A 122500-nucleotide genomic window follows, 5' to 3' on the forward strand; every position below is an offset into this window, starting at 1 on the left:
TTTCACTACGCATGTAGCCGGATACGTTCACATCGCAGGGTTTCATTAGTTTTGTTGAAGAGGGCTTTCTCTCTACTGCTCTTCACCACGGCTTTGAATTTCAAGTGGCGATAAACATTTATTTCGGATCAGTATCTCTACCGTGTCCCATGCTTTCACCCGATACCCATGGCTGCGGTCTGAAGCGGAAAAAGATAAGCGAGAATTTCTACTTCGGATCTGTCTCGCGAGCGTATTATGATCATTATAAATCGGTGACCCATGCATCGTTCTATAGGTCGCAATCGCGGACCGCTGTACACTGGGTGTCTGGCGAAATTTTTGTTCGCTTCGTTTTCTGACTTGGTTTAATAAGAAAATGAACCAAAATAACCGGGATGTGCATATAATACGTAACCAACGTACATATGCAGATATGCATGTTAGTTGTAACGAATTTATGATTTTGGGACAGCCCGCTCTTGTGTAGTCAATAAGGTTGGTTGTTGGTAGTCGGTCATTTCTTAATCTCCTCTTAAGTAGCCTGCTTTCGCATACTTTCACGTATGAATAAATAAATAAATAAATAAATAAATAAATAAATAAATAAATAAATAAATAAATAAATAAATAAATAAATAAATAAATACTTTATTACAGACGAGATATTGTGAGTCCAGGCTCAAGAGAGCTTTGTAAACGATCACAAAGAAACGTCTAAAGATGTAATTTTTTTAATAACAAGCTTTCTTTGCCGCTTTCAAAAGACTCGTGATATGCCACTGTTTTACCGGAGTGATTTTAAACATCGACAAGCATTCTCAGTAAGACGCGCCTGACTGACCGCCACTTGCCCTCTCCTCCTCCACCTTTGTAGTTGGGGGAGAGTGTACGAAGCACATACAATGCACGCGCTAAGGTATACAGGCAGTTGCTCATCTAAACAACCCTCCGTCTTCTCCTCAACTTCTGCCTCGTTTGTTTTCCGCTGGTGTTTTATCCATTTTTACAATGTGTCAATAGCCCTGTCCATCGCTTTGTTACACCAGGTGGTCGAAATTACGCTACGGCGTCTCTCATAATCACATCGTGGTTTTGCGACGTAAGAGCCCAGAAATTATTATATCTGCGCAAGTTTCGTTCGTTTCGCATACATGGGAAAAAATGACTCCAATTCGGTGTCGCCGCTTCGCAAACGGCATGACAAAATGAAGTACACTCCCGATAAAGTCACATGCCTGATAAAGTGGGAGCTTGTCGATGCCAAATACTTTACTTGCTTTATACCTATCGCATGTGTACCGAGATAAGGAAATGTGTACATTGTGTATATAGTATCTGTGTGCACTGAACGGTGAACCCTGGTCAATGATCCCATCCGATGCCATTGTTTCAACGCACTGTAGGATTTCATATATGGCGACACACACACACGCACACACACACACACACACACACACACACACACACACACACACACACACACACACACACACACACACACACACACACACACACGCGCGCGCGCGCGCGCGCACGCACGCACGCACGCACGCAGTAGTAGCAGCAGGAGTATTGTTTTGACGTAAGTTCAACTGAACATTAGGAATTAAATGTTGTTTTTTAATATCTTGGCTTTTCCACAGAAGTCACCGAAGACAATACAGCGGCGACATTGACTAGGCATTGCTAATCGCTAAACTGTTTTCGCAGGTATAAATAGAAACCGTCCTTGTTGCGGAAAGGCCTGTGCAGACAAAGGCACGCGAAAGGTGTTCGTCGTCAGCAGAATGCCTTGTCGGGTACGCTAGGGACCGAATTCGTGGTACTGTGTGGGAAGTCATCAGAATCAACGCGATTTCTTCGATAATCTCATTAGCTCGTGCACAAGAAATGGGCGCGCGCATATATATATATATATATATATATATATATATATTCGCGATGGCATTAGTGAGGGCTGATGAGGTCGCTGTCTCGGCCAAGTGGAGCGACATACTTGATCTCGTTCCTGAGAGGAATCTCGAGAGGATGGGTCGGAGCAACCACCACATCGGCACGCTAACCTCTTTACTGATAGCATCGATGACCCCTCCGTTTTTATCTGTGAACACCGAAGGCTGCAGGGGTGTACGTATACTGATAGTACCGGCGGCTCTCAGCTCGGGAGAGAAGACGCCGGCGATGAAATCGCAATGAACCACTCGTAAGCATCAAATACGGTTGCTCAGTTATTGCGTTGCCACTATGCTCGCGTGCAGATGCTTGTTGCTTTTTGGAGGGATTGGGATGTTCAACAAATCCAGCCCCGCGAATGAAATTCATTTATTTCTTTATTCCCCAGGCGTTTTTTTTCTGATACACTAACTTCTTCCGCCACTTCAAAAAGAGTGCTAAGTGTTTCAGTTTAATGCTTCAAAGTACATCACTGCTTCCTAGGTGGCGCTAGGGGCTTTTGTAGACACGGACGGATGGCGGAAAATCAAGCATGTGTTCAATTTACAGATCCGCTATAAAGTAATGAGCGCAGGTCGCACCCGCAACCACGAGCTCATTAGCGCAAGTATATAACCGCGGCGGGTACTGGCCAATAGCGTTACTCAACTTTTGTATTTCCTATTTCTAAATCTTTCTATTAATAGACGGTCGTATATGTGTTCCGTTCCCCGTTGAAATGTCGTTACCGGGACCGGCATTCGACAGTGATGCTGCCTCGTGCCCAGAAGCATGACCGCCTTGGATGCTTGCCTTTTTAAATGACAAAATTTTGTTCACTGGAACTGTTGGAACAAAAAACGTGCACCAAGGTGTGTGCTCTCTGTTTTATTAAAGCGTGAAATAATGCGCCGTGCTTACGATTACAACCTCCCCACTTAATCAGGAAGCTTGATACTCAGTGTGCGTAATTGTGCAAATAATGAATAATATTGTAATGATGTGAACATTTGAAGCTGCGTCGGCTGCGTCGAAAGTACTATTTGAAAGGACAAACGTGCCTTCTAAACGTATCCGCTCTTTCTTCCCTGAGGCACGCACAACTGTAGTGGTTTGCTGATATCCACTTTAATAAAACACTTGCGCCGTTTTTTTTTTTTTTCTGTTTCCTAGAACTGGCCTCACGAACGAGTAATGCGCATGAGATTGTTCACGTTGTGCTTGCTTTTTCACCACAAGCGAAGCAATGTATTATGGAAGCACGGCGCGTGATTACAACTTGTACAAGGAACAGAGAAAGAGAGAGAGAGAGAGACGAATCAGCAATAATAATAAGAAAAAACCATTCGCTTTAGCGTTGCCAGTGCAGCACTTACACGCTTCCTGCCTCCAGTGCGCGCGCGACCGCTAATGCCTTCGTTAATTGTGTTATCCAAATATGGCCGAATGCGAACGCCAGCAAAGAAACGGGTGTACATCCACTCCGTGTGTGCTCGCTTGTGCCGATATAAATAAGAGAACTGCCATCTCTTCCGACTTTTTTTTTTTTTTTTGGTGGGGGGGGGGGCTTCGCGGTTCACCATTATACCACAACCCCCCCCCCCCCCCCCCCCTCGCCCCATCTCTAGGCTGTTGTTGTTTTTTGCTGTAAGCGACTAAATATGGAAGGATAGGTCGCTGCTGAGCCGGCTAGCTCGAATTGTGAAAATATCGGACGAAGGAAAGAAGTGTTAATTTTAAGGGCTCGTTTTTCTTTGTTATACACAATATTAATGAGCACTGACAGACAATAATGCCAAGGAAAGTATAGGGGATGTTATTAGTAGTAAATGTAAGGTAAATGTGAAGAAAGAAAAGTGGACGAAAAGATAACTTGCCGCGGGCCGGAACCGAACCTGCGACCTTCGAATAGCGCGTCCAATGCTCTACCAACAGTTGGTAGAGCATTGGACGCGTTATTCGAAGGTCGCAGGTTCGGTCCCTGCCCGCGGCAAGTTATCTTTTCGTCCACTTTTCTTTCTTCACATTTACCTTACATTTACTACTAATAACATCCCTTATACTTTCCTTGGCATTATTGTCTGTCAGTGCTCATTAAAATATGGGATGTTAGACTTGCAAATGTTGAAAATTGTAAAGGCTAATAACTTTTTATGGCGCTGTAAAAAAAAAAGGAAGTGCAAGTGCAATCCGAGCCACAATGTTCCTGTTCTCATACTAACGCCTGCCAGGTCTTACAGACATATATTTGGATATTTTGTAAGGGTGTGCGAATATTCGAAAATTTCGAATAACGAATCGAATAGCGTTCTATTAGATTCGGTACTTGAACTATCGAATATTTTTCGAATACTTTTCGAATAATCAGCACCGACGGGAAAACCCCAAAGGAACAACACGTTGGAAGAGCAAATGATCATTTTTACTGTTTTAATTAGTGAGTTACCAATACGCATGCAGGTAACGCTTTTACGGGACTATCGAAGCTTTACTCGTCACCGGATGAATGAATTTGGGCTTTCAAGTGTCGCCGAAGTGAATGTGTCCTCAATCCACTATCATTATCATGCGATTCATGATGTTCCTTCATGAACTATTCTTTAACTTTTATGTCTTAGTGTTGCTTAAAGGCTGCTAACAAAATTTCAGCCCGAATACTGAAGTTACTGTAGTATTCACCCCAGAGTTAAAAAAATACCTCGAAGGTTCTAGTCGGTACAGTATACGAGCTTACCTCTGTTCACATAATTGTGGCATGTTTTGTTGGTAACGGTAATGTTACTTTGTTAAAGTATACGAAAATCTGTCTGAAAAAAAAAAGTTGTAGAATTCTAGGCCTCTCTTGAAAATGGTTGCCTTACTATTCGAATAGTATTCGATAAATATTCCTATTCGATTCGGTATGATCACTATTCGATTCGTATTCGAATCGGTGCTAAATTTCACTATTCGCACACCACTAATAATTTGTCATGCAGTGCTCGCTCAATATTTATCTGATGTAATAGACGGATCCGTCAAGCAACGCCGTACTGCTTAGGTTTGTAATACATGCGCGGAAGCTACCGCTCCTGTAGCTTTGATTTCATCGCCACAGAAAGTTGTCCCCGAATATACCGATACGCAGCTTCTATGTAAGCCGAACTTTTTTATGATGCAAAAATTTAATATTTTTCGAAAGTCGATCGAGCTAGACTCTTTTACGACAAATGAGTTATGCGGAAGCCGGCAAGGTGGACAAGTGTTCACGATAGCAAAAAAAAAAAAAATTACACCATCTCCCACTCAATTAAGGGAACCATGAGGGGCTGCGAAGCAGCATTGGGGGCGCTCACCAAGTTTCCGTTACGTTCACTCCGCGTTTCCGTTAGTGTGTGATGTTCGTATTTAATGTTTGTGTTATCATTACGTTGTGTTTGTGCGTTGCTTTCCGTTAGCGCCGAGTGAACGAGTGGCGCCGACGTTGACGTTACAACTCATCTGAACGGGAGCGAAGCGAGAATGACGGAAGCCGACCGAGCGCACGCTCTTACATACACATGAAATGGGTGAGGGAGAGGAGAGAGTGGGTTACAGGCTGTATTTGGCTGCGGCGCGGCTGCATAACGTGGGAGGAGAGGCTGCGACGCGGCTGCAGCGCGGGGGAGGAGAGGAGAGAAGGCGACCTAACACTTGCGTAAAGGAGGAGAGTGGGAGAGAGAGTAGGCGCATGCGCAGTGGAGCGCGGACGCCACGACCGCCGCCGTACACAGCCCCGAGCAAAAGCTGCTTCGCATCTAAAATTGCGATCCATTTTGTTGAAGCATGAAACTACAAAGGAAATTCGTACGGATTTTTCGAAAATAAAGCTGCCGAAAAACTCGTTGTAGTCTTGGATTTGAACGCTGGACCAACGCCTTTTCGTGGCCGTCGCTCTGCCATCTGAATTAACCAGGAGGCTAACAAAACGCAGCACAAGGACGAATTAATCGACAACCCGAACTTTCAACCAGGAAGAATTTTGCGTCATCCGGGAAACTTTCCTTCTGGGACAGCTGTATAAATTTCCTATCTAGTTTCATGGTTCATTAGGGCCCTGGATGGTGATTTCTTTTTTCCGTTGATAAACACCCCTTCGTAGAATAGTCGCATATGCATTCTATATAGGTTCGAAGGCTGATAAAGCTTATGACTCGACGTTGTTTTGAGAAGAATAGCGTAGATCTTATAGATGATGCGAGCTTGATGACTCGTCGGGCAGGAAGTGAGCTGCCACTTCAAAAAAAGTGCGAGGGCGTATCCGCTCGTGTTATTACTGCTGACAGAGGCAAGCGCTCCGTATGAGCTATTGCACAGCTCTCCCCCCCCCCCCCCTCCCGATGCCTCAACTGTTTTGTTTTTTCATAGACTAGACGTAGATCATACAACACAGGTATATAGTGGAGCATAGTGCTACGTAGCACAAACACAGCGTGATACCGCATTAACACCCTCGCATTTCAACAGCTCATTGCCAGCTTTTTAAGTGCTGCTTTCCGGTACTGCAACTTCTTGGATGAAAATTGAGATCTGAAGGCGACGTATATGCCTCGGGAACAATGTCGAGTCACGGTTGTACACGCAGCAGCCGGAGGACGGAGCTAGTCGGCGCACGCCCCGCAGTAATTTATAACGGACGCCACAGTATTTCGATGCTCTTGGTGATGTAAACTGAAGAATCGAATACCAAATTTTCAGCTTATCAATGAGGTGATTCCGCATGCAGGGATGTATGCAGCAGACTGCGTAACAAAAGACTATGCCGCATCGACGCATTATCAGCGATGCCCATGAATTATACAATATCACCAAGTGACAGGAACACAACAATTGATAAAGCGTTAATAAGAAGTGTTGGGTCTTACATCGAAAAACTACGATTTGATTATGAGGGACGCCGTAGTGAAGGGTTCCGGAAATTTCGACCATCTGGTGTTCTTTAACGTGCACCTAAATCTAAGTACACGGGCCTCCGGCATTTCGCCTCCATTACACTGCATATGTTTGGTCCTCGAAAAGACGTGCAAGACACGGCATTACAACTTAACACATACCTACAGCGCACACGAGATGAGAGAGAGAGATGTTATGGGCAACCTGGCCTCCGTATACTATGCTTCACTCTCAGGCGGTGTCAGGAACGTAGATCTTACAATTATGAGGTTTTCAATGCCGCGATATGATTACGGGTCACAGTCTTAGGCACAGAAAAACCGTAAGCATATTCGACGAACAACCGCACCCATGGTAAAATGGGCGTGTTCCGCGCGGCCAAGGGCTCCGTGATGTGTACTTACCCACACGGCGAGGTTGACGATAAAGAGGCAGTACTTCAGGCAGGTGAATCCGCACGGGTTTCCACCGCCGCCGCCGCCTTTCTTTCCGACGTAAACGGGCCGAGTGCGCGAGGACTGCTTCGAACCCGGGGGCGGTGGACCCGGGGGCGCCGAAAGCCGAGGGTCCGGCTCTCCGCCACCGCCACCGTTGTTTCCTCTGTCGGCCATGTTGTTTCTTTCTTGACGACTACCTACACCTCCTCGCGTACTCCTTCGCGCGCGTCGTTCGTTGCAACGGCCGCCGCCTTATCGGCAGTCGCAGCTTATACGTTTGTCTTCTTATCGCTTCAGCCGTGGGGGCGCCCCCGAGAGGACCTTTGGTCAACGCGCGCGCTCGGCGCGAGCATTCCTCCGCGCATACAACGCGTCGTTTTTATGCTAGGCGCACTCTTCCTTGTTTGATGTACACTTTCTACGGAGGGAGCGTGTTTAGAGCTCGTTCTGAACTCCACCGCATGGAGGTGTTTGTGGGAGTACCCAATTTAAATATGTTTCATTATCAAGGCATCGACCTAAATGCGAGGTTGAGGGATGATGCGTACGTTTAAGGCGTCCCAGCTAACGTTTTCAAGCATGTTGTTTGTTTTATTTTGTTATTATTTTCTTTTTATCATTCAAGTAATTTGCACACAATATTTGGGTTGCTAATAACAATAATATCTGAGGTTTTACGTGCCAAAGTGCACGATATGATTATGAGGCATGCCGTAGTGGACGTCTTCGGAAATTTCGACCATCTGATGAGTTCTTTAGCGTGTACTGACGTCGCACAGCACATTGGCCTCTGGCATTTTGCTTCCATCGAAATGCGACCGCCATGGCCGGGATCGAATCCGCGGCTTTCGCGTCGGCAGCCGAGCACTGTAACCACAGTACCACTGAGGCGTACGAAAATTTGAGTTATTGAAATAATGTGACTGATGACCGAACGCTGCATAATTCTTTCAACAATAAATTATGACAGTTTTCTGTTTGTTTCTTCATTAAGTGCGGCTATATGTTAGCTGGGACACGTGGTATAGGGTAAGAGAAAAGAAAAGCGTCTGGAATGATTCACAGCTAGTGTACCCATGAGACCGCGCGTTTATATTTTGATAGACATGATGAAAGAGGAGGTATTCGCACATTTAGGTGGCACCGGCTACTCCATGTCGGCTTGCGGTGGAGTAGTGAACTCTTTGAGCATGGGTGTACCAGTCCACAGTACTTCGTATCGTTTCGAGGCCCATAAATTTTAGAATTTCAGAAGCAAATGCCCGATTGTAGGTAGAGGCGATGTACAGTGTACGTTGACGGTGGTTGCTGCGGTATAGCGCTTGATGCGCTTTCGTCGCTTTTTTTTTTTCCTGTTTTGCGGAACCGTCGCTTTCCTAATTAGTTCAAGAGTCATGCAATTAGGCCAAACTAGAGCACTGCACGGGCTCGGGCCTACCCGAAAACCCGAGCCCGGCCCACGGGCCGGGCCGGGCCGGGTAAAGTAGTTTTCACGGCGGGCCCGGGCCGGGCTCGGGTCTGAAGCTCCGGGCTTAGGGCCGGGCCCGGGTTTTAGGTGGCGGGCTCGGGTAGGGCCGGGCTTGGACTTTGCTCAGTTAAATAGGTTTAGACAATGAATCGGTTTAGACAGATAAAGTATGCTCTGATAACTCGAATGTCGTTAATTTCACCATGATAAGTTTATTCAGGAGAAAATCAAGGTCAAAGTTCTATTTTTTAATGTTGCCCCGACGTCATTGATTTCAAACTTAATTTTTGTCGTATTTTAAGGACATTAGCTCAATTATATTTCCTGAAACTTGGCTTGTTAAGTCTATGACTTCCTCACATGCCAATGTACTGCCTTTTTTACCGATTAGGAACTACGTAGGCCCCAGTAGACGCCGTCAGAATCTCTGACGTCACGGTGTTTGCTGCGCGAAATTCCAGGTGGCTTCGCTACTCGCATTTCCCTTTTGCGCGTTTTCACGCTTACGAAGAGTCTTGTCGCGGCGAGCGTGGTTATTTTGGAATTGTAAAAGAGTAATTTACTGATAATAGAAAAAGCGTTCTTCTCTTTTTTAGTGTCCTTTCAAGCTTCTTCCACATACATGTTCCAAATTATGTCCCCCAAAAACGCTTTATATATGTGGTGCAGGCAGGCACGTAGCCAGGATTTTTTTTCGGGGGGGGGCCCAAGGCCTGATTGTTCGAAAGAAAGTCTTTCCATGGCAAAAATAAAACAAAAGTTGGCCGGGAATATAGAAGGCCGGACAAATTTCGGGGGGGGGGGGGGCCCGGGCCCCCCGGGCCCCCCCCTTGCCTACGTGCCTGGGTGCAGGGTATTTGGGGAAGTTTATGAAGTACAAGTACTGAACTTCGTTTGCTTCTTGCACATGGGGCTACTTGAATTAGCTGAAACGGGCGAGCTAAAATTAGATAGATCAGGCGCTTATAACATCTCGCTAGTCAGTGCTTCATTTGCATTTGTTGTGATTTTATATCCCAAATGTTATTTTTTAATCGCAGTAATAAATGTAATATAATAAATTTATGCCTTTAACTTATCATCACAAGCGCGATCACAGAGTTCCAAAGCGGGGAAACGTTCTTGAAAGTTCCAGCCCTCCACTAAAGCGAAAGTACTGCGCGGAATCTCGTTACAATAGAATCCCTCTAAAGACACATTCTTTTTCCATTGCTCCGCCACAGCTCCCAGTGGTCATGTGACGCGATATGGACATGCACAGCCTGCTTTGTGTGCCCACATTGGTAATGTCTTAGCTTTCGTCTTGCTCCGCTATATCAGGGGTCTCAAAGTCACCTCCGTTGGGTCGCATTGACGAAAAAGGACAACGTGCCGAAGGTAGGCGCGGGGGCGTAGGTTGTAGAAAACGTCAGCTAAGGTTGTCATTTGAGGAAGGACCTTTCCCACAGCTCATGTATGGGTTATTTCTGAGGGGGATTTGGCGGCAGGATTCCTACAACATATCGATAGCTATCTTCAAAATGACTAAAACCTGGACGCCGATTCCGACATAGTTGTTTCATGGTTATGTATCAACGCATGGTGACCGCAGGGGGTGCCTCACGAAAAAAAAAAAAAGTTTTAGACCTGTCATGCCTGTGTAGCTCAAGAAGGTACGTATAAATAAAATTAGAAACGAATAGACGAAGACGGTCATGTGGGAGCCGCGGGCCGCTAGCGAGAGGTGCGCAGGCCGCGTGTTTGAGACCCCTGCAATATATAGTGCGAGAGCTACTGCCGCAACAGCTCTGGAATATGCAGGAACAGCATACGTGACGTGACGAAGTATCTGGCTTGAAAAAAAAAAAAACGATTACGAATTCCGTGCCGGATGATGTCCCCTTAGCTCGAGCCATATGAATTCTATGAGTAATCGAGAAGCTTATTCACGCCTTATCAAACTGGAACGAAATCACTTCGTCCACCTCCTGCCAGTCCTACCCGCGTGTTCCAATGGCCACCTTCTATCGGTACAGCGTCGTTAGGAAGGCATACACCATTGTAATATAGAAAAAAAAGAGCACGATGCAAACCATGCATAACATGAACTGCTGAAAACTGCAAGTAGAAGCCCTCAAAGAGGAGTTTTATAGATGCTATTGAAGAGTGGCACGACGTTCGGGAACGAGAAAAATGAAGGGATGAGCTGGACAGCTGTGTTCACTCTGCAGAGGTCCACAATGACATTCTAAACTAGCTCCAGTGGTGGAAGCTAAGAACAACGACTGCCCACGCCTTGAGAATTCGTAAGGCAGATGTGCGCCCCTGCGGCTAGCGAAAGCAGTGCAACAAATTTTAGCGCGCCAGGATATGTGGTGCAACAGCGCATGACATGCTAAAAGGCAGAATCTCCTGATAATTGGATATTTTGCACAAGAACATGTGAAGAAATAAACTATAAACTATGCCACAAAACCTTATAGACTGTATATACTAGCAGTGATGCGATATATCATAACGATGCTATGACAAATTGTTTTTTCTTCCTTTCGGCTACTTATACGTATAGAAGTACACGTGGCGCACACGGATCGTTATAATTTTTATCTAGGTTAGTGTACTTGAAACAAAGGTAATAAATTTGGCTTTTTTTCCTCTATTTCTCTTCCTGTGGCAAGGTGCTACTATGGTGAAGACGGGTGCTACATAATTAGAAGGGTGCACGATTGGCTTTGTCGTTAGAGCATGCTTTAAATTTCAATAGAGAGCACAGTAACAACAAAGAGAAGAGAGCGTACTGTTTCCTGTCTCCTCTGTTTTTATTGCGCTCCCTATCGAAACTGAAAGCATGCTGCAAATCACTTTCCTTGCTACAATATCTGCTGCAAAACGCTCTTGGTGATCCCCATTGTATGTGCAGAAAAAAATAGGTAGATTATACCTCTGCCGAACGAACGTTCATCGTACCCAGTATCTCCGCTCAACTATTTCCACGGTGAGCACCTTTTTACAAGAAATTACCGTAGGTTAAAGTATAATTGTTAGCGAAGCATGCGCCAACAAAGCGTAGGTATTTCACACTTAAAACGCCTCGCTGTCGATTTCATGCTCGAGTAACACTACCCAGATTATTGGCTCGGGCCCCTGTCGGGCCCGATCTGCGGTCGGGCCGGGCCGAGCCGGGTAGGTGACATTTTTTCTCGGGTTCGAGCCGGGCCCGGGTCTGGCTTTGAGTCACCGGGCCGGGTTCGGGCGGGTAAACTTTAACAAGCTCCGGGCACGGGCCGGGCCCGGGCCGAGAATTCCGGCCCGTACAGTGCTCTAGGCCAAACCCTGTGCGGGCCTTGCGTACGAAAACGTGCGCTTTCCGAGAAAACCCCGAGGGTCGGGAGTTAGGTAAGGTTCTCGGGTGTAATTCATGAAATATTTTAACGCGTTTAACATTTTTTTAAGCACATATATTTATTAAAATATATATTAGATGCTTTCTAGGGGCGATTTCTACTTATGTGCACAGACGACTGCCCTCCCCCCACCCCCTGACCACCATAAACCAAAAAGCTAGTAGAGCAAACGAAAGAAAAGCCTAGCAAAGTAATATAAATAACAAACCATAGAAATAAAATAGAAAAGAAACAGAAAAGGAAAGAAATAGCAAGGAAAGAAAAACAAAAAAATAGCCAAGCAATTGATAGCCCCTCTGTTTAATCAGTCCTCGCGACGTTAAGTCAGGGAAGCTGGACTAATTTTTTTTCGAGGTTTTTTGATGTTCTATTGCATATACCGTCTTTATTATGGCTTTATGTGATCATTTGTATGTCCTACTTTAGGTTACGAGAGTTATTTTCTCTTCTTTTGGCGCAAAAAAAAGAAGATCCATCTTATGCCGAACTGAAGACTACTTCTGAAATCCCATCTTACGTCCCATAAAGTGCTGCGCATACGACGGTATAGTTGCGTCCTAATAATTGAAGTGTCGGGTTGCTGTGCCGAAGGGAGGATGACGGTTTGATCTCATCATCGAACCCGTATAGCTCTTTCAGCAGGGCAATGAATGGGAGTTCATTTCGATATTTTCTAAGAACGCGCTTTGTGCTGCAAACTCGTGTTGGTCGTCTTGTTTTCTTTCGTTTGGGTTTTTAAGTCGTAGCGGTCTTAGAAAATACCGTAACTCCTTATTGTTCTTTGTGAGCGTTTTGGAGTAGACAACTCAGCGTCCTGCAGGATCCACAGCGGGCAAAAGCGCGGAAGGTGTCCCAAGGAAAACTTCGCTTTAAAAATGCAGGAACGGGCTGAATGTTATATGCAAAATAAGGCAGGCGGAGAGATGGACAAGCGCATCCGAGATGCAAAAGATGAAGTGCAAAGTTTTCCGCGCCATGGTTTACTCGCACTCACGCGCGCCGTGCGCGTAAATCAAATAAACTGACGGGGGGAGGAACGAGGTATTCCGGCTTAAAGAAGGCGAGAGAGAGAGAGAGAGAGAGAGAGAGAGAGAGGAAAATTACCAGAAAAGAAAAGCTGTTTTATCTTTCGCGCGCGATTTGCTGCTTTGGAAGAGCTAGATGAATTTGACACACGGTTGGGCGCACCCTTCTATTGTGCTTCCGTGGTTTCATTCCATATTGTTTGTGTGTGTTGCCAGAGATTATCTGACACTGATTAATACTCCACATTTAGGTGCTTATAGAAATATGGGAATGTATGTACGAAAAGGAAGTAGGAAGGTTGACGGAAATATAATCAGGTTTGCTGCCTTACACTGGAGAGTGAGGGGAGGGGCATCAAAGAAAAAATGGAAAGGAGAGAGGAACAGAGTATTTTAAAAGGACTGAGCATTGGGCGAGTTGGTACTCCATTACTACGAAAAACTGCGCAAAATAAACAGGGACAGCTACGACACACGCACAAGCGAAGACAAGCAACTGGACGTTTATTGAAGGACACACAAATATAAATAAGAAGAAAAACCACGCGAACTATTAGAGGTTGGCGGTTAGATAATCTGTCTCTAGTTTTGCGTAACGTAACCGAAGGCCTGGCAACGCACATGCCGCATACTTGTGGATATAGAATGCCTCAGCCACTTTTCGCGCTGTCCTATCTCTATATATGCCTAGAGAGCACCTCTTTTTCATGCAGCAACGGGTGACATTTGCAAACTTGACAATGCAAGCAAAGATTTGACGATGCTGAGCCTTCAGCGAAGCCCTGTGATACATTAGACGATTGTTCAAACACCTCCCCGATTTGTCACAGTCTAGTCCCGGTTTGTCACAGGGCTTCGCTGAAGGCTCAGCCTTCGTCAAATCTGTGTTTGCGTTGCAAAGTTTGCAAATGCCACCCGTTGCTGCATGAAACAAAGGTGCTCTCTAGGCATAAAGATAGGACAGCGCGAGAAGGGGCTGAGGCATTCTATATCCACAAGTATGGCAGCATGTGCGTTGCCAGGCCTTCGGTTACGTTACACAAACTATAGAGATGGATTATCTAACCGCCAGCCTCTAATCGTTCACGTGGTTTTTCTTGTTACTTGTATTTGTGTTTCCTTCAATAAACTTCCAACTGCTAGTCTTCGCTCGTGCGTGTGTCTTACCTGTCCCTGTTTATTTTGCGCAGTTTTTCGCAGGAACAGAGCGCACACACACTATATATATATATATATATATATATATATATATATATATATATATATACACACACACACACTTGTAACCCTTCACACAAAAACGAACAAGAAAAAAGAATGCAGAGAACTGAGGTCACTGTATCCACATCCCCAATGTGGCTACACACAGTTGAGGAGGCGTCTATTGAAACCGCCTAGAATTTGCGCGGCTGCACTGTTTGCACACTTGCGCCATCTCTGGACAGAGAGTAAACTCGCCTCCGAGATGCCTCTGAGTCGCCTCCGAGATGAATGCCGCAACGCGATAACGTTGTGGGCTCATAACCACCAACTTTGCTAGAGCGACTTCATTCGTTCAGCAGTGTCGCCACGGCAATTCGTTTAGCGCTTTGTGCATCTAAATTTCCGAATTAAAGGCGCCTGAGAAATCATGCGTTGATTTACTGGCATTGCCTAGCATTTATAAAGGTTTCTTTGTTTTTGCTGCAGCTGTCAGTGTTTATACTTAAACGAAGACGGGCTACTTCGATAGACGGCTCACTAGCCCATTCTTAGAAGTAGGTTAGGGGAAACACAGCAGGATAGACTAATGATAATTACGATAACGCTAACCAAGTAGCTCGTGAAAAAAACTTTCGCGATGCGGAAACTGTGTCAGCATGGGTGGGTATTTTTTTGCGCGTCACATTGTTGGGTGATAGCCAGGAATAGCCTTACTATACGCCTAGCGTTATGTAATACGGCACTGTAATAGCGGTAGGATTGCGTTATCAATGCACAGCAAATAAAATTCTTAAAGTGCATGCGCAGCACCGTCTAATTTCATTGTTCATTGAAATCGATTTATTGGACGATAATAATACGAATGATCAGGGGTAATATTTGAGTTGTGTGAGAAGTGTTGTGCTTTGTTCTACAAACATTCAAAGTATACTGAATCAAGAGGAAACTGAAAGGCGCAGCGCTGTGTCGTCGTAGCCATGCCGAATACAAAAAAAAGAAATAAAATTGAACTATCGTTGAACAATATTTTCTCATTCATTCCTTAGCCACCATTGTATATAGCAACACCTGTGTGATGCGCATAACTATGTCGGCAGTCGTTTTTCTGAATATACTGAACACATCCAGATTTTAATGGCCGCTATTGTGTTGGAATTCTGCAGCCGACCCAGGATTAGTCTGTAACACCTTAGCTGTGCCGCATACATTAGTCATCCGGGTCAGTTCTAGGAGCAACGTAATGAAATGAAAAAAAAAAATCACATTGGAAAACAGATGTAGATTTGCAAATTGAAGAAGTGCAGTTGTTTCAGAATTATTAGCTTGCACTGTTTGAGCGATCCATCCACATTATTATTTCGTATATCTTAAAAGCGAAGCTGTTCAGCAGATCGTTCTTTGTCCGGCGAACCAAAAAACTGTCATAATCATAAACGGGTATGTGCCACAGAAGTTGGGTAAATCGCACTACTCACCACTGGTCCACTAAAAATGAAGAAGGCAACAGTTAGCCCAATAAACGGCTGCGAAGCGACGGAGGACCCGAAGTGATGGAAGGCCTACGCCAACGACGACGTGCCCGTAGATCTATGGAAGGTGCGAACGCTTGGTTTCAGCGCGAGGTTCTGTCTCTGGAGTTTGGACATCCGTGTCGTGTCTGCGACTCTTTGCGGTTCAGCTCGAACTTCTCTGCGCTGAGAATCAACGTAGAAACAACCTAGCATCACCTAGCTAAAGCCTAGCAATGACCTAGAGGCAACCTTGAAACAACCTGCATCATAGCTAAGGCCTAGAAACAACCTAGAAGCGACCAGATTAGTCTTCAGAATTGTCCAGCTTCGCTCTTTCAAGCCTTACACGGCTTAGTGCAACCTTCGAAAAAATGTTTCATTATTACTCATACAAAAATTGGAATATCTGCGTTTTTTTGTGTGTGCTAAATTCTACATGTTTACCATAGTAAATGCCAGGCTTGTGTCGAGCAGTTTATCTTGACACAGAAGCAAAAGGAAAACCTGAATTTGCTATGCTTCTGCATTATAGTGCTGAAAAGGAAACAATAAGACGAAGCTCCCCGTGTCTGATTCTGCACTGGCCGCTTTTGCTCTATAAGGTACCCAGCTTTTCAGGGAACAGTTTCAGCGTAAGCGCGTTTTGTGAAAAGTTAAATTTAAATTCTAGGCTTGTAAACGTGCCAATCTGCCAATGGTTGCGCAAAACTCTAGCTGAATTTCGACCAGCTGTGGTTCTTTAACGTGCGTCTAAATCTAAGTGCGCGAGTGTCTTTGCATTGCGTCCGCATGAAAATGCAGCCACGACCGGCGTCAAACCCGCGACCTATATTGCTCAACGCCACTGTATACGTATACCGCATGCAGTACGCTTTTTGTGAACACCGACACACAAATAGAGATCCGTCTTACTGTGTACGTAGTTTGTCCATTTGGCACTGATACTCACACAATAACTTACAGTACTGTGAAACGTATACAAACATTTTTATTAACCTAGAAGCCTTAAACTTGACGCCAGAGTGTGCTGGTATTTTTGCGTTTTATATGCGTCCACGGTCCAATGCTTGTCAACTGGGCGTGAGGAAGACAGAGGTGTGGGCAGCGCTTCTGCAGCCGGAAAATTCGTTCGGTTCGCGGGAAAATGAGCCCGCCATTGTGCAGCCAATTCGGAGGGGTGGCGGGGGAAAGGTTGAAGACTCCCCCCCCCCCCCCGCCCAAAATTTTTTCAATTCTGCATGTGTATATATACATGCACATATACAAACTCACGCACAAAAACACGTGTAGCACAGCCATCTTCTTGGTTCGATCATTGCTTTGCATTGTGGCTATAGGCTTGAAATCAGAAACATCCATTCCCATCATAATATTCTTATATACGCTCCATTTTGAATAGCTTCACGCCATGATGGCAAACGAGAGACAATGCTCAAAAGCAAAAGCAGTACATTTCAGTGTGCGTCAATATCCAGGCTTTATTGAAGGAAAAGAAAGAAAGGTACGGTCGATCGCAAGCCTTTCTTAAGTCAGGCAGCAGAAGGTACCCCCGGACAATGAACGCTAAGCGTTGATATACACGTAAACGTTTGTCTCAGGCGAGTTGGTGGGCATCCGCGAAGATCGCGGGGAAACACGGAAGGTAACACAACGAATGTACACAACCCGTACAACTAGCTTACAAACATTTCAATGGGACGCGCGCGTCGACCCGTACATGCAGAGCAGGCTACGACAATAACACCAATTTTGGGCAGTACGGCAAGCATAGACAAGTACTCAACGGTACAAACGTATATCACAACACGACAATTGTGCTACACAGCGTTACGATAATCGACGGCAGAATTCTAGTCACAATGTGTGGGGCACGCAGAAACCGGCTGCAAACAAAGCATTCCCCTTTTCCCTTCAATTTTAAATAACTGAAACATCTACAAATGAGGCCCGTTTTGAAAAATGTATTGTTCACCTTCACACCATCAGAACTTGAGTGTCGTTCTGCAGGCTGGAATCGCAGCAGCCGTAATCACTGGCGTAACAACGTATACGGCGGTATACGTGGCGTTAATACATTTCTCCCAGCGCTGAAAGTGGTCTCAAGCTGTCTGTAAATATGTAGTCATGTACTTCAGTGGCTGTTTTGTGTTACTCCATTTTTTCTATGCGCAAGGCAGAGTGGGTGTTGGCGGTGTAGGCTTTTGAGCAAGACTAAAAATAGCACGCAGCAGCATGCGCATGTCGACTATGCCTCCAACGTTTTCGGAAGTTTGCGTTGCAAATGAGTGTGCTTTTATGACGTTCTAAGATGCGCAATTAAGGCTTGTTGCGTAAATGTATTACAACCGATAAGTGAAAAACGAGTGTCAATTTTTAAATTTGCTAGGTGCGTCAAGCATTTCAAATGACTTTATCGAGAGAGAGAGAGAGAGATACTGTCGTTAATTTGTAGGCATCGGTAGGCAGCGTAACATAACTGTGTTTCTATTTTTTATTAAGCTAACGCTAGTCCTGAGGCTTAGGATAATGGAGGTGCCCACCTGTATTCCTCTCAACAATGCCTCGACCAGTCCGCGGGATATTTTTTTCTTTTGTAACATGAGTTCTCCATCGAACCCATATATTCGTAATAAACTCTATCTACATTACATGGTTTGGACGTTATCAATGTGTGGAAATACCTTACTGGACCTCGTGGTCTGGTATGCCATACCATCGTTACCATGCGTGAAGAATTCGGTGGGACGACAACGATCCTTCAAGCGTACTCAAAGCTACGTTGCTTAGCAACACTGAGTACAACTGTATTTTTTTCTTTATGGGGAGCATAGGACTGATTACGCGCGCTTGACGTATCTGCGAAAGCTGTAATGACCTTTGTTAAGTAAGAGGATTATAGACTATCTAACTGCTGCTAAGATCAGTTCTGATTACTGTGTATATTGATATCCTAACCAATAACTAGGAGGGACAAAAAGTGTACCCTGTCTCTATGAGAAATTACGTAATGTTTGGCAACTGCAATGCGCAACGTAATGTTTGGCAACTGCAATGCGCACTTTGGAAAGCAACTACGGGTTAAAAAATGCTGCGCCGGTTATTAAAAAAATATGCGCTAAAGTCATCTGGAAGGTGTACCTAAGTCTACGGTAAGGGCTTGTGAAAGGCCTGCATTACATCACGGTCAGCAGGAGAGCTTGTTGTTGGGCTAGTCGGTACTTGATACTGGGCTAGGTGGCACGTGAACGAAAACAGTGCGAGAAACGGGACAAGAGGTGTCCACTGTGCCTTGCCCTACTTACTGCGCTGTTTTTTTTTTTTTGGTCTTGAAGGACTGTACAAAGCCCACGGCGGTTTCAGCTTGCACGCTTAGTCAGCATTTCTTGTTCGCATGTGCTTAGGACGATTTACACATTTTGTTTGCTGCTGCTTAATAGCTCTACTTAAATGTGTTGTCATCGGTGAGAGATCTTGATTTAAGCGATTCATTAAAAGAACAAAGTGTGTTTTCTCAGCGACAACGAATCGTTACTGTGGCACAAGCAAACTATAATCTGTGGAGACTTTCGACTTGAGGAGCATCCTGCCATAAAGGAGAACACATTCTGTATTACAGACATGTTTCTCGCGCGAAACACGTTCAATAATACTTGGTATGTTTGCAATACTCTTGAATCAGATGCACTGACGCAGAGGAATCGACAACTCGGCTAGCTGGCAACAGTTCTTGAATATCTTGGAAACAGCGCAAAAATCCTTTAATCTTGTCTCGTCCGTGCCGGTTTTTTTTTTCTTTTTTGTTGTTGTTTTCAAGATGCTCAAGAATGTACCAACGCCAAGAAGTTTTGCGTGTTCACCATTCTCCTTACACTAAGGACTGTACATGCTTTCTGCATTAGACGTGGACTGCAAAACCGTAACCCTGTAACCACAACGTAGCAATAGGCGCAGGTGCGGGAAGTCATTATATACACTGCAGTTTACGGATAAGTAGGCAAGGTGCTGGCGACGAGACACCGTTACACTTGTTACGCGGAGACTGGTGTGATACCCACGAAACGACAGAGAATGGCGCTGTAAACCCGCACGACATAGCTTCTACGTGAACCAGCGCGTACGTTTAGCACGTGCTCTTACCTTCGAGAAAGTGGCGGTGTACAGAAACTGTAACAGTGCAAGCACTTGCTTGAGAAAACACCCGCGGCAGTTTTTGGCAGTAAAGCACATTAATTGTTTTTTTTAGACGATAAAGTACTAAACTATACAATGAGAAGAGATTCAAGACGCCCACGCTTGAGGATTAGTTTTTCACGGTATATGCTGGCGAAGTGCGCTATTCACCTCGTGTTCTATATAAACGTTAAATCGCGCAGCGACAATATTCAGCAGTGCGCACCTCGTTAACGTACTTGCCCTTAAAACAATTATGTAGAGTTAACAGCTTGTGTAGTGTCGTTGTCCTGTTTCATTTCTGGAGGATCAGCTGGCTTTGCGGAGTAATATTACGCGTAAAAACTGGGAAGCAGCACAAGCGAATGCTCAAGAACCGGGGGCTGCGGTACAGTGACATTTGAATCGAACAAGAAGGTGATAAACGGTAGTTATGGCCACCTGATCAAAAATAAAAGCTTGCGTTGACTTTTCTCGCTCAGAAGAAAGTGTTTGCAGTTTCGATAATTAATTGTAGACACAGCCTTGTGTACATTGAAACAAAGCAGAGGAACACAGAAACACGGAAACGAAGCGCTAAACAGTGCATCGTGAAACGAGGGTCAACGCTTTCATCCAATCTTAGACACAACACTTTGTTGGTCACCCGTGCAGCTATGCTTGCTACTAATATATGATTGCTTTTGAATTGTGCTCGCAAAGATGCACCCTCCGGCAAAAGTTTGCGGGACGTGATATTTTCGAGAAAGATATACGTTACCACTTTTTCTGGGAACATAACCTCCAATCAAATATTTCAGCCTGTAGTAACCTGCTAGATTAGAAGCGTTATGCGCCAGCAGCGCGAAAAATTCGCATTTGCAGTGAAGCCCACGTCCCGTAAACTTTTGCTGCCGGGTGTACCGTCATACCCATCAAGCACGTGTTGTTTCTAAAGTGAAACCCCATGGCAGTAAACACACGAAAGGAAAAAGTGACAGTTTCTTCGATTGTCTTATAAGTTATTCCGGTAACTCTTATAAGTTCTAAGGAAGCCACGCAATGCTAAGAATCGTGCACGTTTTTCTGTGGGTATATACGGACGCAAAGGCTCCGAAGTTCAAGCGTAGCAGCTGCTTCACAGATGACGACAGTATCAACAACAAATGTGTTCAAACAGAGGGTAACCTGCATGCGTCCGCAGCGGTCCACACTGCACACCCGTAAGCGTGATACCTGCAAAATCAAACCGCACAATGAAAGACAACAAGGCTACGAATCCTGCGTTCCACGAGGGACACAAATAGAATAACGACGAGAAAGACAAGTATAAGCTGTCGCCTCAGTATACACGTCACAAAACGAACAGATACTAAAAACATACGTTATTTATAACTTAGCGCTGTTCCTGCAGAAATTGACCCTGAAGCGCGATATAAGACATACAACACCGCAAAAGCAAAGGCAAGAGCAGAGCCCTTCGCGAACACATGCGTGAACAACAGCGCCCACCGGCGAGCTTTGAAGTTATTTTGGTATCGTTTGCCTGGAATTTGTCAGCAATAACAAATGTGGTTCCCTCCCATATACAATGGAACCTTGCCGATCTTGGTCTACGTAATTTGTTTTTCGGGATAATACGTATTTTTTTCTTCTTTCCCAGGGCAACGTCTCGTAGCAGCAATGGATTTTCGTACGGTTTATGCGATCTGTGTGCTATAAGATATAGGATCACGTTAAGTAAGCCCAAGTGTTGAACATTAATACGTAGTCCTCCGTTAAGGCGTGCCTCATACTCATATCTCTGTTTTCACTAGTAAGAGCCCGTAATTTATTTCTCAAAAGATAGAGCAGTCAAGATGAAAAATTTGACAGCGGTGAATTGTAGGGAATCAGTCCGCGTATGTCAACCGCTCACTGATTTTCCTTCGCAGCGCAGAAGTAACCGTAGAATTCGCGAATTCAGTATTTAGACACGTCGCTCCAATCTCGAAATTTCGGGAGTCAATAGAGTCACGAATGGGGGCATGGCTGAGTGGCTCCGCTTTTGCCTTTGGGTACGGTTGGGCTGGCACTGGCGTAATAAGTGAGACGTAATCTATTTACAGCAAATCAAGAAGCCTCGATTAGTCGATTCGCAGCTCCCACTGGGCTGGCACACACACACACACACACATAGTCTCGAGCTTTTATCGGTGCCCGCATGGCTGACTACGAGCAGAGAGAACCGGCGTTTCCTTATTTTTTTTTTTCCTCAAACACGGGCGCCCCCAATCTTCAGGTGGAGGAAACATCGAGGACGCGTTCAGGTGGGCATTCTGGAGGCAGCTGCGAGCAGCAGAGGCAGCAGCAGAAGCGCGGCCGTCGTCCGATGCTGCTGGGGCGCCGCGTTGCAGTAGTCCGAGTCGCAGATACAGCGCACCGTGGTCCAAGCCCGGCTCGTTTCGGTCAGGCAACCCTTGTGTGGAGGGTTGCTGGGCGCGCAGTTGCGCCGGACGTGCTCGAAGTCACCTGCGCGACGAAGTGATTTCGTTTGTCGTTGTTTCATAGTTGCACGCATGTGAGAAGGTCAGCTGCGTTAGTCAGCTATCCTAGTAAGTTAAAATGTCTCGAGAGACAATTTCGCCATATATATATATATATATATATATATATATATATATATATATATATATATATATATATATATATATATATATATATATATATATATATATATATATATATATATACAAACGCACTTCGCGCGAACAACCGACATACTAAGTCTGCAAAACTTATAAAGAAAGAAAACAAAAACCAAGCGAAGCGTTCAATATACGAACGCGTCAAAGTTCATGTAAAAGTTCACTGAAACACTGCCATGAGAGAAATCCAAGTCAGGCAGAAGTTCGGCAGAAGATGTAAGCTTGAATACGTGGAAAATTCGTGAACACGGGGTGTCACTGGTGCCGACGTTTCGACAAGCGCTCTCCTCTTCTTCAAGGTTGCAACTGAGTTGGAGCCCTGACGAAGAGAAGGCCGCTTGTCGAAACGTTGGCTCTAGCGACACTCCGTGTTCACGAATTTTTCACCTCTTTCGATGAGAGAAACACACATAGGTTCTCTTCATGAGATCATTTCAACAAACGCACAATACACATAGAGTTCAGACAAAATACTGTGGTCGCATTACTTACTGTCCATAAGAAAAGCTCATGAGGCTGTCAAGGCACATTTTCGTTTAGAAGGGCGTGACCACATCCGTGTTATTAAAGGCGTGCTAACACTAACAAACGTAAGGAGCAAAAAAAAAAAAAACGGTAACATAAGTACCGGCCGTCAATCGAAAGGTTGCCCTGCTGGCTGAAAAGGAGGCAGACACAAAGCTTATCTGCGCATGCTAGAATGAAGGCATACCGTCATTAATTGACACGAGCGCGATCGGGAGAGATAAATGTTTAAGCATGACAGTTGCTCTTCGTGCGAGATAACTGAGGGTTCATCGGCTTTCGCACGTGCTACCACTATCAAGGACACGTCGTATTTTGAAGGCACACATCTTCGTTATTATGCTTGAACGGGACAGTAAGTTATTTCGGCTTTCTTTACACTTCTTGTTGATGTCAACTCGCGGCGCTGCCGTCGTATATAGTATAATACAGTATAACTATATTATACTATAAATATAGTACAACTGTTCGCATACCTGGAATCGGTACGCGAACAAGTTATACTACATTTGCTGACGTGATAAAATAGGAGCGGTTGGAGGCTTTAGGTGACCCCGCCTGGTTCTTGTCACGTAGCATATAAAACGAAAAAAGCAATGAAAAATGTAACTGAAAAATTTTTTCACTAAATGTTGCACACAGCGCAACGTCGGATATATAACACAGTGCAAGTAGTCTTTGCCTGAGCTGTATGTTTTGTACATTAGTCCGGAAAAGACGAACCACACAGGTGCATATCAGGCCCGTAGCCAGGAATTTTTTTCGGGGGGGGGGGGGCACTTGCCGGAAACCTTGACTATTTGAGAAAATCGCTTATTTTCATTATTTATTTTTGGTAAAACACCATGTATCATAAAAATTTCGGGGGGGGGGGGGGCTGGCTACGGGCCTGGTGCATATATAAAGACAAATATTTTGAACGCCCTCAGTGATAAACTGAAAAAGAAATCGTGCATATAAATAGACGGAACGTCAGTCGACACTATTTCACCACTCAGAACACAGAACGAGGCAAGCCTGAGCAAACGAGTGCCTAACCAAAACTAGAGCATTCGGTGGTGCTGCCACGCCCACATCTCGACGCAGGCGTGGGTTGTCGTCTCTACAATTCTCACCGTTCAGGTCGTTCTGGGAGAAGAACTCGCATCCCTGGGAACATTCGTGGGCGAAGTTCTTTTCCGGATTGAAGTTTGCGTGCGTGCAGAAGTCTGTCCGATTGGCCTGGTTCCTCGGGGACCAACTGCATATGTAGCACTGGACAGCGTCACCTGCGCAGACAGGGAAGCGAGGTTATTGAGTGGGCAGAACTATCGATATTTCAGTGAAGAGTTTTCTTTCTCTATCTTTTAACGTACTGCGTGACGCTGAATCATAACAGGCGGGGAAGCCTAGTCAAGCTCTCCTGAGCTTTTCCTTCCCATGCCCGAAGCTCTGTGAAGTGGTAAATAAATGAAATGAAATGAAATTCCCGCTTCGTTACACTGCACCGTTTATGCAAAAATCACAGGGTACACGTTCCCAGACGTACACAACATGGGCATGCCAGAATATAACGGCAGTACCCATCATACACAACACCACGCCGGAGCAGTGGGAGGCTGCGCTGTCCAGCCGGGAAGCGGACGACCAGATCTGGCTGGTTGAACGCGCCAGACGGGCAGCAAAGGCCGCGGGAGTCCTGGACTGGGGACCCATCCACAGGCGTTCTGCAGAAAAGCGCTCTGCAGAACAGCTCCAGAGCCAAATAAAGTTTATTGTCTCTCTCTCTCTCGGCCTTACAAAATGCGCATAAACGAACACGATATACTATAGAAGGCCATGGCGCCCGTATCTTCGTCAATACGTTCCTTTCTTTGCCAGTTTGTCGTTTTAACGGGACATAAATGTTTTTTCTAAGAAGACACCTTGAACTTTATTAATGCACCAGTGTCGAAACATCAAGCAATAAAAGTATACATACAAAAAAAGGCGGGGGGGGAGGTGGCAGACGAGAGGCGGCGCACAAACTTCCCGACTTGCAGGACACATACGTGTACATTATATAGCCCAAACATCTGCAACTATCGATCATTCTCTGTACGTAGTATGACGTCATTTGCAAGGTATTTTTTTTTCGTGTAGTTCTCACTCACTCGCCTGCCTTTTTAGTTACCTGCTTCGCGAACCCATCCAGACAGCGTGAAAGTGAAAGTGGCTTAAGAAGGGAGGGGAGGAGGACTTCATTCAAGGCCGCACACAACGTTGCGTCATCGAAGAAGGCACCTGTTTTCTGTCACGCGAATTGACGGCCCCGGGCGGCGTGCTGAGTCTGCCGACGAGGGAGACCGCACGCCGGGAAACCATTCGACGTGGGTGTGCCTGCGCTGAATATTGCCTTCGCGTGGCCCGGCGTGCAAGGTGGGAAACGCCCATTCCACGGGGGCCCGAAACTGGGCCTCACGGGCTTTATTTTTGTGACCGTGCCTGTCTCGCGCGCTATTAAAGAATTAACGCGTTGTCACGGCAGCTGCGCGCGCACGCCGGCCTGGGGAGTTACTAAAGAATTCGCACGAAACAACAGTTAGCGACACCACCACTTTACTATATAACAAAACCTCCTTTAAGGCTTGCTAAAAGTCAAGGACATATACTGACGCAGTACGCCAGGAATCGAGGTTAATCTTCCGGTTCAAGGTTCACTCTTGCCAAAAAATACACGCAACTGGTGACGAAGAACGGCGATGTGGGCGAATTAGTAAATGTACATTTTCGAGAGTTCTTGATGGGACACTTTATGCGCAAAAACAGGAGAATTCACCAGAACGAGAGAGACAGGACTGGTGAATTGTCCTGTTTTTGCGCAAAAAGTTTCCCATCAGCTATGCGCCATCTCGCCGAATTTCAAGTTTTGTTAAACCATCTTTCAAGAGTTCGCAGCGCTCGTGTGCGTCCCTCTTTGCCTTCCTTACTTCACTCTCTCGCCTCTCTTTCAGCACCTACGTGCTTGCATGCGCTGCAAACTCATGAAAACGAGACTGGTGACATTTCAGCGTCAATTTCCTCACAATCAAAGATGCGCAGTGAGCGCTCTTCGTGATTTTTTTAATGGACACAAATTTAATGAGCTGTCTGTAATTCTCATTGTTACTTCTCATCATCATGTTGTGTTGTTAATGAGCATACGCCATAGTGATGTTATATGTAAGTGCATGTAAAAATATCTGTACTGACTCTAGCCGCGGTAACTTGTGTGACCACCCTGTGTGTTGGACTTTGCCCTTAGAGGTATTCTTTATACGCCAGAGATTGTATGTGCGCATAGATTTCTGATTATTTCTTTTTCTGTTCTTATTCTTTTTCTCTTTCTTGTTTTTCTTGCTTTAGTGTTTTTTTAATATTAACATAACGATGACGGGATAGGCGGCTTTAACGTAACCTACCTACCCATGTTTTACATATAGGAGTATAAATAAAAAAAATTGTCAACACCAAACAAGTAAGAATAAAAGTTTTATACCCCTGACACACGGGCAATAGTAAAGTACTTTGAGGTAAACCCCTTTTGTCGCCTAAAGGGACCATTTGCAGAAAGGAGTTGTGCCGATGACACACGGCACCGGACAACTGCTTTAAGTGGTTCCTCAGAAAAACGCTGCAGAAAAAAATGGCGCTGTTTGTGCAAGCAACGTTTGTGTCAAGTTGTCAATCTTGGCGTGCACTTGCGCACGTGTACGGGGAATACCGGCATCGGTGAGGCTCTCGGCGATCCTTTGGTACACAACACCGTTGTGCTTTTGCCCTCGCAGGGCGTCCAAGTTACTTCCCAAGACTTTATGAGCGCCCAGGTCGCCTTTTCCGTCCACTGGACCCGCCGTTTTTTCACGGCTTTGGTTGACGGCGCCGATTCAGCAGACTCCATCATTCTTATCTCGCCGACACAACAAATGCCAGTCACTGCCAACACTAGAATGGTGGCATGGCGGTTTTCTAGTGATGTGGTGCAGGCGTTTGAGAGTATGTATAGCTATAAAGTATAAACGTTCACTTTTCGACAAATCGTTCTACTGCTGAAAATTAAAACATTTTCGCTCGCAAAAAAAAAGTCACTAGGCACCTTAGTGTTGCAACATGTTTTCTTTTATTAATAAATTCTGCACACTGTGTGCGAGAGTACTCCCTTCCTGGCCGAAAAGTAGATGCGCGATCTGCCTTTCCGAAAAGGATCGTTTCTGGAAGGGAGTTACTCCTTTGTCGTGTGTCACTGCGCTCGAACGCCTTTCCGGAAGATGTCCCCTTTTCTAAAGGACTTTAGAGTGGCCAAGTTGTCAGGGGTATTATATCACTTCGAAAATAATGAAGGGCGAGGGATAGCACAAGATGACGGTAGGCACTCGAGCGAACTGAACTGATCTGAACTGTACGCTTCGAGATCGCAGCTCTAGTAGGCTGTTGGTTAACGCAGCTAAAGCAAAGCAACATGCAAAGAGAACCGTTACTCTTATTCAGATTGCAAATTTTAGCTCAGTTGTCCATTGCTCGGGACCCATTGATCGCTTACCGAACTACGTGTATTGCAGGGTTAACAACTGCCTATTGTGCGCTTCTCTTTCTGTTCCTCGTTCATACTTCTGCTAAGGTACATGTATCGTTGGACGCATTTTCCCGAAGGCACCCGAGGCGTCGTCGAACTACCGTGCTCTACGCTTGGCTTCCCCGCTCGGCTGTGTACATTGCTAGGAAGAGGCTTCTCAGGCCGCGCGCAATCATTCTGTGAACCGGCTTGCATCGAAACCGTCGAGTGTTATTAAGGCGAAAGCCTTAGACGCCGCATCAAACGCAAAAATTGACTGTCGGCGGCGTCAATCAACACGAGTGATGCAAAAAATCGTCACGCGATGGCGGCACCATATGACGACATCACGACGTCACAGATCGTCGGTATTTGTGATGTAATCGTGATGTCATTATAACCTCACATAACGTGGCATGGCTACGTCATCACATGACGTCGTCGCTTGTTCAAAGGTGGGCCGATCCCGGAGGCAATGCAAAACCAGGTGACGTGCAGAAAGCTTGCAATGCCTCCGATCTTGGAGGTAGTGCAAAAACCACGTTAGGTGTAAAAAGCTTTCGGAGGGGGGCGAGGCAGGATCAATACACCGACTGAGACGAAAAAGAAGGTGGCTTTCGCATTGGAGTAGTATTAGGCGAATGCATAAGGGACACTGTGAGATTTCGCTAAAGTGCCTATGGTATTCCTGCCGCTCCATTATTGGGTGATTGTATAACAATTGACTAACAGACGTCTGCAGATTAGAGGCTCGGGAATGCCACTGATGGGGGAAAATGGAAAAGAGAGGGGCGGCTTGTGGAACACGTCCGCTTCGTATTCTGCCGGCCACACAATGTAGAGGGGCGGCTTCAAAACGAAGAGCATCTCGCATTCTTAAAAACACCGATATGAACAGAGTCAACTGTCGTACAGGTTTTACCGCTCTCGCCCACTAGGCAAATGAGACGAGCTCTGTTGTCCCTACTTGTATGACAAAATATGTTCTGCGCGGGAACAGATCTTTCAGGATGTTTGCCCCCCAAGCAGATTCGTTTGTCTTTGAGATTACCTTCCGGCGCTGTACGGGCGCTTACGCTCTTACTTTATGTACTAGGTGGGGCGCGTTGGTTTATTACTTTGCTCAGTGTGCCATTTGCCCGTTCCCGGTGAACTGTGTCCACACCTAAAGTAAACAATTCTCGCGATTCCATCAGTCTCGCTTTTTTTTCTTCGTTTTCTTTTCGTGCGGAAAGAAGCCAGACGTTCCCAAAACGTCGATTATTATTTATCTGTATTTTCTTTCTCAAACCCATCTACTCAAAACGAAAAAGCCAGCGGGTGACAGCTAACGTCCTTTCGCTGTTTTCAAAAAACGCCCTCTGTTTCGCACAGTCCGTTTCCTTGGGGCTACGAAACGCCCACAACTACGCAACTACGTCTGCTCGGTTGCGCTCAGCCATGAACCGACGTTAAAATGCTCATCGATCAGCAGCTCTTTTACGGCTCTCCAGGAATAAAAAAAAGCAGTGGCCTTTTCGGCGGCTATAACTCAAGGGTCACGTAAAATGCCACGCGGGCGATAGACAGCTGTAGCACCCTGTATATACAGTTGCAATTCTAGCAACGACACTGCACCGTTCGAAGGTTGTTGAAAGCCTCGTGGACACGGCCACGCGGCGTGGATAAACGGGCTGGAAAAAAAGAAACGTCGCGGAGGACGGGAGGTTGCCGGGGAGGAGGTCTATAGGCGTGAGAGTGTAATACTAGCGCTACGGGCCCTCACGAGGGCGACGTCACTGTAGAGGTCGCCACAATTCAGCCTTTTGATTAGGCCGCCACTGGAGCGTGGCGCCCCCTGTTACTGCTTGCATCATATATATGTTCGTGCCCCAATAAAGCCTGGGTGACATTTTCGTCCGAGCGAGCAGCGTGTACGCGTCAGTCTTTGCGTGCCCGTGCCCCTGCGGCACTAACCACGCGACATGGTGTCAGAAGTGGGATGACATCGCGTGACAGCAAGTTCGGAGCGTAGGAATAACGCCCGCCAGCCCTAGGCCTTACCACGACGGAACGGCAGCACGATGGACCTCGAGACAGGCGAGCCGCCGAAACTGTACGGCGTCAACCTTCATCCACCGGCACCGTTCGACTTCGCGAACTCGGCAACATGGTCGACATGGCTCAGCCGCTACGAAGACTTCACCGCGGTTTCAGGACTGACAAAAGCGTCGGAAGACGTGCAGGTACGCTCGCTACTGTACTGCATGGGCCCGGAGGCACGTCCGCTCCTCGAGACGTTCTCGCTCGACGCCGAGTCGCTCGCCTCGTACCAAGTTGTTGCCGCCCGCTTCACTGAGCACTTCGTGCACCCGGCCAACGAGCTCTACGAGTCGTCGCGGTTCCACAGGCGTGTTCAGCTACCCGGCGAAAGCGTCGACACGTACTACGCGGAACTGTGCAGGATGGCGAAGCGCTGCAACTACCCGTCAGCTGCTGTCGAGGAAAGGCTTGTACGCGACCGGTTCGTCGTCGGCCTCCGCGACTCTCGCCTCTCGGATCAGCTGTGCCGAAACGCGAAGCTGACGCTCAAGGAGGCATGGACACAGGCCCGTCAGTCCGAAGACGCCGACAAAGAGAAGGAGTTGACCCAGAACCGCACCGAGCACGCACGCGAGCTCAACCTCGACGCCGCGAAAGCCAGCAAGTTCGCCTCTCGTCGCCGCTCCGGAGCTAAGCCTACTACGTCGCAGCCGCCAGCCGAGCGCTCTCGCGAGCCGTCCACGTGTGAATTCTGCGGCCGCGCGCCTCACCGACGTTCGGACTGCCCGGCTCGACGCTCCGCCTGCTACTTCTGCAAAAAGAAAGGCCACTTCGCTGAAGTTTGCCGCTCGCGGAAGCACCAGCAGAACAAGCTCGGCTCCGTTCACCTGCATGCCGTCGGCACTCCTGCCGCTGCAAAGTTCGTCGACGTGACCGTTGACAACTACACAGCGCAGTTCAAAGTCGACTCCGGCGCCGAAGTATCTGCTGTACCCAGCGACTTCCCTACGCTGCCTGCCAAGCTCGACAAAGTCGACAGTCTGCTCACTGGCCCTGGAGGACAGCCACTTCGCGTGCTAGGCTCGTATCTGGCACGACTTCGGTGGCAAGGAAAAACAAGCTGCCAGCGCCTATACGTAATCCAGTCACTCACTGTGCCTCTTCTAGGACTGCCAGCGCTCCAAGCCCTGAAAGTTGTGAAATTTCTTGACGAACTCAAGACTCCCAAAGCAACGCTGCACGCCGAGCTCTTCAAAGGATTGGGCACTCTCAAGGACGAATACGTTATTCGGCTGAAACCCGATGCCGTGCCCTTCTCGCTAAGCGTCCCCCGCAGGATCCCCATCCCGCTGCTCGAGGTCGTCCGCCGCGAGCTGGACAAATTGGAAAGCGCGGGAGTGATCCGCAGGATCGACAAGCCAACTCCATGGTGCTCTGGCCTCGTTGTCGTCAGGAAAGACGATGGTTCCTACCGGCTATGCGTCGACTTGACTCAACTCAACAAAGTCGTCCTCCGTGAACGGCATATTTTGCCAACGGTTGAGCAAGTCCTTGGCCTCCTCGGTGACGCAACAGTTTTTTCAAGGCTGGATGCGACCGCAAGCTTCCACCAGGTGAAGCTTTCTGCCGATTCCCAAGAGCTGACGACATTCATCACCCCATATGGCCGATACTGCTTTTGCCGGCTCCCCTTTGGCATCACCTCCGCTCCCGAGTACTTCCAGAAACAGATGGCAAGAATCCTGGAGGGCCAAGAAGGGGTCGCCAACATGATAGATGACATTCTGGTTTTTGGACGCACCCGCCAGGAGCATGACGCCAGACTGAGCCAGGTGCTATCTCGCCTTGCAAACGCAGGCATCACGTTGAACGAGGACAAGTGTCGTTTTGGGGTATCTGAGGTCTCCTTCCTCGGAGTTCTCGTCTCAGCTAAGGGTATCAGGCCGGATCCAAGCAAGGTTGAAGCGGTCAAAGCTATGGAAGCTCCCACAGACGTCGCCGGTGTTAGACGACTGCTTGGAATGGTGAATCATCTCGCCAGATTCCTGCCACACATCTCGGACGTCACAGCACCCATCAGAGCCTGCTGAACAAGTCTGCGAGTTGGGTGTGGCAGCATGAGCAAGAGGCAGCATTCAAGAAGGTCAAAGAACTCTTGACGTCAGACAGGTGCATGGCCAAGTACCACCCGTCGTATGCCACGACAGTATTCGCAGATGCAAGCTCTTTCGGACTCGGCGCAGTATTGCTGCAAACTCAACCCTCGGGAGAGCGTCGCCCAGTCGCATTCGCTTCGAGGTCAATGACGAGTACCGAACAGCGTTACAGCCAGACCGAAAAAGAAGCTTTGGCAACGACGTGGGCTATCCAAAGGTTCGACGAGTTTGTCCGTGGCATCACCTTCGACGTCGAGACCGACCACCTGCCTCTCGTTTCACTTCTGGGCAAGATGGAACTGGACATGTTGCCGCCTCGTATTCAGAGACTACGGCTCAAGACAATGCAGTACCAGTTTCGCATGCTGCACGTGCCAGGAAAACTGCTAGCAACAGCAGATGCCTTATCACGTATCACCCACAAGGCATCCACTCCTGTAGACACGGTGGAACTCTTCGCAGCACAAGTAGTCGGCTGCATGTCAGAAGTCTTGCCACTCCGCCCTGAAGATGTACGACAGGCACAAGAATCCGATGCAGAGTGCAAGGCCCTCATCTCCTTCTGCCAGCAAGGTTGGCCACGAAAGACCAAGCTACCTCTGCATGTGTCGAAGTATGCCTCCGTGGCGGACGAGCTCTCTGTCTGCGACGGTATCCTGCTGAAAGGCCCCCGGATTGTCATCCCATCGTCTCTTCGGCCAGCGGTCTTGACGCTGTTGCACGAAGGCCATCAGGGCATCAACAGAACCAAAGCCCTAGCTCGGGAGTCAGTTTGGTGGCCGGGTATCTCAGCAGACATCGCCTCTCTCGTCGCCAACTGCGAACAGTGCGCTTCCACCCGGGTGAACCTTGCAGAACCCCTAGTCTCCACAGCTCTACCTGGACGTCCCTGGGAATTTCTCGGAATGGACTTGTTCCATCTCAATGGCCAGACGTTCCTCCTGGTGGTGGACTACTACTCGAGGTTTCCCGAGGTGGTGACCCTGAGAAGCACCACAGCTCGGGCTGTCGTCGATGCTCTCAAAAGCATCTTCGCACGCCACGGAATCCCACAAGACGTCAGGTCGGACAACGGCCTACCATTCTCGTCGCAAGAGTTTGCGGCATTTGCAACGTCTTATGGCTTCAACCATACGACCAGTAGCCCACACTACGCCCAGTCAAACGGAGAGGCAGAGAGGATGGTACGAACAGTCAAGGACCTGTTCCGGAAGTCCAAAGACCCTCACCTCGCTCTGCTCAGTTATCGGGACACTCCGGGAGTCGATGGCTTCAGTCCAGCCCAGCTGTTGATGGGACGTCAGTTGAGAACCAGAGTCCCGAAGCAAAACTCCCAGCTACATCCCAACTGGCCGCCTAGGAAAGATGTCGTCGCCCAGGATGTAGCCTACAAGCGTAAGCAGACCGACGACTACAATAGGCATCGCGGAGCTCGAGACCTGCCACCTCTCCAAACGGGTCAGCGTGTGTGGGTGCGCCCTGACCAAGTGCGAGCTACGGTCCTCAGTCCGGGGCAAAGGCCAAGAAGCTACGTGGTCGAAACAGACCGATGTGGTGTTCTACAGCGCAACCGCCGTCACCTAGTGCCTTTCGTGACTTCCGCCTCCGGTGAGGAATCGCTGCCAACAGCTGCACAGCAACCATCGCCACTGCAGCAAGTTCCCCTTCAGGAACCTCAGCCTGCCAACAGCGTGGAACCTGCGTTCCCTCAAGGGCAGCCTTTGCAACATTCCCCAGCAGCCAGGGACCGTAGTGATGGTGTTACACGAACACGTTATGGCCGGCGCGTTGTTCCGCCGCGCCGTTTGAACTTGTGACATTGTGATGTGTTTGGCGTCCTCCATCCTCCCATCAGACTTTCTCAAGGGGGGAGATGTAGAGGTCGCCACAATTCAGCCTTTTGATTAGGCCGCCACTGGAGCGTGGCGCCCCCTGTTACTGCTTGCATCATATATATGTTCGTGCCCCAATAAAGCCTGGGTGACATTTTCGTCCGAGCGAGCAGCGTGTACGCGTCAGTCTTTGCGTGCCCGTGCCCCTGCGGCACTAACCACGCGACAGTCACGAACGTGGAGCGGTGACAGATTGCTCCGGGCTCTGTGCACCACTAGCCCTATTTTGCCGACGCCCGTTTTCGCTTCTTTTATTCTGCCTCTCACTCGTAGTATTGTTTTTCGTGTTTCGTGGCCGCAGTGGCCGTGGACCTCATCCCTGTCGCTATGTCCTGCGGCGCGCGACCTACCACTGTATACGTAAGAATAAAAAAAAAAGAAGGAAAGCCGGCAAACGAAAGAAGGAAGGAGATTTTCGACAGACTGCTTTCATATCTCCATCCTCTTTTTCTTTTGTGTGTTTAAGTGGCGCGTACGGCGCCCTTCCTCCGGCGGGGTGCCTCTATTAAAGCCCGCTTGATCTCGGGCCTAGCACCACGGCTCTTTCGGAGACGCGCACGCGTCTCCGTGCCGGAACAATTTAAGGAACGCGCCTAGCCGCGCCCCGAGCAAGCTCTTCGCTCTTGATCTTTCGCTTATCCTCTCTCCCCAACTTCCTCCTGTCTTTTATTCCCTTCTGTGTCGCTCAGAACCGTGCAGCAGAGTTTGGAAGGTTGGAGGATGCATCAGCTTTGCCCGTCGAGCCAGTGTGGATTCAGCTGCGACGGCTCAAAGAAGAAACGAACGTGCTTTCATAAAATAAGACGATCCAACGAACAAACTTATGGCGTCTCTGTGCTGTGAATAGAACAACCCAACACAAGCTTACAAATACATTTACGCCATACTACGTTCACCCTCTTACTCCATTCCTCGTTTTCTCTCTCTCTTATGCGCTAACTACGCCCGCCCGCAGTTATATACGTTTATTGACTCATGTTTGCTCCACCTACAGGCATATGCGTAAACTAGGAGTAAATGACGTCACAAACAGGTATTACAACAAAATATAACTTCAGCCACTCAGGGAGCCAAGATTCCTTGCAGTCTAGTTGGTTCATACGTGAACTTTAGACGTGCTGCACAAGGTGGTGGGGGAGGGAGGGGGAAGAAAGAACAAGCAGAAAGAGTTGGAACACTGAAAAGAGCGCAGTTTTTTTTTGTGTGTGAAACATGTTTGTGTGAAAGTCCGCAATCATTATCATGCACTACCGCAAAGTACACAGTTTACACTGCTCCAGTGATTAGGAGACCTATATGATGACCACTAAAGCTTCGTGAAAAAAAAAAAGACGCATAACGATACTTCTTGTGACAACATTGCACATGGCAAAAACAAAAACAAAACTGCGCTCCTTTCTGTGTTCCTGCTATTTATACTTGCGCAGCACGTCTAGAAATCAGGAAATCAACTACAGATCGAATGTGTTCGCTCCTGTACAAAGACGATTCACTAACGAGCCAGCTTCAATGACGACCCTGGACAGCAGAGGACAGCTGACCCCGAGTGCTTCATGCCGAAAAGGAATGGTCTGTCGGCCTTACAGCTGCCGCAGTGGTGCGTTGTTTTAACCCGACAGAGTTCTTCACGCCCTATGCTGCTGCAAGGCACAGTGGTGTGCGTCAAGCAGCATGACTGTCTAAACACGGAGGCGAGCACTTGGCAATCTAGAAGACGCGTCCGACCCGCACGCACTCGGGCGCCTTCACTTCGTCCTTCTTTTTCTCGGCATCTACGACGTCGAGAAGAGATGCGTCGATGCGCTTGAACGCGTTTCGTCGCTCTCTAAAGCAATACGGCGTGCTGATGCCTTTATCCATGAAAAGAACTCGTTAGGGTTTTCACTTTCTGCCGGGTAAGCTTTGTGGAACCCTTTTAGGATTGAAGTTTAGAGTTGGAGGATTGTTTATAGGATTGAAGGGGGACGATTTTGCTTTCATGGAGACTTGCGCTTCCGTGTGTACTATAAAAAAAAAATCCAGGATCTGTTTATTAGAGACTTTAAAAAAAATTATTTCAAAGAAGAAAACCCTTTCAAAAGCCTTTATTATTTGTTCTATGGCGGCCCGTAAACATGCAAATGTGTCGTAAGTTCAAGTTTTTTAGATGTTAGTCAATAAAGAGTTCGGCGTTCACATTATCTATGTAGAAGTTATCCAGACTTTGTAGCAGGATCCTTTTTTTATGACTTTTCGTACAATATGTTGTAAGAAAGCGTGATACCATTCGTCGCGTATACAGTATAAAGCGAGTAAAAAGTGACGCTTCATTTAAGGGGCGGGTAGTTTTAACGCATGAGAAACGCGTGGTGCTGATACATTTGGAACGAGGGAAACTGTTAGTTCTTGTCGAATTAGGCAACATGATTTGGATCTGAGCACCTCGGCGGCTGTGCAGAAGAGGTCGCGGAGATAGTAATAGCAGGATGGGCGTACTTAAAATACTGGTTCATATCGAAAGTGCGGCTTAAAACGAGGAGCAGGGTGAAGGGAGTATGGTATGTGTCTTGACTCTTTCTCTAGTTGTGCCTCATCTTGAGCGCCTTCTTAAAAATAAAATTACAAAGAAAAGAAGTGTAGACTTCTTACAAAGAAAACAAGTAGGAACTTCATTAACGAGTTCATGGGCGTTCCTTTCGATGTCTAATCGTAGCATATGGCTCAGGCTTGGAATACCCTTTGTAGTTTAATTGGACGTGCTTTCATAGACGAGTGACCCCAGTATAGCGTCTGTTTGCCCAACGACAGGCACAAACCGCGCGCTCAAGTTTATAGACTCAACTAATTAGCTCGGCGCTGATAAAGCGCGCGATTAATTAACCTCATACTTGTTCGCGCGCATGCGCTTTGCTAGCTTCATTAGCCTCGTATCTTTTAAAATTTGCGCGAACGTCTGAGGGTTTGTCGAACGTGAAACTCTGCGGTGTTTTTGGAGGCTGCCGGGCGCCCCACAGTTCATTTGTTGATGTTCCTTTCTTTTTCTATTGTTTGTGCTTCGACGAGACGTTCTTTAATTAAGGCTTCGCCGTCGCGCCAGTCCTTCAGTTCTTCCTCCGAGGTGAGAAAAAAGAAATATAACTGGGACGGAAGGCCGGGAAAAATTTGGATAGTGGTGACTTCGGAAGCGACACACTGGTTTGTGCCATATCCGGGCTACATCTTCTGGTCGCTCTCTCTAAATGACACGATTTACATTTCCTTGTAAATACTACTACTACTACTACTACTACAGAAATCTTTTGTTGTCTCGAGTAAACTGGAATGCTACCACTACTACCACTGCTGCCATGACCACGACGACGACGACGACGACGACGACGACTACTACTACTACTACTACTACTACTACTACTACTACTACTGCTACTACTACTACTACTACTACTACTACTACTACTACTACTACTACTACTACTACTACTACTACGAATAATAATAATAACAACAACAACACCAACAACACTGCTGGCAGAAAACTCGCAGTTGCATGATTATGCCAGTCAAACTTATCACTAATGCGTCGAAGGAACAGTAGAGGTACAAACTGAAGAAAACAACTGAACGATAATTGAGTCAAATATCTCCAAATGCGTTGCGCTTTAACGTCTATCAACTACATTTATGTAGATAACCTACGTGCCCGAAGCTACATAGCACCGGCAAGAACATTTCTGCATACAGGAAGCCCCCTCCAGTCTTATTCTTTTCCGATTCTTCTCGTCAGCTCGTTATTCGCAGAGGCTCGTACTGGGTTATTGAAATCGCTTTGCGCCGCCCTCGCACCGACATCGAGCAGCGCTCCTTTCAAAAAAGATCGCCTCGTCCTCTCTCGCTCGGCTTGGTCGTTCTAAATACTTCGCAGTGCCTGCGCGCGACCCTGTCTGCATAAAAAGAGCATTCCTCCTGCCATCAATAACCCCGACGGCGCGAATGGTGGTGGGGGGCTTTTTCCCTGGGCGCCCTCTGCGGCGTCCCGCAGACCCACACGTATGTATATATAAAGCCCGCCTTTTTTCTCCCCATTCCTCGTTCCCTAAACGAAAGCTCAGCGGGGTGGCGCGGGATCGCTTTTGTCGTGCACACGCCACCGTCGCCGTCGCGTAGAGCCCTTATTTCCCGACAGTGAAGAGTTGTCGCGACGACTTTCCTGCGGGCGACCCAGCCCCCGTGTCGAGGCCATCTATATCCTTACGCCCTGCTGAGAACCCTCAAAGTGTCCCGGGTGTAGGTACTCTCCTGATTTATAAGAGAACACCGCTTCATGCGTCCGCTGCGTTTAACGTCGCTAATTCCGCGCAGTGATAACGGTGCTCCGGTCGGCCTGCGAAGGCGTCCGTTATTGTTTGTGTAGGACAAGAGAGTCTTCGTTGAAGTAGCGTGGTGGTGGGGACGCCTTTCATTGACACGAGCCCATGGAACGTTCTCCAAGATACGATCGGACAGCCATTCATATTCGAGGTTCGGAGCAAATCGCGGCTGGCGGCAGGACAGGCCCTCATGTGTTAAAGGAAATTAATGGATTAATGAGTGAGTTCGCTGAATTGGGGCGTGCTCCTCTTTGTGCCGCCTGATTCACTGTAATAATTTGGTATATGAAGTCTGCATCGGCCGACTGAACTAGGCAGCTTACTTAGTTTCCTGAAGTGCAGTGCCTGTGCTGCATCTGTGTGTGTAACCATGTCGTGCATATATGTGTACGATCGCTATGTAAGTAAAGTGACATAGGAATGCATGCTCACTCATAAAGGTATCTTCGTTTCTTTTTTTTTCTCGTTCTTTTTAATTCTAAAGACCGCGGAACAGGCGAGGTTAGAAAAAGGAAGGGTGGACGTTACCAGCTGAGCCTTTAAGGAACAACCCGAAGAAACATTCAAGATCGTTCACTGCATTGCCGTGGTTTCTTATGATCCCCATGACGAACCCTCGATTTTCCGAGCGTTTAGGTGCGGTCTATCTGTTACATTCATTGTAGAGAAAAAATACACCACTTCCTGCCTCTCATTTATTTTCTCTCTCATTCTTTTTTTTTACGAATGTCGCATGCATCACTTTTCTGTGCGAGGTTTTATAGAAACCGTGCGAGGTTTGATTTGAAGTTTCGATAGAAATTTTAGTGATACCATTGTTTTATAACGTTGCTCTATTGGACACTTTGTTGCACAATTTTTGGAAACGAAAGAACATACACTGACCTTAGTTGAATAAGCTGTGCTCGGCATGCGAAAGCAGTGCGTTTGCTTCGTTGGATGAAATTCTGTTCAGCATGCTTTCTGTGTCTCTAATGAAACGACATTCTTTACTCCTGTTCTTTTCTCACAATACTGCGCAATCATTCCACGTTTTCCCGCCATAAATGCCTTCAAAACACTTCGAAGAAATCCCCAACAGAGGCGCAGTTCTGCCGCAAATAAAAGAGGGGACGTTTACAGTCCTTTCTCACGAGACTGATCTGTGTCGCGTCCGCTTCACTGCACGGAATTAAACGCGCAATATACTATGGCCTCCCAGCGCGTCTCCTCCTGTGCCTCACCCCCTTTCTCGCTCTTTATTGGTTCATTTCTTGGTTCCTCAACATCGTAAAAATTTCACTCCGCGAGGACAGTAAACTCGGATGTATGCGTCAGAGATCGAATCCGTTTTATTTTAATGTTTTCATTTTTTCTATTTCTCTCTGGGCGTTCAGATTGAAATAAATGGTTTCACGTGTCGGGTTTGACATTATGAACTTCGCGGTCGGTTTAAAAAGCGAAAAAAAAAAATCGACAAATACTCATACGGTGCACGCAAACAAAAGTTTTGCAACGGACATAAAAGCATAATTTACTATGGAGATCCCTGCCTTATGGATCTGCCCATGCGAGACGACGATAAATTTCTCGCCCGGTGACGTTCTTACGCCTCCATATAAACATTTGTAGCTCCTGCAACATTTGCCCTTGGCATGCACTTCGCAATTCAAGGCGTGAACCTGGCTGAAAATCTTTCAGATTCTTTGCTTCAATATATCGCCAAATGAAAATGAGTACGGCGTTGCGCTCAAATGTAGCGTTAGGGATAGTCAAGCGTTCGACGAAAGCTCGTCTCATCAGGTAGCAAGTTGTATTTAACGAAGATTAACCTATACAGGTACGAAACGTCAAAAACTGTTCCTCGTTGACTTGTCAGTGACCGTGATTTTCGTTAAGTGTAGCATTACGGATTGTCGTATTCGTCGGTATTTTTTTTCAAGTTTCAGTCGCAATTGTTCCAGGTTTCTTGCCCCGAATAGCGTTCACATAACATTATAATGAAGCCCACTGCTGATATTAACTTCGTAGTAATGGCGCAACACTGCCTTTGCGGAAATAGCTGGCCACTTTTGACGTCTAAGCGGCTATAGTTTTACACTTTATTATCGCTTAAATTACTCGTCCGTCAGAAACGTTTGCTCACCTGTCGTGAATAAGAGGAAAAAGAGCGAGGAGGCGAACAGTGCCGCCGCCAACGTTGACGTTTGCGTCATCCTCGGGCTTCCAAAGGCTCAGCCTCTGGCTTTAATGCCTAGAAAGAGAAAGAAGAGAGACGAGAAGAGCGTTACTTAATAGACTAAATACTGGGGTTACAAGTTCCAAAATCACGATAGGATTATGAGGCACGTCGTAGTGGTAGACCTTGGATTAATTTTGGCAACCATTGGTTTCGCTAACGCGCACATAAATTTAAATGCACGGGCGCTTTCTTATGTTGGTTCCTTCAATATGCGACCGCAACCGGAAAGTGACTTGAGACATATCGAGCAAGCGCAAACGAAAAAGAAAATACATCAGACGGGACCAAGAAACACATAGGCCACGGCGCTAACAGGGACGCGAACCCACGCCCTCACGATATCATTTTCTCTGGTAGCTACTAAGACTTGCTCAGACTCTGGCTCGTCCCGGCGGATCGCTTTGCTCATCATGCACCAACAGCGCCTTATAGAGACGGAATTACAGAAATTCATTTCATCCTTACAGAAGGAAGCAGTGAGATGTTAGTAAGCTCAACGTGTCTCACGAAGGAGCAAACGCAAATTTAAAGGATGCCTTAGAGTGCGAAGAATTTTATATCGCCGTCCAATCGACGCACAGAACACGAGCGTCTTCAGCAATCTATATTAGAGCACCGGATGTTTCGCAACGCTTGAAAACACGTGGCGTATAAAATATGCAAATCTTTAGCGAGCCACTGTATCGCGGCGCTAATGAAATGCTAATGAGTCGAGAACCTCATTTGCATTATAAGATGCTGCAAGCTGCAGAAATGAATATTTGCCCACAGCAGTAGCACGCATGCTACACAGAACTCTGGCGTGTAGTATTGAAGCGGACGTGCTTGAAATGGAAACCTTACGCCATTGGAAGAGAAAAGAGCGTCGCAAATAAAGAAGTGGTTTAGACTTGGGCGAGAAGTTTGTATTATGCAACAAAGCTGTTTAAATCAGCGAGATAGATAGATAGATAGATAGATAGATAGATAGATAGATAGATAGATAGATAGATAGATAGATAGATAGATAGATAGATAGATAGATAGATAGATAGATAGATAGATAGATAGAGAGAGAGAGAGATTGTATGTTTCGAACAAGACAGAAGCATGGGAAGATGGCGTCTGCCTTCCCCTATCGGAAAAATAGGGGTAAGCGAAGCTTGACGTGCTTCACGTCTTTCTTTCTTTCTTTCTTTCTTTCTTTCTTTCTTTCTTTCTTTCTTTCTTTCTTTCTTTCTTTCTTTCTTTCTTTCTTTCTTTCTTTCTTTCTTTCTTTCTTTCTTTCTTTCTTTCTTTCTTTCTTTCTTTCTTTCTTCTATGCAGCGCGACACTTCAGTTGCTAAAAGCAACGGCGACGGTCATGCGTTCATATCCATGCAACAATGAAATATGGCTACGTGAAATGACAAGCGAACTCGATAAAAGATCAGACTGCCGCATTAGAAACGGCTGATCAGCCGATAAGCCCATGATCGAGGGAGTATCAATTACTAGAAAACGGCGCATACGAATTCGCACGTGACCGGCGCATCTTCGAGGGCCGCATTCCTGTAAAACAAGCTTCGCTTGGAAAATTGTCCAACTGGTAATGCCGTTGCTGCTTCTCTGCCCTGACCAAAACAACTCCTCCTGTCGGAACGTTGGTTCCAGTAACATTCCCTTTTCATACGTTTTGCACGTTACTCTTACGGAGTCGATGCCAAGTCTTCAGCATCTACAAGATAGACTGGATACAACGACATACAAGTTCCACTGAACACAGAATACCGATGCGGCAAGCCAAGTTGCAAGACCCGCGACACTTGCATCTGCGTACAAACATACGAAGCCGTATACGTTCACATAAGTTTATTGTTGTTTAGCATCGCGAGCGTAATTTTTACAAATATTTACGTAACCACTGTTTTATACCCAATGGGGAATCGGTAGTGAAGATGTTATTTAATGACCGCAACATGGGATTACTTTTCTTTTCTGATGGAGAATATTGGAGCGCCTTGAGCTCATCCAAACGGGTTTCCCGTTCCGTTTGTTTACAAGAATTGACTGTGGCTGTGATGGAACGATCGCACACTTTCGGTGTGTTCACCTACGTTGTAAAGTACTCTGAGGCGGGTGCTATGTACCAGGCTAGGAAACTGGACAGCCGGTCAAGATCAGGGCAACACGAACAAACAAAATAGAAAGAACAAAAAGAACGAAAAAATTATAAGGAGGGCGGTCTCAACGTACTGATAGGTTAAACACAAACAGAGCACGTTCTCGCTTCCTGCAGTAAGCGGGCGCTCAAGATAGATTGAGACAGCTACATGCCTTCCTTGTGTTTGTGTTTTCCACCGTGTTTTTTGTTTCTTTCTGATTAAGCTTCCCATCTTTCCTATGTTTATGTCCCTGTTTACGGTCGCTTCCACAATCGAAAACAAGACGCCCACGGAACAAGACACCCGACAGCGCGCAGGCTCGAATTCTCCGAGGGAACGCACTGACAATGTTGACGTCGAGAATCCTATATTTCGTTCGCTGCTGCGTGGCTCGAAAAGGCTCCCACAAAGGCACGCCACCATCATAGTGAAAGCTCGGACCGGCTTTTCATTCGGATCTTCTTTTGTGTGCTCGTGCAGAGCGATGCTCGGTCAATCTGGGTCAAGTCGCAGCCATAGCTAGGGAACGGCTTGTCTGATTTGTGGCTATTATTATACTCAGAGAAGGTCTTCCATATAACTTCGGGAAGGGCAGGGTTGGTCAGCAAAAAACAAACAAACAGACAAATGGCAAAAATACTGCGAGCGAAGCCATGCCAGCGGCACTGCTTTGAGTTCCTATACGGATAGCAATCACAAGAGTGCCTTCTATGTCGGCAAGACCACACAACAGCTGAGGTAAAAGAAAAAAAAAAAGGTTTGGGCAGCGGGAAAGGCAAGTTCAACATGCATTGCTTCCCCGAAATTCGTATTATGCTTTCCCATTGTTTTCTTTCTTTTTTCGTTCTTAGAAGACACGGAGTTGTTCTGAAAGTTTTTTTGCGATGGAAGGGAATGGAATATAGAGGCCCAATCGCTCGGACGAAAATCGCATTTGTCGTCCGAGAAGATTGAACATCGGACGCTGGGAAAAGTGGTCGAAGCGGAACAGCAGCATCGGAAACATGAACGATTCACGAAATAGAAAGAATGAAATGTGCAACGCAGTGAAATTCTCGTGAAGAGAATTTGCTTGCATTATGTTCCAGAAGCCGCCTGCATGCGTGCTTATTCGCTGGTAATTCGGCGCGCACTTCTATTCTAATCTCTACGTTACTGTCCCGAGTAGACACTGACGCTGAACACGCTCACAGGCGCAGGATATTTCTTAAAGCTATAATATTATACGGATTAGTGCTATCTTATAAGCACTTCTGCAAGTAAAAAGTGCGGCGTAAGGACGTGCAGATGACTAGGGTTGGGACATCGCGACATCCGTTATCACTAAGCACACAGTGGAGAAGCGCGTTATTTAGAAGCCTATTTGAAGATTTATAGTGAAAGATGTTAAGATAATTATTACCAGTACAGATACGGTGCCAGCTTGGGCGTGGGCGTGTTTGCGTACCAGAGTCAACTGTTGAAGAGACGCGAAAGATAAACACTATAGTATACCCTTCACTGAGGAGGTATCCTTTCAGGAACACTAATTTTGATAACTACGTAGTATTGAAAGTTCTTACTACCAATATGGTACAATGAAGGCCATGCTTTTATGTATTTCGTGGCAAAACCCTAGAAGGAATACGCAAGCGTGACGTCGCGAGTTAAAAGAAAAAAGAAAAATGGGCGAAGCTTCCACTAACCCGCGCAAGGATTGAAACTGCGAAACTGGACGATTCTGAAGATTAATCTGGTTGCTTCTAGGTTGTTTCTAGGCATTAGCTAGGTGATGCAGGTTATTTATCGGTTGCTTCTAGGTCGTTGCTAGCCTTTAGCTAGGTGATGCTAGGTTGTTTCTCCGTTGATTCTCAGCGCAGAGAAGATCTTGTTAAACCACAGACAGTCACAGACACGACACCGATGTCCAAACTCCAGAGACAGAAACTCACGCTGAAACCAAGCACTCACACCTCTCATAAATATACGGGAACGTCGTCGTTATCGTAGGCCTTCCATCGTTTCGGGGTATTCTCGCAGCCGCCGTTGCATTTCCCGTTTACTAGTATGCTCTCGTTGTACGTACTCGGGGTCTTCGGCTCGCCGTCGTCGCTTCGCAGCCATTTGTTGAGCTAACTGTTGCCTTCTTCATTTTTAGTGGACCAGTGGTGAGTAGTGGGAGTTACCCACTTTCTGTGGCACGTACCCGCTTATGACGGTGATAGTTTCCTGACACGAGATACAAGGAACAATTTTCTAAACAGCCTCGCTGTTAAACAAATAACTTTTTATTGCGATAGCAATTATATCGACAGTCTCGGCTGCATTTTGCCGTCGCCGCCGTCACGCACCGTATATGTATAAGTATATATATATATATATATATATATATATATATATATATATATCAAAGTCCTGAAGAAAAAGCATTCAGAAAAATGCTTCCGAAGCGCGGAATCGAACCAGCGACCTATCGTTCCGCAGCGCGTGGCGCTAACCACTACGCCAGAAAACGCAGATCCTTCAGGTACCTAACGGCGAGCGTTATATACACACCCTTTACCGATGGCAGGACTCAGAGACGGCAGGCGCTTATAAGCGTTTCTTCATTACCAGCGAGATGGCGCGAGGAGCGCGTCGGAGAGCTCGCTCGCTTCTTCTTATATTTGCGCAGGGAGAACCTTGCTCTTCCGCTGTCTGCGCGCGCGGTTTTCTCGTGGTGAGGGGAAGAGGGATGTTTCGAGCTTTCACCGTGATGTCCGCGCTCATGTTACGGAGTGTACGAAAGTCACTCGAGCTCAAGGGACGCCGCTAAACGAACAAACAGAAGATGAGCGCGAACTATCAAGTGTCACAGCTCGACACTTGAAGCACGCTAGTTTCCTTCGCTGCTTCGGCCACCTTTGCAACAGGAGCGCTGTTCAAACTGAGAGTATCCATTGGCGAGCCTCACTTCGTACAACATTAGTTTCTTGCTATCGCATTCATTGCTTTGCCCTTGCGGCGAAACTGTGACTTTTTTTTGTAATTGTTTCTTTGTGGGTCGGTTATTTGTTCTTGAAGCTTGCTAGGTTAACCTCTGTATTCAGAAACGCGCCTTAACCTTTAGCCTCGACTCGACTTGGTCAAGTCGGCCTGAAGACGGCGCGTGACTTCAAACTCTCCAAGACAGCCATTGCATTTCATAGACGCTCTGAGCGCCTTCGTTCGCCAAGTCAGCGCTTGCTCGCGATATGAAGCAACTGGGTTCGAGATTATGATGCTAACTCGAAGGCAATATCCTTCTTTTTTTTTTTCAGAAAGAAGTTAAGCTAACCACGAAACCTACGAAATGCTTTGGTTCGGCCATTTAGGACACGGAAACACAAGATGCGGTGTTTCCAGAAACACAAGACGCGGAAACACAATCTAGCATCTACGAATAGCCCCTACGTCAAAGTCAATCCATAGCAACACAGCCAAAAAATAAATAAATGGAAACATGAGAATCATACATGAATGTTGCGTTGGCTATGTCATTTCAATTGACAAAGCCTCCCGCCAGCAGCGCTCGTGCTGTTTCCTTCCAGAAACATACAACCGGGGTGGTTAAGTTGGTACGGGACACGTATCAAGGTTTTCTGCCTCCGTGATCAGTTCCGGCAATTCATCGTTGCTACGGAGCTAAGGAGCTACGGAGCACTGCCGGAGCTAATCGCGGAGGCCATGGTGCAAATTACACGTAACCGTACACTCCCATTTGGTTTCCTTTGTCGCGCAAGTATAGTTCACTGCAGCGTAATCGTGGCCTCGGCACACTCGGCAAAAAATGTGTGTCTCCCAATGTGGCATCACAGGCTTTGCAGGCCGTGGCCGGACTGGAGAGGCACGCGGGCGTTCGCCCGCGCGCATGCTCGCGCGTCTCTCCTGTCCGGCCATGTGCATGCAAACTGAAACGCTCATAGCGTCTCCATGAGGCTGCGTTTGTGGTGGTAGGCTGCGTCTTTCTCACACGCCGCTATGCTTCATATTCGAAGACTGATTCAAGACGTCTCGCGTCCTAACTTGCTTTTCAAACGGACTTGATGGAGCGAAGCCAATGCCACCTGCGAAGCTCGGCCGCGAGGGCGCTCTTTCTGTTGAGGAGGATTTCTGAAACGCGTTTGCGCTGTATTGAGGCAGTGGCAAGTCAAGTAAAGACGCATTTCTGAAACCTGGTGTCATCTTATTTCTGGCTACGCCCCTGGCTATCAGTCCTTCTTTCGGTTGAACTTGGCCCTTGCTTGGTAAGGAATTCGCAGCATTTAAACGGCACGATTCGGAGCACTTTCTTTATCTTTAGTCGCTTGCTTAAAGGATGAAATGGAAACTTGATTTCTTTTCAGCAGTACCCTTTATTGTTTGGATTAAAAGTAAAGCTATTTGCATAGGTAGTCGAAATTTGCAATGTAACGAGATCGATCATGGAGGCTTTTCGGGATGATTCAAGCTAGGTATGCCTTGTTGTCTTCGGCTCCATCCACAGTATATTCACCACGGAGAACGAAGGTACTCACTTAGGCGAACACGAAGATTAACCTTATACTCTGTAGCTGTTTTTGAGGAGAGGTTGCCGCTCTCCCATAGTACGGTACATATTACTCTCAATCGTTGAACATTTTAAAGACGATAGTCTTTCTTGGGGAACTTAAACGCAGAAATTTTGGTCTGTCTTTCTGTCGGTCTGTCTGTCTTTCTGTTTGTCGGCACGTCCCTCGATTCAGCCACTCGGCCAAAGTTGAACCACTTGCCCAAGGGCCAGCCGTCTTGAACTGGTACGCCTGTTCATACTTGTGAACGTTGTCGATCAAAAAGTAAATACCATGCATATCTGAGGTGCAACATCACTAGGTAAGTATTAGGTGGCGTGTTCCTTTAATAGAAAATGCATACATACGCAATTTTAAGGACCCTAGTTTCTTAAGCTGCGCTGAAAATGCATAAGAATGGAAGCTTGAGCGAGTTGGCATGGGTTCATCTTTGTTGAAACAGCGCTCATTAGACGACGACGACGAAGTAAAAGAAGGCACAGGACAGGCGCTGCCTGTCGTGTGCCTTCTTTTACTTCGTCGTCGTCTAGTGAGCGCTGTTTCAACAAAGCTGAAAATGCGACTGCGCTGAAATTTGCCTTCCTCCGTGCCCTTCGCACGAGCTCATTGTTGTGTTTCGGTTTCGGTTCTGTATTGCACTGTACGAATGCCATGGGTTGGTGTTGAAAAGCTGTAGTTTTGAGAAGGCCAAGAAGGTGAAAAAAAAATATTTAAAAAATGAAAAAGCAGCCTTGTGGGCGGCCTTCAGGCTGCCGGTTGTGGGCGCCGCTCTGGCGTTCCTGTTTTACCCAGGCGACGTGTAAATAAAAGAGTGTGTGGAGAGTACTCGTTGAGTGCGGACGTTTCTCTGCTTCAGCGCTTCGCGCCAAACCGCGTTTTCGGGCTGGCTGGCGTCCCCGCCGGTCGCGTTGGTCACCGCCGGTCTTCGCCTGCTGCTGCGCCGGGACTACCAGCACGCAACACAGCACTCATGTTTCCCGACGTATTGCCAGATGGCGTCCATATCTCACACAGCGCCTCTTCTATCGTCTTTACACGACATTTGCAGCGAAGCACGCAGATACGCGGCCAATTTTTTTTCTGAGCACACATAGTACACACAAACAGTCATACGCAGGATCTGGGAGAAGCTGCATGCAGCTCTCCCATAGTAGCACAGTAATATGAATCGTTCACCGTTTTTAACACGAAAGCGTTTTATGCCGGATTCCACCGTACTTCCGTCACGGAAGTACGTCAGCAAAACGAATGCCATCAGATGGCAAAAAAAAGCTATAAGAAAAGGTTCCGTTGACAGGAGTCGAACCCATGACCTCTCTGTCCGCGACGATGGCTGGCGGGCGTTTAGCCCACTGAGCTCACTTTACGGAGACTACATGAATGCGCCTTTTATCTTTCACAATTTCCTCTCAGTGCTCTTCGATGGATGGATGGATGCTATGAGCGTCCCATTTATAACGGGGTGGTGACATGTGTGCCACCAGGCTCGAAAAAAAAACAAACAAAAAACGCGCCGTTGCTACGGCCGTCCCATTCGGCGCGTTTCTAATATAAGTTTAATTTTGTCAACGCTTTAACACACCGGGAGGTGGCGGCTAAGAGCATCCATCCATGTCGAAAAACAGCTCTCCGACACTCGCCTGGCTGTCGCAACGCGTTCCCCGCTTGCCCTGTGAGAAGTAACGGCCAGGCTAGAGGGAACACACTACGCGCCTAGCGTTTCTCTTTGCATTTCACGACGCTTTGAAGGAGTGAATACCGAGTATCAGTGTTTATTATGTGCTTGTTAATGCCATCTTTGCGCAGGATTCACCATATGCGGTGTCCACGTACATGTTATAAACTTTAGCTACCGCAAAGGTTAAAGGGACACTAAAGAGAAACAATGAATTGGTTTAGATTGATAAAGTGTGCTCGGAGAACCCTTGTGTAGTTTATTTCACCACCATAGGTTTATTATTAGAGGAGAAAACCAAGTTCAAAGTTTCATTTTTAAATTTCGCGCCAAACTTTGTAATTCGTGACGTAGAAGATTTCCAAGAGCATTTAACGTATTTTGGCTCCACTGGCTCGACGAAATTTCCACAAACTCGTTATGTAAAGTCTCTGGCCCCCTCAGAGGACAATGTAATTCGATTTAACCGATTAGGAACTACGTAGGCCCAAGCAGGCGCCGTCAAAAATATGTGACGTCACGGCAAATGGTGCGGGAATTCCAAGGTGGCGTCGCCACCTGTATTTTCTTTTTGCGCGTTTTCTCGCTTATTAAGCGTCTTCTCCCAGCAAGCGTGGTGTTTTTGGTATCGTGGAAGACTACTTTACTAATGCAAGAAAAATCGTTTTGCTCTTTAGTGTCCTTTTAAATCGTGATCATGGGCGTTAGTCGTCGTTACGGAGATGTGCCACTAGGCATCAATGTGAGTGCTATGCGTCCACATCAAGCAGTGCTATATCTGCCAAACAACAGTAGACATTGTACAAAGCTCCCATATACCAATGCACTATAAAAAACTACTTCTGTGACGTCACGTTTCACTTTCGTGTTATACCGATTCCTATGACGGAGGGATCAACCAATCATCTTTTAAATGCGAAGCATTTCTTAGCGAACTTCTGCGACTTTGAGCGTATCTATCTATCTATCTATCTATCTATCTATCTATCTATCTATCTATCTATCTATCTATCTATCTATCTATCTATCTATCTATCTATCTATCTATCTATCTATCTATCTATCTATCTATCTATCTATCTATCTATCTATCTATCTATCTATCTATCTATCTATCTATCTATCTATCTATCTATCTATCTATCTATCTATCTATCTATCTATCTATCTATGTAGCCGCCTACGACTTTGTGCTCTCCTGCTCGTTTCGTTAATCGAATGTACACCAAAATTGGTATGGCATAACATGACTGTACGACGGACATGAATGACGAGTCATAACATGAAAATCATGACATGCATGTCATGAACGACATGATATACATGCCGCAGTCTTGGTGCTCTTACGGCCGTTTCGTTAACTTGATATATACCAAAATTGATACGGCGTGACAAGAGTGTATGACGAACATAACTGACAGGTCCTAACGTGCAAATCATGACACACATGTCATGTACAGCATGATATACATGCCACGCTCATGGTGCGCTCGCGGCCGTTTCGCTAGCTTGATATATACCAACATTGGTATTGCGCGACGTTACTGTGTAACGAACATAAATAACATGAGTTAACATGAAAATCATGACACTCATGTCATGTACAGTATGACTTACGTACCACGCTCATGGTGCGCTGGCGGCCGTTTCGCTAGTTTGATATATACGAAAATTGGTATTTTGCGACATGACTGTATAACGAACATAAATAGCACGAGTTAACAGGAAAACCATGACACGCATGTCATGTACAGCATGACTTTTGTGCCACGCTCATTGTGCGCTGGCGGCCGTTTTGCTGGCTTGATCTACCCCGAAATTGGTATTGCGTGACGTTACTGTGTAACGAACATAAATAACACAAGTTAACATGAAAATCATGACACGCATGTCATGTACAGCATGACTTACGTGCCGCGCTCATGGTGCGCTGGCGGCCGTTTCGCTAGCTTGATATAAACCAAAATTGGTATCTTGCAACGTGACTGTGTGACGAACATTAATAACACTAGCTAATATGAAAATCATGACACGCATGCCATGTACAGCATGACTTACGTGCCACGATCATGGTGCGCTGGCGGCCGTTTCGCTAGCTTGATCTACCCCGAAATTGGTATGGCGCGACGTTATTGTGTGACGAACATAAATAACACGAGTTAACATGAAAATCATGACACGCATGTCATGCACATGAGTGGCACGCATTTTCCTCAATGACAGACAAGACGATGTATGCAGCTCCTTGCTGGCTGCTTCGCATTACATCGATTCCCACAATGCGGGGGATCTGGCGGCTTTTCCTCTTAAAGGACCCCTCACCAGGTGACATAACGAATTTTGGTTAGACAGTGGCAGTTGTTGTGCGTCCAATAAACAGCATTATGCCACAAGAATTTTTCTAATCGGTCCGTTAGAAGCTGAGAAAACCAATGTTTTGAGGCGGCACGAAACCATGACGCGAGGAGGCTAGCTTGAAACCCTTGCCGCTCGCTCCGAGTAACCTTCGCAAGCCAAATCCCTTCCCTACCCTCTTCGGCACTCGAGCGGGAGGATCACATGATGCATACGCATGAACACGTCATGCGCACACAATGTCACGAGCGCATGACGTGCCCGAACCAGCTCGAGCTCCCGAGACGCGAGCGGTGTTGTGGCGGCGTTCTTTGCGCTTCATCTCTGCAAGTTATGCCGAATGCGCCTTCGCCGATCACTTGGCTTTCAACCTATGACTTAGCACGAAAGCTGCGACATTTGTACAGACGCGAGACTAGTGGTGTGCCGCATCAACATCTAGTTAGACGCGGGAGGATAAATGAGCCCAATGAGCGCTGGAACGCGGTAGAAAATTAGTTTCGTTGTAAGGGGTGGCGTCTGCACGATGCGCAAGGCACGAGAACACGAACGCGTGCGAAACGGAGGTAGATTAGTCTGGCATCCCGCTGCGATTTGCAGTAAAAATAAAAAAAATCACAGCATTTCCACGGAGTGAATGATGATGAGTGGGCGAAGCTGCGGAGGTTCACCGGTAAACGATGAATCTTCCGTGAATTCTGCCCAGTACATCATCACCGACGTGAGATCGGGCGCGTTTATACTAAAGGTTTGATGAGTTATGACGACTTGCAGCTCACTTTAATTTTACATGTACGCTGTGAATTTTCATTGTTTAGAAAACCATTGCTTTAGAAAACATCTGGCGTCTTTCGTTAAGCAGCTGGCGTCTTTTCGTTTTGCTTTAGAAACATCTGGCGTTCTTTCGTTTTGCTTTTACAAAACATCTGGCGTCTTTCGTTGGTTTATTTCATCAATCAACGGCGTTTTGAACAAAATTTTTATTGTTTAATCACGCACAGGAGAAATCTCACCAGGCACTACCTTGGAGGTAAACAATGGCTGCTAATGGGAATGAGAGACAGAAGAAGTCGGCTTTTAGCTAACACTTACACTTCTACTTCTACTAACGTTTCCTACTGGAACATGCCAATGGCTGCTAATGGGGAATGAGAGACAGAAGAATTCGGCTTTTAGTTGACGCACACGCTGCGAATTTTTTATTGTTCAACAACGCACAGGAAAAATCTCCCACCGGCACCACCTTGGAGGTCAAGATCTGGTACTAGCGTTACGACTGGTTACGCGCTACTACTACTACGACTACGAGGGACGAACTGGTGCCGCCTTAAGGAGCTTCGCCCCTAAAAAAGAAAACACACACGTTCTGTTTATGTGTTTGCTCGATTTAGACCACATGCTGTGGCGCTGCTCGGCGTTGGCCGGTGATGGTTCTCAAGGTGAACAGTGGTGGCAGCGAATGCTGCACGGTGACGCGCTGGCGGACTAACTCAGGGCTGTCCAGAGGGCCCGTGTAGCGGCAGAAGGGCATGGCCTCTCTGTCCCGACATGGGAGCGGCCCGCATCAGTCCTGGACTGATGTGGTGGTGGTGGTGGTGGTGATGTTGCAGCAGGCGGGGTTAGCCTGGCCTGCATGGCCGGCAATTGTTCCGCCTGAGCATCTCCTGAATTGTAGGGGTATGTCACCAAGTGTTGAACAGCACAGTGTCTCGCAGGTAGACCAACAAAATTCGTTGCACGCTTCTCCTCGTTGCCGCTGGCCCTTCAGGAAAAATGACGTCTTCAAATGTCCGGTGCCTATGACAACATTTTAACACGAAAGTGTTTTATGCCGGGGTCCACCAAGACTTCAGTGACGTATTTCCGTCACGGAAATGACGACGAAAAAATATACACAATCAGATGGCAAAGAAAAAAAGGTACCGTCAACTGGCATCGAACCCGCGACCGCTCGGTCCGCAGCAACAGATGCCGGGCACGCTATCCACTGCGCCACGGTCACAGACTCTGGAGGCTTTACGAACGCGCCTTTTATATTTACCACTCTCCCGGTCGGCTGGGTGGTGTTGACCTCTGGGAGTGGTAAGGTAAAGCAATTCGTCATTCCTGTGGCCTCCGCGACTAGCACCTGCAACGCGTTACGCGTCCGTCCCATTCGGCGCGTTTTCAATAGAAGTTGAATTTTGTCAATGCCTTAACACACCGCGAGGTGGCAACCTTTGCCAAAGCGTCGGAGAAGCGTCGGCCTCGCTCAGCATTACGCTAATACAAACCAAAAATAACTATACGACGCGCGCCTGCCTCGTCTAGCTGTAACCCCGCGTTCCCTGTCGTCGCGCTTGCCCGAGAAAAATCGCGGCTGGGCTACCGGAGCGACACGACGCGCTTTGCGTTTCCCTCTAGTCCGGCCGTGGGTGTTCAATCACATTTTAACAGTCCGTGGGATGGCTAAGAAGCTTTGCGTCCAATATGCGACGCTCTTCTGGCTATCGCACCTCGTTCTCTGATTACGCTTTCACCGTTAACTACTACAGCTACCACAAGGGTTTGTTTAATCATTTAACATGGACGTTAGTCGTCGGGATGGAGATGTACCACCAATCATCAAAGTGGGTGCATACACGTTAAACGGTGCCATTAGCTGCCAGGCATCAATATACATTGTGCAAACTCTCTCATATCAATGTACAGTAAACATTCAGTTACTTGTGTTAGGGCGCGCTTCACTTTCGTGTTATTCCGATTCCTATTTTGCAAGGTGCGGACCATCGCTGCTCTTTCCGCATCAAACTGTGGGCAAAGCCAAATAAAATGTTCAATGTCCCCGATGTCACCGCAGAAGGCACAAAACGGGGAAGCGTACCGCCCAGTCTTGAATGACCAAGCCGGGGTGTATGCGGAGCCGGTTCTTATGCGGTACAACAGCGTCTTTTAGATGTATGGCAGCTCAATGAGGTCCATGAGATGTTAAATGCATGTGATGTCCTTCCAGACCACCGTGATTTGGTTGGGGGAAAAAGTGACTCGCGTGTAACATACTATGTTTGTGGGTATGTATGGCAGCTCAATGAGGTCCATGAGATGTTAAATGCATGTGATGTCCTTCCAGACCACCGTGATTTGGTTGGGGGAAAAAGTGACTCGCGTGTAACATACTATGTTTGTGGGTATGTAGCTCGAAGAATGCTAAAGAAAACCAAATGTGGTGACTGTGCAGAGTTGTTGCTACAAGGGGTCAGCCAGGGCCCGCGTCCAAGATAGTCATGTTTAGCAAATCACATGGATAGAGGACTGATGTACCCTTTACAAGCACTGAGCTGGTCTTGAAAATGGAAGATGCCTTTACGCACTGCTTTAGCTTTAACAAGCTGAAGAGCAACAGCATAAGAGATCTCATCTCCTGGACTGAATCCTCAGGGCATCAATAAAGTTATCCATACCATATACAAATTACACAAACTACACGTCCTGTCAAATAATTATCACTGTGTCATGTGCTACTGTTGGGGACGTCAGAGCACAGTCGTCTACGTGGAGGAGCGACGTCACAGCCCTACCATCTACGTAGGGCCATTCCCTCGTGTACGTCATCCCCTCATTCTCTGGGCTCAAGCCCGCGAGTGGAAGGGCAAGCAGCGTTCAGCTTGAAATTTACTCATTTCCGCGGCGCGTAGCGTTGCAAATTTTGGCAGACGTGATCGTGAACGCCCAATGTATACATTGCGCTCGTAGTCTCAAATGTGTCAAACCTGGTGAGGGGCCCTTTAACACATCATGAATGATTTACACACGGTCAGGGACAGGCTACTACTCTCCCATGGTCTGCTACATAGTACTATGAACCTTCACTATCTTAACGCAAGAGCATCAGTTGGCTCATTGTGCCAGCAGCCCGCTGTCGCCAGAATGTCGTAGCAGAAAAGCGGAGCATAAATTACGTCATGTTCGACGGCGTGCACGTGGTTTTTAGACAATCGAGCGTTGGAACGCCCAGCGTTGGCAGGCAGTTGACTAGATGGCACCCAATCCTTGGTTGCCTCTGAATGCAACATGTTCGCCATTTTTATCGAGATAAAGTTAACTAGACTTAAGCAGATGCTGCTAACAAAAAACAAAACAACAAAACAATAACTTCACGGTCAGCTTTAGTGTGGGCACTTCAAGGCGGCATCGCTACAGCACTTTCATTTTTCGATACCTTTTTTTTTATTTACGAGGCTTCATCCCACAATAAGCGTACCTTATAATAATATTTTAGGGGCGAAGCTCCTTAAGGCGGCACCCGTTCGTCCCTCGTAGTCGTAGTCGTAGTAGTCGTAGTGCGTAACCAGTCTTACGCTTTGACCTCCAAGGTGGTGCCGGTGGGAGATTTTTCCTGTGCGTTGTTGAACAATAAAAAATTCGCAGCGTGCGCGTTAACTAAAAGCCGAATTCTTCTGTCTCTCATTCCCCATTAGCAGCCATTGGCATGTTCCAGTAGGAAACGTTAGTAGAAGTAGAAGTGTAAGTGTTAGCTAAAAGCCGACTTCTTCTGTCTCTCATTCCCATTAGCAGCCATTGTTTACCTCCAAGGTAGTGCCTGGTGAGATTTCTCCTGTGCGTGATTAAACAATAAAAATTTTGTTCAAAACGCCGTTGATTGATGAAATAAACCAACGAAAGACGCCAGATGTTTTGTAAAAGCAAAACGAAAGAACGCCAGATGTTTCTAAAGCAAAACGAAAAGACACGAGATGTTTTCTAAAGCAATGGTTTTCTAAACAATGAAAATTCACAGCGTACATGTAAAATTAAAGTGAGCTGCAAGTCGTCATAACTCATCGAACCTTTAGTATAAACGCGCCCGATCGCACGTCGGTGATGATGTACTGGGCAGAATTCACGGAAGATTCACGGTTTACCGATGAACCTCCGCAGCTTCGCCCACTCATCATCATTCACTCCGTGGATATGCTGTGATTTTTTGTATTAAAGAAGCGTGATTTATTAATAGAGCACAACTTAGTCCTATCTTTATTCTCCTTCTAAGAGCTGATTTTAAGTCATGAAGATGAGCATGCGGACAGTCTTCGCAGAATTCCTCAAGCAAACGAAAAAACGCAATGCTGCAAGCCTTTCATGGGCCGAGTCTTCGTGTATGGAGAAATGATGAAAATCCCAAAAGGCGCTTGGCTGACATGCTAAAGAATATAAGTAATTGTCAAATTATCAACAAAGAGTGGTAGAGCGGTCGGGTTGCCGTGGTAACCACTGGACAACCTTTCTTAAAGGGACCGACAACTGATCAAAATGTTTGACTAGATCCTGGTAGAAATGAAAAAAACATTGAGATATAGTGAAAGGTTCCAGCCTCCTTTTCGCGTTGTGATTAGGATTTATATTTTGAAATCGTGCTTAAAAGTAACAAAAGCCGCTATGTCGCACAACCTATAGCGGAAGAGCCTTGAAGCCGAATTATGAGGTCGTTCACATTGCTGTGCGTAGTCACGAAGTCTGATGTTGTCATGTGCGCCATAATTGGTCCTCAAAGTTAGAGTATGTATATTATTATCTATCCCCACTCTGTTCTGTGCTGCCTACGAGGTAAAAGGAGTTGCACGGTGAGAAGCGGCGCTGCCTTCGCAATAACCAATGGTACATGTCGAGCCGCGGCGCAAGCGCGGGGAGTGCACGCATGCGCAGTTAACTGCTACAATCGAACACGAACCGCTCTCGCGCTCGCTGTTTGCAGCATGTGCTGTCAAGTGTGTATGAGACTTCATATTCGCCGCAGATAGAAAAATTCTGATAAAAAAATGTTTCGCGGAGTTTTCCACGTTACCATTCCGTGACTGGACACTCTGACCAGTTAGCTTTCCGTTGTGTTAAGAAAATAGGTTCCCTAAAAATTGCTCGTCAGTCCCTTTAACGTTTTGAGCGCATAAAGCAAACGTACACACTTGAGTGATCTCTTCGAAGACTCACTAATCGATTAGATGTTCGCATGTGGCTGAAGGAGTTCGCTTTCATTGAACAGGGTTATTTATGTAGGCCCAATGAATGTGTAAGGACGGGCCTTTTGTCTTCAAAAGCCAGGCGCTGACCCTTCCTTAGGCAACTTGGCATTGACGGATGATATTCTACTCGTACATTCTACAACAGACGCGAATGACCGATAGGCTCATTGTCTAGACAGCAAGGAACCCAGGGATGTCCACCGAGCGTGTAAATTGAAGAAAAAAGAAAAAAACAAAAGCTACGCATATAGCTAATTCACTTAGAAGCGCCCCCTGAACTGCGGTCTGTAGATTTCCGCGTGAGTGATTCGTTTGTCTCTCGAGGTCATATGCATTAGAATGAAGACTATAGCGCAAAGCAGGCACCTTCTATAAGATAACGTCGACACGGCCACGTACTTGTCCGCAACCGCGAATCTTCTTTTACGCGGCTTTGTCGGGAGCGTCGCATAGGCATCGATGTATGGGAGCTGTGCGGAACCCGGAAGGGCGGGGTGATTCTATCTTCGGAGAGGGACGACGCGCGCGCGTCCCCTCTGTCCAACTCCGGGGTGTCACGAGTCTGGGGGGGGGGGGGGGGGGAGGCAGAGAAGACGGGTCAGTCTGCGTAGAGGGCTTAGATCGATAAGCAGCGTCCATGGGCCTTCTTTTCTGGGTCACAAGACGCCCAAAATGTAGTGGGTGGTAGAGGACCTGGAGATGTTTGTGTTGGGGTGGGGAGGGGGTGCTAACTTCGGCACTGGGGCTGCCGCCACTCTCTGGCTAGTAGTGTTGCTCCCTTTCTTATCCCCTTCCCTCTTATTCTGCGATGTTGAAGGGGCTACCTTTGTTGCTGGCCAGTGGCAGCAGCCCGATCTCGACTCTAATGATTGCCTCTCCAGCGGTTTTCTCTGCTTCTTGACCTCATTTTCTGTAGCTTTATCTTACCGTCTTCTCTCGACTTTCGCGCCTCCTCTATGTATGACGACCGGCAATTTAGCACCGCACACGCCCCCCTCGTCACTGGCCCGCTGCTTTTGTTCGAGCCACTCCATAATCACCACGCGTCTCGCAGCAATTCATCCTTTTTCTTTTTCCTAAGGAAGAGCGCTATGGTGTTAGGCGTTCACTCGCTCGCTATAGCGATAATGTACAAGAATGGCCGCCGCATAAAGGAGACGTGACTGTATTTCGTACTTGACGATTACTCAGCACTGCAATGCTTTTTTTTTATTTTTTTGCGGGTCTCGGCACTTAGTATCCAGTCTTGGGACCACGACTGAAGACGCGACCTAGAAACGGCGCTGTTTAAGTAACGCTGAAGCTGCTCTTTGAAGCTGGGACAACGATCGGCGAAATTCAGCCTCTGATGGTAGCAATCGTTAATTCACTTACACTCAACGCACGAGTCAATAGGAACTATTATACTGAAAAGAAAACCAGCGACATCTCGTGTTCAGTAAGGTATAGTAGAACCAATTCTGACATTGGAACAGCGCAGAAAGGTCGAAAGAAACTGAGAAACAGGAATGTTAGTGCGTTGAAAGTTTGAATATGCCCTGACCATCTCCGCTTCTCCAGACACTTTGGTACCGACAAGAGGCCCTCACCGCCTCTCTTCTCTCGCATGTGTAAATATCAAAGTGCTGTATATGCTACAAGGAGAGACAGAGAAACGACTTTAAAAAACATGAGTCCCCCTTGTTACTGTGGGTGGAGCCCCTCGTCCAAGGGCCCCACTGGCAAGTGTGGCTCGCCGTGCCTGGTCAAGGGTCGCCAACTGGCTTCCCAATTCCAGTTCGGAGAGACGCGCCTGCATGCCACCACGAATTTACGAGTCTCTCTTTAATTAGCGACGAGGCGGCGTCTGTATGCATTGGTATGTGATGCGTTCGATTAAGTAACATTAACGAACGTGTTATATTGCAGTAGTTGGAGGTATGAATCAATGACGATCAAGCAGCTCAATAAAAATGCGCTAACCGCGAAAACTCTGAAAAGATACGTAGACACCACACAGTCCTCAAACAATAAAACGTTCCATTTCCATTACGCCCGCATATGTGCGTTGAATAAACGAAGAGGCAGAGATCGTTATGTACCAAATAAACGAAACCAAAGAGTAAAAATGCACACCAGCCAACGGGCACACCAACGTCATTTTTGTTTTTACTCTTTCTCGTATTCAGCTGTAAATCATACAGCATTCCTTGGCAGATAAAGAATAGCATCATGTTGTTAATGGAGAGGTAACTAATTGCAATCTAGAATCGTTTAAACCTTCTTCTTTTCATGTTGGCACTGTTATTCAGGGGCCTTGCCTCGCAATTAATGCTTTCCAATGCAAGCTAATGTTTCGCGTTTAGGGCTGTCTGTTTCCTACTTTCTTCGTTGGCGTACTCGTTTTCGATCTTGTAATTCTTGCCTCAACTTCGTCATTATAACCACCCAACTCGTTCCTGTACAATTCCCACTCGCTCGCTGGGGTTTCTCTATAATGCAAAAAAAAAAACACGGATTCAGGGACAAAACTCAGAAACGTCGTTACACACACGCTACCAAACCGATATCTTGCGGCGACCGTGGCCCACGTAAACAAACAAAAAGAAGGACTCGGTCGTTCGATGACCCGTGTAGACGGTCGCCCACGATATAGCTGCTTCGTAGGCGGGCCGCTGAAAAACGGGCGCTTGCTCTGTGAATTGTGTGCTCCATATACAATCGTTATTGTTGGTCGTTGCGAAAAAGTGCCTCCGGTGGCACGCCACGCCGGGTGTCCCTGTAGGCGTCTACACGAAGTATTTGTGTGGGAATGGAAAAGGCCGGGCGACTGAGCTTTGAACCAAGACGGAAGCGGGTCTTCTGCTCTTCCACCCTTGTGTGTAGAGTGAAAGAGAGAGACAAAATTCGATCTGTTTAAGTACCTCCCGTCCGCGTAATCTCTTTTTGAACGTCCCGATGTCCTACGCCAGGAAGATTAAGATGAATGGGAGTTTAAATGTTCTTCGTCGTTTTCTGGATGCAAGAGGAAACGTGTGTTGAGAAATGTCTCGGAATAAGGCGTTTCGTGTTGGGGACACGGCGTGTCGGGCGTTTCCGAAGCGGAGAGAATCGATAATGTTGAACGTTCACGTGATGTAATGTGTTTTGTTTTGGATTTTTAGCAACGACGCTCGGTTCAGAAAGCTCGCACAGTGTAAAAAAAAAGAAAGAAGGAAAAAAGAAAACAAATCAAGGGAACGAAAGATTGATCGAGCTTAATCTAATGGCTCAGTGGGAAGCGCCTGTAATAGCGATTTGAGAGCAGAGCAGCCCCAAATTCACGGATACGCTCAGAGTATTACATATGGCATTAGAATGAATCATTAGAATGAGTGTAATTGGATTTTTAATCTAGAAAATGTTAAAGTAACATTAATGACACTTGCTGACACTAGCACATCACTGCAACGAAGCAGCTTCGAAAATGTGCCTGAACGAACACTGTCGTTATAGCACCCACACGTTCGAGGCAGTTAATGTACAATAACCCTTACTTGCACATGAAAGGCGCACCAACAAAATGTTAGTTGCAGTCTTCATATAAACACGTGTCTGCGAGACAAAGCGAACTGGTGCGTTTTCTTTATGCTGGAGCGGCGCTCGTATCAGGCTTGGCGTATGTCAGTACCAGTAATATTCAACCAAACAAAATGTTATCTTTGGGTTTCTTTGCTTTCTTTTTTGTTGATAGTTAGAAAATAAAGCAGCACTTTTCCAAGTACGACTCTCGTGTCACCACAATTCCCTTTTTGCTAAAAAAAATCTTTAATTAAACTCTGTCTCACCTGTCTGCGATGCCCTTAGGGAAACAATGACATTTTTCATAACGCCGTATTCCACGTCGGTGCTCAAAAGTCGAGGTACGAGTTTAATTTCGAGGCCTTCGTTTCTGTATGTCTAAAATCCTAAAGTGCCATAAGATGAGCACAATGCGTATAGCACACCTGGACATTCCCAGCCTAAATCATGCCAGCCTTGCTTCCAAATCTCACATTGTCTTTCTCGCTTCTCTTTAGACATAATGGCGTTCGTTTATTATATGCCTTTTATTTCACGGTCTAGGTATTCCGTTTCACGCGTCGGTCTTCGCTCGAGGACCGCAGCCGGTGTCAGTAGAAAGGGCGCGAGAACGCTGTCACCGGCGCATTCCCAAGCGATGCACAAGCGTGCGTCGACATCGAACGAGAGAATTTTGACACCGGTCGCCGGCCCCGTTGCTAAGCAGTGCGCTTCTTGTCCCTCGTTGCTTTCTTCGCTACGATTGTCTCGGACGATTCGCGTGGGACGCTTCATCCTTCTCTCCCACTGTGAGGCGTCTTCTATGGATAGCTTTAGGCATCGTGTATACCCAGCTGGTATCGCTTTCGCGTCGAATACTAGGCCATTATACGTAGAGTGAGTGAGCAACTGAGTGAGAAGGAGGGAGGGATGTTAAAAGGGAGGAAAAGTCGATTTGCTACCCTGAGCTTGTCTAGGTAGAAAGATTAAAGTAGAGGAAGAACAGAGAGAGAGAGAGAGAGAGAGAGAGACAGGGAACAGGGACCGGTGATCATCACTGGAACCAAGCACCACGTGCTATCGCAACTCAAGTTCACCTACAGTACAACAGATTGTACAGATGCACAGAGAGACGTGAAGAAGAGAACGCACTTAATGTAAATATAGAACGTGACGCCTGCTACTTTCTATTCTTTTTACGTGACATTCCTTCTAAGTCATACAGCCTGTGAAATGTCTTACTGTGAACGCGAAATCCGCGAAAATATTGTGAAAACGACTAACCAGAGCCCTTAGAAGTGCAAAAAAAAAAGAAAAGAGAGAGAGAGAGAGGAGGGGGCGTGCATAAACACCCTTTATTAATAGCCAGCGTAGAGGTCGAGTTTAACGCTACCTTCGCGACACGTGCCTAAAGCTGGACCCGGGCTCGCGGAAACGGACCAGTACCCGCAGGGACGCGCTAAATCCTCGGTCACGGGGATAAGGCTCAACTCAGATCGGCCGGATTACTACGACGCGTCTGTTACAGGGATAAAGGTTGCCCATTTGTATCAATCTGAGGCGCCAGGCCCCTTCGGCAGGATCGTGAAGCCTTCCTTGAGCCTGGAGGATAAAATCGCGCGAGAGATAGGTGAAGAAACAGGACAACACAGCGGCATCTTCCATTGACCCGCAACAGATTTATCCCGCGATTCCCAGGGAGGTAACATACCGAATAGGGCATCTGAAAGATGGCAAGCAAACGAAAATGTCATTCGAAGACCACGGAAGTGAAAGATACGCAGTATTCGGAAGACTCTCGTCACAACACCTCTTGATCATAATTTGTATTCGATAAGTTAATTTGTAGGTTAGAACCCGAAGGGAAATATGGCCACCTATTCCTGCGTTTAATATCCAATTTCTTTCCAACTAATGAGCGGGCTGCTATCGTGCGTCCTTTATAAGAAGTCAAACGGTGCTGCGGAGCAATGTGGACGACAAAAAACAACTATGGAGAAGGGATCTGATCCTTACGAATAATGAGCTCTTTTCAACCAGCGTCGGCTATCTGGTCATTATGTCCTAGCGTAGCCTTGAATTTCATGTTTTTATGTTAGATAGACATTGCCATAGTCGTAGTGACTTCGTGGTGCCTTCGCAGATTCTTCTCCTCTTTCATTCTTCCATACCCCATTTGCCCTTCCCCAAGTGCAGTGCTCGTAGCTGGATTTCCTGCATCATATCACATGCGCAGCAGGTGGCCCGTTCGTGGTATCTATTACATATTCAAGGGCCCCATTGCCTCGTGCCGCGGTCTTTATTTCATGAGTGTGCGTGCGCTCTATATTTGGGTCGCTTATTCGAACCGCCGTCATTGGTGGCGGCTTCTGACATCAGTGGTACATGATGTTCATGTCTCTCCCCCCATTTCTCGTGGTATTTTATTGCAATAGCAATTAATCATAACAGATGTGATTAGCGGATTACCAACACCGACAAGCATGATAGCCCAAGTCATAGGAAAGTGTCGCCGCGCTGCTTATACGATGAATAAGGTGGCCTGCCGCCGGCTGTTCAAATCGACACGTTATATTTATATGGCACTCGGAAATATCTTGTCTGGTATAAGAGTATAGGCACCATGCTGTGACAGTACAGCATCGTAAAAAAGTAAAAGAACAGAAAATAAACTGAGCAGCCAGAAGCTGCAGCGTGGAGCTAGATTGGGTGTGGCACGTTAGGATCGCTAAGGGTATTCCGTAAATAGGTATTCGAGAAAACGGTTTCAACACAGAAAACAAGGGCACGAAGAAAGTGCTTGCGTGACCGGGAATTACGTCACTTGCCTAAGAAGGCAAGTGTTACACTGCTGTAGCTCACAGACACCTCCCGTGCGCCAGCATAGTTGCCTTTTGCTCGCGGACGCAGGTAAACCTGAGCGCAAATCTGGGTGCTCAGTCATGCGGCAGCTGCGGGTGACGCGCCTGCTAAGTGGCGGTTCCCGCGCACACGCACTCTCGGCTACGGTCGGGAATTCGTCCTTGACGCCAGTGCATCGGGGTGCAGGGCAAAAAAAAATGGGGAGGGGGTTTCGCGGCGATCGATGATGGCATCGGATCGATGTGGCGCCGTTGGTGAGGAGAAAAAAACTAAACGAAAGAAGTAGGTGGGAGAGAGCAGCAAGACACAGGTGCCTTTTGTGCCGGTCATTTGCTCCGTGATAAAGAGCTAAAAGGTGTACAAGGCGAGAGTAAGAAAGGGAGGGGAAGGGGCGTCCACGCAAGTCGACGCCCCCATCTCTTCCTTTCCTTCCTCCCCCCCACCTTTTTTTTTGGTTTGTTTTCTAGCGCCCTTCTGAATTCCACCCTTACTCTCAGCTTCACTGTTATTATGCTCCTGTTTTCGGGGTCACGGGGCCGTGCGTTTGGGATCGTGTGGCGCCGTGAATCGCAAGGCTACACAAGCAATACACCCATAGCTATATTATTCACCGACATTGTGGCACTCGCGACTTCCCATGACAAGTGGAGGCATTGCTGACCTCCACGTTGCTACTAAACGTCAATTGTTATGGCTCCTCCTGGTGATTCCTGTCACAACCATCGAAAAGGCAATTTCCATGCAAAACAAGCTGTAATTGAAACCGTATAGCAGGCCGCCAACCTTATTTGCTTTTCTGTACTATATATACATGATCCTATTCGATTCTATCCTATCGTTTTCTCCCGACTTCCGTCCTATCTGATCCATCCGCACTTTAAATAGCGAAATAATGTCAACAGGGCACCTAGACAACCCATGTGGCAAGTGGTTAGGTAACGACATATTCTGTATCAGAACAAACCAGCACACGTTGCTCAGCGGTGACCCATGCGTAACATGTGAGGTACGCGAATTGCCGTTCCGCCCCTGTGTACCGTCATATTTATGAGCACGCGCGTGTGTGAGAGAGGGGCAGAGAAGGATGCGACTTATTTATAGTAAAGGTAGCCAGGCCGGCCATGACTTGCGTGATGCGAGCTCCGCGCTGAGAGGAAAATGATGCGCATACGTAAACGCATATGCTACAGTGACACTCCGCGGTGCCGCCAGTCTGCTTTCCTGCAATGCAAGAATTATAGCACCGCCGACGTTTCCTGTCTACAGGCTGCGTGGTGAGGGAGGGAACAGCAGCCCCGAAAAGCTGTTGCGTGCTGCAGACGCTTCTCGAGATACGAGAGGATGAGAAGTACGTTGCTGGCTGCAGGCTGGTCTTCTATAGCGTGCCACCGCGCTACAGCCGACGTCGTCTCGTATATTTCGTGACAAACTATTCTTAAGATATCTTAAAAGGAAGTGCCCGGACGGGAAGATTGCCAGCACGTCATGCGAAAAGAAGGCCGTAGTTTTAAATAAGAAATACCGCATCTTTTCTAACCTATAAGCACACCCCTCTCTTGCAACATATACTGACTACCGTCCCGTCAGGGCGAATCCTTTCGGGGAGTTTGTTACGAGACAACGTCGGCTCTTACGGTGTGGAGTAATCGCAAAATATGCTGTCGGGTGCTTCGAGGTTTCCAGAGTGCGCGCAAGCGCCCATGCCTTGATACTGCTGATAAAGAAAACACCGAATCCACAACGTTTGCTATGCTATTCTGCGCAAGTCTGTTCTGTGCGTATCATTATTCAACATACGTTAGGCAGAGATCCGTGCATCTGCACGTATACCGTACTGACATAGCGTGCTGTCTTGCCATCTTTCTCTTAAGAACGATGTTAGATTTTGATGGCCCATATGCTTATGGTTACTCATCCGCGAGCTGTTGGGAGGTTCGGTCCTTGCAGGCGGCAAGTTGTCTTTTCGCCCACCTTACTTTGTTCACATTTATGTAATAATTACTACAAATAACGTTCCCTATACTTTCCTTGGCTAGATTGCCCGTTGGCTGTGATTAATACATCGCCCGAAGTAATTTAGAGCGAATTCACTTCTTAGAAAACTTACTAAGTTCCAACATGCAAGAAAAAATAAGCAAGCCATAAAAGTCACCATACATAGTGCGTTCGAAACGCACCCAATCAAGAGGCACATCGGCGATGTACTTCGCATGCCAGATAGTTTATACTGTAGAAGGCTTCGGTCACAATTCAAGCGACGCTTATAGGCAAGCGAGCGATTCTTCAAGGCAGAAACTGAATACTCCACGGTACAACAGCAAACATTTAAAACGCTCCATTAGTCACTTGCACAAGCTATCACGCATGATATACGGCGGCTCCTTTTTCGGCTGCGCCTGGCAAATCGTTTCATCACGCCGCCGCTGCCTCACTTGAGAACACGCGCAGTTCCGCGTCAGCTGGGAGTGTCGATCGTCCCACGGCCACCGGAATTGCTTTGGCACTCAGCCGCCGAACTGCATCGTGGGCGAATAACAAGTGCCTTCCTTGCCACCCTTTTTGGAGGCGCCGCGACAACCCTCTCTCTTCTCCGGCTTCGCTACGTCCTCCTCTTTCTCCTCCAACACATTAACCACTTAATTGAGCTCGGAATGACGACGCGGAAAGGAGACTGCGCAGTTGTCGTCGTGTATCTAAGAGGTTCCCGAAACTTAGAGAGACTCCGAAGGCGAGTTGGTGTTTATAGGCGGGGTGTTTTGGTTTGGGTCGAAGGGAAGTTGAAGTGTCTTTCGACCTAACGGACGAATTTTCGTTTGACACACGTTAGGCTGCCGCGAACGAGGTGATAGATAAACGTTGATGGGCGTGCGACCCATTCTTGTTGCTCTGTACTTAGACGTATAAACACAGGAACGTAAGGCTACGTCAAAGCCGGCTGTCCCGAAATAATGAATACGCATTAGTAACTAAATCTTCAAAGAAAATAAAGGCCGCGGAAAGACAGTCCTGCAGAAGCTGTTTATATACTGATATTTGTTCAACCGGTCAGCCGTCTTATAGCAGCCAGAGTCCTCATACTCAACCGTAGCACATCTGCCATAGTCCTCATATTTCTTCATGTACTTATGCTATAAAGACAGGACAATCACTGGAAAAGAAACGCGTAGTGAAGAAAAATAGTAATGCCAATTATAAGCAGCCCGTAACTACTGTGTCCAAAGAAAAAAAAGATAATAACCGCCTAAGCACAGACGGTTAAGCAGCGATGCTGAGACGTGTGGCCCCCGTGTTTATCACTCGGTTACTCCCGACGGTTAATTTTAGCCTTTCTGAATTATTGGTTACGTCTGTCCAGAAATCTTAATTGGTGTTTGCCGCGCCTGTGTGGTCTTTTCTTCATTTTTAGTGAACCAGTGGTGAATGGTGGGATTTACCCAATTTATGTGGCTCATCCCATAGAGTTTCCTAAAATTAACTAGAGGGGACTCTGGCGCTGCGATCGTTCATCTACCATGGGAATGATGGGTAGTACACAAATTTGCCTAGTCTTCGTGCTTGCGGCTTCAAACGTACTTGTGGCTTTGTTTATTGATGTGTTTTGGCGTTCGTTTCGGATAAAAGAATAGACCGTTGTGAACTTCGTGACCAGGTTAGATTTGGTGAGCCTAAAAAAAGTTAAAGTGGTGAAGTGGAACTGCTGACTTTTGCTGAACTTCGTTTTGCGACAAAGCGGATGCAGCCGATGCGGAGCCAAACGGAGCCGAAAGAACGAAGTTTAGACAAATTTGTGTACTACTCATCATTTCTATGCTGGCTGAATCGTCATGCGTTGCAGCTCCCATAGACACTAGCGCCAGAGTTCCCTCTAGTAAGTATTGTAGGAAGCTCTATCGCTCATCCCTTTCTGCCCGCGGACGACTTCTTCATTTTAAGTGGACCAGTGGTGAATAGTGGTGGCACATAATAGTGGTGGCACACACAGTGGTAGCACTGAATTTCAGTGGCACATACGCGCTAGGAGTTTTTGCTTACATAGGACGGACATATTTTGGTTTCTCCTAGCCATATACAGCTATACGCTGTAAACACGCAAAGCTCACTCGATGCACCCCTCTGGTTATCGGAACATGCCCATGCCCGAAGCACTATTTAAAGATCCTCACACTGGGAGGTCGCCAGTCGAGGACTTCTTGTACGTAAAGTGGGACGATGATATCGCCAATAGCGGCGCCCATTTAGGAGCTGCCGCTAGGAACACGGAGAAGTAGACTAAAGGCCTTGCGACTACTCCATTAAGTTTCTCTCTATTCGGTTAATCTCTTAATACTGGTTGATGATAATTAGTCCATTGAAGTCTCAAGCGAACAAAGTTTACTTTCCTAAAATGGCTTGCATGTTCAGAAGAGGCCACCGTAAACGATACGGCACCGCTTTTTGAACGCGAATGTTTTCTCGATTTTGGCAGAAAGAGAGAAAAAAAAAAAAAAAACAGGGCCAAAGAAACCACGGCGTCCAGTCTGAGAATTACGGTCTGAGGATTACGGTCTGTCAGAGGGAATAAGCCCCGTAACAAATCCTTTAGAGGCATTAGAGGCCACTCGCCTCTACGCTTTTCTAACCAATCCCTCCATAATTCTTCACCAAGCTCTAATGGGCATCGTTATACGGATAAGCACTCTTGAATGTTTTTGTTATCGTGTTTTTTTCAGTTTGGGCTGCTATTGTCAAGCCCCGCATTTGTGACTCGGGCTTAGCCGCCGACTGAATGGGAAGTGAACTGCTTCATTACGCGAAACAAGAGCGGCTGAACTCCACTGCAGAAACTTTGCGTGCCTCCCAAGAGTCATTTGTACACTGTCCCAGTAAACATGCCGGCAATTGTGGCGTTTAGGGAAGTGCGCAGCGCCGCGTCAACCAACATGTTGTGCGTTATCTATCCGCGATGCGCAGCGCCTATAGGGGCGCCACTGAAAGCCGCGTAGCGGCGGCCGTTGGAACCGCTCGCGGGTCGCGTAGCAGACGCCTCATTTGCGCGCGTGCGATTCGCCGGTTGTGCGCGTCCCAGATAATTACTTTTGCGGCAACAGTGTGCGCAAAGGAGCCGCACTTTATAATAGTGGACATGTGTCCGATGTCACAGCTGTGTGGGACGACAATGTCCCCATACGCGACAAGTGTTTGTCACAGACAATCGACAACAAGCTTCTCCTACGAAGTGGAGCTCATCGTAAGTACACCGCTTTCTTTATAACGTCCCGATCACTAACGCCTGCATGCGTTGACGCGTGAACCAATGTTTTTTCTCGACACAGTAGCTTCGTTTACGTGCCATGTGCTGATATAGTAGATTTTGAGGGAGCGCTGTCGCACCGGCGTATAGATTTCACAGGGTCGGCCACGTGAAGGGTCAGCGTTGGTAAAACTTTGAAACCAGCACAATAAACTTGTGAAAAAATAAACGATAAGCTTGTCATCATCGGTGCAGAAGCGCACAGCGAACATTCTGCACCGATGATCGCATTCCAGTGCCATCAATAGGTAGAATGCAGCCGATTTCGTACAGCACACGTGTGATTCCACGGCGCTTTTGTAAAGGAGCCGTCACCTGCCCCACATTCTCTCGCATTGCGCTTCGCGCCATTCGTTTTTAAAGTGAGCCAAGGTATCGCGTCTTATCAGTAATAACAACCTCATGTGAATTGTAGTGTCTACAAAGCAGGCGAGGCGACCAAGTGTAAACGTAGTAGCGTTCGCTGAAAACGTAGCGACAAAGAAGAAGAAATAAAAACACGGTAATCATTCTAACACTGCCGTAAACAAAGCGCGATTGCTTAGCTTCTACGTCGTACAGCCGCAATCCACCACCGCCGTCGCTTTCGCTCATGAAATAGCACCGGAAACCTGTAGATGTGCGTTCCTGGCGATTTTTTGTGTGTGTTTGAGCAGCCGACAATGCAGCAGGTATTTTTCGACATCGCTGAGGCCTGCCAGAATCGTTAAATCACGATGAAAAACACATCCATCCGTGCACTCGCGTATAGACGCTCGCGGGAACACTGCTCGCCGGGCCCCGCGAGCGCTTCCGAGCCATGGCGGCAGATGGCGTCGTCGGCGCTTTGCGCACACACAGATTGGACACGTGTTGTACAGTTCACTGTAGCGTTGCAGGGCCATCCATCATCTGACTCTTATTTCCTTAATTTCTTTCGTTTCCATTCCTTAACCTCCTTACTCACGCGTAGGGTAGTGAACAGGACTAGCGTCCGGTCACTTTCTCTGTCTTTGCTTTCTGCTTTCTCAACCCATCACACCTACCCATAATAAAGCCGTATAGGCATGCCTATATTGCGTTAAAAAAACCACCGAACCAGCTGCGACACGCAATGCCGCGAAACGGCAACATTATAGAGTATGAAATCTAGCATGCATATCGGAACCTTAAAGTGGCACTTAACGATGTCTTCAAAGTCGTTAGAATGTTATACGCAGACGTGGTCGTGATCATACGCTGCGCTCGAAGGAAACGGCGCGACGAATACAAATTTGCCCGCGCTTCATTTACATTTTAATGTACTAAGCTCTCCCCCGGCTCAATAAAAAAAAAATTAGGGGGAAGTCTAGATTGCAGCTTCACTACGGTCACTTAAGGGGGGTTTCCAGATCACGCAAGAAAACGTCGAAATGAGCGCGCTCATATATGGAACAGGAAACGCAGTGGTAAATTAGCCATCTCGCGAGCCACTTATGGGTGCGGGCTTTACGAGCCCGGCGTCTTACGGAGAGAGAGAGAGAGAGAGAGAGAGAGAGAGAGAGAGATGGGGGGAGAAACTAAGGAATGGCCGCGCGGGACCCCATCGGCTTAATGGAGCACGTGCACCCACCACCAAGACTCCAGTGGCTGCCAATTCCGTTCGCACTAATACGTATATATATGCAACGCCATACGGGCGGGTTTTAACGACGGCGCGTGATCCGAGTTCTCATCGCTTCACACGTCTCCCCATTGCCTTCACTTGAAAGCGGCGATGGCGGGCGCGACAGGGAGGCGCCTTGGACTCTTCCTTCCACTGCAGGCTGATGGAAAGAAGGGTGATTCTTACCGGAACGATTTTACAAGGACCCCGCGAATATCGCGTAAAGCACCGCTGCTTTCCGTAACGGCGTGGTAAAAAGGGCATCATTAGTGCATGTACTCCCCACGCCTTCCCTTCTCTCTCTCTCTCTCTCTTTATTTTCTTTGACCACTTTTAATCTGAAACATCCCATTCTCTAAGCGGGTAATGCTTTAAAAAACGGGGAGGGGGAGCAAACTCATTCTTTCATTTTGCGAGAATTCTGATATTCGTGCTTCACTGCACGCTTTCCGAGTCATACTCGCCTCCCTTCTATGCACTTTCATTTTTGTGAACATATAGTCGTTCGGAATGCTTGCGAGTGTCCGGAAGCCAGGAAGGCCTCGGCCCCAGCGGCCGGAAGGAGCCGTGCAATCGCTTCAACCGTGGAAGCAATTAAGAAACTCTGGTTAGCGCTGTAATTGCTTATTTGATTACGCCCGGCTGAGGCGAAGCGAATGTAAGGTCATAGGAATAAAGAGAAAACAGCGCAACTTTGTTGGACCTGCGAGGATGGATGTCGGAACCGTGCTTTGGAACATTACATTTATTTATATCGTGGTTTTGGGACGTTAAACCCCAGATATTATTATATTAACATTACATTTATTTATTTATTTTTGTTTTTTTTTTTTGCTATTTCTCTGTTGCGCGCTCTCTCTACGTGCGCGGGTTTGAAATGGGCGCTTAATTGACTTGAGTGACGTCTCTAATTACCCTCATTACTGCTGGCATCCTTGGAATGCATTTTTTTTTCTCGAATATAGCCAAGCCGCACTTCATGGCGGCGAGCTTCGGTGGTTTCATCGGCAGTCTATAGACAGGCGAACTGGTGACTTGGACGAAGCATACGAGTTTATGCGGGGCCGCTCCGTTGTATGCAACGGCATAAATAAACGTCTGATTTCGTGAAACTGCCGTAGATGCAGTGAATTAGACGTAATTGCATATAATACCCGCCAACCTTGTGCTCGCTTATCACCAATCAAATTGTGGGCTGACGCACACCTACAGGAACGGAGGGCCAAGCAACACATTGTACGAGAAGTTAATGATGTGTTTCAACCTTTTCTTACTTAATAACCTCAGCGGGGATCTTGCTGTTTTATTGAAAGCTACCGAAATCGCAGAACAAAAAGAAACAAGAAACTGCAACAACTATAGGAACAAACAAACGATTGAACAGTTTTCAGAAATGCCAGAATGAACAATGCTGATTACATTCTCGGCAGTTCAATGTTACTGTTCTAAAAGTTCAAGAAGTGTCTAGGCGTGCATCACGTCTCGGTTCTGTTTGTTTTGAGACTGCTGGTCAATGCATGCAACCTCCCTATGGTGGCAACGAACTGTCCTTCGAATAACCCGTGGGTATATTTCACGCCGTTGTTATTGTATTGAACAGCGGAGGAGACGGAGGAGGAGGAATGTCGTTTGCTGCCGTCCAAACCAGCGTTTCAAAGTTGCCGGAAATCGCTACACCGAAGAGCCATCCATAAAACGCGGTAGAGTTTGAAAGCCCGTCGCACTCTACCTCTCAACTGCCTAGTAGCATAACAGCACCCGGTAATACAAGTAACTTGCAGAGGAGTGCAACAGGCTGCGCGTCTTCGACTCGACACGTCCGCTCACACGGCTCACCGTTTACACGCCAACCACGTATTACGGAGAAACTTTAGGAGGAGCCGAATTACTTATCTACTAAAATATGCACCGTCCTCGTGGTTGAGTGCGGAGGCATCTTGCGCAATATACCTACATTGCGTTCTTCGTTAAATTAATGGCAATCTAACAAATAACTGTCAATGTCACCAGGTGCCTGAGAATGCACATACGACGATAATTTCTTTCTTTCTTTCTTTCTTTCTTTCTTTCTTTCTTTCTTTCTTTCTTTCTTTCTTTCTTTCTTTCTTTCTTTCTTTCTTTCTTTCTTTCTTTCTTTCTTTCTTTCTTTCTTTCTTCTTCTTCTTCTTTCTTCTTCTTTCTATCTATCTATCTATCTATCTATCTATCTATCTATCTATCTATCTATCTATCTATCTATCTATCTATCTATCTATCTATCTATCTATCTATCTATCTATCTATCTATCTATCTATCTATCTATCTATCTATCTATCTATCTATCTATCTATCTATCTATCTATCTATCTATCTAATCTCCCGGTGGGTGGAATAAAGGAGAGTGGTTGGCGCAGTTTACAGAGGGAGCCATCAGCGAATGTGGCTAAAAGTGGCCCACTTCATGAGTTGTTCGCTTGTTGGGGCGCCTTGCTTTGCGTCCCCCAGTTGCCGAACTTCAATATCGATTAACTCGACTTAGTCCCTCATCCCCCAGAGAGAGCGCCTACGTGTCCTTGCCCAGGATACAAGTGACGAGTTCGCCTTGGCAGCCGATACCGCCCGATGACTCCTGCAGTCTCTAAAAGTTCGCGCTTCGCTTATCAGCAAAAGCGCACGTTTAAGTCGGGCGAGGAAACGCACCCCCACGGGGATCTTTTTCGGGAAACGAGCGACGGTGCGAGAATAAATGTCTGAGCGTACGGCGGTAGCGGTTTTTCGATGACCGTCTCCCGGGACACCCCGCTCACGACGCGCGGGAACGGCACGCGACCCCGATGACGCCCACGGGAGTAAACTGAGCTACACCGCATTGAAGCGTCGGCGGAGGCCTGGCGGGCAGAAATCGTACGAGCTGTGACTTGAGGGCTGCTCTGGCATCTAGCACTTCTTCGAGCACGACAAGCTGCGTTCGGAAGAGACGACTTGAAGAAACTGCAGAGAGTCAGGGCGAATGCGCACGTTTGTAGGAAGGAAAAGGGCAAACAAGTGACAACAGAGATACGACAAAAAATGAAACGGCAGGAAGAAAGAAGAACCCAGATAGAAAGAAAGTAATCAGCTGAAGTCGTGGGAGTTGACGTCTGTTTAAAAACTAGAAACTAGGAGCAACTATAACGGGACGCTCAAATGAAAGCGGGAGGAATGAAGATCAACGTGTGCTTGCGCGGGAGGACTAAGCAGTAAAGTAAAGATGTAGGATAAAACCGTGAAGGAAAGGCAGCTGTATGAGGAGACGCAAGCTCGCTGGAAGAAAGTAGGCTTCTACGTCGATGGTCGCGTTGCGGCTATGACGCCGTATGGAGGAAAGGGACGCTAATTTTAGGCCCTCGCGCGGCGAAGCAAAAGGAAGGAAAAGCAAGGAGAGACGCGCGGCATACTCTCTTGCTTGCTTATTGCAGCTCCCCCTGTTGCCGCAGCCGCCGCCGCTACCGCTGCTTGCTTGGCGCTATTCGTAACACCCGAAATGGTGGCACGGGGAGGGCCGGCGCCTAGGGCTCGTGCTGCCTCTGCGCCCGCTCGCCGTCGCGTACCGCTCCGTAAGCTCGTACTCCATTTTTTGCGAGAACTTTGTGTCCCCGCAAAGTTTCCGTTTCCCTCCCTCAGCGTGATAGGTTTATGAACGTGAACGACGAGAGCTGACGGCGGACAGAAACATGGGGCGGCTGCCCGCAGCACAGATGCTTGCTTATTTGCTTGCTTGCTTGCTTGCTTGCCAAAGCAGTCTATGTACCATTCGCGGTGTGGCGCAGAGGATGCTGAAGCTCTGGGAGAGGAAACGGCGGCGTTTAAGTGAGCATTAGCACCTTTCTGTTCCTCCCCGCTTCATTTTTCCCCTCTGTTCTTTTATACGTCCCTTGCCATCCTTCAGCTGCCACGAACACCCTGGCGGCATTCCTGGGCGTTTGCGTAACAGCTGGACGTGGTGTTACGAGGACGGGCTGACTCTGCTTGTCTGTATCTCTCGCGTGGTGCCCGGCACGATACTCTCGGCTGGTGAAAGGGGAGGTAAATAGACTGCGCTGCCGAGTCAAGAGTTGGCAGTGACATAGGGCCTTTCCTTTATCACGTGTCAGCCGCCTATAGTTCTGTGCAGTGCCGCAGAAAGCCGGGCCGGGCAGAGGTAGCCCAGCCAACCTGATGTCAGCTATTTTCTCAGGCCTATCGCACTGACACTGCAAATTTCACCAGATATTGTGAAATATCTTGTGAAAACCACAGCTCCCACAGCCCGTCGGCCGAACCCATACGTAATACTGTATTTATGCATACTTCATCATCTCGGACAATTATCTGCCTCCTTCGACATCATGTGCCTCATCCTTGCGTCCATCATAATACTACTACCGTTTATCGGCCCCACGTATTCAATTACCTATCCGACTTATATTATTTCCCTTAACCTCAACCTCCACGTCAAGTACTTGCGTTTCATCTCCAATCCATACTGCCGTTCATTAATGCTCTAAATTCGCTACTAGGCTCTTACTATGCATGAATCGCAAAGCTTATTTCTATTTCGAGTTCTTTGGTTGGCTTATCAAGCGTTCCGCACATCACATGCCTCTCGGAATTACACCGTGGGCATATGCGTAAACGTCTCGTCACAGCTGGGGGTGTCGTATGAAAGGGCCGCCGGTCGTTCGAACTAGTAAGGCATTTGCATAGGCAAATGCGTCACGTGCAGTCGTAGACAGCGCAGGGTAGCCTGTTCGCGTGGTGGTAACTAAGGTTAAAGGTTTGATCGGTGGTCTCAAAGGACGACAAACGTTGGAGAGACATGAAGTAAGCGTTCTATTGAACTAGGCAGCAACGATTCACTATCAAAACAGAATTTTTAAGGCAGTACTCGCGGAGAAAGCTATCCATCTGCATTGACGTTTCCAGTAGACTTTGAGAACGCTGTCTACTGCTGCTACACTGCTGGATTATGCGCGCCGTTATCATTTCCCCCTTCCCCGCGCAAGGTAGCCAACCAGAAATATAGCTGGCTAACCTGTATGTATTTTCTATAAATCTTTCCTCCTTTCTCTCGCTTTTTGTCGTCAGCCTATGTTTTGACACAATAGGTTTGTAAGCACTGGCGAAATATGATTTATGTAGCACCGAGCACGCAAACCTAGTGCTCAGACAAAACTTAACCAATTGGATTGTTAACCTGTCTAACCTCTCAGGCTTTAATATATTGTTTTTTCTCTCTCTCTCTTTGTACCTACATGGCACGCCACCTACTCTTTCTAACTTGTCTGTGTTTCACGACGCTCGAGCTGTGCGTCTCTTGTGCAGATGAGACGTTGCACGGAGGCTGAAAAAAGACAGTACGGGCGCTTCATCGTGCGTTTCTCTTCGAATGTTTACTTTTCGTGTTCGTTCTAAGAAACGCAAGCAAATACCCTTGGAATTGCCTGCAAGCTCGCCTCGATCCATTCGGGGAATGCACCACCTACATACTCCGGGTCAGGATACACGGCTGAGATTAGTCTGCGTGCGCGCAGCGCACGCATACATCGTGAGTTATCGCGGAAACACACGCCACAGTTTAATAGTACCATGCTTCGATGCAGGAATTTTGGTTTCAGAGGCGGATAGACGTTTGAACAGTTTACATTGATCGCGAACATATGGATGACAAGCAGACGTCGTGTATATATGTATACCTCGCAAAATATTGTCACGTGGTTGTGACGGTGAAGTAAGCAGAACTCCAGAAGGTCAGGATACGACACTTTATCGGGCGAACTTGTGCCCAGAAAGAAAAGAAGTGACACACACAGTGCAACGATAGGCTCGAGCACAATCGCCGGTCGTCGGTAATCTGATCAGCGGCAAGGCGCGTCGGCATTTATACATGTGGCATCGAAGATTCCAGCCTTTTCGTTGGTGGCCGCATTAGTTCCAGAATAAACTCTACTGTTCGCGCAGCGCGCTCAAGCACATCAGAGCAACATAAAATAATCGGGAATGTTCGACATTCTGGCGCGGCGCGCGCGAGGCAGTGGCTACATGTGTAACGCTTCGGTTACATGAAAATAGAAAAAGAAGTGCGCGTGGCAATATCTTGCACTCTCAGCGAGCTGTCATCATCATTTCTAGCTGACAACGCAGTCCGTAACGGATTATCGCTTCTTTTCTATACACTTTGTACTTGTCGACGTGTTCCAGGTTGGTGACGCCTTCGCAGAGACCACGCGGTTGATGCGATCATCGCACTGATGCCTCGCTCCCCACGCGCCCTACGATGACGCGCAGAATCCGGAAAGGAAGGCGCTGCGTCTGCGTAACAAGTGTGCCGTCGGCAGAGAAGAGCAAGACACTGAGACACGGCTCGTTAGGCTCTCCAACCGTGCATGAATATAAGGCTGCTCTCCCCTTTTTGCTGTCTCCTGCAGGCACGAGGTTCGGCTCTTACGCAGTGCGGTTTAGCGTGGTGGCGAAGTGTCCTTTCGCGAAATCGATGAGTGTCGCTCATGTCTGTTGGTGGGACATGACGTGCTTTCGACGATTACTAGTAATCCGGGTGCTGCAATTTTATGACGTTGGAATAACACGCCGCCGTTAAAAGGTAAATAGATAGAAAGGAATCTCGCGTTCCTCCTGTTCTGTGCCTTTCTGTCATCTTGCTTTCTTTGTCTCATTTACACTAAACGCTGGATATTGCTTTATTAGAAAACAGGACCACATAGAAAGATGCGCACAGACATGTGCTGCCTACGCTGGCGCAATTTCCTTGTTTTTATAGATGACTTCAACATCACAACAACTTCCGCGGTTCGTTGCACAGAGGAGTAGGGAATGAAAAATGCGAAACGCAAACGGCAAATCGACAGGAGTACTCTTTTAGCTAGTTGGTTCAATTAAACACACAAACCGTTGAGTACCTTACTACATTATTGTTCAAGTTTTCCATCAAGACTTCAAGGTATTTCATGCGGAGCGCTAACGTTCGAAGTACAAGCATAATTTTGCCCGTCTATAATTCACAGCTCCAATTTGATGTGCTCTTTCATTCCAATATAAACCACGTTTGCTGTGTTTCGGCCCCGTTAGGTAGGTCGTATTGTACTTGAGCTCGGTGAAGCGGTACGGGTAATCCTAGATAATGGAGTTAGATGCGAACAATGAGTTAGAGACGCGAGCATTACCTTTGTTCACGGCCCTTAAGATAGATGTTATAGCGGCCCGAATGTACTTATTGCAAAGAACGTTATATGCGCGTAAAAAACTGGACGTGCAGCGTGCACCCACGCGTTTACCTCGTATTAGTATACCTTCAGCTCATTGTGAAGAACAGAGTCGGTAGTAAGAGGAGCTCTTACGGCTTTAAGTACGATGATTAAGCGATTAAGCAGTAAACTTCGCAGGACGTGAGAGGAGCGTGATTAATCCCCCTTTCTCCCAAGACGCCTCTATTTTCGTCGGGGATTACGTCGCCTATAGGTCATACGAAGATTAAAGGACCGAGTTTGCGGAAGGCTCGCTTAATCGGCTGCTTTAATACTGCCCGTAAACAAATGGGCTCACCGAAATACGTTAGCGCTGTAAACAAATGAACGTTGTCTTGTTTGTTTATTTCTCTCGCGTTTGTTTGGTCGTAGTGTTTGCGCAGGTGTTTAAAGCTTGCTAGTACACTCGTCAGTGCTCATTAGGCCACTGTTCGCAACAAAAAAAAGAAAGTTTCTACAGCGATCGAGTGTCTCGTTAATTAATATATTGCACCTTCTTCGTTCGCCTCCACACCATAATGCCATGACGACGGCGATAACGCTTTTGTTTATCACTTTTACGTGAGCTGAAGAACACTATCCCAAATAACTCGATCCGCAAATGCTCAGCGCCCTCCACTTTCAGAGGGCAAAATTGTACTTACACATGTTTGCTCTTGCGCATGATTGTCGCCACTTGCAACTGTAGTGTCTGAGTATGTCTGTTTATAACGGTCCTAAATGCGGTGCGGAATCGAAACCGAATGCGCCTTGAAGAAGCACTGACATCAAATTTACGCATGTCAAGATTTTTGCATCCACGAGTAGTTATCTACCCCCTAGTAGCGATTCGCGACTGAAAATGCAACTGAGGGAAGAATAACTATCTGTTTCATTGATTTATATCACCGGTATCTAGCACGATTCAAAACGGCCAGCAAGCCCGCCATTTCTTAGCGCTGGCAGCGCTCCCGCGCGGTCAATTCCAGACCTCGCCCCTCAGTTTACCACTTGTCCACAGAAAGGAGTGACGTCAGGATCAGCTGCTCAGCTAACATTTCGTCTGCTAGGCGCGCACGTTCAGTCATGCCTTGTCACCAGCAGCGCCGTCGTCGCCGTCAAAAGTATCGACTAGTGTTGAAGACGGCATTCTGGAACTTAGAACCACCGCGATACGCGACGTCGCGAATCATTTTCGCTTCGACCCTTTGCAAAACAGCGATTCAAAAATGGACGCTGTTCCAAGCAGCAACGAGGAGGTGCCCGGGGACGCACGCTTGGGCCATACTCGCTGGTGTGTCTCAATTAGCTATATCAGATAATTTTAGCGTGCACAGCATTCCGGTATACGCAAAGGGTTCTATGGAATATCGGCATAGCGAATGCACACCAGCGGAGAAATAGAATACGATAGGTTTCTACAATAACAATTCTGTGCTTGCCAGGTTCTTCTTTGCGCCGCCAGATGGCCCCACCTATCTGGCACCTCACGGTTACGGCTGCAGCAACCCGGTATTATGCTAGCGCAAGGAAGTCCACGGACGAACTAACATTCACTAATAACGCTACATACGTGTTACTTGTTAGCGATGATATTTATCTATAGACTGCTCCACTTTGATAGCTTGTGGTCGTGTTGGCGTGTACCGTATGTGTAATGAAACGCCACGCACTTTCCGCTTTTTCCGCGCCTCGACGAGCAGGTCCGTACTACGCAGCGGTTCCCCGACATGCTGGCACGTCACTCCGATTGATCGCACTCGCGCTGAGGATCACACGTCAAATCAGTCGATACGACACGATGAATCGCAGGCACGGATCGGGACAGCAAGGAGAGCCACTGGCTGGGAGTGAGAGCCGGTGAGAGCGTCGCCTGTCGTCAGCGGCACAATAAATACACTCAGATCGTCGACGTCATTGTTACTAGCGTATCGTCACTCAGGATGGTATGGTCGGAACGTATCACACCTGTTACGTAGCACTAGTGTCGATGTCGCAGCGTGATCAATCTTCCGTTGAGCTTTCGTACGCTGTTTGCCCTCGAAATAAAATTACTTCCACGCGACGGACGCCATCCAAATTTGGCCAAGGAGACCTATGCATGCCGAGCAATCGAATGAAGGGCACATCTCGACTTTGAAATTTGATGTCAGTGCTCCTTTAAGTATTCAGGTTTTTATCGCCGGAAACCTGTTCGAATCGATGCTTTTGAGTGTTCGCTACATCGAAGGGAGTAGCGATTGTCAAGATGACGGCAAAGCTTCCAACAGCCGATGACAGACGTGCATGAAGTAGTTGTCTACAATAAATGAGCAACAAGCACACTCTACAAAATAAAAGAGTATGTGTACCTGTTTTTTGTGAGTCCTGACTTTCCACGTATATGACTCTCTTTAGAGAGACGCGTTAACTCTCTTTTGTGTCTCACGACCCTACGACGAGAGTACAATTATTTTCAAAAAGAGTTCACGCATGTCTTTCAAAAGAGTCATATACGTGGCAAGTCAGAATTAACGAAAAAGAGTCAAGGGACTCTTTTGTTTTTCTTTTCTTAGGGTACATGGTCACGTAGCAATGGCAAAGACGGGATGTCATCTTTCGTTGGCCTTGGTAGCTCGGCATTACAACCAAACCTAGCTTGGACAAAGTGCGTTGGCGGGCTAGTTCGTTGACGATCGCAATAAGTTTGAACACCGCGACTGAACGATGGCAAAGAACACACACACACAACACACACACACACACACACACACACACACACACACGCACACGCACACGCACACGCACGCACACACACACACACACACACACACACACACACACACACACACACACACACACACACACACACACACACACACACACACACACACACACACACACACACACACACACACACACACACACACACACACACACACACACACACACAGCGCTGATTTCAACTGGAAACGTTCATTTTCATGTGTACGTGACTGGGAACACTGATTGTCAAGACATTAGTGGATCGTTGGAAACTCCGCCCGAATAGCACGCTAAGAGCATTTGACGTCCTGGGTCTTGCCATTGAAGGTTCAAAAAAAAAAAAATTCGGCAGATCCCACGTACCGTGGGAGTCGATGTTATGCGAAGCATGCGGCGGGTAGGAGACTGTGGCGTAACTTTTTTTACTGAGCGACACGTTACAAAATGACGCTAAAGGTTTGTATAAATTTTATACGCACACATATATATGTTGAAGTGCCGCATATGTGTTATATAACCAGTTGTTTACGGTTGGGTATGCAACGTGGGTATTGCCAACACCAGAAGCAGTAAGCTGATATGTAGTGCTTATACGTGTCCCGAGAACGCACGCACGTTTCACGAACCCGTGTACATGTGTGCAAGAAGTTCTTGACAGTTCTTGAACAAGGGCATCATCACCGTGATCAGTGAGCACCAGCAGCTGGTCATGACTTGTTATAGGATCCGGTCGTGATCGTGGTGACGAGGGGTCCATGTGTAGTGAATTATGTGGTATAGTAGAGCTGTTGGAATTCGTGGATGCCGCGGTGATTTCGTCGACAAATTGTCTGTCGACAGAGCCGGCGACATGTCGGAACCTGAAGCCGCCCATCGCGTTGGTAAGGTATATGCCTTCGAGGCTGGTAGGCCTGGATAGTGCTACGTAGACCAACATGAGTGGATGGTGTTTGTCGTATTCGTAGACTACCTGGGCGTATGTGGCCTGCGTAGCCTAGTCTACAAAGCGGCTGTCAATCAATCTGGCATCATCCTCGGTCACCATGAGGCCATCGCCCAACCTCGTAAGAAATGAAGAGGACACTGCGCCGTTCTGGTGGACGAAGTGCACTTTACGGTGCGGTGATGTGGATATCATATGTAACTTTCGTTAATGTATTCCTCCGGGGTCGAGCAATCCTTCAATATAGCTTGCTGAATGATAGGTATACAAACGTAATGCTGATTAGACAGCTATAAAATGGGAGCCAACACTGGAACAACAGACGTTAATCTGATATGACGCGTGTATCATAGGAGTACACATCGTAGGAGTATAATGTAGTGTTTATCGCTTTCTTGTAAAATTAGATAGACAGCACCACAACCACAATTGACGTTGCGCCGATATTACGCCTGCGTAGGCTGTTTTTCCAAACCAGTTTATAGACCTGGCGTGGCTCAGTGGTAGAATACCTGATTGCCACGCAGAATGCTTGGGTTCGATTCCTGCTGGGATCCTAATTTTCATTATTTCCATTCGTGTAGTCAACGCTGCCGATGCTGGTTTTCCTTAACGCTTTAGCATTTAAGTAACCAATGTCTGTTCTCGCCATTCCTGGGTAGATATAAACTGTCAATCACCTGTGGCACATACCCGTACACCGCGGCCCATGGTAAACGGGTATGTGCCTCACGTGTCTAGTGGAGAGGGTTTGACGACGTACGCGACAGGATTTTAACGTTATTCATGTCATGACCCGGCAATCATATTCGTCAAATCCTCTTACCCTCGCATGCAAATTTTGGTCTACACCAAGTTAAGGAGGCGATCATGAGAGCGCCCAGACGTAGGCGGCTAGATAGATAGATAGATAGATAGATACGTAGATAGAAACGCTCAAAGTGCCAGAGGTTCGCTAAGAAATGCTTCGCATTTAAAAAAATCGATTTCCCCTCATTGCTTCCCTCGGTTCTGACGACTACGCCACTATTCTGACACAATTCTCTTCGCGCCTTTCGAGTCCGTTGAAATTAAGCGGGAATGAAGCGGAATGCAGGTATTCGCTTCCGTTCAGCAGTCCTTGGCGCTCTCTAAATTTAACCTTACGCCGGTAGCGAAGTGTGAACACACAAAGAACTTCACATCCTGCCTTTCGCAACAGCTCAGAGGAATGAATAGTTGGGTGAGCGAAATAAAAGGTGTCGCTCTAAAGCGCTGTCATTCAGGGAGTCGTCGGAGCGTGAACAGCGCTGGCTTCATCGCCTAGTCATTGTAATGTCGCATTCAGCTTGAGCCTTTCTTTCTTTCTATCGTTTCTTTTAATTTCGCATGTTTACTGGTTAAGTGGAAACTGAGTTACCTTGGACGAACAATAAGACTAGACAGCATTCCAAAAACTATGGTCTCTTTCAATGAGAAACGACGTGAGGTCGGCGTCGTCAAGTTTTGACGGCTACGCTTGAGCAAATGCGCTGAACTCGTGTATTGCTAATAATTAAAATGTACGTCGTGTATCAGTAGCATAGCAAAAATTTTTTTCCGGGGGTTGGAGAGGGGGAGGTTTCAACCATACTTTATGTATATTCGTGCGTGCGTTTGTGTGTGTGTGTCTGTATATATACACACAAATTGAAAATTTTGTGGGGAGATTGAATCCCCCCTAACTACCCCCTCCCCCCTGGCTACGCCAGTGCCGTGTATGCGTACCCTTCCACTTCAGTTACATTTGGAGGATTGCTCTTCGCTGTGGACAATAGGCTAAAGAAAAAAAATATTCGTAGTCAAGCGAATCATTTCATGAAGGAAGACATTCTTGCCGTCATAGCAGCGGACAGATAACATTAACCGACGTTAGCCAACGTTTATCTACTGTTAGCTGGTTCTAACAGTATGTGAGAATATGCGGTAGCTAATAAAAGAACGTGCCTACTCGAAACAAATTTAATTTGGTCAAGCATTATCGACAGCATCGTTACAGAAAGCACCCGGAAAGGGACCACGAAGACACTATCTTTAAAAATTGCGAGTAATGGTGTATAGAGTCTCATTTAGAAAGTGTTCTCATTCAGTAGTCTTAAAATGTTCTTCCAATGTAATACCAATTCTGATAATGTAATTCCAAGCGCCTATCTATTATTTGGTTATACAGTTATGTTATGATTCTCGTGAACACACTCACTAAAGAGTTTCATATTTACGAAATAATCTTCCAGGGACGCATAGACATCCAACTACTCCTGTACTATAATGCGATAGAGAGAATAGCTCTTAAATTTGATTAACAATTCACCTAAGCATAACATGCTGCGAATCCAAACCGAATGCGTTTTTGCCCCTACTAATGGCGTAGACGGAGACTTTTGCACTACTTAAAAAAAAAAATGTGAGGACGGTCTGAGAAGACCAAAACGAGCTTCTTATAACCCTTAATTTGCAAGCGCCTATCGTGTTTGCGGGATTTGTTTTCATTAGGGCAGTTAAGGTTGTTACTGAATTGTTAGCGAAAAAATGTATAGATACAGTGCCACACGCGCTCATGAAAACCAGCGCATTGCGTGTTATAATTAACTACTTCCTGCTCGAGTTACATTTAATGCCGATAATACATCACTATAAGAAAAAAAGCTTACTTCACTACAAACACAGGCTCCTAAAACAAACAAGGTCTTCGGAGCCACTTTTTTTTGTTCTTAACTAGAAAGCTTTCAGCCATGAGGAGATAAAATACATGAGGCCATAATTTAATTAAAATAATTTACTACGAATGCAACCGAGTCACACAACGAAGTTTGTCGAGTAATTAGAACAAAAATAATATTACTAAGAAGATTATCTCACATAACGAGCTCCACGGGAATGCTGTGGCAGCTCGCAAACACTGCGAGAAAATCAAACGAAGAGAATCAGCGGCAGAGAGTTACGTTGACAAAAGAAGAAACGAGCTGCTACGGGGATTAGCTATACGCTCGGATAAGGGAACTCCTCGCGTAATCCATTAATACAGATATACGCCAGCGCTCTGTATGTGCTCTCAGGGGCCTCCCGAATCACAACGGCTGGCTAATTAGGGAAAGCGTTGTTCGTTAAATAAATATTTTCCCGTTTCTCTTTCAACCCCGTTCTTTTCTCTGGATCCCCTCCTGTCTGGTTGCTTGTTCCCTTCGCCTCTCCATCAGCAGCGAATACGGCCGTGTCTGCGCAAGGAAGAGTGTCAGCATGGCACATCAGTCACCTACACCTGGCGTTGTTCCCACCAACGAAGCTCGAGCGGTGCACGCTGACACGGACTAGTTGTATCGGGCTTGTTTTGTCGCGTGCGAGTGGCGGCCGGCAAAGTGGGCTGGCGCTGCGTCCTTGATGAATGTACCTCGCTAATTTCGTGCAATCATTGCCGCTCGTCGACTTAGCCTAATTTGTCAACCTTCCTTCCATGCTTCTTGTTTTCGTCCCGTCTTTATTAAGGAGGGGAAAAAACATCTCGCGTGCACGGTACCTATCTTCCAAGGTGGCGGGCCACGTGCCTGTGTAGTACAATGAGCTGGGTGGAGCTCACCCCGAAATAGCAACAAGAAAGATGAAGGATGGGATGGGCAAGGCAAGGATTGCATAACAGGGTATGAATAAAAGGCTAAATTGCGAGAAGAGCGAAGCAGCTAGCCTTATGACGGTGTGATAAGACAATGTTTCTTCCTCTTCAGCTCTCCGCTTCCATTCCTTTTTTACTGGGAGCTTGGAAAAGATGTATTGGTCAAACTGAAGTGCAGTTATCTAAACCTCTAGGCCACAACGTATATCTAGGCGTTCTAAATGTCTGCTCTAAACCGTGCTTTCTATTTGGTGCTTGAAATCTGTGATAGTGTGTGTTTGCGTGTGTGTGCTGGCTGGCTCGGAGAAAAACTAGTTAGCTTAAACTAGCCAGCCAGCCAGCCAGCCAGCCAGCCAGCCAGCCAGCCAGCCAGCCAGCCAGCCAGCCAGCCAGCCAGCTCGCTCGCTCACTCACTCACTCACTCACTCACTCACTCACTCACTCACTCACTCACTCACTCACTCACTCACTCACTCACTCACTCACTCACTCACTCACTCACTCACTCACTCACTCACTCACTCACTCACTCACTCACTCACTCACTCACTCACTCACTCACTCACTCACTCACTCACTCACTCACTCACTCACTCACTCACTCACTCACTCACTCACTCACTCACTCACTCACTCACTCACTCACTCACTCACTCACTCACTCACTCACTCACTCACTCACTCACTCACTCACTCACTCACTCACTCACTCACTCACTCACTCACCGAATGGCAAGTTGAAGAATAATACGCCCAGATACGAGGGACGCAACGCTGTGTACGCTGATAAGCACGCACGATCACTTCTAGGGCCGACGAATCTGGCTAGCCTTGCCTCTCAAGGCAGCAGCGACGCACACATGAAAAAAATGAGAGAGAGTGAGAGAGAGAGAGAGTAAGGATCTCGCAACAAAGTTCCGGCTCCGGCCTGTATCCATAGGTAAACACAAACAAGCTTCCCCGACGTGCCTCACAGGGCGCATCGCTGTTCCAGAAACAGACGTGCCTGCTTGAACCCTTCTTTGTTCTTCGCGCGCGTGCTCCACTCCCTCTCACTGGCTGACCAGAACGGTTCGGCATTGTCGAGACACTACCAGATGTTTTCACTTCTGTATCCCTGCCCCCCGTTTCGCTTTGCCGTGCGGTCGTTGCATAAGACGATTCGCACCCCGAAAGAGGCAGGTGCTTGCGTGTGTATGCCCCATTGAACGTGCGCGGAATATGAAATCGGAGTGAGTTACGCCGGGCTCTATGAGTATGCGAAGCCAGGCGGTTCATGAAATAGCGCTGTAGGAGAGACGCTACACCACGTCATCAAAATAGAATGGAGGACATAGAATGGAACACAGAGCAAACATGCAGGAAAAGTCCAGTTTTCCGTTGCCTCCCTCGTTACGTGCCTATAAGTTTCAGTCTAACTTAGCTTCTTTGTCGAAATAACGTTTTTTTTTTCTTTTTGCGGTGTGGAGTCGCTATATTTCGTGGGCCTGCACTTTATTTCTTAGCACTCGTCATAGCTATGGTACTGAGAATTAGCTACAGAGTGTTTATCCGTAGTGTAATCCGAACTACGCAATGGAATAATGAGGAACGCCGTAGTGAGGCACCATCGAGCATTCGCGCAGCATAAGCGCTTCACTGTAGGTCATGTACACTCTTAGACTGGTGACGCCTGTGTTTCTATTTAAGAGATTACAGCAGTTACTAAACTAGAAGAAGACGATGAGGCCCGTCTAATTAGATTTAGGTGCACGTTAAAGAACCCCCCGTGGTCTAAATTTCCGGATTTCTCCACTACGGCGTCTCTCATAATCATATCGTGGTTTTGGGACGTTAAACCCCAGATATTATTATTATTATTATTATTATTATTATTATTATTATTATTATTATTATTATTATTATTATTATTATTATTATTATTATTATTATTATTATACCCGAAGAAGACGACATTTTGCACGCGGCCAAGAAGTCCTTAGGAGGATGACGGAGTTTGCTGCCACAGCCCGCAGCGTAGGCATCCAGATCTGGTTGAGTTCCTGAAGTCTACAAGCATTTCACATCACTAAACCTCCTTGTATGCCGAGAACAAGAATCAGTGTACCGTATTGTATTACGTGGCATTGAAGTGAGACTGGTGAAATGTATATGAAGGCTTGAAGACAGCAGCTGTCGGCGACGAACTGGCCTAGCGCGTTTTCGAGAAGCCTGAAACGGCCGCAAAAGACGAGAGCCCCAGCGCAACGTCCTTTGTCGAAAATGTTTGGTTCTGCTTGACGGCGCACTCAGTCGGTCACTGTTGAGCATTGCATTGTTTCATACTTTGTACCATTGCTCGGTACTAAATTTCCTATTGTTTTTGAAGAAGCGCTACCTCTCTGCAGAAATATTCTGCGATTTCCGGTCGCTGCTTCCTTTCAGTTCACTTCCTCTCTCCACTCTCGCAAGTTGCGCAAAAGTTCGGAATCGTTGCCCCAGTAAGAACGGAATTCGCGGGGCATCGCCTATTTTTCTGTTGTGCTTTCAGACAGCTGCGTTGCTCTAATAGCACCGGCTAAGTTGTCGCAGAGAGCGAGAGGAAAAAAAAAAGCAATGAGCGTCATTAATGACCTGCCTCGTTTTCCAAGTCTCTGCACGTGCTTGCACCACGAAGTAGTTTGAAACGAGCCTCCAGTGGACCCCCCTCCAACCATTCTCATCTTTAATGCAGCGCCATTTAATCCGTATAAGCGGCCGGCACTGCAGGAGTCCGCATTGCATGAAGGTGGGAATGCATTTTTAAACAAGTCCGCTTGCTAGTCGACGACGCAACCAGGAGGGCGTTACTGTTAGACCCGCTATTGCAGCCATTCTCTGAAAACCTTTAGTTTCGTTTCTTCTACTCCCCTTTTGCTATCCTCCTCATTCCTAATTAGTTCCCCGAGTAACTACCACACGCGCGCTCTTGCCTAATTAACGTCCCTTGCTGCGCGCGGGGAGTCCTTTGTGCTTGCGTGCCAGCAATTTGTTTGCATATAACGTATTGTCCAATGTGTGTGTGTGTGTGTGTGTGTGTGTGTGTGTGTGTGTGTGTGTGTGTGTGTGTGTGTGTGTGTGTGTGTGTCTGTCTGTCTATCTGTCTGTCTGTGGGTGTGTGTTTGCAAACGCTCAAAACGCGTGAACACTTCTTTGTACACCATGGCTGCAAGCTTCCGGACAAAACAGCAGCGTCACCGGAGTAACTCCATTCCTGTAAGGCTCGCCTCTTTTGAAAGGCGATTCCTCCTTCTACTGGCCTTCCTGCCTCGAGGACAACTCCTCTGGCATTTCGAGTTCTAAGCGAAGCATACGAGACTTCCCGTTCAGTGCTGTTCCAAAGGCCCAGCGAGTTCGGCTTTAGATATTTTATTTCGATAGCTATTATGAGGACGTTTGAGGCGTATTGCCGCCACTGCCGTTGTCGTGATGTCCCGCTATCGACGGTGCATGCGCGCGCTCCGCTCGTGGTGGTTTCTTGAATATCAAGAGATGTGGGAAGTGTTTGGCTGCATAGCACGGCGATATCCAGACAGACACAGTGGCACGTTGAGAGCGTTTGAAGAAGATCCCGGCGAATTAGTTCGCCTACTGCTTGTACAGAAGAGCTAGCGTGTTACACTGATAGTCTGTGCTTCACATTCCTACCATCTTCCTTACAATGTGTTCGGTTTAAACTGTGTATAAAGGCCGTTAGAACCCGTTATAAAGATGTTATGAATAATTTCGAGTACCTCACACGAAGAATTAAAACGACAGATGACGAAAAGAGGGAGGGAGAAGGAGAGAATGGAAAGGCAGGGATGTTAACCAGTCTAGAAGGACCGGTATGCTGCTACCCTACACTGGGGGGAAGGAAGAGATGGGGGAGATAGAGAGAGAGAAGGAGAGCACGCACGCACAATGAGTCACACACACACATCTCACAGTCATGCTAACGCCGCCATTAGTCTATAACCGCCGGTGCAGGTCTGATGCCTTCGAGAAGTTGAGCACTGCCTTCGTCGCCTTCACCCGCGATGACCTCTCAGGACGACATTCCAGAATGGTTTCTTCCGTCATCGGTCTGGGATCTATGCGAGCAAGAGCGACTGCGAGGGATTTTCTCTGCGCATTGTAGCGAGGACAGTCGCAGAAGATGTACTGTAGTGTCTCCTCGCTACCACAGTTGTCACAAAACGGGTTGTCAGCCATTTGGATTCGAAAGGAGAATGACTTTGTGAAAGCCACTCCTAGCCATAAACGGCAAAGCAGAGTGGCAACATTTCGGCGTAGTCCCGTAGGTGTCTGAATACGCAAATTGGTCGGGCAGTGGCGGTGGTGGTTGTGCAGTCTGCTTGCTGTATTACAAGTGGAGGAAGTCATTTCTTGTGCTGCCGCTCGAAGTTGACTAGCAGCATCGGTCCTTGATAGGGGTGTTGTCTCGAGCCTGTCACCTTGAAGAGCTGATCGAGCAGCATTGTCGGCGTGTTCATTGCCTATCAGGCCGCAGTGACTTGGCAGCCACTGAAATGTCACGTGGTGTCCTTCCTCTAACGAAGTATGGAGGAGATATCTAACCTTGAAGACCAACTGCTCGTATGGTCCGTGTCGCAGGGCTGATAGCAAAGATTGCAGGGCTGCCTTCGAATCGCAGAAGATTGACCATAGAAAGCGTTCTAAGAAAGCTTTCTCATCAGGCCTGTAAGCATGGCTTAGAAACGCAGAGAAGTTAGAATGACCGAAACTCGCACCCATCACGACTTGACAGCATATCTACATATCAGCATATCTACAACGCATTTACGTCGACAATAAAAGGCAAAAGAAGTGCACATTATTTGTATTTCTTGAGTTTTTCTTGTGTGCGAACACACACACGCACACACAAATAAAATGAGGCTTGCATTAGGTTAGCAAGATGGTAAGTTGGGTAAGTTGGTTGAAGTTAATTTTGAAGAAACAGCGCGTTACTGGACGGAAGGACGAGAAAAAGAATGCACAGGACATGCGCTGGCATGCATTAAGTGCATCAGGAAAGTGTGCACAAGCGACCTTCATGAAGGGTTTCAAAATGTTCTTTTTTTCCTGGCTTTGTCAGCACTAGAACTAGACTTACGGAATGGGCGCTATCTGCTTAGGTTTTTATATAGCTGTGTACGGTGACTATCAAAGTACAGTAGTGATATAAATATCATCAGCAGTGCATTAAACTTTCACTTATGCGGAATGAAACAGCCTCGCGAACATTGACGCTGCCTCGTGAACCCAAGGAGAAGAGTGAGTGGAATAAGAACAAATAATGATTGCGGTTCACTGTCCTTCGCCCCTGTATGCGCAACTTTGCCCCAAAGCGTTTGCCAGTATGCTGGATGGGAGGCCATAGGAAGATCGTTAAATTGAAAGAGCTGTATCACGACTCGCAGGGCCCGTAAAACGCAGTGATTACAGCTCGAATGTTATCGTCGCTGATCAGATTTTACGACGTCGTTCGCTAAACTTAGAAGGCACGTGGCTTTCCCTGGCGCTGGCCTGTTGCCTCCGTCAACATGGCTCGGAGTATTTTATGGCTCGCAAATGGTCTTTGCACCTGAGTTAAGAGCCATTCCTGTGCATATCTACACGTGATTGCAGTAGTGGAGAATCCGAGTTCAGCAGTGTCGCTGTTCTTCGTCAGAAGGATTCTGCCGAAGCAACGTGTACAATCTACTGGATTTTGCTTATTCTCCACTAACACTAAGAAAGTTATTTAACGAGTGTTAATATGAAATGTTTTATAGAAGGCATTACGGCATGAAAAAAAATATTAAATGACGTTCTGATAACGACCTAGTTAATAAAAACGAAAGAAGAACGACTGATCTGAAATTGTCAATACCAGATTGAACGCAGTTGGTCAAACTTTTGCCCTCTTCATTCTGTCCGCACGTCTCCTAACGCAATCTTACATATTGCGCCGCTTTACAGCGAGCAATATGTAGGCAGCGAAAATCCGCAATGATCAATTTTCGTTTCGCCATTAGCGCTGCTATTCATCGACAATATGTTTGAAAATCTCTGTTATGTCTGGGAACTATACTACAGGCGCATTTTGCTAACCACAGCCGCGGTTCTGTCGAGGTATACCGTATAACGAAGCCGAAATGAAAAACTGCAGTCTACGTGGCCACGAACTTAGCATAACGAATACGCCAGGAAAAAAAAAGAAGAACGCCCGGTGTGGCTGCAGCACAGAAGAAGCCTTCATTACCCCTGTCGATAATAAACCGGCACCATTCCGAACACGTGCTATCTTAATTGCGTCATTCGAGCGCCGCATTCTCTCCCACTCGCGCTGCGACGGTGGCGACGCCCAACGAATGAGGAATACGAAAGAAAAACAAAACACTTAGGCGTGCTACTCTGTATATATTCACTGACACCTTCGGCCCCTGCTAATGACCCAGTGAGTCCAGAGGAAACCGCCTTCGTGGGATGCATGCATTGAATACTTGCCGACGCACTCCGTCGTTCCATGGCCCGAATTGTAGAGGGAGAAAGCGGCCCCGACCGCTGGTGCGTACGTGCGAATTAAGAGTGACTGCGGTGCGAGCGTGCTGGCGATTTGGAGGAAGCCACGAGAACCCCCACGTAATCGGAGACGGTATACGCGTGGCGTCGGGATTATTGCTGACCTCATGGATCATGACCGCGGACCGCCCACTGCTGACCATCCGGGCGGTCGGCGGAAAGATAGCGGAGTCGTCAGAGAGAAGAATGATTTGCGGGATTAGTGAGGACAAGAGGGGAATGATTCGGCACACGTGAATACACGCTGCTTTGGGCGCGCGGGTGTGCCTTCGTTTTCTTTCGTCCTAGTTTTTATTTGACCTTACTGCTTTACATTTTGCAACGCGGCAATTTCAGGGAATGCATAGTCTTCCTTTAGTCCCCTTCCACCAGTGTAGGGTAGCAAACCGGACGCGCGCCTGGTTGACCTTCCTGCCTTTCCTTTCTTTCTTTCCTCCTCTCTCTTCTCGCATAGAACGTAGTAATTAAGTTGCGATTGGTTGTTTATAAACATAAATAAAGAAAAATGAAGGGGATAAAATTAATGTCTTCAGTACTGGGAGTGTATGAGAATACCATGCTGTCCTCAGATGTCTGTAGAGTATAGGCACGAAACCTGCGCGATACCCGACTTTGAATCTGCGGCATACCTTACACAGAAGAGCGGTGCGCTGGCGATGAAGTGGTGTGCAGCGTGACGCCTCAGATTTTCGGGTGGATGTAAGGATAGCGCCTAGAACATGGAGTATATATTCTAGGCCATCGCCTGCTGTATACAGCGTCTATATATGTATTATAGTGTAGGCATTGTGGCTAAAGCTGACCCATAGCAGACAAGCTAGCCCGCAGTAAACGTTGCTTCTCAAGCTGTGATGCTAAACCGAATACTGGTGGTCCCCAACAAGTTCACTGTGGTGTTAGCGCATTGTTTGGCAATGCCATAGTAAAAAAAAAAACGAATAATCTAACCGAATTGCTCATGTGCGAATGCAGGAGATGGGAAAAAGGGACACGCCTTGACAACAACATATAAAATGTGCTTGTCATCGGAGTTCGGGACAATTATTTTGCGATGGCGATTTTTTTATAACTTATGCCGTATAGTAGGTCACCACCTTCAAAAACGCATTCTCTGAAAAGAAAAGTATTTTTTTTTTGGATTTAACATTTTCAACCTCCCTGTCTATTGAAGATTATTTAGCGAAATGAATTATGTAGTTTACTTGGGCCGTTCGAAAGTTATGACAATTTTCCCAACCCCTCCTAGACGAATCCGAAACCGAAACTGAAGGTTTCTGACACCACAACACCTGCCATCTCGTCATAAATGTCTCTTCGTATGCGTATTACGTAATGATAAATTGTCTAAGTACGTTCTAAAGCTTGCGGGACATGATGTTTTCGATTTATTTTTAAATTTCCACTACACGGCTGCGGCACTCCGTTGTTTAATTGCGCGTGTTTTCGTTCAGCTGTCTGTGCTTTTCGGTACACCATTTCAAGCTCTTGGGCTTAGTTTGGCCTTTTAAGAAGAAAGTTATAGTACTACATGAAATATGGCGAAGTATAGGACGAAAAAGAAGCGTCAACGCAAGTTGGGAAATCAATATACCAAGCGTGGACCCTCTGTGGAACATGTGGATGAGAGTCAGCTGGAGATGCAAAAGGATCTAGAAAAAAAGTACGTGCTTCAACTGGCTCAAAAAGAGATTGTGCCGCTTCAAAGGAGGGCCCAAACTAAGAGCCTGGTGCATTTCAGACATATTGAATGTTTCCTTATTACATGGACATTCGGTTAAAATCTTCCAAGCCATTTTTCTCAAAACATGATTGTTTGCATCCTACAGTTACGCGAACAGTGATAGCTTTCCTTCTAATAAATATTTTCCCATAAAATTTGGCGTGCTATATCTTTATAGGTGTAACTGTGCATTCAAACAGAATGATTGAGAACGAGCGGTAACGTTTTGTACTGTGATCAATTGTGTGCAAAACAGTCCTGCGAAATATCGCTTGTGGGCATAGAGATGTGGAGATCGCGGAGGCTAGATGCACAGGATATTGTCCTCACTATGTACCTGCCTAGTCGCGCTTCAATCGCACCAACCATTTTGCAGTTATGACTGTTGGCGCAACATGCATTTTTTGGCACATTTTGATCTGAATTTTAAAGACGATAGTCTTTCTTGGGGAACTTAAACGCAGAAATTTTGGTCTGTCTGTCTGTCTGTCTGTCTGTCTGTCTGTCTGTCTGTCTTTCTGTTTGTCGGCACGTCACCCGATTCAGCCAACCGGCCAAAGTTGAACCACTTGCTTACCGCCCACCCATCTTGAACAGGTACGGCTGTTCATACTTGTGAACGTTGTCGATCAAAAAGTAAATATTACGCATATCTGAGGCGTAACATCATTAGGTAAGTATTAGGTGGTGTGTTCCTTTAATAGAAAATACATAGATACGCAATTTTAAAGACCTTGATGGTATGCGTTTAACGTTGAGACAGTAACGCGTTTATTAAAAGACTGCCACAGCTGAAGCGATCAGCGGTCCAAGCCGAGCAAGCGCGAGCGCCAACAACAACCGTCTTCGTCTTCTTTCGCAGGCGTTCTTGTCTGCGCCCTACCATGTTACAAATCACTCCCCCGCGGAAAAGGAGCCATCCTGGCGACCTAAGGAACAGGTACAACTGGTGGGTCATAATGCGGTTTCAGTCGATCGACGTGAACAGTCTCGCGGCCGCGACGACGGCGGTCCGTAGGTGACTGAACAGGCTCAATCATATAGTTAACTGGGGATGCTTGACGTAGGACGCGGTAGGGGCCTTCGTACTTAGGCAGTAGCTTTGTGGAAAGGCCAGGAGTGGAGGAGGGAACGCGAAGCCACACCAACGTTCCAGGCGAATACAACTGAGGAGGCAGGCTTTCGTCGTGACGGTCCTTCTGGCCCTACTCGCCCTACAATGTTACAACCCTAGTTTCTTAAGGTGTGCTGAAAATGCGACTGCGCTGAAACTTGTCTTCCTCCGTGCCCTCTGCACAAGCTCATGTTGTGTTTCGGTTTCGGTTCAGTGTTGCATTGTACGAATGACAGGGGGCGCCGCTCTGGCATTCCTGTTTTACCCAGGCGACGTGTAAGTAAGAGAGTTTGTGGAGAGTACTCGTTGAGTGCGGGCGTTTCTTCTCCTTCGGCGCATCGCGCCAAACAGCGTGTTCGGGCTGGCCGGAGTCCCCACCGGTCGCGTTGGTCACCGCCGGTCTTCGCCTGCCGCTGCGCCGGGACTACCAGCCCGCAACACAGCACTCATGTTTCCCGACGTATTGCCAGATGGCGTCCATATCTCACGCAGCGCCTCTTCTATCGTTTTTAGACGACATTTGCAGCGAAGCACGCAGATACGCGGCCATTTTTTTTTTCATTTTTAGCAATTTCATCATTTTAAAGTTTAAATTTACCTGAGCCCTGAGAGCCAAAACCATAATTATAACTTTTGGACTACAGCTGTACACTCTAAGAAAAGAAGGTGTCCTTTGGCTCTTCTTTTATACACGTGACAGTTGTATCTGTAGCACTCTCTTTAGAGAGTAACATTGACTCTCTTTTCGTCGCATTGACCCTCCTAAAAGGAGTCAATGTGACTCTTTATGGTAGTCAACGTGCCTCTATAAAGGGAGTGCAACACATGTGACTCTCACATGTATAAAAGAAGAGTCACAGTTCTTAAAATGTAAACTTTTTCTCGAAGGTGGTGACCTACCTTACTTATACGTGCCTGCTTAGTTGCACCACGCTTGGAAAAATCACTCTGCTGAAGTTTCGGAGTGATTATACCTTCAGCAACTCTAACGCGTGAATGCTGATGAGTCATCAGCACTCACGCTGTCATCAGTGATGCCTCACGCTGTCCTCACGCTGTCAGCACTGACGCTGTCATCAGTGATGGCGGCTTCACAAGAGCCGCCGAAGGCGAAGAGCTCCGGCGAATTCTCAACGGACGTAAGGCCGGTGTGAGTACTGATACTTTAAGTGCGTACGGTGTTCATAGAAAACGCAGTGCCACTTCAACAGCGGAATTTCTGCGACTATATGAGTGTGCAGTAGAGTTCGTCGATTCCAACGAGAGATCTCACTTTTATCGTGGAACGTTCAGCCCCCTGCACTTGATAGGCTGCAATGATTTGTCACTCGATGAACTCAATGATGACACATTGCTAATACACTTGCATCGACATTCTGGGTCAACAACCATATCGAAGCTTTGTAATGGCGTTAACTGCACATTAAACAGGCAAGGTTTGTCAGGTCAACGCTTTAGTGGTTTTCACACTGTGGGTGAACGACAGCAATAAAGAACAACTCATCCACGCGTTCAAACTTATTTCCAAGTGGTCTACTTCTGGCATGCCTCATAATCATGTCATGGTTTGGGCACATGAAACCCCACCAATTATATAATACTTTCCACCGAAGAACCGGTACAGCGTAGAACCACGATATAAGGGAAGATCGACGCACTCGTATCCCACCGGAAGGAAAATATGAAGAGCAGGAACAAACGAACGGAACAAATATGAACAAAGTCCGATTCCGCAACGTCATCCTTTCCGCGGTACATCACCTCGAGGAACACGAAGTCGCACTCCGAGCTTTGCCACTTCTCCATGTTCGAGTCGCACAGACGTGATCGATGCTCCTGAGAAGAATACGAATGAACCTGGCACGGGACAGGGGCGTTTGGGGAGAATCCCTTGCGCTGGGCGTCGTTCGCAGCGGAAAGGAAAAAGAACCACGGTCGCTTCTTTCCTGTCTCCACCTTCGTGATGGACGGCCGGGGAGGCGAAGGGTTCCGCTGAGCAGCCAGCGTGGAGCTGAGGTCAGCAAAGTGGTCAATCGATCGTCCTTGTGACAGCTACGAAGTGACGAAAACAGCGACGATAGCTGACAACCGTGGGGACCAAGTTTAGCGATGTTGCCGGCAAAGTTACATACGCGTGCGTTCACACTGAGTGGTAGTGTAAGTAATAATGAAAGTATTAAGTACTGTGCCACATCCGGGTGGTGTGCCAGAGAAGGAAGAAAGCGACATAAGTGCAGCTGCTGCATTGAGCAAACACTGCACGGCCGCAGTTTGTTCTGTAGGGCCTGTTATTACGAAAGTGCAAAAGTAAAGGAGGCCTCCAGCGGAATCACTATGGATGATTGCGCCTGTTAGCGACAGCAAGAAACCGTCCAGTTCGGACTTTGAGGCGTGAATCAAGTGTGCCAGTTAAGGACGAGTGCACCTGTTACCTGTAGATGACAAAGTAACAACCACGATAATTCGTGCTTGTCGCATTGTTGTCCGTGTATCTTGAATTCGCGTTAACAAAGCCCATACATTTATGCAAACTAGGAAGATCGCAGTTTGTTGTCTTCATTGTTGCTATAGTGGTGTCTGTTTTTTCTTTCTCATCAAATTACGCTTTGAATGCGAAGAAACAGCAGCTTCTTTTTTTTTTTCATTTGCATGGCAAACCGGTTAATACTAGTCAGGGAAGTGTCTCAAATCTCTACCTTTGTTTATTTGAAATCAATGCTATCGGGTCGAGCTGACTCGGGCTGACCCGACCGCATTTACATGCCAATGGAGTTAACTTTTGTCAACCCTCATCTCGCAACCGTGCTGACTTAACTCGACCCGACGCTCGCTCGTACCGATCTGCTGAAGCGTTTGCATGAACGTGGCGACCAGCCTTCGGCCCGGCAAGCCGATCCGACACGACTTTATCGGCTTCATATAAACGTAGTTTATTTTACCATAACCCAGAAACGTACGAAACATTAACTGTGTGCGCAGAAATGGTGAAACAGCTCTCTTCTCACTAGTGCACCAAAGGAGGGGGGACGGGATATGGTTGGGGGTTCTATACCCCCTCCCCTCCGCTCCCCTCCAAGGAAAAAAAAAATCTGGCTACGCCCCTGTCTCCTTTATTGACCCAATGGTGGATGGACAGTGCGTCGCAAAGTGACTTTTAGAGGCAGGAAAGAAACGGATAAAAGACCTTTCCTAAAAGAAAGGGTCGAAGGAAGTACGGTCTGACAGATCATAAACGCTTTTTGCCGCGCAGGTGCTTTTCACGGCAAGCTGTGCTGACGGGCGATTGCGACACGGTGGCGCAACAACGCGATGAGTGCCGTCGACTCCGGGAGCAGCAGGTGCCGTCGCAACCGAAGTTGATTGTGTTCGATTTTCGCTCAGCGGGAGTTTTCGCGAACGGAAGCTGGAGATGTATGGAGGAAAGTTCTTCGTGTAGGCAGGCCGCGAGTGAAATGTCCTAGCGACGTTCTGTGTATTGCTTCATTCCCAGACTTGACTTCTGATTCAGTTTTTTTTTTTGTATTTGTGTAAGTGTTTTTTGTTCGGAGCAGCAGCGGTTTCTCTTTAGATGGGATTTCGCTTTAGAGAAGGGACCAAGTATGGAAAGGAGACGCGAAAGAAAAAGTTTGAACAGCTAGCAAAATGCGGTGCTGAAATGACTGCCCTGTGTGCCGTGCCTGGGGAGGAACTCGAAATTTGACAGCAGCAACATTTCAAATTTGACACAGACAAAAAAAAAAAAGTTTGCAAAAACGGCAAGTGCGTCTGGCCTCACTACAAAAAAAAAATAACTTTAACCTATAGAAGGCAATACACACAAGTTATTTTTATTATAACTTCGTTATTGCGGCAATCATTCTTTATATTCTATATAAAGAGAACATTTTTTAAAGGGGGTACTGGACAGCTTGTGATACACCGTAAGCATTATACATATTGCAGACGTTACAGTCAGCTTGTTGTCTTCCACACATTTGCGTAAAGGTTCTGACGGGGGCAAATCACCTTGCCGAAGCGTCGCCCTCAGACTAGCACACCCAACTTGTTCAACAACAGTTGATCACTTTGTCCGACCTTCAGTGATTATGTAGTGTGTTAAGAGAGGTGCAATGTGCGGTCGGTCACGGCGTGAGCAGCCGGTAACTGCAATTAATCGAGCTGCTGCCGAGTTCCACGACGCCGGGTGCAGTTGTCACGCGCAAGATGTTCGCACGCCGATACCCATTGTGCTGTCACTTCAATCGTGCCGGCGCGTACGCGTGACGCCATGTCGCGTGAGAAAGCTTCGTAGCTTGTCTGCCGGTTGGTCACTCAGAGGACTCGAGAGTGAGTGAGTGAGTGAGTGAGTGAGTGAGTGAGTGAGTGAGTGAGTGAGTGAGTGAGTGAGTGAGTGTGTGTGTGTGACACAGATAGATAGATAGATAGATAGATAGATAGATAGATAGATAGATAGATAGATAGATAGATAGATAGATAGATAGATAGATAGATAGATAGATAGATAGATAGATAGATAGATAGATAGATAGATAGCCACGCACTGACTGCAAAGCCAGCTTAAAACTCAAATATCGTGGACATCTAAAGTCGCTGTACAAGGCTCATATATAGGACGGCCATTCAGACAACGGAAAAGAAAAGCGACACGCACGCACTGCGAAACACGCATCCGATCAATTTCACAAATATTGCAGAACTGGCCTGCCCCCATTCAGCACTCTGATCGCAGCTGCCTTCAGTATAATAAAGTATACGAAATAAAATGCAAGATACTGAGAGTGGTGGTTACCTCCTCCCCCCGTACAAGCTCTCACTCAAAAGACAATCCCCGACCACGGCACCTGCGGCGGGCTTCGGCTAACAGAAAAAAAAGAAAAATAAAGAAAGCTGCCGGGCCCAGCCCCCTCGTTTGGCCTCACGAACGAACCCCACCACCTTCCGTGCGTGCGCGTGTGCGCCTACGGACGGACTTGGCGTCAGTAAATCGGTGCAGCGTCGGGAAGGCTGCACCAGGCTGGAGCTGGCCACGAGCTGAATTCAGTAGGGGTCATAACGGTCGAATCTGTCATTACTAAGCAAATTTGGAAATGACACCTCCAAGTGGCTTCGCGTACTCAAAAACCAAAACTCATTTGTATACCATTTCTTGTTCCCTTCTACTCTCTACATGTTCTTTTCTGGACCTGGCTGACAGCGACACCTAAGCTTGGCACCTCTATGTCTAAAGATGTATGCAACTACGTCTTGATTGTTCGTGCCAGTGGGACTGGATGTGACAAAGAAGCATGATGCACCTGTCGCTAATTCTGTGTTTCAGTTCTGGCAGATCTCGAATGTGTGTCCAGGATGCGCGTGCGTTACATGATTCGTACGGAGTTATACGATGGAAGCCACGTACTAGACATGTCATCATGCAAAACTGAAAGTGTCCGGGACAGTGATTGACCGAAAATACGGCCACAGGGCACGATAAACAGTGGATGACCACTGCCTTGCCGATCGCTTCTGCGGTCATCCTAGATATTATCTTTAACGCACAAGCGCGTGCCGTACAAGCCAAGCCCTTAAGTTCACCTCATCACTGTGCACTTAGCATGTCAGTCCATTCCCCATATATTCTTAACTACCACTGGGAATGATGATCCGGATACTTTTTTTTTATCATCACAAAACATGTATGCGCATGTACACAGCAACGAGGCAACACTGACGACGTACAAGCAACAATACCTTTGATCTGACTTCTTTCTTGCGTCGATGTCGACCACGGAATTCAAATTTCCCGTGATTGCGAGTGCAATTATATGCTGGCATTCTTTAATAAGTATTACTTGCGGTGTTAAATGATTGAATCAAGGCCACGTTGACAATCAGTTCTTGCCACGTGTTTCTCCTTTGCTAGGCGAGCTTGTGCTCTTCTCAAAAACGCGAGTTCTCACTTTCGCGTAGCCCCGTGAATTCTGTTCTAAACGAACCGTGCGGGTTTTACGTCGAACGAGGACGCTCTGGAATGCAGGGGATGACGCTGTAAAATCATTGCGAGACACAGAGCAAGAAAGATATCATTTCTTTGTTGCTCTTCTTCGCCCACATTATAAGTCGATCCCGCAGCTCAGTTTCTCCGTGAACGTGCCGAACCACCTCAAAAAGCTACATGCGCCGACTGGTGAGCAATCAGTACACGTATCTGAAGCCAGGTGTATACGTCTCAACAAGGCTGCACATTTTTTTTGAGAGGTATCTGCTACAGTGCGCGGAGTCGGCGGTTCGTGCGCGGCTGAGAAAGAAAGTGCGCGTTCGACGCCTGCTGGCACGCCGCCGCCGCCGCCACGAGCTGAAAAACCACTTCTTCTCCGCACAGTGCGGCGTTCCACGAAGAGAGCGCGCGGGAAAAGGCGGCGTGAGCGGCTGCCGCTCGAGGCAGAGACGGAACACGCGCCACGCGCACGAGCTCCCGGAAGCAAACAAGAAGATGATGATGAGCACGACGGCAGAAGCTTGTGCCAGATGAACGGCTGTTGGATGGACTCCTTCGGCGTGGTGGGCGGATCAGTTGATTACTCTTTCTGAACAGCCGCCCTAGGCGGATCTCGGACTTTGCGTTTGCTTACTGACCGGTCAAATAGCCGTCGGCTAGACAACCCCGCGATATTACTGGTTGGGTGATTTGCTGTAGCGTAGGTTGCAGTTTGTACTGCGTTGTATGACAATATTATTTAAAGCAATGCCTTCCTGGACATCTTGCGCCTAGTTTTTGAAAGAGTGTATGATGAGCTTCAAAGCAACGTTGAAGGTAATTTCTAATCGCATTCAACGTAACTTGGATGGAGGTCTTCCTCAGCTAGCCGCTTTAAGTACCGCACTAGCACAACCAAGTTAAAGCATTTTTTTTGTGAATTCACGAAAGTATTCTTAGACATTATTCTGATTCTTTTGTGCGTAATTCTCCAAGAACATTAACGCTCTAACTCACTTTCCGTGCAAATGCAAGGAATATTAGAAGAGAACCAAGTAAAATGTAAGTTTCAGTGATCGAGTTGCCTATGACTTTGTTGTTGTTTTGAACAATGCGCACGGCGGCGTTTTGCTACATGTCGGCAGCCAGCCGCCTCTTGCTCTTCGGGACTTCCGTAATAGCTTTTAGGCGGCGCTGGATTTTCGATTAACGATATGCATACAAGAAAACGACATGTTTCGTGCGGTGCAGTTGCGTACTACGGGAATGCCGCATTAGCGAACCTATAAATGATGGCGCTGGACGGTAATATGTTATGATCACATGCATGCGTTACCGACTATTAAGGTGTTTTGTATATAGATTTACGACATTAGATTAATAGTGCGTCTTGATTGCCCGTTTTGTCCAGATCCCGGCTTTTGATAACCGGAGGCTGTTTCACATAAAGCGATTACTATTTTCGTGCCGGATGGAATAAATGGGCGCGGATACTACATGACAATGTCAGAACAATATTGCAGGCCGGCTTGCAAGGTCATTCAATATCCTTGACGTATTCCGCATCCGTTATGGGAAAGAATTGGGTTAAAAAATCAGTGATAGCATCGTATATAAGACAAAAGACCACGGTAAGGTTCGGGATAGGCAATGTACAATACGTTGCGGTTCTTTAACAGACAACAGCACGGTGACGACAACCAACAACCTTCATTCAGCACCCAATCCTCTCTCAATCCCAATCATGCATGTGCCATCCACGGACATTCGCTTATCTGCCCTGCCTGTCACTGACTGTTCTTATTTAGGAACTAATAAGTGTTTTGTATTGGGCTGAATGTGTACTACAAAGCGACTCGAGCTCAGCAGGCGTAATGAAACACATGATATCACAGTTCCTCAGCACATACGGCCGTATAGCTTTCGTGAAAGGAAGTGATCAGACGCATTTGTTTTTTTTTAGAGAAATTCTCGATAACGACTCGCTTGGATCTAGCCCTCACCTTCGGTGATTTGATGCGATGTTGGAATTGAGGAATAACACGTGGACATCAAATATCGCGAAACGATTGTACTGTTAAAGGGAAGCGCTGTGAAAGAAATACTTGATCCGATTTCACAAGAACTTTCTTTCACTAGAACATTACGCTACTGTCAAATCACCTTCGCCAATTATATCTGCACTATCCCAATTAACGGTACCTGTTATTGTGAATCGCTGTAAGGATGAAATGCAATGCTTTGTGAATAAGGAACACGGCTCCAAATGTAGAATGGCTTTTTAAATATATATATATTTCAACATTGGCTTGGGTAGGTTACAATATGTACGAATTAGGATATGCAGATTGAACAACTCCCGTTCATATCTGCGGCAAAACGCTAAGCATTAGCTCATCATTCTTGGCTTGGATAAATGCGCGTCATGACGCAATGCCGCGAGAAAAGAGATCTATCTTGCACCTCCCGCTGACCTGCCCGTCGAAAAGGTTGCGAGTGCGTTTTGCTGCCGACGCTCGTAACACTGTGTATATTTAGGCAGCCGTGGCGAACACTTGACCCAGCTGTCTGGAGAGTATTTATGAAGGAAGCCAGCCTCCGTACGCTATTCATACCGCTCTGGCGTCATGCTTATGACACACACAGGCGACCTGGGCTAGGTGCCAGTTGGTAGTTATTCAAGGGGGCCCAGCGGCACAGGATCTATGATGTGATGGAGGGATACAGTTGAGCACTCATGTTTGGGCCAGTGGCGCATGCGTTTGAAAATACATGAAGAAAGAAGGAGCACGCTCCATTAATTAATTAACGGTTAACAATTATAGAGCGCATTAGAACAACGATACTATGCACGTCGAAATGGCTTGCGCTTAGAGCAGCAAAAATCTTGTACGAGGAGCTTTTTGTGCAAGCAGCTGCGCGTTGCGGTGAAGACACTCGTAACACTGCTCCACATTCACACACGGTATTCGCGCGCTCGTGTTATGGTTTGCACACAGATAAACAAACAGGTACGCAACACTGCTATCAGCTGTTTTCAGTCCGGGATGGCCGCTATGAAAATTCGGATCCGCATGCCATGCGGTGTTGTAACGTCGTAACTAGCGTCACCTTACGACGTTCGCTCTTAAAGCAGACGGTACGGAAACGGTGCAAGTAGTGTGAATGGAGTCGCAAGCACCATCAAATTAGGCAACACTTTAAGGTCGCAGTTACCACTTCTGGTTCGTTTGCCATCGCCTTGGAATGCTACTCATCTGTGTATTGAACGTGCATGCACACTCGCGTATATATCTTTGACGAATATTGAGTGTCCGGACATGGCTTCACAGAACTGGCCAAATAGAATCGTAAAGCTCAATAATATTTTGTTTAATTAGGACTGCGCATCATGGTCAACGGCCTTTGTAATAACATGTTCTTCACTAACGATATCTGCTAGTAGAACCACTCTGGCACTAGGGAATTACTCTGACATTCGACTTGCTTCGCGAATATGGACGAGAATATGAAGTATATCGATTCATGTCAGCATTTTTGGCTAGTTGCCTAATAACTAGAAACGAATTGCTAAATGACGAAAACCGGTTAAATTAGGACACAATACCGAACGTGCACTGACTGCCGCGTTTATTTTCGCGTCATTTTCACCTGTACTCTCATGGCAATTAGTTGACGGACCTGGACAGTAAATGAGCTCCGTTTTTAAATATCACGGAGAGTAGGAACATGACAGACATTTTTATTTAACAGAAGCGCTTGTTACATAGCTGGCAATATCACGCTTTCTCTAACGATTGCCTACGGCAGCTGGTCTTCATTCGAAGCGTAACAACGTAAACCAGTGACATCGCGGTCCGTAGTACTACTACCTGCCCATTCCTTCGCATTCATTCTGCCAGGTGCTCACCTGAGCGTCGATTATCCGGTGTCACTCTATCGCCGCTCTCTTCCCTTCCTGCCTTTGTAGTAATCCACACCGAGAGAGTCGCCGCGCGAGTTTTTTCCCGCCACCAGCGGACACGCCACCGTGCTTCCTAGCTCCACGGGGGCACGCGGGCACCACAGAGACACCACCACGCTGCTTTCCTTGCCACCACGGGGTCGCAGAGAGGAGCCACCGGCGGCTGCGCTGTTGTCGAGTGGACTGACTGGATGTGCCGCCGTCGCTGCGGCTCGAAGACGAGGTTTTCTCTCTCTCTCTCTCTCTCTCTCTGAATCCTCTCGTCCTTTCTCTCCTCCTCCGATTCGCGACTACCACCCTCTCACTTCGCTTCGTGCTCGCGCACGCCCCGTTTCGCGCCCATCAAGAGAAAAAACGACATCGATGTGGAGGCGCTTCGCTTTGTTGGCGACTGACCGAGTTTTCAGAAGAGACGGGAAAATAAAAAATGCGACGAATTGTTTTAGAAAAGAAAACTGTCGTGTGCGCGAAGCATGACGTCCTCGTGTTGCTCTTCTTTGTCCCTGTGTTTTCGCGCAAATATTGTCGAGATACACTACTCACCCTTACGATGCACCGGCAGCACTTGCGATCAACAGCTCACGCTGGTCAACAGTCGCCAGCAAGAATCAACTTTAATCCTACTTTATAGTAATTAGCATCATGAGTTCAGGTGCATGTCATTCTCGCTATAAGTCAGTAAAGTCTTCCTGATGCAGTCGTCGTTTAAGATAACTAATCTTATACTGTATGTATTGCCTTGATTAAAGTTTTTTAGGATAGATTTTATAATGTTTTACTTCGCTAGTGGCTCTCGGCCCAATTTTCGTCGCAAAAGCAGCGTTCTTCAGGTGAACCCAGAAGCTGCTTCTGACAACCCAGTTTCCTTCCCATAGAAATGCTTCGCATCGAAAGGCTCTGCCTCTCCAGAGCTCGATTTTTAACAAAAACGATAGGATCGACACTGGAGCGAAAGCAAGTGTTCGCACTAAGCGAACTCAAGACAGCGCTAACACCCTACCGAATGCCGCATTTTGCTTCGCGCTAAAGATAAGACTGCGTGTTCAAGTTGCCGCACTCTTAAGTGCGAATCGTAGTCCATAAATTTCCTTAGAGCGGAGCTGTTAAGCTGTTCGTTATGCCGTGCAGGGCCGACAGAAAAGCATCATCATGCACCGGCACGCTCTCTCTTCTTCCTCTTCTTCATCTTCTGCTTCGCTCCCAGAACACGGGCGCCGATTTGTCCGGCGTGGGATGCAATAACTCTGATGGGCGAGAGAACGACTACAAAGGGAGAGAAAGAAAGAAAGAGAAATAAAGATAGAAAGGAAAACAAAGAGTGAAATAGAAATAAATAGGCGGAAGCCAGGAAAAAAAGACAGAGAAAGAAAGATATAGAAAGAGGCAGACACAAGAATAGAGATAGAAAAAAGAGACAGCAAGACAGAAAGAGAAAGAAAGAGAGATACTCAAAGATAGATAAATAAATACATATAGAGAGAAAGAGGCATAAAGAAAGCGAGAAAGAGAGAGAGAGAGAGAGAAAGGGAATAAAGAGAGACGTGAAAGGAATAGAAAAAAGAGAGAAAGAGAAATAGAGAGAGGAAGAAAGAACTTCTTTTAGACTTGACACCACTAGTGCGAATCTGCCTTAATGTTTTTTATAGATGCTGTTTTGCCCTGTGAATAGAGAGAGAATAAGCGTCTGTTTAATCAAAAGCTAGACAGTCGTACAGTTAGTTCCCAAGTACACCCGCGTGTGCAGGACACCAAATGAAGCCGTGGTCCTCTGTGATGTGAGTCCAAGATTTTGGTAACAGCACGTGGAAGCGTTCCGTGGATGTAAAGTCGGCATTCCACCTGGGAGTCCTGTGAAGATAAAGTGCCCGAGTGATGCACTTATTTGCCTCGTACCTGTCCCGCTTGGACCAATTTAGAATAATTGTTGGGGTTTTAAGTCCCAAAACCAGGGACGCCGTAGTGGAGGGTTCCAGAAATTTCGACCACCTGGGGTTCTTTAACGTGCCCCTAAATATAAGTACACGTGCCTCAAGCATTTTCGCCTCCATCGAAAATGCGACCGCCGCAGCTGGGATTCGATGCCGCAACGTTCGGCTCAGCAGTCGAGCACCATCACCACTAGACCATCGTGTCGTGGCGGGTGGGCCAATTTGCCGTCCGCAGTATGTAATAAATTTTAAGAAATAACAGCATGACTAGGTGTTTTCACAAGTAAGCTTATTGAAGTTATTGTTGAATTCTGTAAGTGCTACATGCTTAGATGTTAGTCTTTGTTGAATAGTATGGGCTGCATTCAGACTATTGTCCGTGGTACGTAGTGCATATCCGCGCATATAGGACGACATGACGTGGGTACATAACTCATTGCACTTTGGAATTACCTGTCATCTACTTTTCTACATTCCTGTTTCTACCACTAACGCTAGTGATGAGTGGCAGGCTGGCTATAACGCTCTGCAGGCCGACTTCTCCTGCTTTCTTTTCGATAAACATTATCTGCTGCTTCTTATCAAAACAAATGGTTGGATGAGTTGGTACGTATAGCGAAATATGATAAAGAACTCATGAAGGACCCACCACAAGGAGGAAAACGCACAGATAGAGCGCGGTCAGATACGATGTATTCACGCGTTTCCTTCTTTGTTGTGAGTCCTTCGTGCGGTGTTTATCATCTTTTTTTTCATCTCATCAAACGTATCAATTCTTTCGTCAGCAAGAAGTCAGAGCCCATCAACTTTCACAAGTGCACCTGATTCGCTTGCGTAGAAGGAGAGAGTCACACTCATATTCGTCACGACACGATTAATATTGCCTGTAGTACATACACACACACAAATTGTGCCTTATGAAGATTTTTAAGTGCGCACTTAAAAGCATAAAGTGCAAAAAAAAGGCTTTTCGTGGAATGTGGTCAGGCCTGTAGCCAGGAATTTTTTTCGGGGGGGGGGGGGGGCACTTGCTGAAAACCTTGACTTTTTGAGAAAAACACCTATTTTTATTATTTATTTTTGGTAAAAACGCATACTTCACCAAAATTTCGGGGGGGAGGGGGGCCCGGGCCCCTAGCCCCCCCCCCCCTGGCTACGGGCCTGAATGTGGTAGAGAGCGGCAAACGTTATGCTTGAGTTTTATTTTTTCAGGTGTAAACTCATGCGTTCAAATTTCAAGCCGCTCTATTCTGGAATAATAATGAGGACATGAACTGCTCTTGGAGACAGACGGTGGCGAATTTTTCTTCTATTCAACTTGCAGCTGCTGTGTTCACTCGTTCGCAGTGAAGTGCGCGGTCGATAAATTTTTTCTCTTCGCTGCGTCTTGTTTCGCGCGTTTTTCTCAGAGCCCATAGCTAGAGGCAATCGAAGTAATGAGATGCATAGATGGCGATGTAATAAAAGGATAGTACGAACGAAGAATGAAGTAAAAAAGGAGTAAGGAATGAATGAATAAAAGTAAGGAAGGAAGGAATAAAGAAGAAGACGGAACTAAGGAGCAAGACAATATGGAAAGAACGAAAGAAATGTTTCGTGACTGCGAATGCTCATTACAAATTCGCGAGGCAATGGTTAAGCGGGTTCTGTGTGGACAAGCTATATCGTTGTGTTCACTTTTCATTTACATCCTTTTTTTGTTCGAGGAAGCAAGAACAAAAGAACACACAACCTGAGAGCAAGCCAGGCTTGCTGTCAGGCTGATTTATGATTCAAGGCGAGAACAATCAGCACGCTTCACGTAAAAACAGAAAAATTTTTTGAAGGAACTTTCCGGTCTCCTGGCTCTCTCCCGCATACTGCATCAGTAAAGCGACGAGGCGCGGAAGGATATGCAGAGTTGAAGCAGATTTTTTAAATACTTTTTCCTGGTCTTCAGTAAATTTTGCTTCGGTGTATATAATTTTCAGCTTGCTTTTCGAAGTGCTCTCCTACCGGCGAATGATCAACATTGTTGGCATAACCTCATAGCGTGCGCCATATATGCTTTCTTTTTTTTTTGCGGCGGCTGAATTTTAAATCGTTTCCTAGGTGACGAATGCCGGCAGTGGCGCAGCCAGAAATTCTTTTCGTGGGGTGCGGGTGGGGTTCCGACCACCGTTTACATATGTTAGTGCTTATGTTTATATGGGTGCGTGAACGTAAACCACATGCAAAATTTAAAATTTTGGGTGTGCGTGTGGGGGGGGGGGGAGGGGGAAGGGGGTTAAATCTCCCCTCCCTGGCTACGCCAATGAATGCCGACCTATAGCTTGAAGCGCGAAATGCGAAAATTATTATTATCATTATTTTTATAGGTGCTTTATATAGACAAGGAAAGAGTAAAAACAGACAATGCCGATGTTTGTTATATTAAAAAGAAGGAAGCGATTTTGCCGGCGTTTGACTACGCGCTTATACATGATAAGCTTTGTATGGCGAAGACGACGACAAATTGGAAGGCCGCGAGAGGGGGAAAGGAATAAAAAAATCTGGAAAGTAAACTAAATAAATTGGGAGATACTTGGAGCGACTCATGTGATGGGCAACGTGGAATCATTCTGATGGCAAAAAGGCATCTGCCGGAGCTTGTCAAGCAAGCCGACGTTCCGAACATGTGCGCCGAGGAGAGCTTAAAGGCTGACGCTGCCTGACATTGACAAATCTTGGGCCTTAATGTGCGGCATTCTTCTAAATGTACTGCACTTCTTTCATAAGCGCCATTAGTGATTAGCTTCCAGCTTTTGCTAATAAGTACCATTCCGCGGTTGGGTGGAACCTTCCTTAAAAAAAAGCGTTCGCTTAGGAACATGTGTTTGCGTGGGAAAGTATTAGCTTAGGAATATGGGCCCAGGTATTCAGACAGTTTCTCACGCACTATGTTTTCACAAGAGTAAATCGACGCCATACATGTTATCTTACAGTCGAACCCGGATATATTGAATCTGAAGGGGATCACAAATCAGTGCTATATATATATATATATATATATATATATATATATATATATATATATATATATATATATATATATTTATATTTATATGTCAGTATGTAAAATATTTTGCAAATGTATTTAAGGGGATTCCACAAGTGTTCGATATACATAACTTATTTATGTATTTATGTATTTATTTGAAATACCTTACAGACCCGTTGGGCATTTTGTAAGGGGTGCTCTACATTCACATCCTTCAACACAAAATTCGTTTATGTAATTCGTTTTCTGGAGTTTCGATATATGTGGGTTCGACTGACTACGGCGACCAGCTAATTGCAGAGAGCACTTTGAGGGCCTTGTATCGGAGCCACTCAGAACGTCACGACCAGCGAGGCAGCGTGGCGGGTGGGCGCACTTAGTTAGGCACCCTGCAAATCACGTGACTGTTCTGTCTCGTATAGAGTGTCCCGCGCTGGGGCGCCGGGACGAAGAGCAGTGCCGCTATTAAGGTTAATTGACCGCGTCTCTTAACGGCGTGCTTCCATTTGTTTGCCGCTGACTGCCTATGGCCCAGTTCTGTCGCATGGGATGACGCATGTAGATATACGCAGCTAAATAGGGGGTCTTTTTTTTTGCTTCCGTGTTGCCGAGGGTAAGAGAACCTCTGCACACAAGACAAGACAGTCTGGTGACAATCGGTCTCTTTTTCTTGCCTTTTTTTTTCTGGAATTCACGATTAAAAAAAAAACAAAAAACGGAAGCATACCAGTCGCATTCGCGATAAGCGAATGGATGGAATTACAGACAAGAAGGCGCACTGCAAAAAAAAATGAAATGTATGCTTTAGATACGTTGTTATCTCAATGGATGCTTTTACCACCGGTACTTCCTCGCTTCCGTAGTCTTAAAAAAAATGTAGAAATCGATACATACATCGTGAAAACAGATAAGCCTCCTGAGCATTGTCACCGCACCCACTCATTCTCCATCCCTGAGATGCAGTAGCTACGCGCTCACCATGTTTCCTCGCGTAGGATCCGCGCTAGCTTTAGAAAACTGGATGGATGCCGCACGTGTCTTAAACGACCGAGGTCTACATATGTATGTACTCTGAAACGATGCGTACATACGCCGCGAATACTAGATATATATGCAGCATACCCTGCAAAAATGTTTGTAGTTGATACTCTCCTCGGCATTTTGATCCTCTTCCTTAAGGGGCGCCGCCAGGGAGAAGGGAGGGGGATGCACGAAAAAGCGGCAGTATTAGCCTGGTCATGTTCATGTATCCACATTTTCGGTGGAGGCGAAAATGTTTGAGGCCCGTGTGCTTAGATTTAGGTGCACGTTAAAAAACCCCAGATGGTCGAAATTTCCAGAGCCCTTCAATACGGCGTCCCTCATAATCATATCGTGGTTCTGGGACGTTAACGGATATTATTATTATGTTCATGTATCCATGCAGATATTCGCAGTTTTCTACTAGAATTTTTATAGAATACTAACGTGGCGATCCCTCAACCATGGGGACGAGTGCTAGTGCATGAATTTTTCTAATCGATGTGATCGAGTTTCAAAACGTTATTTGCGACTATATGGACCAAAATTTTCATGGGCTTCTATTTTGTAGCGTTAGCTACACCTGCCTAGCCGGAGCAGATTTCGCGTGGATCCTCATGAGCCGTGCTGCGCATGCGCGAGGATCAGTGATGTCACACAGCTGGCTCACCAGAGCCGGCATCTCACGCGCTCTCCGCCACCGCCGCGCGCGGCTCGCCGCTGCTGGTCTGTACATTCGGGAGGAGTGGCGTCGTAGCCGCGCAGACACACTGGCGCCGGCGCGCGCGCGGACTCCGTCACCATCGCGCGCGACTCGCCGCTGCTGGTCTGCGCATTCGAGAGGAGTGACGTCGTAGCCATGGCAGACACACTGGCGCCGGCGCGCGCGCTACGATTCGCCTTCGCTGTGCAGTCGCCGTCTGACACTGCGCTGGAGCCGATTGATAGCGCCTCTGACTGGCGTTTGCAGGTGGGTAACGCCATGGAGAAGGAGAGCGCAAATGCTGCTCAACGGCGCAGAAGAGCCGAGAAGCTTATCTTATCAGATCCCGAAGTAGTTGCCTAGCAATTAACGGTTCAGCGTACGAAGAATGAACAGAAGAAGGCTGATAATCCTAGACAATCTGGAAAGCTAAGAATAATCAGCTGAACCTTTGCTAACGCTACGTATATCCTGGCATAGCCAAGCTAAGCCACTGAAATTTTTTTCCTCTAGACTGGAATGGCAATAAGACGCGCACGTGCACACTCTAGTAGCGCATGACGTCGTATTAGAAAGTGATAGTTTAGACTATGCGCTGAAAAAAAATTAAAAAAAATATTAGAGCCCTTCAATTACTGTAAAGATAGAAGCCAGCGAAGCTTTTAATATCTGGGGTTTAACGTCCCAAAACCAGGATATGATTATGAGAGACGCCGTAGTGGAGGGCTCCGGAAATCTCGACCACCTGGGGTTCTTTAACGTGCACCTAAATCTAAGTACACGGGCCTCAGACATTTTCGCCTCCATCGAAAATGCAGCCGCCGCGGCCGGGATTCGATCCCGCGACCTTCGGGTCAGCAGTCGAGCGCCATAACCACTAGACCACCGTGGCGGGGGGTGGCCAGCGAAGCTGTCACTCTGGTGAGTTTCGTACAGGGAATATTGCTATAGTGAACTTATATCTCATTATTGACTATATTGAGCGAATAAACAGACATACGCTCAAAGATCCCGCTGTTATCTTATAAAGGGCGGCCAACGGTAGCCTCCAAGTGAAATCCTCAAAGTACGTAAGAAACCCCGTTGTTTCGAACGCACAAAAGTGGTATGACGTTCGTTTCTTATGCTGGTGGTCTTGTATTTGAGGCAAAATTGTGCACGTCATTCTGCCACGTTGGCGAAATCGTACACCTTTAATGTTTACTCTTACGCCGCATCTATTCTTTCGACGCAAATATGCTGGATTAGTCGAGTCAGTCGGTTAATCGCGTCTAGGCCAAGGCACTTAAATTGCTGGTTCTTAATGAAGTTTATTCCTCCTCCTCCTCCTTTGTTCGAGGACGTGATGCGCCAGAACGGCAGGAAAAAAAAATAAAAGGGCGCGACGCATTACCATCATCCACTAATATACTTGATATGGGCTCTATGGGATTTCGGCCGTGACGTGGGCGACCTGCTTTCAACCAGCGGGCGCTGCGCGAGTAAACGCAGTATTTCGTTTCGGGCTTGCGACCGTCGACGAGTCACCTGCTGACGCAGCAACGCACAGCGGCCACGGCAAACGCGGCTCCTGTTGCGAAGTGTGGCCATTCTGGAGCTGACGCAGCGTCGAGGTCCGATTAGTCAACGGCAGCCACAAGCCACAGGACTCTCCCACGCGCGGTCCTTTTTCAATTTGCCGCCCAATCCTCGCTGCCTGCACGTGCCACGTAATGGGAAGAAACGCTGAAATGAATGAGTTGCGCATTACATGAACGTGCGGCGTAGCCTTGAAACCTGAGCGTTGAGCATATAGTTTGCTTTTTTGTGGAACCATGAAGAATTTGTTTTTTTTTTTGTTCGACAGTTTGGTTCGTCACTGGCCTGCTGTCTAGGCTAATAAGGAAGAAAGGAAGTAAACCGAAAGGCAGAAGGCAGGGAAGTTAACCAGAAAAGCTTCCGATTGGCTGCCCTACACTGGGGATTAGGGAAGGGAAGTGGAAGTATGAGAGAGAGGAAGGGAAAAAAAGGAGGCAGTGAGTTTTCTGTACTGCACCACAAGTCCAAGGCGTTCGCACAAGCCCGTCGTCCTCAAAAAGCACCAGAGTAGTCTTCACTGCCTTGTGGGCCGACGAGAGATGTGGACGGTGTTCTTGTAGCAACTGCACGGAAAGTGGCCGATCGTCCAGTCGCCAGTGCGTTGGGACTTGTCTCTCCGAGGCCAATCGAGGACCATGACACAGTATGCGGTCGATGTTTTCTTCGGTGCCACAAACATCGCATGCCGCACGGCCAGTCATTCCAATTAACGTTGTATAAGGCTTCGTGAAGGCAACTCCCAACCAAAGGCTAATAATGTGTTCAACATAAAGATCGGGGTGCAGTTTGTCCCTGCGAGCGGTATATATTATAGCGCAAGAACTTTTTTTTATGTGTATGTGAATATAGATTTCCTGCCGTAAAGGCTATTGAGACTCCTTTATTCCGAAAAGTTTCCTTTCTTATTATCCGACCAATCCATTACCTGATCTAGACGGAAGTGCGGCTTTATGCGAAAGAAGTTCGTACGGTAAAATTGATTGAACGTGGAAAGATATAATTACGTAATCGGGCTCCGGGTTTCTCACGTATATACCCCTGTGCACTGTGCTCATAAACGACACCAGTGACGCGCTGTCAACATTTTACCCCCCCCCCCCCTTCGTTACGTAAAGCCGGCCGTACGGGATTAAAAACGTCAAAGGCAAGCAAACACGTTAATGACTTATCCAATAAAGCAGAAATGACGCCGCCGCGGCGCAAGACTCGTGTCACGTCGTTCGAAAATGAGACTTCATTATCTTGCAAATGTGGCGAATGGTCACCCAAGAATTTACGGTTTTCAGCGAAAAATAGAAGTAAAGGGTCTATTGCGCTTGTACTTATATGAAAAATGGACTATGAAAGAATACTTCAGTTCGCCGTGTTTGGTCGACGCCGCTCAGTACGGTCGCTCGGCTAGGTTTTCCGTTGTCTCCGTGAATCACGTGCGTTGTATCATCAATGCTGCGTCGTTTAGGGACTCTACTCCCTCGAGAGCCGAGCAGGTGGCCATAGCTCTTGCCCTTTTGGGCGAATATAGGTCGCAAACCTTCACTGACTTCAGGTCGGCGTTCAGTGCTTTTGCCTGTGCTTCCATCTATGCCGAAGCATTGAAAATATACTTGAAAATAGGACACACTCACCACATACCATTACCTGGTTTCCTGCACATCGCAAACCCCGACTGGACTCCCTCACAAACCTCGACGACACTGCTTACTCCCTGGCGCGCGCACTAACCCTCCGCGCTGGGGTGGACGTATAGGTCCGCAGGTTGACTGTGGGGTGTTTAGGGACGCTTTACTTACTTTCAATGAAGTCACTAAACACTACCAGTTGAGTAGGCGGTCTTTTCCTCCTCCGTACAGCATGTTATGTAGACCTCAGGCCATCACGTTTAGAATGCTACAGACCAGCTCTTGTCCTAGTCTATCTTTCCTCGGCATCGTGTCCTCGCAGCCTTTCGAGTCTACCTGCCCTGACTGCGGCGAAGTTAGTGACCACGAACATATGCTCTGGCGGTGCCCTTCGTTACGAGGCCCAAGTTGGCTAAGAGAACAGGATTGGGACTCTGCCTTACGCTGTCCAGAGCTTCTACCCTACTACGGGCTGTCCAGAGAGCCCATGATGCGGCGGTGAGGCTGGGCCTTCCCGTCCACACGTGGGAGCGGCCCGCGGCGTTGCTCTAAAAGAGTATCGTTACTCAGGACACAAATAAAGTTCCGTGTCTGTCTGTCTGCAAAATGAGTCCTAGAAGTCGCCAGCTTTAAACACCGGCTACCACCGGCGACCGCAATTTCGCCATGGCGTGTGTGACGCCACGTGCTGCATGGAGATGAGCCGTCGTCTTCTATCAAAGTTTCAGCTGTTGCAAATCGTTCAGTTTCAATGCCAAGCTCAGCAAATCTTAAATAACTCGATTGCACGCGCAGCTGAGAGCGGAATAAAATTGTTCGCTGGAATGCAGACGCTCGCGCAGCAAGCAGCTTGTTACGTGACGGCACGCGAGTGCACCAGTGTTGCCCGACCCTGAGGCTGCTCGCTTGTTCATAAAAATATTCGGTAATAAATTAGGTGCTCGACGAAATGCGTTAAAGTTTCGCCAGCTTGTTTGTGAACGCGCAAGGATTAACCCACATGACACAGATTTTGATCGAAAATTGGGGGTCATGGCCCATTTAGTGGCTACATTTGTAATGAACAGTCACTTGCTGTCGTAGACCGCTTCAGTTAACGCATGGTGGAATGTTGTAAAAAAATATTGCCGCTCCATCCTAATTTTTTTGCTGCCTGATCTTGACTCGTTGTTGGTCCCTCTTGGTACACAGTTAACGATACGCAGCTTAACGATCCATGTTTAGTGTCGCACTAGTTAAAACGAAGCTCTTTGCCGAAGCAGCAGAACCTAAGTAAGATATGCTATCGTGAAAGGCGCGTTCCTGTGACTTCATCCATTTCGACGCAATGTAATAATATCTAGGGTTTAACCTCCCAAAACCACGATATGATTATGAGGGACACCGTAGTGGAGGGCTCCGAAAATTTCGACTACCAGCGGTTCTTTAACGTGCACCCAAGTCTAAGTACACAGGCCTCAAACATTTTCGCCTCCATCGAAAATGAGGCCGCCGCGGCCGGGATTCGATCGCGCGACCTTCGGGTCAGCAGTCGAGGGCCATAACCACTAGACCACCGTGGCGGGGCTCGACGCACTGTGAGCTGCGTCGAAAAGTTGTTCTACGGTATGTCACTCACGTAACAATATGGTTAGAAGGAGTCTACATTTAATTATTAAGGCCTCATCAAACGTGAAAATTGACCGGCGTCCCGCGTCGGCGGCGTCCACACGACTGATGCAAAAAATTACCATCACCTGATGATGTCACCATAAGACGTCACAGATCGCAATATATTGCCATGTAATTATGACGTCATCATGACGTCCCAAGGTGGTGTCATCAGATGACATCATTTCTTGCTCAAAGGTGGGCCGATCCCGGAGGCATTGCAAAACAATATTAGTTGCAGAAAGCTTTCGGAGTCGGGCCCGGGACATTCAGTACATCTAATGAATTGACTGTGAAGAAACAGAAGATGGCTTTCGCCTTCGAGTCGACTGAGACGGATTCATAAGGGACCCTGTCAGTCTTCTTTTTTTTTTACGTTAGTGTCTACGTAAATGTCAGCGTACAATAATTTCCGCACCACTGATCGGCTAAAACGCACTTGCAGCGAGTGGGAATCGATCCTTCGACCTTACTGCGTTTGACAGCAGACCTGCAAAGCTGGGGAGACACCGCCGTACTTCAAGGAACGTTTAGAAAGAACTGTGTTACCTCTAACAAAATGTAGGCCTAAGTTTAATTGGGCTACTGTCTTAAGGCTCGTGTAGGACAGATATCGGAGCGCGCTGACACAGAAACAAGAATGTTGCAGAAAAATAGACCCTACACAGCGCAATGGCGCAAATATTAAGCGAACTCTAAGATCTACACAGGCACAGTTGCCATTCCACAGTTGTGATGCGCACACGCAGCAGAGCATATGTATACATGTCAAATCAACGATCTGATATAGGAGTACGACGTTTATTCAGTACATTTAGGAACTTTTCAACCAGACAAAAGTTCATTTCACCAGAAAGTTCTGGACGGCCTTCAGGGTTAAAAGCTGCCCTAGGTAGCTTGACTTGTTTCCTGAGGGCCGTCACATTGTCAGCACACGACGTTCATCGCACAAATATGCATATCAGATCATAATTATAACATATGTGAGTAACACTGTGAGTTTCAGTAGGCATCAAGTGATAAACAGATCATACAGATAGTTACAATAGGATTCGCGTCAAATGTTTAATACAGCATAAACAACTTCGTCATATAAATAAAGGAACACTAACTGCAAAAAAAGAAAAAAAAGATATTGTGAACTTGAAACTTAACAGGTTGACAGCAATGCCCGTGGCAGAAAGTGACACGCGATGTCAAAGTGACAATGCAAAGAAAAAACCGCAGTTAAATGCGAATGATCAAATCAGGTGAACTTCTTATCGCGAAAAATGATTGTCGCTTGACTGACGAACGCTCGCTCGCACGCTTTCTCCCCTTTCTCTTGTCAGGGTGCGATTCTACGAGCTTACGAGGTAGTTGAGTCAGATTGTTTTCCCATGTTGAAAAAAAAAAAGAGGTTTTACTTTGAAAACTGGATATCGACTACATTGATTGCCGATACGTGAGGTTGCTAAACCATTCAACAACACTGGACCACGGCCGGACTGGAGAGGCGTGCGGACGTTCCTTGTAGGAACGATCGGTGCCACATCTTCCGGACAGTTCCACATACACCTCACCGCGAAAATCTCTTTGCGCTGCAGCGCGTCCGCATGAAAATGATGTGATTACCTATACACTGTCTTTGTGTTAAATAAAATAATTTTAGCTTCAAGTGAGGCGATGTAGCCTCTGTTTATCAGCAACCTTTTCTCTGCCTGCCTGGTGCGCTTTAAGATCTGTGCAACATCAATCGTTATTTGTGCAACAAGCGCCGCTGTATTTGGTTTATGCAGCTGGAGAATAGGGAGTCAGCGCAATAACGGAACGTTCTTTCCGCTGGTGTTAGGGGAATCCGCCGGCCACAGCGACCGGAATTCTCATGCCGCCGAATTTCCGCATTGTTCACACTACTTACCAACCACACCGCCGAAATTTGGGCGCATAGTTGTCATCGTTCCTTCGCGCGAAGGAACGCTGGCATCGACACGCTCTGCGTTGTGTTCGCGCTTCTTTATGGCGAATCGCATAAACAGGAGCAGGGTCGTCGAACTGCTGGGCCCGCTGGAAGGCAACTTTCTGGCGATGTCTGACGAGGAGAAACATGCATTCGCCGAACAAGAAACGACGCAAGCAGTTGTGGTTGGTTCGCCCTGATTTGCAAGACGCGAGAATTAAGCTTGGTCGAGCCGAGATAATGCCACCCGTTCTGCGAGATTGCGAAGGTGTATTCCGAAGATGCTAATCGCGACAACACTTGGCAGTTGTAGAGAATTACAAGATGATTACGAAATACTTGGCTGTCGCTAAGGGCTTCGACGACTGCGACATCACAAGCAGGCCACCATTTTTCGAATGTTCGACTCGCGTTCCGATTGGTTCGCGGTGAGGGAATCCGGCGGCAGCTGCCGCAAAAATCGGTCCTCGACCGATCGGCGCGGAAAGGGCTTTTCCGGCGGATCTCGCTGCCGCCGAAGCGGATTTCGTGCGCTCTCGCCGCCGAATGTCTCAGTGTAAACGCGCCATAAGAGTTAGCCAACTCGGCGTATCTGTTGTTTGACGGAACCGGTCACCGCCGTCCCATAGTCGAGTACACGTTGTAGTGAAAGTCATATACCTTTTTTTTTTCTAAGCAGTGTGTACCTCTCCCACACCGGAGTGCATAGCACTCTAAATCATTCATCCCTTTGTTCTAAGCACAGTATGTTGAATTGTTATTGTTGTTAATCGTCTGTGATATATTTTTCCAAAAACACAATAAATGAGCTTTCGTTAATTGACTAATAACAGTAATTATTAATTGAATGGGAATTGATTAATTAATTAATTAATACTTAATTAATTAATTAATTAATTAATTACTTATGCCTAGTACGGATACGGCACCAGTATACGCAATACTTCGCCAACTGTTGGGATTCACGAAATAGAGCGAGCACGCAAGGATAAACCTCAGACCAAACGCTGGTAAACTTTCCGTTTGACATATCCCTGTCGAATTGGCTGTTCGCCATTACTGATATTCCAAACACTGCGATTGGTTTACACCTGCTTTTACGTACAGTCCTATCGAATGACGGTTCGCCTCTCTTTTATACAGGTCCTCATACCTGATGCGCGGCGTGGCATTGAGCACGCAATCACATACAACGTTAATTTACAAGAAATTCTTGTAGCATCTACGCTTCAAGCAGGCAAAAGAGAAGGAAATACGGAAAAGTTAGCCAGTGATTACACCGGCTGTGCCACCAGGTAGTTCCTAAATCACCGTACATGTTCCATCTACTGCCCAGAGGCACTATACGCAGCTCGCACTTAACGGGCCAGTGTCGCCGACATCGGCCGCTAGGAGTACAAAGAAAATGAGACGCCGAATGATGGCGGAGGGAGACGTACCCTTCGCGACTGCCACTATTGCCCACGGCCACGGCTCAGTTTTGCTTGTTACGTTCGCTAGGCTGTGCGTTCTGGCGCTGCTGTCGCATGAGGAGAACTCCACCTCACGGTGCCTATATACCGTAGTAATAACCCACCACATAGAATAGTGAACCAGCCAATCAACGAGCCTGATAATTTGGGAATATCATTAAAGTTTGAATACTCGCCCTCTCTCTCTAAAGCTGACCGGCGAATACAGATGCGAAGACAAAGAACGGTGAAATTGGCACGAGTCATTTCAAAAAGGTCACTCGACTGATCCAAATGAACTCTCGTGGTGCCTCGTGCCGCACCACACAAAGGCGGGCGTGCTGGCGGGCGCCTTATTCAAAGCCTGCCGGCGCGCAGCTCACGGGCCCCTTTATGGAGTGCCGTGTCCCCAGTGCCCCGCCACTAAGGCAAACACAATGCACAATCGAAATGTTTTACGAGTGCCCCGCCGCCTTTTTTTCCGGCGCTGAAAAGGCAGTGACTGCGAGGGAGCAGCTGCGGGTGTCGGCTCTCTCGTTGCAAGAGCTGCCGAAACGCGGGCGCGCCATGTCGCGCGCGCTTGCGCAGCGCAGGAAGTTTGCGCAAACCTGAGCTTGTGCGCACTCCAGCACTCACAGCGTAGAGTGCATACGCTTGCGTATAGGCTGAGCGGAATGCTCCGACTCCAATTCTACCTACCCGTATACATATATATCGCGCACCGGTTAGTTGAGGGAGACCCACTGTGTATCAGTCATCGCTAAATGAAACTTTGCGGCCGAGCGCTCAATATTTCGAAGCTCGGTTCGCTCGAAAAATCCTGCTTTACGCTGCACCAGTGAAGTATCAGGGGAGTAGCAACTGAAACAAAGGATACGGTAAAGTAATTGAAGAAAATATATCTGAGGCCCTACGTGCCTAAACCGATATAACTATACGAGAAACGCCGTAAAATGGGGGAGTCAGAAGTAATTTCGGCCACGTGCAGGTTATGTACACAAGTGTTTTTGCATTTCGCTTCCATCAAAATGCCGCCGCCGTGTTCGGGAATTGAAAACCGCGTTCGGGAGCCTATCAGCCGCTAAGCTATAGACACAACGGCGGGTAAAAAAAGAAAATAAACAAGCCATTTCGAAGTACAGAAGTAAGCAATGATCATTAGTATAACTGGGTCACTATGGACACTGATGACAGTGGAGGAGATTAAGAATAAAGGCAGGGGGGTTAACCAGTGCTGAGCGCGGTAGGCTACCCTGAATTGGGAAAGAGGGGGAAGAGGATGGGCGGTGTGCATGTTTATTTGTACTATAGAGCTCATTACAGGTAAATAATACCAGCTATAGGATAACACAACATTGCCGATTCCGATTTGTTTTACTGTGCTTGGGCGATTTCTCTGCGGCGTTGTACTAATCGGTGGACATGGCTTGCAGAAAGCCTTCCGGTAATGGCTTCATGCGTTATATAAGCCGTGTTTAGTGCTGAAGTGTGTTTCTTTCCATCAAGTGTCTATCGAATTATAGTTACTGCTTTGTGAAGACTATGCACGGCCTACGCCGCCTTCGAACGCCACACCACCTTACAGCACACACCTGAAATACATATTCGATGAAGATCAAAATGGGAGCCGACAGATGGATATACGGGATAGGTTTGAAACTAGAGAAAGTGCCTCAGAGAAGGCTGGCCGACGTTTCGATAGGTGGACCTATCTTTGTCAAAGGCGCCTTGTCATCCCTGGCGTGTCAGTTTTAAAGGGTTAGTGTTGACGTCATATCAAGCGGTGGCGCTGTTGGTAATTTCTGCCTGGAAAGAAAAAACTCGGAAGTGGCAGAGTGTAGCACTTGCCACATCATTTCAAAAATATTTGCAACGGCGATCGGGGCTCTCATCTCAGAGGCAAGAGAAGCTAGAAAAAAAAGCGAAAAAAAGAAAAAAAGGGGGGAGGAAGAGCGGGTTGGGGGTGGGGGGGTTGGCGGTCTAACAAAGCTGGAGCCACCAACGGCAATACGAAGAAAAAAGGGGGGAGCTTCCCGCGGGGCGCGGGAAGGTGCATAATAGTCTGTGCATTTTTTGGCAAAGACTGCGCGTTCCATTAGTGCAGATATCTGAAGGGAGCCTTCCTATACTGGTACATAGAATAACGCAAAGGTCAAAAGGGCACACGGTCCGCGCACGCCATTTAGAGAACACCGAGCGAAACATAGCAAGCTGCATATTAAGCTGATTCTCGGTTACGGAGTGCCCGGTGCCTGTGTTGTGCGAAACAATGGGTTATGCTCGGCTGCATCGAAACACAGGTAAGCGTAACCAGGGGATATTTTGAGAATCACCGTGCGCCGACCGTACTGATCACGCTTTGTTCTTTGCTTCCGTACATATCCTATACACGGATGCATAATGTGCACGGCTAGTATCCATGCGACAAAACCGACTAAACCTCACTGCTGTATAAGGACTATTGTAGGAACGGAAGAACACGAGTGTGCGTATTGGCAGGCAGCAGCTAGAGGCACTGAATTATTTCTAAAATTAACTGGGAGCGCAGGGACAGATAAAGTACGCCAAAGAACTACACAACACGAACGCCCACTAACAACTGTTTTATTCGCATGTCAGAAGGACACATTTAACACAAAACTGCGCATGTTTGACGACAGCAAACGCAGCATGACGACAACAAACGCAACATGCTGCGTTTTGACGACAACAAACGCAACGTGTGGAACCTGTACTCGAGGCACATGTCTATGGATTATCAATGTAGTTAAAATCGCAGTCACGAATGTGTACCAATTAGCCCACCTATCGATCGTTTTCTAAAACTAAGCTTTCTGTGCCTCTAGAATTGTCCGTAAGAAAAGATTTTAGCCATTCATGGATCTGTAGTCTGGAAAGATTAATGCGCATGCGCGAGGAGAGGCCTCAGCGTGGACACATAATTAAGAAGAGCGGCCAGTCAATGGCAAAGGTCAACTACAAATCGGACAAAAAGCTTTGTGATATACGCCATCGGTAATTTGACTGTGAGCCTTCGATGTGCGAATAAATAACGTGCATTGAGAGGAATCATTTGATGAAAAGCTAAAGAGAAGTACTAATTCAGTTCGGAATTATGCGACGTTATTTCATAACTGTATTTGCATTTGTAAAGCTTTAAATGTGAAAGCGTACAGTCAAGCGAATAAAGATGAAACTAAGTTTTCCTTGGCAGCCGAATAACGACGTGGTCGGGAATAATGTGAGGTTTCTGACTGCGTCGTATGCCGGCTCCCTTACGTTGCGGTCATTCTTAAAAAAATTACACTATAGTTTTCAGCCGTATTCATA

General features: G+C 47.0%; 2 protein-coding genes across 2 annotated transcripts in view; both read right to left on the bottom strand.

Annotated features, from left to right (window-relative positions):
* LOC119383087 (23 kDa integral membrane protein) overlaps window positions 1-7532 on the bottom strand; it is a 21651-nt gene extending 14119 nt beyond the window's left edge. The window contains exon 1 of the mRNA XM_037651080.2: window positions 7230-7532. Coding sequence (XP_037507008.1) covers window positions 7230-7436 — 207 coding nt within the window. The 5' untranslated portion in view covers window positions 7437-7532. The remainder of the gene's footprint in view (window positions 1-7229) is intronic.
* Window positions 7533-17304: 9772 nt separating this feature from the next.
* On the bottom strand, window positions 17305-104459 carry LOC119383089 (uncharacterized). Its single transcript, XM_037651081.2, has 4 exons — window positions 104210-104459; window positions 40304-40411; window positions 24329-24481; window positions 17305-22512 (listed from the first exon to the last, which is right to left on the bottom strand). Exons 2-4 carry the CDS (start codon window positions 40371-40373, stop codon window positions 22307-22309), a joined length of 429 nt encoding a protein of 142 aa, XP_037507009.1. The 5' UTR covers window positions 40374-40411; window positions 104210-104459; the 3' UTR covers window positions 17305-22306.
* Between the last annotated feature and the right edge of the window lie 18041 nt (window positions 104460-122500).

The sequence above is a fragment of the Rhipicephalus sanguineus genome, chromosome 2, assembly GCF_013339695.2.
Source record: "Rhipicephalus sanguineus isolate Rsan-2018 chromosome 2, BIME_Rsan_1.4, whole genome shotgun sequence".
Lineage (NCBI taxonomy): Eukaryota > Metazoa > Arthropoda > Arachnida > Ixodida > Ixodidae > Rhipicephalus > Rhipicephalus sanguineus.

Excerpts from the sequence above, each read along its gene's own strand:
- LOC119383089 (XM_037651081.2), bottom strand. The coding sequence starts at position 40,373 with ATGACGCAAACGTCAACGTTGGCGGCGGCACTGTTCGCCTCCTCGCTC. Across the intron at positions 24,482-40,303 it reads TTTCCTCTTATTCACGACAG|GTGACGCTGTCCAGTGCTAC; the intron begins GTGAGCAAACGT and ends CTGTCTGCGCAG. Across the intron at positions 22,513-24,328 it reads CTCCCAGAACGACCTGAACG|GTGACTTCGAGCACGTCCGG; the intron begins GTGAGAATTGTA and ends TTCGTCGCGCAG.